General features: G+C 41.7%; 2 protein-coding genes across 4 annotated transcripts; both read left to right on the top strand.

Annotated features, from left to right (window-relative positions):
• The first annotated feature begins 59,455 nt into the window (after nucleotides 1–59,455).
• Nucleotides 59,456–106,463, top strand: RASGEF1B (RasGEF domain family member 1B). 2 transcript variants are annotated; one of them, XM_050973758.1, is made up of 14 exons: nucleotides 59,456–59,545; nucleotides 91,449–91,631; nucleotides 93,086–93,208; nucleotides 93,979–94,116; nucleotides 96,678–96,893; nucleotides 96,993–97,067; nucleotides 98,370–98,465; nucleotides 99,041–99,143; nucleotides 99,711–99,790; nucleotides 100,186–100,281; nucleotides 101,687–101,782; nucleotides 103,443–103,566; nucleotides 104,215–104,287; nucleotides 105,111–106,463. In XM_050973758.1, the coding sequence occupies exons 2-14, from the start codon at nucleotides 91,455–91,457 to the stop codon at nucleotides 105,133–105,135; spliced, it is 1,422 nt and encodes a 473-aa protein (XP_050829715.1). In that variant the 5' UTR covers nucleotides 59,456–59,545; nucleotides 91,449–91,454; the 3' UTR covers nucleotides 105,136–106,463. The 2 variants fall into 2 exon arrangements, with proteins under 2 accessions (XP_050829715.1, XP_009099566.1); XM_009101318.4 differs by lacking the exon at nucleotides 59,456–59,545 and adding an exon at nucleotides 79,297–79,442.
• Nucleotides 106,464–119,419: 12,956 nt separating this feature from the next.
• PRKG2 (protein kinase cGMP-dependent 2) lies at nucleotides 119,420–141,986 on the top strand. 2 transcript variants are annotated; one of them, XM_030239585.2, is made up of 18 exons: nucleotides 119,420–119,913; nucleotides 122,652–122,818; nucleotides 124,415–124,528; nucleotides 127,224–127,329; nucleotides 128,548–128,611; nucleotides 129,231–129,308; nucleotides 130,341–130,435; nucleotides 131,199–131,267; nucleotides 132,003–132,101; nucleotides 133,057–133,207; nucleotides 134,472–134,608; nucleotides 134,772–134,861; nucleotides 135,031–135,172; nucleotides 135,972–136,135; nucleotides 136,766–136,888; nucleotides 137,591–137,653; nucleotides 138,511–138,577; nucleotides 139,452–141,986. In XM_030239585.2, exons 1-18 carry the CDS (start codon nucleotides 119,420–119,422, stop codon nucleotides 139,545–139,547), a joined length of 2,319 nt encoding a protein of 772 aa, XP_030095445.1. In that variant the 3' UTR covers nucleotides 139,548–141,986. The 2 variants fall into 2 exon arrangements, with proteins under 2 accessions (XP_030095445.1, XP_030095446.1); XM_030239586.2 differs by lacking the exon at nucleotides 138,511–138,577.
• The last annotated feature ends 2,193 nt before the right edge of the window (nucleotides 141,987–144,179 follow it).

Below are 144,179 nucleotides of genomic sequence, written 5' to 3'. Positions count from 1 at the left end.
GAGTTGTAGAGAGAGATAAGGTCTCCTCACAGTATCAAAGGCTTTGCTGAAGTCCAGGTAGACACATCCACAGCCCTTCCTCCATCCCCTGGATGGGCCATTTGGTCATACAAGGTCAGGTTGGTGAGGCAGGACCTGCCCTTCCTAAACTTTCCTAAACTTTCCTAGCCCTGCTGGCTCAGCCTGATCCCTGGTTGTCCTGTATGTGCCAGGTGATCACACTCAAGATGGTTTGTTCTATTATTTTAAATAAAGCAAAGGAGCCAAATGGAGGCAGCTATATTGGAGCAGCAATGGAAAAGGAAAGAAACAGTTTGCACTGAGAGGATTAGCTCATTCCACTCACAGAAAACCCTGGCTTTCTTTTTTCTTCAGAATCCCCTGTGGAAACTACAACCAAGACCCAGCAGGGTCACAGCTGAAGTCAAAATCTGCCTCAAACCTGACTGAATGAAATTCTAAGTCTGAGGATGAGTCAGGGTCACTGGAGAAGAAACATATTAGAAAACCACAGGGGTTTTCTGATGAAAAAGTTTTTGTGAATTTCTGATGAAATGTAGGCCTGGCTGTATCCACCTATTTTTTTCCCTAACAGGCTCCCAGGACGCCCAGTGCTCCTTTATTCAGCTTTAGACGGTTAGTGAATACAGGACATTTATGATCCTGAACTTCCAAGCTTATTTTCAGTTCAGGAGCTAACCAAAATGTTCTGAATGTTGCACCATCACAATTACCTTTCTCTCCTGCTAAAAGAGAAACACCAACAAACAAGCAAACAAAAAATTTTGGTCTGAAATTAACCAGAGCTTTTCAGGATATCAGAATTTCTTGCACAAGAATAATTTTAACTTTCAGCCACTGCTGCTCTTTCTTCTCTTCTCTTTGTTTCCACCTGCCCTTTTCCAAGGCACCATGTTTAATGCTTTACCAAAGTGCTGGTCTGTTTCAGTTCTCATGTCATAAATGTTAGTAACTCCATGAAAGAAAATTACCAGCTCAATCTGAGCCATCTGCTCCACTACAAGCCTGTTCTGATGCATCCTATCAGACCTGCACTTCCAGTCTCTGCTGATATGTTCCTCCAGAAGCCTCAAAGGCCATTATGGTCATACTTAGGTGTTTACAGCTCTCAAGGGTGTTCTCCTTCCTTCTTTTTAAAATTAAATATCTCTTCAGTTATCCCTCAGGTCACGTTGGGAGATTTGTTAAAGATCTTTGCTACTGAGTTGGCAGTTTCATGAGAGAGAGGTTCAGGACTTGCAGAGCTTATCAGCTCACCCTTCACCTTCAGTTAGTATTCAACAAAGTCCCAAAGTAAAATTCTTTTCTCCAAGAGGAGCATTTCATTCCTGCCCACCCACTGTAATTTTAAATCTCTGCTTTAGTTCTAGATCACCATAAAAACCTGAGACAAAACACCAGGCCAACCTCAATTTACATCCCATCTGTGATTTCTGCTCCCAAATTTTGACCTCCTTGCCCTCATTCCTCCTTTTAAATAAAACCAGATTAGCCCACAGTTTCATGTTTCAGTGTTATTTATTTTTTTGGGATCAATATCTATTTTCCTTTTTTATTTTAACATATTCACTCCCTCCACATACAGCAATGAAATGCCTCCACTTCTCATCCTTTCATTGTGGACTTGACAAAGGAATCGATGAGCTGTCACATCCAGGATTATTTGTGTCCTTCCGCTGCTGGTAGCAGTTGTTCTCCAGACTATTGCAAATCACTTCAGATGAATTGTAGATAATATCCTGACTTTACACACAGCCCTAATGGCACATCTGACTTGTGTTTTGCAGAACAGCCAGTCACAGAGTCTTGTAAAACTGAGACAAATAATATATTTCAATAAGATTTGTTAAAAAAACAAAAAACAAACAGTTAAAACAGATAAACCAGTCAAGTCAACTGAATGTCTGCCAACATTTAGCACTATAATTCTAAAGGTAACAACACAGCACTTATTTACAGTCTCATGTTATCTCTTGGTAGGTAAAGCAAGGAGTAATTAAGCAATAAAAACTTACAAAGGGACACATAATTTTTCAACTTAATTCTATCTAAGTAATTACCAATTTTTCCCTACTTATCTCTGTCTCTTAACATCCACTATGAAATAATATTTGTCCTTTAATTTTTGCAATCACTTAAATATAAGTTTGAATTTCTCTTCAATTGAAAATAATTTTGGGGTTTGGCTTTCCATTTAAATTAGAAATATCATAAAGGCACTTGATTTTTCCTCTGGTCACAAAATTTATAAATATTTTTGGCTGTTTTGAACTGAGTAATAGTTACAAGAAAGGCAAGTTGATTACTTCAAAATTCCAAGGAAAATTTCTTTTAAAATTCTGAATTTAATACACTGCCATGAACAGCAGTTATGTTTATTTTCAGCACAAGAAAAATTTTCTTCAATTTCCCAGATCATGTTATTGTATTCCCAGATTGCATTACTGCTTGCCAGAACTTCCACAATAAAAAAACAGCTGGGAAAGAGGGACACTGTGGTGTTTCAACATGAATATTCCTGTACCATCAGAAATAATCCTAGTGTATGCAGTAAATCATGATGCCAGTGTGACTGTCAAATCTTTGCATATTTTATTATATGTGCCTCAGAACAGTGGTTGTTGACAAAAGGAAGTTGATGGAGGAACAGGAATTTAAACCTGCTTTCCAGAGAATCCCCTGAAGGAATACATGGTCTCACTTCTCCTAATAGTTCTGTCCCAGAGAGATGAACATTCCCTGGAGAGGGACTTGACATCTTCACTGTCCATCTTGAGCTGATCACACCTAGGGTAATGCTCCTGCCTCAATACATTCTGTTAATTTTAGGCCATTGTAGAGTTTATATTTAAAAAAGAACTTTTTTCTTTGCCTCTTTTGTCTGGTTTCCTCCAGAAACAAACAAAACTAATAAAAATCTCTAATGTTAAAATCATTAAAATAATGAAATCAGAGCTCTGTTATAGAAGCATAGAAGTTTAAGGGCTGGAAGGGACCTTTGGGAACATCCATGTCCAAATCCTCTGCCCTGGGAAGGGACCTGCCACTAGTCCAGGTTGCTCAAAGCCCCATCCAACCCAGCCTTGAGCTCTTCCAGAGATGGGGCATTCACAACCTCTCTGGGCACCCTCATGCAACCAACATCTCACCACCCCCACAGCAAAGAAAATAATTTCTTCCTAATATCTAACTTAATTTCCCCTCTGTCAATTTGTGCTCACTCCTCCCTGCTCTATCCCTACAGTTCCTAACAAAGAATCCCTCCCCTGTTTCCCTGTAGCCCCCTTGCTCTCAATAAACTAAGTACATTTTGGAAATTATGTTTAATGAATGCTATCCTCATAATCTTATTAAATCTGTCTTCATAATCTTACTACTTTTTGCCAGCATAACCTTGCAAATTTAACTGAAATTGAAATATGATCCTACTAATTATGCAAGTTTTCTTTGCCACACACAGTTACAAAAAGCTGATATTCCCAGTCATTCTTACAAAAGTAAACACCAGATTCACTGTAAGAGAAGACTTAAACAACAGGATCACTTTTGGATGGGGCTTCAGAATGCAAAGAAACCAAACACATATTTTTCCAGAACATGGCTTTGCCCAGGAACAGTGTTGAGAAGCTGGAAAGTCTTTTTAGCTTAGCATTACATGTGGATCCTGCATCATGCAAATCAGTGCCACATAATGCATTTCTCCACCAGGCAGACATGACCTGGGGTTAGAGCTTAGCAAAGTATCTACTCATTTCTGTTTAGACAAAAGGACAAAGCCAAAATGTTAGCTCCACTATGTGTTTCCACACAACAGCACAGCCATAAGCCTCACATATGTCAAGCACATCACAGCCTTGACCATGGAAACGGTGCATGGCTACCTCAGGCTGTCTCTAATTTTCAGTAGAAGCACTCAGCCTGATCCCAAGCCTGATATTTTCACTTCCTTCTTACACTCCTTTTACCAAATTATTGAAGATAGAGCACAGGGTGGTCAGGAAAGTGTGGTCTGCTCAAGAGAAATGTTGAGTGAAGAAAAACAGACTGACAGAACCAATAACTTTATTTTTTTTTAACAGGAATTACCATAAAGGTGGAGGTATCAAAGGTTCATCAGAGAGTCATATGCAGTGCCAATTCTCCCTAACCTGAATGCAGGAGTCCATTTTGAGTTTGCATCTTCCCAGAGCCCCAGTCCAATGCCACTCCATCCAAACTACCCTTGTGTTTGACTGTCTTTCAGCCTGACATGAGGAAGGAGCTGCACTCAGGGAGATCAAGCAGGTCAGGAGGGCCTTGAGGACAGAAGGAAGCTCTTGGTATGCAGATATCCAAATTTAAACTTCAGCTTCAACGCTTCACAGGTCAGCTGGGACAAAATGCCTTCACAGACTTACGGGTTCTGTAAAACACCCACAATAGCCAAAGCCCCAAAGGGGCTGGAGATACGGACTGCACCTTCTGAGTTAGCCCTGTGGCCAAGGACACTGCAGGGAAGGAATGAGGGAGGTAAAGTACTGACTTCTGTGAGGTCTTAGGAAGATCTAAGTCCTTAGTAAAGGAGTTGAAGCTGTTTAGTGGATGCAGTTACCTTCTGGTGATGCCGTTTGGGGTTTGCCTTTTTTTCTTTAATATGTTCTCTGTATTCTTCACACATATATTTGTAACTCTGTCACCTATTGCATCAAGAGCTAGTTTCCCAGTATATTTCCATGGCCTTTCCCTGAGCAGAAAGACAAAACAAATTCCAGAGCCTCAGGGGGTACAAGGCTCCGTGCTATCTTGGTTCTTGCTGGGAACCAAGGCCAAGAACAACTCTTTGAGATCCATTCCGTGGACAAAGTTCAGCTGGTGCTGAAGGGGGTGTCAGGGATGTCACTGTCATATTTTCTGAAACATCCCTTCACCAGGACTTCTCCTGGGAAGCTGAGAAGCCTCAGAGAAAAAGGAAAACAATAATTATCTGATTGCTTCTCCTGTGTTTTGGTGCTTTGGAATGTGGTTGGAGATTGTTTATCCAATACGTGGTTGTTTGATTGGTTTCATGGGAATTGCTTTTACTTAATGACCAATCCCTGTCCAGCTGTGTCAGGACTCTGGAAGGAGTCACGAGTTTTGAATTAGTATCTTGTTAAGCCTTTTGTAAGTATCTTTTCTGTACTCTTTAGTATAGTTTTATTATAGCATTCTTTAACATAATATAATATCATATCATATCATATCATAAAATAATAAATTAGCCTTCTAAGAACATGGAGTCAGATTCAATTCCTCCTTTGTCCTGGGGACCCTGAAAATACCACAAAGGGGAAGGCTCCAGAGAAGGGGCTTGACCTGGGAGAGAATTGCATTACCACTTGTCCTCCTAATTCATGCTTTTAATCAATTATTATAATTGATAAAATATATATTTTTTTTTTTCCATTATTATAAATTCCTACAACTTATAAAAATGTACTCGCACCAGGGTGGGGGTCAGCCTTTTGTGAACATCTTTCCATAACTCCAGGCCTCTAGAGGCCTTCAAATAAAGATCCCCTTTTATATTACCTCCTTTCTAAAATTATCTCAAGTTTCTTTTTTGGGAAAAAGGCAACACTGGAATATTTGAAGTCTTGCTCAACAGATATTTTAGGGCAAACCTTCACGGTTTCCAAACCTGTTACGGTTTCCTTGGGAAGCAGAGAGTCAAGCAATGAGGCTTCTCCTCTCTATTCTTCTCTTCTTTTTTTAAACACTTTCATTGATTTACTGTAAAAATTAGTAGGCCTAAAAATTTAAAAAAAAAAAAAAGGTAAAAGGAAAAATTTATTCTTGCTGCTGACAGAAATTTGAAAGTTATAATTATATACACTTCCCCAGATATACTGAAGCATCATAAAACATTTTTTCCCAGGTAAAAAAGATTTTCTGAGTGTAAAAATATGATTTCTGCTTGGGTTTCAAGTTAATCCTATCTAGCTGCAGGGCTCAATGTATAGGCTATGAGAGTGTTGCATGTTTAGGACAGCATAATTAAAAGTGCAATAAATCTAAAAGGTAATATTATTTCAAGCCAGTTATGTTCTACAGAAATTCTCTAGTGATGTCAATGAATGAATATTTTAACCCTACCTGAACTGTCTGCCCTGTTATTCATTGCTACCATGATTTTCCCTAAGATGCTCTGGCTTAAGGGCAAAGCAATAACCCTCCCCAGGCACTTGAGAAGCTGCAGGAGTGGGAAGGGGGCTATGCCCACTCAGGGATCTAGATGCCCATTTAGGAACAAGCCAAGCAAGCCATGAAGGACTCAGAGACAAAGCTCCATCGGGATACCCAGGGGTGCCCAGCTGCCCCATGGGCTCTATGGGTTTTCTTGCTCACCGCTAAGGCTGACTGGAAGGGCTGGATGTCTATCCTCAAACACTAGTCCTACCACAAGCTGTTATAGGTGCGATTTTCCAACACAGACATAGGGAATAAAAGCTAAAAAAAAAAAAAAAAAAAAAAAAAAAACAAGACAAAATTCAAAAATTGGGAGTGTTCAGAGCATTTGTCCCAAATGGCAACCATCTAACCACAACCAGCATGAAGATACATGACCTCTTGACTTTATTTTTTAAGTACATTCTGATGTACCAAATTCTGGGACTTTAATAGTGATGGAGCTTTAATTTTAATTGGCTTTACCTGTCTATACTGGTTTATAAAATAAATAGCATTTGAATGTATATGACTTGTCTCAACTTTAGACACCTCCATGACACTGTGCAGAACTTCATATGTAGATAGATGAAGTGCAGAACTTCATATGTAGATAGATGAGTCAGACACTGCCTTTTTTGCTAGATTTTTCTACTTCTCTGTGACTCTCATCCTCTTTTAAATGTAGTTGGAAGCATGTTTGAAAGAACTAATGAGCAATGTAACCAGAGATCACTTGTTAGCGTGCAAAAAAATGACTGGAAAAATAAACCTTGTCTCTGTGCTTTCAGATGATACAGGATGGCATTAACTCTGTTATTTTACCAGCTATTATTAAAATCTGTCTCCAGAAAGACCTAATAAAGTCTAACGCTGCTACTGCTGCCTTTCATTTTCTTCCATGATAGAAATGTGACTTCCCCTCACTTGGTTGTTAAATCTTACACAAATTTTGCTGGTCCCATTAATTCAGCACTAAACTGAATTCCCTCCCCTTCCTGTTTATCAGAAGATTTCTGTTCAGAGTTCTGCAGTGATGAGAGAAGAGAAATAGCTGCAGGATGTCTGAGGCAGTGAACTAATTCCCAGCTTGTTCAGGAAAGGCAAACAGATAAAGTTTGCACTGTCTTTGAAATACTGGTCCCAAATTTACCCTGTAAAATATTCTATTTGTCTCAGTAAAGGTCGTTATAGGTAAGCCACTGAAATACTTTTTACTATGTTGTAATGTCTTCAGGGTTATTGAGAGTCTACAAAATATTCTAGTAAACAGACAGACTCAATAAAGGGATAAATACCTATTAAATTTTTAACACAGTTTAGTACCTCAAAAATATGATCTAGATAATCCATTTATGCAAGTAAAATTAGAAGGATGGAATAAATGAGTTTGGATAGTGCACTGATTTCTAAGCATGGATGCTTCAAATAGTGAGGAAGCATCTGGGCTGGATAATTTTTAAAAAGATATGTCTTCTCTATTGCCCTAGCTCACAGTAGTCTGCCTTATCCACAAAGAGAACAAACAAAAAAAGTGGGATCCATCAAATTTTTTAAATTGGTGCATACATGGTTCTCTGAAGCATCAGGCATCTGCTGTTCCACAGAGATGGCATTTGTTCATTGCCTGACTGAATAAGCAAATGGAAAAACTAGTTGGTTGGCTGCTGAACTCATTGTGTATCTCTGCATACCTCATGGGTTGAACTCTCCATTCATTCTATCTATCTATCTATCTATCTATCTATCTATCTATCTATCTATCTATCTATCTATCTATCTATCTATCTATCTATCTATCTATCCATCCATCTATCCATCTATCTATCTATCTATCTATCTATCTATCTATCTATCTATCTATCTATCTATCTATCTATCTATCTATCTATCTATCTATCTATCTATCCATCTATCCATCTTTACTGATCCCTTACACATGAGTATTTCTGTGAGGCTGCCTCTGGAAAGCACAGACTTTGAGGCTTTGCTTTATATTTGATGAGTCATATTTCCACTTCACTTTACCAGATGAGCTGACCTTGTCTACAGAGCACCACACAAAAAGAGCCCTGAGCTTCATTTTTCATGCCTTGATGGAACAGAAATCATCACAATAAACACCCACTTTGAACAGGACACATCCTGGTAGATAATTTAGTCAGGTATTTGTAAAGTCTAATCCGGAGAGATGGAGTGGAACAGAACAGCAATTTGAGCTCTTACTGCTGCTTTTATTTCATTTCAAGTACCTACCTAATAATGATACATAAATTGCAACTGGCCTTCAAAATGGAGAAATGTTGACTTAGCAACAGAAAAATTTCAGGGAATTAAGTAGGTAGTTCTAATGGAATTTGTGGTGTTGATCTGCCACTTTATGCTTGTAAAAAACACTAGCCAAGGGCAGCTTTCACCTCAGCAAATTGCAGCTGCCTGGAGATTAAGCATTTAATCTAAGTCTGAGCAACATCTTAAAGAAACAGTTTACAATAATTTGCAATACACCAGCCAAAGGCCCCTGTGTATAGAATTGCACATTTTCTCCACTTCTCTCAGAGTGAGACCATACTCCTCTCAATAAACATCAGTGCCTACATGGAATCTCCTGCCAGGAGACACTGTTGGCCCACAGTCATCAACCCAGACCCCCAGATCTCTTTCTGCTGGGCTGCTCTCCAGCCTCTCATCCCCCACTTTGTACATATAACCAGTATTACCCCATCCCACCTAGAGAATCCAGCACTGGGTCTGTTAAATTTCTTACAGTGATGACTGCCCAGCTCTGTAGACTATCTAGAACTCTCTGCCCTCAAGGGAGTCCACAGCTCCTCCTAGTTTAGTATTACCAGCAAACTTATTCAGTGTGCATTCCATTCCTGCATCCAGATCATTTATAAAAACAGTATCAATTATAACAGCATTATCCAATTTGACAGTGACTGTTTTGGCATCAAAAACAAAGCATAATATATCAGTAGCACGAGCCAGCAATACACGGGCAGTTTTGATGTGAATACAAACACATGCTTACTAGAACTGCAAATGAAAACTTTTATTCTTTTTGAAAAAGAGTTTAGGTCCTTTGCTGGGGTCTACAAGAGTAGGAAGCAGGAATTAGCTTTGGGTAATAAAGAGGTACCACCACAACTCCTGGTTTGCTGCTGAATTATTTTATAGCATTACTCTGAACCATATTACTTCGCTAGACCATGAATTACAAATGTCACAATGCAAGAAGTCCAAGAACTGAGGAAGAACATCTGTTCTCCAGCATGTAACTACAGCTCCTGGAGCTGCAGTCTGGAAGAAGTTCTAATATTGGATTGCAGAGAGCTTTCTTCCCCTGAACACTGCCCAACATGGAGCATTGAAGTATAAATTTGTGCTTTAATTTGACATTAAAGAACATTTAATTGTGCTTTAATTTGACATTAAAGAACATTTGTGGAAACAAGCCTACATAATGCCCTTGCATTCCTCTGGAGCAGGTGCCTCAAACAATTCCAGCAGGATTGCATCCCAAGAGACTGTGTTACCACAGTTAGAACAGTTTGGGAAAGGGGAGAGGATAGTGAAAAAACACAAATCATGGCATTTCAATTTTTTTTTTAATTATTTGAGTGTCTCTTAAAAGAGACTGTTTTTATGGATTGGAAATTTCCTTTCTTCTTCAGCTCCACTATCAAACAAGCAATGTCAGAAAATACTAGAAACTTTGTCAAAAGTTTTGGTTTTGAAGTTCCTTCACACCATGATAATTTTTCTGTTCCAGATTCAATCTGATATCCATGTGCCCTCCTGGCTATTTTTAAGTTTACTCTATAAAGAAAACTTCTACTGCTCTTTTCTATTAATTCTTCTATTCTTAATGTCTTTTAGCTAAAATAATTGGATTGGATGTTGAAGAACTTCTTTTTTGAGAGGGTGGTGAGGTACTGGAACTGGCTGCACAGTTGTTGGCACTCCATCCCTGGAAGGGTTCAAGGCAGGATTGGATGGAGCAGTGTGGTCTAGTGGAAGGTGTCCCTACTCAAGGCAGAGGGATTGAAACTGGGCCATCTTTAAGTCTCTTCCAACCCAAATTATTCTATGATTCTCTGATGAAAAAACAGTAACACTTTGCAAAGCTAAGATCTGGGTTTAGGTGCCCTCTCCAAAACAAGTTGTGTGTCCTACTCTAAATGAATATGCTTTGCATATAGAAGAAGAAAAGTTGGGTTTTGGCATCTCAATTCACTGCTGACATATTTATTTGATAGTTATCTTAAGAAAACTCCCAAACTCAGACGTTCTGAATCCTATATAAAGATGTTCACAAGCAACCACACTCTGGGCGCAGTGCACTGATTTCCCATCCTGAGGAGGTGATGACCAGAGTCAGGTGGAAGAGTTTGTGTGGGATTTAATTATTGCTTTTCAGAAGTCATGTCCTAGACATCCTCCTGGAGATTCAGGAACAACAATGGGAAGAGGATGATCTACATCCTCTTGGCTGTTTACTCCTATATTTTCACTTTGAACCAATGTACTACTTATGACAAGATATAATAAAGGACTATTTTAAGAAGTGTATGTTATGTAAATAAAATCCATTTTCAAATACATTTTCCTCCTTTGCTGTTACAATTTTTATCTATTACAGTTAAGAAATGCAGTTTTTAACTCTTCTATGGAAAGATATATCAGCTAAGTTCATGCCATACCAAAGAGCAAAATCTGCTTTATGAATCCTAGGAAATATTTGCAATTTTGCAGCCTCCTAAAAAAACTCTTTTTTAAAATTTGCGAGTTTTTAATTTAAATTGTTTACACATCACCATGTTGACTGCAGTTGCTCTGAATGATAAAAGATGTGCAAAAAAAATCCATGTATGCATTATATATTCATTCAGGGGAACGGGGAACTGTTCTTCCACCACATGAATGCTACAATTAATTATTAAATTAATTCCAACACTTTTCAGAAATTCAATGCCCAATCCCTCTTTTGCAATAGCAATAATGTCAGGAGTGAAACCATCAATTGGTTGGATGCCTTCCTCCAGCGTTTCAAAGTAAAATGCATTTCCCACTGACCTACCCTCCTGGCTGCCCTGGAGCTGGGCTTTCAAAGCTGCTCAAGCATGGGAATGGATCAGCATCAGTGGGAGTAACCAGAGCTGCACAGTTCTGAAGTCACACCCAACACATGGAAATTCCCATCTGAGCTGGAGACAGCAAGGAGCAGCACTGGTCTGCAACTCTCACCCACCTTCTGCCAAACATCTCCTGCATGTTGAGGAGCATCAGCTGCAAGTACTGCCTCTGCTATGCCCTCAGAAGGACACATCACAAAAACTCCTTTAATTCCATGTTGTCTACCAAAAGTATATTTTAACAGACAGCATTAATGTTCTGACTCTCAAATGAATTTCCTTCAATAAACAGACTACTCAAAAAAAAAAAAAAACCCTTTTATTGGCTCTGGATCCATTAGGAGTTAAATAATATTTCAGAATTCCCATAAATTCTTAAATGAGGTCTTTGTTTTCTGACACTGTGTTTGACTTCATATCTTGCTCTTGCATGCATACAATTTTTTAATGAAACTCTCTCTGCAAGAATTTGTGGCTAGATTCCAAAAGCTCTGACAGAAGGCAGGGAGTGATTTTACTCTTTGATCAAACACCAAGAGGAGATAAATAATCCAAAGATCAACATGTGCTGTGTCAAACATGATTCTCTGTAATTAGGTATGGTACAAAATGACCAACCTCAACAATATCCTACCACACTTTATTTCTCCCTGCCACCCTGACAGAACAAAAATTGGGAAAACAGCACTATGTCAGATCCCAGTGCATAGCAAGTGTTGTCACACCCTGTCTTTCCTAGTATACACTGCATTCCCATCAGCAACCAAAACCAAGACATTCATGTCTTAGTTGCCTGTGGGAAAAAAAAAAAAAGAATTTCAAATGCCTAATAGATACAAGAAGCAAGGGTGCTGTAGTAGAACATGTGTACTATCTGCAGATTCTCTCATAAAATACTTGCCAGAACATTCACTCTGTAATTATATATTAGCTGCTAATCATTAACTTCCTTATTCAGAAGGGTTATTAGCAAAACAAGCAGTAGATAAAACAAGTGATTTAGGCAAACCACACTTTACAAGTAACCAACAATCAAAGCAAGCAGGTCATGGACAACCAGCTCAGTTACAAAATGAGCCACAGCCTAAACTTTTCTTATTGTCTGTGAGAGCAGCTACATTCATAGACAAATGTGTAAAGTCTCAAATAGCTCTTCAGCATCACCTGCTTGATCTCCTAGGTCAGAGCACTTCCGGAGCAGCTCCTTGGACCTGCTCCTGGGACATTTCCCCAGGGCCACATCCAGGCACTGTAACAGCCATGCAGCCCAGCATATGGACAGGGCTGGCTGCAGGTCTGTGACTCCAGATGAGGTCCCCTGTTAGACAGGCTGGCAGTCAGCAAAGTCCCTAAAAGCACTGCACAAGACCCTACCTCCCCCTTGATGGCATGCTGAGGTTCCTTAAAATCATGATGACCCAAATCCATTGCAGCTCCCTGCCTTGCAACCCTGCTGTCTAAACTTCAGAGCCTTATGTAGGACCCAGCCTGCACAAAAGTATTGAACAGCTCTAGTCTCTCCTATGCTCCAAATCTCCCCTATTTCTCTCCTATTTCCTCATCCCTATCCCACTGTTGAGTTTTATACATATATATGTGTACACCTTATTATTCTTCATATTCCTCAGGGCCCACTAAATAATCTGTAGTCCAAGTTTAATCTCCTCCTTGAGATATGTGGGGAGACTGTTTCCTTCTCCTCAGGTGACACACACATAATACATATTTTTTCTTTCTTCAAGGAGGGCAATCCATTCCAGTTCTTAACCATTTTTGGGTGCTCTCTGAACTGCAGGACATTTGTCTATATCACACAAGCACTTAGACATTCAAGAGCAGACACTGTAATCTTGCTGAATTAAATGGTTTAATTGTCACACCTACAGCTTAGACACCTGCAGTTAAACTTCTCATTTGTTAGGATTATAATCACTGGAACAGCCCATCAAGAATTTACTTGCTGCAACTGAAAATCCCAGAACAATGCTAGTCAGGCAGTCCGGCAAACAAATCTATATACCGGGATTTTTTTCTATCTATATTGCAAAACAAAAAGTTTTGGCTATTTGGCAGTTGTGGGCAAAATTTTCACTGCACCTGCACGTGTAAGAAACAGAAATAGAAAGAGTAGAATATAAATGCTGGTAAGAATGAAGACAGGAATGTTTTGCTCCATCAGCTGCAGGGAGCAGTAATGGTGCAGACAAGGATGCAAAACCCAGGTGAGATTTGTAGTTGGGTGTCATGGGTCCTGATTTTGACAGGAGAAGGGGACTAGTTTTGGGAATGGCAACACTCTCAAGACCCTAAGTGTCTCCTGCACACCCACATGCTGACTCCAAACCCCTCTGTTTTCTCCCTGCAATCCTCTCAGACCCCTGACAGATCTATCACATAAACTTTTAGAGTAAATACATGGTGCTCTCAAATTAGGACCAGAACTCTGTGTATACATATGCAGAAAATTATAGTCCCTGACCCAGAAACTTTGCCATTTGCTCAGATAAAACAAGACATAAATGACAGGCAAGGGACTGGGTATGTCAGGAGGGACAGAGAAATGACATGAATGACCTGCTAACAACCACCTCCTGTGCAGGAAGTGCAGCCCACCCACCACTGCTCAGAGGAGTTTTTTGACTACTTTGAAACCTGGTCCTTCCTCTCTCAGTGCTCTGTGATGTGAATTGCAGGGAATCTGGGCAATCAAACCTGTCAGTGAACTCACCTGTCTGTTCTTCAGCTGGCAAGCAAGTGATCAACCAGCTCAAGGGAAAGCACCATTCTTCAACAAATAAGTGAGATTTCTGTTCATCCAGAGACTACCCAGGCCTCTAGTTCCTCTCCTGTTTTCTCACTTCTCCCCACCCTTGGGCTGTACATCAGCTTTTATGTGTTTGGCTCTTTTTCAAGGGTTCGCTTTTTTTTTGGGGGGGGGGGGGGGTTCTACATTAACTTTCTTCCAAATATTTTCTTTCTGGCTTCCTGTTTTCCATTCTGCAGTTTCTCTTTCTTGCCTGATTTTCTGCTCTATCCCAACCCCAGCTGCTTTTGCCAGGAGACCTCAGCTTTCCTTCCTTACCATGCAACTAGGACTGAAAGGAAGGACAGAGTTACACAGCTTCAGGGTTGACAAAGAGGAATATTCTTTTGGGGCACTTTTATTCAAGTAGGTGGGTAGACAGGGATTAGATTTACTTGGCTGATATGATGCCTCTTCTCCTATGCTTGATCTTGGAGATGCCATTCCTACGCATGGACACACAGATACAAATTTGAGATAGAAAACCAAAGCACTAGGATGCTAAAAAATTCATTTGTGGCCCTAGAAATAGTCCAGGACCTGAATGCAGGCTCGTGTGCTCAAGTCCTTTTTATCCTCACCCCTGAGATGGATAAGGAACACGCTGGGTTTTACTGCCATCCTGTGGAGATTCACCTCTCTGCTTTCCCAGCAGCCGAGCACCACTGCAGCCGGGAGCACTTTGGACAGGCAGGGGACACAAATCCTGCCCTCGCTCCCTGACATCTCCTCTGCTTCCAAAACAGATTGGTGTGGGGCGCAGAGAAAGTGCAGCGGGAATGGAATGGAATGGAATGGAATGGAATGGAATGGAATGGAATGGAATGGAATGGAATGGAATGGAATGGAATGGAATGGAATGTTAGGAAATTAATTGAAATCAAATGGAATGGAGTGGATGGTATTGAATGGTATATCTTAAAATGGCATGGCATGGAATAGACTGGAATGGAACAGAGTTTCATAGAATGGAGTGGCATGGAATAGAACGAAACATAATGGAATAGCATAGAATTGAATGGAATAGAATTTACTGGAATGGAATGGAGTGGAAGGAAGTGATATTAAATTAAATTGAATAGCATAAAAATGGAATTGAGTGAAACCTCAAGGAATGGAGGAATGGAAGAACACTATGTAGTGGAATTAAATTAAAATTAAAGGAGTGGAATGGGATGGATGGAGTGGAATGGAATGGAATGGAATGGAATGGAATGGAATGGAATGGAATGGAATGGAATGGAACCTCATAGAGTGTTATGGAATGGAATGAGATAAGATAGATTTAAATTAAATTAATTGGAATGGAATGGAATGGAATGGAATGGAATGGAATGGAATGGAATGGAATGGAATGGAATGGAATGGAATGGAATGGTGGGGAATTTAGTGGAATTAAATACAATGGAATGGAATGGAAAGGAATAAAATCCATAGAGTGGAACATATTTTATTCTCAGTGCAAATGATGGGGTTTTGATCCCAATGTTTTGTACTGAGATAAACTGCAGAAATTACACCCATGTTGCTAAATTAAGAAAATCAGATTCCTTAAATAATGTGAGCAACATCATGAATTTGAAATGTAAGAGAAGTTCAAGGCCTACAGTTTCACCTATTCATGTCCAACAGTGAGGGGACAGTGCTGCAGTCAAATCATCTCATTGCAGAGGGTGGGGAAAGCCTTTCTAGACACAGTTCTACACCTCTCCTGCTCACTTCAGAAGCTGATTTTTTTATTATATTCTGTTACTCTGTTATTATATTCTGTTATTCTGATTTTATTATATTCTGTTTATTATATTTATTATATTCTGTACAGAATTCCCCTGAGGAAAGATGTGCCTGTAAAAAGTAAGGCAATTCTTAGAAATACTGAAGTTGCCTTTCTTTCAGGGCTGTAACCTTTGAGAACCTGAAAATCTCTTTTATGGGACTGATTCTGCCAGATGTTTTCTCAAAATGCAGGACAATGTCTCACTTTGGTTGCACAAAGGTGTTAATAAATTTGCAATTAATTTCTCATGAACAGCCAATTACTTCATGCTTGAAAGCCCAATTACTTCACTTTTCCCCTGTTTTTTCCCTTACATTTTCTGTCCTTTATCCCCTGACAAAAAACATAGAGAATAGGAATTTTCAGTTCTATTCAGTTTTGAAGCTGCTGAACAGAGCTTAGCGACTAACTAGCAAAAAATATATAAAAATGTAAAGGTGTGTACACAGGATGATAAATGTAGCTGGAACCAGTGGAGAAACAGATAAAGAAGACTACAGTGGGGGTTTTTTGGCAAGTTATGTAACAAGAAGCAACAGCACATACCCAAAGAAAGAGTTCTGGGAGGTTCAGAAAGCAGGGTGATAAGGAGAGGTAGAGTCCAGCAAAACCTATTCACTTTTGGATGTAAACTGAACCACAACACTGAGAATATCCATTTTCCTTGTCAGGTATGTGTAGGATCACATCCTTTCACTCTCGCAGTGCCAAGCTCCTAAATTGAACCCCTCAACGAACTGAACCCCTCAACGAACTGCTCCCACTCTGAAGGTGCCATAAAAAAATTAAAAATAATAAAAAAAAAAAACCCGATGTATTTAACCTTCTCACTGTCCCCGTTCAGCTCCACCAGATGACGCTGTGTACTCACAAAATAATTAAATGTGACATTTTCTCTAACCAATCCCAAGTGCAGATCCAAGAAACATCTATACATTACTGACAAACAAAATGGGCCAGGACAAAAGGCTTTTGCTGACTGTGACCTTCCATTTACAGCCCTTAATTTGCACCTCACTCATGTGCCCGGGTTGAAGGCTCCCCATTTAAGTCAGGCCCCTTGAACTGCATCACAAAAACTGGTGTGATGCACTTTCCTGCTGATATCTAAGCACCATAACTTGTTTGGCTCTTGCAGACCCAAGATCCAACACAGAATGCCCCACTAGAGCCAAACTGGGATATCACCTGCAGAACTGACTGTGCTGGAGGATTCCACACAAAATGTGCCAGGATAGAAAGCTGTTGCAGGCCTTTTCCTCCCCTGGGCACTCCATCATCTTCACCACCAAGACCGGGGATGGGAGTTCACCTTGGCAAAACAAAAGGACTGCCGTTATTTTCAGGAGCCTACTCCCAAAATTCAGATAAATTTGCTGTCGTGCTCTTTCATGAGATATCCAAATTTTGGAGGAGGGCTCCTGGCAGTGATGACAGGACAAAACCCAGCCCAGTGTGGGTGGTGCAGTATGTGCTGCCCAGGGGAGGTAACAGCCAGCACCAGCTTTCTTTCCTGTCACATTTAGTACAGGAGCAATCCCTAATGCATTCAGCTCTGGAGATGGTATCCAAATTTGGGATGTGAGCTTCTGAAAGTAGGTGAGAGTACCTTTCCATGGGAAGAAAATCATCTAACCCCACTGCTGGTGGTGCAGATGGTGTTCTGCCTGGGGAAGGCAAGGCCAGCAAAAGTCTGTCTCAGCACCCTTTTTGTGAGAGAAATCCCCAGACATATTCAGATTTGGAGATGGTATCCAAATTTCTGGAGTGAGCTCCACAAATTCTGTCAGTACATTTGTTACATTAAATAGTGACCAAGAGTGAGGACACCTGCTCCAATGGTTTCATGTCACACATGGCCACCCTGGATGAGCTCATGGAGCTCATGGAGATCAAGAAGGAATTGCCTGAGGATGGTTTGCATCAGTGCAATTGCATGAACAAGTAGTCAATGTCTGCTCCCAATGTTCCCTTTGAGTATTGGGGACAAGAAAACACTGTGGCACGTGCTTCTCCTCTGGTTGGTTTGTCTAATACCTGGACCTGGAAGTTGCCCTCCATACACTCCTGGATTGCTTACAGCCAGCTGTGCAGAGATCCAGGCGGCCCTGATCCCACACTGGGATGGGAGCCTGCAATGCTTCCTGTAGCTGAAGCAAGAAGACCTCTGTAGAAAGGTGACTGGGGGTAAACTGGCTTTAGTTATGATGAAACATAACTTCTGGAATCGGTCATGGGATGTAGGTGAGCTTTCCCATGACCACCAAAGAGAAATGGTTTTATTTCAAAACATTTGAAAATCTTATTAGATAAAATCTTTCTTTTGCTCACTTCTCCTGGTGAACTTAGTAGTTAACACCAAGCCTAACACATCCTGGGCAATGTGATGACATGATATCATGGCTGGGGGAAAAATTAAATATTTTTGAGGGAGAGAGGTCATTTTATTAAAATGTTAGTTAGTCTGCTGAAAGATGGCTTAAATGTCTTGAGGAGAGGCATTCATTTACGCATTGTAAAGAGATGGATGAAAGGTGCAGATATGCTTTGCATTTTTTTTCCTAAATGGCTTAGCTTCTAAGTATTCAGCTCTTAGCTGCAGGCTTTTAGTACATTTTGCATTAAAATGGTTTTCTGACACTCAAGCTGCATTTGCTTCTATGTGGTTCCTCTAATGTTTCCAATTATAGGCAACTTCCCGGATGCACTTCAGAGAAAAAAGCATTTTATCAGAGATACAAGTGGTTGATGCCTGATGGTTTTGGTTAAGGCTATAATTTCTTTTAGCATCTAGATTTCTCTTGAGGCAAAACAGTGATAATGAAAACCATGATCCTCTGCAAAAATGTCTGCTGATAGTGAGGAGCAGTTATATGTCCAGTGGTTATAGGGTTCCCTCTTTGATTTATTTTTTTTCCTTCCATTGCAGAAGGTGGCTTTTGTATTTCTAGTTTTGGAATGGTAAAATAGGATGTAGAAGTTTATAGCTGCAGCTGCCATGAAGTCATGAGATCACAATAGGTGCAAGTAAACTGGGTTATCCAGCCTTGTGACTGCAGGGTAGTTTTAGGAAGGGTAGAGGAGGAAGGTTATCCAACTGAGCTTCTGTGATATAAATGTGAATGGTCTACCTAAAGCAAAGTACCAGAGTGTAATTGAGGGAAATGATGTTCCAAATGAGTCCTCAGTACTTAGGACTCATACTTTGCATGTCAGACTAAACAATTCTGATGTTGTTGCCTTTCTTTGAAAAAACCTCATAAAAATCCAACAGAAAGTGGCCCTAAAATGTTTTAAAGAGTAGAAATACATCTAATTATGTGCATACAGGACATTAGTTTCTTCCCTTCAGGCAAGTGAAGGGGAAGGCAGAGACCAAAAATAATCCTTTCAGGCTACAGATACTGTTAGATGGAAATTTTAGCCCCAAGGGAGATGGATAATAATATCTGTCAAGAGAGAGAGTAGTGTAGAATTTTTGCAGTAAGCATTGATGATCTAGAGTTGCATTCAGCGATGGCAGTTGCTGAAAAGGTTTTTATCAAATCAGACAGGCAATTGATGGGTATCCAAGTGTTAGAAATCACCAGCTTTTGTTGTTGTTGTTGCTTTTTCATTTGTTTGTTTGGGTTTATTTGGGTGGGTTTTGGTTGTTTTTTTTTTTTTGCTACTCTATTAACTTTTGTATTGCTCAGGTAGAGGAAGGATGAAATGAGCTTTGTCCATTCATCAGGGTGTTTGGCCTAGAGCAGAAGAGAGGACTCAGCATTGAAATTGCAGTATGGCATAGCCCTGCATGTGCAAAAGTGGAGATGGGAGACAACAGAGAAAGCAGGGATATTTTGTATAGGAAAGCACACTGAATCTATGAACAGGAAGGTAACAAAATTAGAGGGAATGCCCTGACACACATGCAGGACTTGCACTCGGCCTTGTTGAACTTCATGAGGTTTGAACCCCCCTCTGAAGGCTGTTAGGGTTCCTCTGGATGGCTTCCCTTCCCTTGAGAGGGCCCACTGCACTTGGGGTCACCAGCAAACTTGCTGAGGGTGCCCTCAATCCCACTGTCCACGTCTCGGATATTTAACATCGCCTGACTCCTGAGGAACACTGCTCATCACTGGTTTGCCCTTGGAGAGTTTGACATTTCTGGTCAGATCAGTTTACTTTGCTAGCTTTTGTTAACCCTCTAATGAATGTCAGTTTTTGGTAATTGCAGTGCATTTAATGTTGCAAGTAACTGAATTAATATCTACACTTCTGTGGGCTGATTGTGACAAGGCACACAGAGAAGGCTTTTCAGCACTGGCTGGTTTTTGGTTTGTCTTTGCAGAAATGTTAATACTTAAGTTTAATACTTCATAAATGTATAAATGGATACCTAGAATTAATGCATTTCTTGAAGGTCCATACTCAATGTTTATGGTGAAATAATTTGACATGACAATTAAATTGATCATTTCCATGTCCTGTCTGACATGGAAAAGTATAAACATTCTTTAGTTTGCCTGCTGTCATCAAACACTCAACACTCTTCTAGCATCTCCTGCTTCAAGCAGCCTCCTTTCCTAAGAAGTTTTAGGGACAGAAGAAGCATTAAGGAAATAAAGGAGGTAAAGAGGTGAAGGATTAGTTTATCAAAGAGCCTTAGAAGAGCCGTGTGGCTGTTAACTGTCATTATCACTGCTAATGCTGCAGCAAACACAAATCAAATTAGTCCTGTGCGCTGAACTCTTTTTGATGTTCAGGCTTGTTTCACTTGCTGTGCTCAAAAAAGAAGTTCTGAAGAAATTAAAGCCTAAGAAAATGCCCGTGGCTGTCAGATATAAATCCTGTTCTTAAGGCTGTTTTCTTGCTGTGTAAGAGTTCTGGGGTTTGAGTCATGCTGCAACAAGCATGCTGGAAAGCTGGGTGTTTATGGATAATTTGCCAAGGTGCAAAGTGTTCTTCTCTTCAGCCTGCTGGGTGGCCATGGAGATCAGATGAGAGAATTTATGAGGCTTCCTAATGGGGTTTGGGAAGAAGAGAAGTTTGCAGACAGTTGTGCTGCAGCAAGAACTAATTGAGAGCTTGGTTCAGCAAAGCCTTTCCCAGAGTAGGCAGGGCACATTTCAAGATAGGGAGGGAATAGAGCTAGAAAGAAACTCTACTTAAAAGGGCATTACAGAAGCAGGTGAAGGCAATTGTTGCTGCACTGAAGGGTTTTGAAGAGGGCAATACAAGGAAAAGTGATTCAGGAGTGAAATGAGTTCTTCATGCACTGTAGAGCTGGAAAAACAGCAATCTAGTCTGTGTGGTGTATGGCCCATAGAATATCTGGAAATTAATTTGTTTTTACAGTATCCTTTTTAGTTTAGAAAGTCATCTAATTGCCAGACTTTTTGCCAAAGGTGAGAGTTCATGTAATTTTACTTATTTTCAAGCTTATAACTAGTTAGTTCTATGCTTCCTAGGGTTTTTTGGTTTTTTTTTGGTGTTTGAAAACTGTAGGCCAACCCCTGATCTCTGTAGAAGCCCTGCTGTGGAATTAAATGCATTTAGGGATTATTTCCCACTTGTGTTGTGAGAAATCTCTCTTAGATATTGTTTAAGACACTCAGGTTGTATATTAAGACAAGTAAACTTAGGTGTCCATGTATAGGCATGTAAGCCACAGCCAAACATCCTGGCTCTGTTTATAGGAGATCTACAGCAGACAACCAAGCTTATTCCTAAGAATAAAACTGGAGCCAAGGTAGCCTGGAACCTGAATCCCAGTCTGACAACATCACAGAACATGTTTTCTGTTCTAATTTGGCCAAACACCTTGTAATGCCAACTCACACGCCTTCCTGGAGTAGGAAGAGCTACTGAAGAAAGGAGGGAACAGTAAAAATGTGGGAAGAAGTAACTTTACAAAAGGGGACAGAAGGCCTGTCAGATGGGAGAAAGGACAGTCCTCTGGATAAGTTTGCACTTAAGGGAAAGTGCTGAGATGGCTAGAAGAGAAGTCAGGCTCAGGAAAATGGAATTGAGCAATATACTCCTGAGAAAGGAAACACATCAGCCACAAGAGCTGAAGATGGAGATACCTTTGGGCAGTGGGCATGTAAGCACTGGAACAGCTCTTGATGGCTGGCAAGTAATCAATTACATTTTGTGAATATGCAAGGAAAGAGAGGAAATTGCTAATTATGGGTCCAGCCCTATTTTGGCTTTTTGGAATAGTAATGAGGAAGCTCTGAAAGCAGGGGAATGAACTGCAGCAGGTTATTTGTCATCACACACTGTGGTTTGAGGTTGGTTTTGTGGTGGCCACATGGAAGTGAGAGTTGGAAGATTCAATTACCATCATCTCTTTTTACTTATGCAGTGAATTATCTCTCAGCACTGTGTGGCTGCTCTCTCCTGTGGATAAAAGAAAGCTGATGGGATATTCTTTGTTTATTTAGCAAGGATGATTTAGGCTAAGTTTCTTAGACCTCTGTTTCCAGTGGCAACCTGTAACTTCCAAACAGTAACAGAGAAGATGTAAAGTTGCTCAGAACTCAAAAATTAACTTTTTTAATTGGTCTTGATGGATCCTCACAGTCTCATTGGTTTAACTGGTTTCTTGACTGATGAGAGATGGCTGTATTAAATTAATTTGGAAAATTTCACACACAGATCTGGCACTGGCTGTACTGAAATTGGCTTTGAAATTGCTAATTCAGTTGAGAGATTCAACTAGAGAGCATGGCCTTGGCAATGCAGGATCATCCTCTGAAGGAAGACAGGACGGAAAGGATGGCACTTTCAGAAATGAAATTAGGTCAGTCTAATTGAACAGAGCCTTTTTCTCTTCCCACCCTCATGGCTGTGAAATATATCCATCCATTACTTCACAATCCACAGGGTTTGCATTGCTTATTTCTTACACAGCAAGTCTGAGGATCCAAGTGAAAGCCTAAACATGTTATTATCATTGCACTGTGATGCACTGGGATGTTCTATCCAGCTCTGGAAAAACAGGTTTTAGTCTCCTACTAAGGAACAGCTGGTGGTCTGTTGGCTTTTCAGGGGTCAAGCAAGCACGTGCTGCCCATCCCACCTTAAATTTACTATTTAGGGGCTTCTTGACCCTCCAGGTTTTGAGGGAGCATGGAAGTTTAAAAGACATAGAAGGAAATTACTTCATCAAAAGGGGAGAGGAGGTTTGGGTTCAGTGTTGCAGTCAAGTAGCAGGACATTCAGTAGCAGGACATTCAGTAATCGTGCTCAGTTCTCACTGCTTGCCCTCCTTGGAAAAGAACAGGGCTTCATCTTGGCCAGAGTGGGTCCATGAGGGAATCCTGTGTGTCACACACACAAGCAGCTGCCATCCAGCAATGAACCTGATTTAGGTGGGTACCTAAAATTCCAAATGTCAGGTCAGAGAAAGAGTGAACATGTTCACAACATTGAATTCAACAGAGAATTGCTGCCTCTGGGGAATTGCTTGCAGATGGGGAGGTTTGACAGTTTTTCAGTATAAAGTGTAAAATGCAGCTACTTTTCAGCTGTGTAATATTCCCCTTCAGGAAAACCACAGGGCTTTTAATGCCTTGAAATATTGTTTGTATGCTAAACTCTCTGGGAGGGAAGGAGAGAAGTGTGGGCCCTCTCAATCTGTAATCCTGCTTGCAAATAAGAGGCTTAAATCTCCCCAAGTCACTGGCTCCATCTGTTGCTTTCTCTCCTCCTCTGCCAGTCTCTCAGAAAGCAGCACTGAAATCCTGGTCACAGATTGCTTTTTCTCACTGGAGAGGCCAGAGCCTGTCTGGATTATTTACAGACAATAATGGCAAACAGGTCTCAGTGCAAGTTTCAGTTCTTTTAATTCTCCTCGTAACTTTGTTCTGAATTTCCCTTCCTGTAATTCCTGGCTTGCAAAGGGTGTTGAGCAGACACTCCCACTGTAGCAATGTCATGTCAAGCATCTGTCTCTTGAGCTGAGAATGTCAGGCTCAAGAAGTGCTTAGGTAATAATTTTCTGTGTGTTCTCATAGTGAGATAAAATTGGATGGTTTTACCTTTGTATTTTTCTTTCCTGTAGACAGCAAGAGGTACTCCCTGGATTTGCAGCCTTATGCCAGTACAATGGCAGTTTTATAGGTACTGAGTCAGCTGAACCTTGCAAAAAAAAAAAAAAAAATTCTCAGGCTGAAAGGCAACTAGAAAAATACCCAGAAATATTTTTCTAGGAAAGAAATGGAACAGCTGCTTCTAAGAAGCTCAAAACTTTGAAATGAAGACAGGAAGGTTCATTGTTTTGATTACTTGATTGCAACAATAACCAAGAGACGAGGGGGAGCAAACCAGATATAAAGTTTTTTATGTCAATGTTCTGTACATTGACAAGACACTGCCTTTTGATTACTCTTTTTAACTATCCTTATGTCATACAATCTTCAAACAAAATAAGTTTTTTAAGCCTCTCTCTTTGTGCTCAGTGAGCACTCCTAATTCTCTTCCAGATTACTAGAAACTTCCAGTGTATTTCAGTCATTCTCAGAAATGGAAAAAAGGAAGGAGAAATCACATGATGCTTTGGTTCAGCTTGTTAGGAAGGTCAGGAGAAACTTGAAGATGCTTCACATTCTTGCCACAAGTCCTGGCACAGGCAGAGTTGGTGCTTGACCGTGGATGTGTCCCTCTGGTGGGCACACAATCACCTTCTGTCCTGTCAGGTGTCGCTCTCTGCAGTAGCTTCTGCTGCTGCCTGCTCTGACAGGACAACTTGCTTGGAAAAATGCACCCAGCCCATCTCCCCCAGCCTGAGCATTTTGCTCTGTGGAACCAGGCTGAGCAGCTCTCAGCCAGCAGCAGCAGCTGACCCCTTGGTCCATTCAAAAAGCAAACTTTTCCATCTTGGGTCTGGGGATGCCTCGGGCTCCATCATCTGCTGAGGTTGCCAATGGCTTTCTGTGATCTGTAGTTGAGATTGCAGGGAAATTAATGCAGTTCTCCAGTTGGGAACAAATTATTTAGGAGGAGAAAAATCATAGAATGTGTGGAAACTCTGGGCTTAGAAATGAGATATCTGTCCTTTTTCTCTGACAGCTCTCTGGGTTTTGAAGGCAGCCAAAGAAGCTGCCTTCAAAGGGCATTTCCTTACAGTAGGGGGAGTAAATGGTCAGTTCATACAAAACTTATGAGGTAAGTAATCTACTGTTATGCAAAAAAATAGCCATGCCTGCAGGCATCCATTTATTTTAATGGACATTATTTGATTATCCAAAGAGAGAAGGGATAGCATAGGCTGAAAGTGAAGTATGAGACCTTAAGAGGCAGAAATTAGCTCAGGTCCTGATTCTGGACAGTCATGAATTTAGCAGTAACAAGGGTCCTAAGCCGCTGTCTCTTAGGTGGATGGTGGTCCCTAGTGTTGTGCTGTGGAGATTATATTTTATATCATACTTTCCTGATTGAACTGGTAAGGAAATCTGTAAGGAAAAAAGCCTCTGCATGTATTCTTTTCTGTTCTGTCTGCTGTTTCACCATACACATGTCCAAAATGAGTTGTATTGGTGTTAGACTTGTCCCCTAGCCCATGGTGATAGAGGATGGGTCAGGGAACCAAGGTAATAGTTGGCTCTGCAACCACTAAAGCAACACCACCTTTACTGGCTCTGTAATTATTGTTCTTATTTTTATTTGATGTTGTAACAGACATATATTAACCCTGGCTGACATCAGACATGTTGTCCAAACATACCTTGGAGAACTAATCCTCAGTTTAGATAAGATGATAGCATTCAGCAGAGGTTAAGTTTAGTTGCTTTTGAACCTGGCAGATTTGAAGACTGAAACTTGCCTAAGTGTCCAGATTATCTTAATATTTATATTGACTAACTCTGGGAGTTTAACTTTGTTTCTTTGTACTTACTGATTGCACTTTATCATTTCTGTATAGTTGCTGGAGTGATAGTTTAGGGCATCTGTCAGTTCCTGTCATATTCTGTCCATTTTAATGAAAACCTGCTGTAGTTCAGTGGTTACAGGTGCTTCTCTTGAGAAGTAGTGATGAAACAAACAGTGATTTATAAAAAAAAGGGAGATCAATACCGAGTATTGGTGTACCAATTAACAACACTTTAGCTGTTTAGGAATCCAGAGATTCATTCTAAAAGCCCAGAGATCATTTCCTCTGCAGTCATTCAGAGCTTTCCTTTTTGTAGCTGCTGCTCAAGGTAAACTCACTGAAGAGGTTTGAAATCCATTCCTCTTTACACAAGTGAATTTTAAAGAGTATGTGCTACTTATTAATTTATCTCACCATGAACATATTAGAGAGGCATTTCCTTTCTGGATAAAAAAATCATTATATAAACTCTTACTACCTGAAATCTGGAAGGCTTCAGATTTTTTATAGAAAACTTATTGAGCCTTTGTCTCAAATGAAATTTTGTCCTCTGCCCCAGGTTGTCCTGTGTGTTTGTTTATTTATTTCCCCCCTATAAATTATGTCTGTGATACCTCTCTCTCACACACATCCCATTCCTGCTTCTTCCTCCAGAGTGGCAGACAGCAGTGTCACTGACTGGATCAGCAAGGCAGCCTTGCAGACAGCAGATCTCATGTACCTGAATATTCAGTTCAGTGTAAACACAAAGGTCTTTTCCCAGATTCAGGCAAAATCCGTGCCACAAAGTGGCTTCTTTGTGGTTTTTGTATTATTTGAGAGTCCTTTGAAGGACCATCTATGTCAGGTGTCCTCTACCCTGTTCTTGTGTAAAGCCCTGCTTTTATCTTTGCTTACCAGGGCATTGAAAATACAGCAGGAGTTTCTCCTGAAGAGCTTAACCTGAGCAGCTTTTCAAAGAGAGTGTATAGCTCAGAGATCCTACACACAACTGCAGCCTCCTGAATGGTGTTTGCAAAATCTGGCTATTAGGTATGGCTCTGAAAACTCCAGCTTCTCATGTGATTATGGCTTGGCATAATGCTGAAGTAATAATCTTGTTTGGAAATGCTGCAGGTTAAGAAGTGAAGGAGAATGGGACAGTAATCCTGCACTCCTATACATACTCAAAATCCATGCAGTTCCAAAGATTACTGTACAGGTTTTGTGGATGAAGTAGCTCGTTAGGATGAGTTACTTCCTCGGGTTTGGAAACACTGATTCAGTTGTCAGATCTTTTTTAGAATGCTCTCCAGATCTACACAGGCAACTCTGGTGGGAATGGACATGGTAAGGGGCTGGTGACAAATGCTGCCAGAGGAGAGTATTGTTACCAAAGTTGGTGAGCAATGCTTCTCTAAAAAAACCCAGAAAACATTTAAAGTTGGCTTGAGGTAGATGTCTAGTTGTTGATGTGGGCACTGGCACTAGGGTGTTGGCTTCCTACTTTTTTCCTTTAAGGAAATGGGACTGGCCTTGGGATGTCACAATGCCATATAAACTAAAGGGAAGAGATGAAATGGCACAAGATGGAGGAAGACCTTGGACAAGTTACAAACACTGCTATTTTCTGGGCAAGCCTGTATCTGCTTTTTGGCTTCAATTCAGAAGGAAGGGATCTGGAAACAGAACTCTCTAATACAATATAATGCTGCAGAGTAAAAGCTCAAAGCTCTGACTTCTGTCTCTCTTGAGGTTAAAATACTTTAGAAAGCTCTGGCCCCAGTTCAGCAAAGCTCTTAAGTCTACACACTGCCTTTTCTTGTTAATCTTGGTGGAACTATTCATGTGAATTATCCCAAACCAGAGCCCACTGATCCTTCTGATCCAGAAGCTTCATCATAGGTGAGAAGATGAATTGATCAATCCTAAAAAGGCTGCTGATGTGATAGTGCTGCAGAAATTGAGTTCAGCAGCACTGAAAGCCTGGAGAGATGATAAGTGTCACCCTAGGAGTTATTTAGCTATCAGATTGGAGTCTGACAACAGAAATCTTGATTGATTTCCAACGTGCCACAGGGAATTTCCAACTACTGCTGCTTTCCAGCTCACTTTCTGGGATGCTCTGGGACATCATCTTCTGACAAAGATGCTCAGATGTTCCCCATGCTCAGTGTCTGTCCTCACAAATAGCAACACATGTCTCAGAGCAGAAATGCTGCCTGCCTGCAGCCCTTCCACTTAAAATCCTGTGCCTCAGATTCCTCCATTTGGCACAGTTCAAATGAAGATGAAATTGAGCAAGCAGAGGAAGTAGGGGGGAAAAACCTGTAATGGTGAAAACTGAAATGTAAAATGTCTCAAATATTTTCAGTAATTTAAGTTCACATTGGAAAAAATCTCCAAAATGTACTGTAAATACAAATCCTACATCAGAGCAGAGGATGTTCCCACATTTTGTTTTGGTCATTTTTTCTGGCAGAAGTTTTACTCAGATACTCTGACTCTTAAGTTTTCTAAAACTGAGCTGAATCCTGGACAGGGAGAAGGGAGATTTTGATTTTTTTTTTTTTTTTAGCATGTATTAGCAACTGGGGACCAGCTGTGTTAAACTTATCTCCAACTCAGTAATAAAAGCATCAGAATATGTATTGACACAACACTAAAAAAAAAGATTTAGGAATAATTCCTCCCCTCTTCCCACTTCAGGAGGAATCACATTATCAAATCTTGAGGTTTCTCTTAAGCTCTTTTTACACATTCTTGATGCCAACAGGGATTATGTTGAAACTTTGAGGCTTATTTCAGCCTGTTAAAACAAAGTCAGTGACCAGCACTTGCACTTTGAAAGCACATCTTTGAATTGCTTTTCATATGTTTTGTTCATTATCTTCTTAAACCTGCACTGGAAATGTGGATTCTCTGTGTGAAATAACAGTAAGTTTCCAAACCTTACTTTTTTTTGGAAAATGTTTCAGAAAAAAATTTGTGTATCTCATGCAGTTAAATAACAGCTATCTCATTTAAATAACACTTAAATTATGCTTTACAATTGTATTATACTGCATGTTAAATTAATGAAAGGGTTCAATTATTTCTTAATTAAATGTCCAGGCAAGGACAGTCCAATATTGCCTTCTCTAAGCAGAAAAAGGTTCAAGATTTGTTTCCCAGACAATATCCAAGATATCTGTCACTTGCAGAATCCACAAACTGAAGTGACAGTAATGGGTGAGGCAGATTCCTGGTGTTAGTGCAATGAGTATTAGAAGCTTAAGCAGTTAACTTGAGGCAGGATGGGGTTCCTGTGACTTCCAAGGCTTCACAGCTTCCTTGGGGACAAATTATCTTCCAAGTGCTTGGTCATCTTTTACTCTGGGTTTCCTTTCTAACGTCACTGGAAGAGAGATGTTAAGACTGCAAGTGTTGGTATCAGGGGCATTTCTATGGGTCCTGAGGGCTCCTGGGCTCACAATAAACTCTGTCCACTTACAAGCATCACCCAATCAAAACAGTACCAATAATTACATAGCAGCCTATACAAAGAGCATCCTGGATCCCTTTGCCTTGAAACCTGCAAATTTGACTGATGTTGACACTTCACAGGTGGGAAGATGAGGTAGAAAAAAGAATCTTCATCTCTTGAGGAGGATGAAAGTTTCTGCCATGAAAGCAGAAGCCAAGGCCTGAAATGTGCCTGTGTCACACAAATCAAGGCAGCTTGGCTCTGAAGAGCAACTTTTCCTTTCTGCATGTGGCTTCTGGATTATCTTCATCTCCCTGACCTCACCCAAGGGTGTGGGTGGGACTGCAAAGCCTGCCAGGGGTCATCAGTTTTGCCTTCATTTCCAGGCACAACACAAGGAACATGACATCTGTGAAAATGTGAGTCACTTGGAAAGCTTTTGGCTCTGATTTGTCTGTAAAGATCATAACAGAGAAACATCTGCTTCCCACAGTCTGTTACCAATCTGCAGTGTGCTAATTATGGTGTGATACATTAAATGGACTTCTGAAGCAGTCTGCCCATAGGACAAGCATTCAGATGATTTAAAAACACTTTATTTAAAGGAGGGGTTTTTTTTAGTATTAACTGAGTATTTGTTGAAAGCTTCTGAAAGTCTGAGTGTGTATGTGGGGCTCTGTTCTCATAAGGAAAGGATTTTAGAACAGAAGATTTTAGTCCTTGGTTTTAAAAAAGGAAGAGAGGATACCACTGAAACTTTTGTTACCTGAGTTCATATTATAAGCCTTATTGCTTGTAGGATGTGTCACTCCATATTTGTTGAAGAAAATCACAAGGGACAGATGGCATAACACAGATCTGCAGATCAGAAGGATCTTAAGCCTTTGAGAGTAAAGACTTTAAAATGAAGGTCTTAATCTTGTGAGCTGCACATTGCAACAGATATGGAAATGCTGTTTGGTTTTGAATTGGCTGAAGTTATGTAAGGCACTGCTGTCAGAAGCTGGGGTTGGGTTTTTTTAGTTTTTCCAATTTGGGGAACTAGTTCTGTGTTGATTCCAGCAGACCCTCACTCAGTGTAAGCAAAGAAGAGATGCATTGACAGGTCTGGACTGTGAATTCATCTCCAGCACAGTAATTTGTCCCTTGCAAACTCATCATCAGAATTCTTACAGTTTATTCATGTGTCCTCTTTGGAATCTGTTCAGAGGAAGCAAAGGCATCTGGCCTAAGGATTCTATTTAGCTCCACGCAGCAGAGTGCATATTTTCAGTTCTGGGGAACCTTTATCAGAAATTACCAAAACTACCACAAATTAAAAAGGTAGATATGTGTCTCTACAACAGAAAGAACAAAAGGTTAGATTGTCCTTTTTAAGGTCTCCATCAGCAGATAGGCAAGAAAAGGCACTGAAAATTAAAATAGAGCATGAAAAAACAATCATAGTGGCAATCATGGGCCAAACAGGATCATGCATGCCATGGTGTGTGTGGAATAGGAAGGGCTTTTTCCCTGAGCTAGTTACTCCAGCCTTGATGGCTAAAAAGCAGGATGCACAGCTGAGTTAGGAATTCACAAAGGGGGCACAATGACACCTGATGTTTTCAGATTTCCCCCACTTATTTTGCAAATGCCTAGTTGTGACCACTGCTAGACCACTCTCTTTAAAATGTTCATATTCTGGTAAATAGCCCATTTGGCTCAAGGCTTGGAGTCTTAGGTGTGCTATTTCATTTGATATTGCCTTTGTGTATTGCTGACAAAGAAGGCTGCAAATTTCAGCTGAGTTTTTGTATTGTGGGGATCACCAGATGCAGGAAGAGCCACTGGAGCCCAAAACTGAAGGACCCTGGGGAGGAGATGTCCTGCAATGAAAGTGTAGCCACCTGTCCCACAGCCCCAGGCAGCAGAACTGCTGTTTCCTCAATAGCTCTGCACGGAACTGGAAGCTCCAAAAGAAGGTGTGAAAATAGAAAAGTGCTATTTGTTCAGGCAGAGCTGTTGCTAAACTACAGTCAGTGCTCCTACAGAACTCAGTCTTGGCTCAGGATAAAGCAACATCACATCTTTTGAAGCTTTTTCACCCAGTACTTGAGAGAGTGTGCAGTATGAGAGTGCAAAGCAAGATGATATGATGGTGAAACAGGTTTTAATGTCTTTGATATCTTCTTGAACACGGTCTGTGCCATAGCTGGAGTGCACCATGTACGTGCTGCCATCATCCTCAGGTTAAATTGGGGATATCCCCTCTGTACAGCTCCCAGTGGGAGCCATGGGTGAGCTTGGGCTGGAGTGTTTGGGCATCCTCTCCCTGGCTGCACAGAGGATCTACTGCTGCTGAATTTAGCTTGTTGTCCCCAGGATTTCCAATTCTTTTTGAAAGCCATTGTAGCTTGCTTTGATGTGATTGCTTTCTGCACTGCTCAGGAGCAATGGCTGTCTCTGCTTTTCACAGCAGCTCAACACTCTTCTTTGAGCACAAAACACCTGCTATCGTGGCTCAGTGGTAGATAACAGCATCTCTGCTGAAAGCACCTGCTTTAAATGGCTCTCAGAGCATCCACTGAGGTTTCTGAGGGCTCCTGTAAGATTACTGTCTCTGCTGCTTTAAAGCAATTTTTCTTTGCTCTTGTTTCTTGGGCTTTAACAGCTACCACTGCTCATCTTTTAGAAATAGGGTGTGAGAAATGAGGGTAGCCCTGTCAAACTAAGATACTCTAGTCACACTGGGGAATGGGGGGAAGTTTGCTTATTTTTTAGATTGCTATTCAGGCAGAGAATAAGAATGTTATTTCTCCCTAAGAATGTTATTTCTGAAAATACCACCACACCAGGCTTTTATAAAGATCCTACTTTGGCCTAAGTTTTCCCTACCATTAAGATATCCTCCAAAGCCCATTCCTCTCTAAATCCCTGTCTTCCTAGCCAACAAGAAATGCAAAAAGCTGCTACATTCTAGACAGAGGTTATGCCACTCTTTCCACATGGACTTTGTGGTCTGTTTATATTGCATTGATATGACAAAACTGAAGATCCCAAATGAGCTGTTTTTTTACTGGTTTATGCTGGAGGCTTGGTAACTGACATTTTTAAGTGATGTATTTTAGAAAATGGTTATTGGGTGAGTGGTCAGGAAAAAAGAGACTTCATGATTCTATTTGTTCACCTTGAGAAAGTAATGGGAAAGTCCTGTTACTAAAACAATTTTTCTTCTAGTTTACACCCATGAAGCATTGGAAGCATTACAGGAATTAGCTGAGATCCCTTGCTCAGGTTTCACCAGGTCAGTGTCACACAGACAAAAGGCAGGATTTGAGCTTTCTTTAAATGTAAGATAAGCAAAGAACAGTACAAAAGCTACAAGAGAAATAAAGCTATTTGAAAATAAAACACTAAAAAATTATTCTTTCTTGATTAATCTGCCATATTTTGGGGTAAAGTATTTTCTTTTGTTTCCTCCTCTTTTATTGAACCAGAGAAGGCAGTTCTGGTTAGTTATTGGTTTCCTGCCTATAACAGCATCTTTTACATGTCTGGTTTGTCTTTCCATGTCTCAGATTTCCTGTTTGTGTTCTCCTGTTGCAGTGGGAGGGAAATCCAAATTCTAAGTATTTTTCTCCTTTGCTATGTGCTATCAAAGTTCGGAATAGAAATCAAAACAATAAGCTGTGTTTTATCTAGCAGTACAGTGATAAAGAGAAGAGGCCAACAGCAAGGAGGCAGACAAGTACATGTTAGCAAAAACTAGAAAAGTTTGCATTGCATTGGCAAGACCTCCCAGAGCTGCAAAGATCTGAAGTGTCATAGCAGATGAGATTAAAATTCAAGTCAGTGCCAAACAACACAGGTTGGAAGGAAGAATTCCAGCACAAATGAGGTCGACTTTATTATGAGCAGCCAGGAGGAAAAGCAAGGTTTTAATCTTAATGATTCAAGAAAACAGATGCTTATTGCATAGCAGGAGTTAGGGAACTGCACTTTTATGCAGTTAATTCAAGTCCTATAGGAATATGTAAAGGAGTTCTGCTCTTGGGTTTCTGGTGACAGAGAGGTGGAGCCTGAGTAGGATCCAGTTGTTCTTTCTCAGCTTGGCCAGGTTATTGCTCTGACACACATGATTAGAGCCCATCAGACTGGGAGCATCAGCAATGTGACACAGGCTTGGCAAACCTGTTTCTTCCTCGGAAATAACATGATGTGCCACCTTCAGCAGTTGTGACAGTATCCTAAACTGCTGCAAGAAACAAGTGGGCAAAGATTTTAGTGTTCAAGTCTTTCTTGAAGATTAGAGCAGCCACATGCAGACAAGATGAAGTCTGGACATGGATGAGGTGAAGGAAAGAGAGGAAGAAATCCCAAGCTTTGCAATTTTCCATCCAGCCTGTTAATAAAGGGGGAGAGGGAGAGAACTGATGGAGTTCTGAGAGGCTGCTTGTGCTAAAACAGACTGGAGCAGGGGACAAAGTGGGGACACAGGAAGAGAGGCAGCTGAATTACCACAGAAGGGGAAATGTACAGGAGCTACACATGGGAACATGAATGCAGAATAATTAGGAATGTGTCAAAGCTTGATACAAGTTTGTATTCTTATCTAGAGAGTATTGCTATGTCCTTCTTCATGGGGAGAGACAAAGGTGAATGCTTAATAGTCCATATCAAAGTCCTCATGAAAAACCAGTCTGTGTCCAGGGCTTGCAGGAGCTGGTGACTGCTAAAATCCAAAGCAAGGTTGCCATGCTTCCCCTCAGGATAACATTTAGGTGAGCAGCCCAGGGAGCAGCTCCACTTATTTAACACAAAGTGCTGTCTACTTTGACTTCAGCTGCTCTTTACCAATACCATGGTTTTATGCCTAGAGCTCTCTCTGTAATCGAGATTTCTCTCTGCTACATTCATTTCAGCTGATACATGAATTAATGCTAGGATTAATTTTCAGTTGTTAGGTCTGAAAGCAAAGTACTGTGGGTTTCTGTTCAGATTTATATTGGCAGAGTGCAATGTTCTACTTTCACCCTTCACATTCTGAATAAAATCAGGACACTCCTCCTGGCATGTAGCTGCATCTGCAGGAGTTGCAGGAGCTACAGTCTGATTGCTGCCTTAGATGTTGTCTTTGTAGTTTGGGTGCCTGGGGAGAGGGAGTGAATAAAGATTGAATGTTCAGCTCAGAAACTTTTGAGTCAGTACTTAAGCTACAATTCCTATTTGTAACATCTGATTGATTTTATATATCTATGTCAAACACAGCTATTTATAAGGGAAGGTTTGAGTGTTGTTTTTCCTCATATTTTCAATGTCCTTCAAGCTTTCACCATTGGAATTTGCCTCCTCCAATTGGTCTGGCACCCCAAGTCCTTTTTTCCCCCTAGATGTTCTGTCTCTATTCTTGCACAAAGACAGAGCTTGGGGTGATTACACTAAATGTTGTATGAAATGTAGCTATTTTTAAAGTTTAGGAAAACTACCTCCAAACTGTTTTTATGCTGGTTCTATGGCAATGAGATCTGCTGATTTCTCCTGCTCGCTCTGTGTGGGCTGTGAAAAGAAATGTAATCATTCCTTTCACTAGTAACTTTCCAAAAGGTTTTTGGAAGGAAAGCTGTTGCACACCTACACACTTTCCATGTGAGAAATATCACAGCTGTCCTGCTCAAGGGCTGCTGCAGCCAGCCCACCAGGGAATGCACAAACCATGGAAATGGCCTTTCAGGATCACATCTCTCTGTTCTCAGGAACACCAGGAAAATGTGCACTTTGGCTTTATAATGTTTGTATAACCCATTACTTGGCAACATGGAAATGTGGCTCTGCTCTTATTTCAAGTTGTGTGTGTGTGGTGATGTGGGAAGCTTTGCCACAGCCCTTGTCTTCTGTGAGTAATTTGGGGTGTTTGTCCAAGCCACTCTTTTGTTTTACATTAATCCTCACTGTTTTTAAGGAAGCATGGGAAAGAATTGTATGTGCAGACAAGAGCAGCTGTGGAGAACAGACCACATTTTATGGGTACACAGTGTGGGTCAGTAAAACAACACACCTGATTAAGATGGTCTGTATCCATCCAGGCTCAGACCCAGATGGCTTGGAGTCTGCAACCTGACCACTGCTGAGGAGCACATGTCATGCAGGTGGCTCAGTGAGCAGCTGCAGGTTGTCCCTGGGTGGGCAGAACTGCTGGAGATCCAGGTGAGGGGCTGGCACCTTGCACCAACCTCTGCACAGCAAAGGGCAAAGGCAACTGTGGCAGGAAAGTTTCCTTAGCCCCATTAACCAATTTATTGGTCAACATATAAACCCATAAGGAGTAGAAAAACAGGGCACCCTTAGGTGAGGCTTGTCCCAGCTTTTTTCAGGCCTTTGATTTTCAGTATGTGGCTTTTTCTCACCTAGAGATGGATTTTTTTTCATGAAGTTGGTTGGTTTCCTTTGGAACTTAGGTCAACTTTTAGTACCATCTGTCATCTTCTGCAGTGAGGGCCATGTGTCACGTTCTCCTGTTGATATCTGACCTGGCTCTTGGTAGGCTGAGTGACAGTTCAGTAGTTCTTGTTTGAGAGCTGGCACTCAAACTAGCTGTGACTCTGGAGATCTGCTGTCTCACATTGCAATAATTTCCCAGGTTCCTGCATAGAAAACCTGTAGGGCAGTCTCTGAAGGCTGAGGATGGACACAGTGACTAAGAGGGAACATGCAGTGTTGGAAAGGTCCAGTCAGCTGGGTGGATTTTTAGGACCAGCCTTTAAATGCAATTCTTGCTCTTGGACTCATTTCAGACTTGTGGTTTTACTCTGTAATCAGCATTTGTGTTTGCTTGGGTTTTCTCCCTAAGAATCTGAACACATCTCTATTTCCTGCTCTTCAAATGTGACAATGATGTGAACTTTCAGTGTGAATGTGACACTCTTATGAAAGTATCTCTGTTAGTCTGATAATTTCATTGTAAATTCATCTGTAGTATTCCATGTTGGCTTGACAGAACTTGGAAAGCATAACCCAGCCTTTCTGCTGGCTGATAACAAAAAGCCTAATTTGAACTCACTGAAATGAACATGCTTCCTTTGGATCCAATCCATGCTTCCTGACTTCCCACATAACCTCTTCACCAAGAGATAATTCCCAATCCCATGAATCAGAGAGTGACAGTATTCACAGAAACTTCCCACTGACCAAAGAGAAGGGAGGAAAGAACTGGGCCAGCTGAAAGTTTGTCTGAACTACTTTGGAGAATGAACCTCTTGAAAGTTCTTGTAGCCTGTCACTATGACCAACACCATGAAATACACGATCATTTGGTGAAGGCAGAAGCACCTCTGCTCTCAAATATCAAACCATCTGCTGCAGTTCTATTGCAATATCACTTTTCCTATTTTAGACTCAATAGTACCTCAAAGATCAATGTGGGCTTTCCTTTCAGTCTTGTAATGGGAGGGTTTTTACTAAAAATCCTAACAGCTACTCAGCTGTGGACCTCCCTTTTGGAATTGACAACTTTCAACCAAACAGGCCACTTGAGAAGATGGCCAGAGGTCAAAGCACCACAGTGAGCTGTTTTCAGCAGTGCAGTGATCTGACAATGGCCATTGACATCAAAGGAAGCTTCCTGCTGCTCTGGTCTCTCTAACAGGTTATGTAAATATCACCCTCCACAGGACAGTAATTTCTTAATGCTGTTTCAAATGCCTGATATCTCTCAGTTCCCTGACATAGTTGCAGCTGTCAGGAGGCTGCACTTGGTTTCATAATTTCTGTTCAATGATTTTGTGCTACTTTTTACCAACTGCATGTGCCCTGGCTTTAATTTGAACATCTTTTAAAAAAGATATTATTAAAGGCAAAGTTGGGCATTTTTCTGTTTTTCCAACAGACCACAGAGAGGAATTAAGCAAGGAAGTGTGCCTGATGGAAGGTCTGATAATTCTCCATTTTCCTCATTGAGTACTTGCCTTAATTTCCAATTCTAGCCCCATCTTCCTCTGGAGCTGCACATGCTTGTATTTTCTGCCAAGGTTTTGGAACTCTTTGTATAATCAATCCGTTTCACATTGGGCTTTAAATTCTGTGCTTCCCCAAACTGACAGTAATTGGACTCACTAACAGAAGTTTGTCATCTAATTTTAGGTTTCTGTCTTCCAAACAGCAGCCAAGGTTTTCTTTGGTTTTGTATGTTGAATAGCCATTCATCCATTTTGTTCAGCTGGATCTGAGCAGAGACTTTAGACAGATTTGTGCACTTTGACTACTTCAAAGTGAGGTGAGATCTGACCTCTCCCAGGTCAGAGAGCCTTTGACAGAGCATTGTCTGCCAAGCATGCATTTCTGAAGTCTAACTCAGGCATTATTTTCAAGCCTGCAGTAGTTCTGGCAGGTGGGAACCTGATGCTGATTTGTGATACCAGTTTAAACTGAAAGTTGGCATGTAAGGCTTGGAAAAGACATCTTTTCATGGGGGGATTTTTGCAGGATTGAAGATCCAACCCAGCCCAAGTTCCCCGTGCAACTTTTAGTCTGTCTTTTCTGTCTCAGCTTTACAGGCTGGACTGCCTCTCAGTGCTTAATAACCTCCTAACCCAGCTGGGCAGTTAATTTATGCTGTAATTGATATGCTGCTGCTTAAATGAGAGTGACTGGGAGGACTGGCTCATCCTGAAGAAAGCCAGGGTTTCTTCTGTCACACTTGGCTGCTGCTCCTGGAGCTTTTTTCCTCTTTCCCTGGGGTTCTTAAACAAATTATAGTTCCCAGATTTGTGGGCTCTGAGACACGTGAATCTACAACTCACTGTGAGTTGTAGATTCAAGGCTGAGCACTGAGTGTTTGCTGAACACTGCTGGTTTGTTAAAACCTCCTTTGTAAGAAGATAAAAGGCAAGCACAGTGGGTCTGTTTTCTCAAGGTGCTGCCTGGCCATGTTTTCCTTTTCAAAGAAGCCCTCAAAAGAGATCATTTCCTTTATACACCTGCAGTCTGACTCTGAAGGAGATTTGTCTAAGAACAGGATTGTTAAGGTTGGAAAAGACCTCTGAGCTCATAGAGTCCAACATCAACCTACCACCACTGTGTGCACCTTCAAACTATGTCCTCAAGCCCCACATCTGAGGTTGCAAATGGGATGGAAAAACCCCTGCATTTCAAGTGCTGAAAGGGCAAAACACATAATTTGTCATCAGTATGACACATTCTGGAATGTGGAAACAGGTGGAATCTTAGCCAGACAATGAAAAATTAGAGATCCTGGTAGAGGAGAAAAAAGTCTGTATTACTTGATTTTGGCTGGTTTCCACCATTTTCTAGATTCACATGGGATCTCTTTTTCTGGCCATTCAAATCACATTGCATAGAATGGAAAGGCACCTGTTGGATAGAGATCAGCAATCTGAAGGTGAATTCTCACCTTGTTAGCTCAGCTCAAGGATGAAGCTTGTTTGGCCCAGTTTTATCATGGCTATTGAGCTACAGCATTCACAAATGTTCCAAAGGATAAGGAACATGAGCCTGGATTTGGTGAAAGTTGTTGCACAGAGCTATTTGTGTTATCTTTGCTCTATGGAATTGCTCTCACAGGGCAAAAATGCATAAAACCACGACATAATGGGCTATTTTATACATATACAGCTTTTCAAACTATTAAAAACAGCAGCTGCATAGAACATATTTATTCTGTCCCGAATCTCACCTTGAAATCAAGTCACTGAGTGGTACAGTCAGTCTGTGCCAGTGGAGTCTGCAGGGTTATCCACAGCACTTCAGCTGGGGGACACTGTGGTGTTACACACATTGCACACAGGGAACAGGCCCTGCAAGAGATAACATGAGCTTAGCAGGGGCAGAACTGCAGTGCCTGACTCTGGTGCAGGGAACAAGGCCCATCTCTGCCAGCTGAAACACTTGGTGGATTTTCCAGATGATGAAATCCACTTCATAGATCATTCCATTTTCTAAAAGGAGGAAAGTTTTGATAGAAATAACAAGAAAGAAAAAAAAAATTATTTTTTCCTAAATCAGCCAGCATTAGTGTCTCTAGGCTTATCCTTATGAAAAGTATTGCTGGCATGAAAGATAGAAAGTTCCTGTGCTAATGAGGGTACAAAAATAGAGTTTAGCTCGGGGCTAAATCCTGAAAGCTGGCAAGCATTCGAGTCTTGTGCTAAATTGAACAGAAGGTGCTCAGCAGGTCTTAGTATCTGGCCTTTAGTGAACAGCAGGAGCCTGGCCTGACTGACATAAGGTGGGCTTAGTGTGCTCTGAAGGGCTTTGTTCTCCCTTTGATGGGTGTGCAAAGCTTGGCATTGGTCACTCACAGCACAGTTCAGAGATCACTCCTGTAAACAGCCTGGGAAGCTCTGTAGGTGTTGAAAGATAATGATGTGGCAGTGGAGAAAAGGAACTTCTCTGCAGCCACTGCCCCAGAAAAGTATGGATTGATGCCTTCTTCATAATTAAAGAGTGAGCTGCCCTGGGTGATACACATCCAGTCACTGCTTTTACCCAGCCCTCATCCACGTGTCAGGTCTGATTCTGTGCTGGCACTACAAAGCTGAATGTTCATGAATCCATGCATGCTCCCTTGCTCCAAAACAGCAAAACACAGCCTCTTGAGACAGATGATGACAGATGATGAGAACTTGTCAGCTTCCTTTGAAGTCTGTGTGGTAGTTGTGTGCTGCCCTGTCTGAGTGTTTGGCCTAATGAAACTGAATTTATAGTGGAATCCAACACCTCCTTGTACTGAGACCCTTTCAGAGTTTGCAGGCTGACCTGGCCAACAGCCTCAGGAGCTCTCCTTTCATTTGTTTTTTTTTTTTCATATACACTGCTCTGACACTTAGCCCAGCTCCTGGGACAACAGCCACAGACCATGTTAGTTACAGGACTGAAGTCATGATTTTGTAGCAGAAAAATCTACACTGAGAGGATATAGGCTTTCTCTTTTCACACATCTGCTTTTCAGATTTCTTATTGCACTCCCTATATTAGTTAAAATTAGTATCAAGTTATCTGCACTGCTAGTTGTAGTTCATTTGGGGGGAAAGAATATTGACTCGATGCAGATGAAGTTACCTCTTATATTCATGCAAAAAATGTATATGCAATATTATTACTTCCTCTGCCTGTTCTTCAATATTTCTGAAAGACTTCACCCTGATCACTCAGTTAAATAAGTTTCCCTAATGTTTTCTGGGTGGTTCAATTTTTTAGGGTGATTGCTTTCAGGATTTCAGGCTGGTGTCTATAATAAGGAAAAAGTTTCCCAAAACTTGCTGTTCTTGGGCTGAACTTGCTGTTCTGGAGCTATCACTGTAACTTGAACATGTGTTATGTACCAGCAGTACTGCTGATTTCCTTTCAGTCTGCTTCTCTAGGGAAATTAGACTTTTTCTTTCTTTTTTTTTTCATGTTTATTATATGTTTTTCTTCTCCCCACCCTATTGTCACTGTTGACTTACAAATTTGTACAACAGAAGGCTGAAGGAAATTTAGCTTCTGCTTGAAGAGACAAGAATCAATCCACAAGGAGAGGTTGTATCATGAGATCTCCTCTTATTAAACACCAAAGCTTCCCCATGGGAACACAGCCTTTCAGAATGAATCCACAGAAGATTACTTGTTCTTTGCTTAGGGAGTTATTTAACATTCTTACACATGTGGCAAATTCTCTCAAGGGACAGTTTGTTTCCGCAAAGCTGAGAAACTCATTCAGCTCCGAGTTCCCATTTTGGTTTTGTTTTCTGCACCAGCAGAAATGACCCATGAGACATGTGGGTTTGGCTTCTGATTATGCCACAAGCTCGTTCTGGACCTTGAGCCAGTCCCAATGCCTTTAGGGTTTGTGATCTTGTATCTCTTCCTTCCCTAGAACTTAGTTTTCTCTTCAATTTTGTAGCATGCCTTGCCCTGTGGCAGTGAAGTGTCTGTGTTATAATGCAGCAGGCTGAAAATTAGCACATGGTAACTAGAGAAGTGTCAGATTAATTGAAATGCTTGTCTTTCAGCACAGGCAGGCTGTTAGCCAGCCCTGGCATTCAAGGTGGCTCTCAAGTTACTCTGGGCTGTCATTTGTGTGTCGGGATAATTTGTCCAATGGTGTGACACAGACTTGAGTAAACAGGGAGACACAGTGAAGATACCTGGGTGGTGAAGGGCAGTGCAGGAGAAAAATGGCAGTGCTCAGCCAGTGTGGGATGAGGGTGGAGAGGGGACCCCCAGAAAGCTCCCATGACCTTGCTATGGACATTCACCACACTGTCTTCTGATAGGAGTTATGCTGATAAGGGCATTTGTCAGCCAGGGCCCTGTTTGCACTAAATACAGAGACACACTAGGGGAGTGTCAGGAGGGATTTTTGAAGATCAGCTTAAATGTCTTGGGTCTTCCTTTATAAACAGAAATGCTGTTTTCTTAGGAAAACCAGGGGAAATACGAGTTGGTTGGAAGATGCAGCTCTGCAGTTCCTGCACAGCTTTAGTGGCTTGCCATGCTAGGCAGAGTTATTAAAGTGATTGAAACTCCTCAACCCTCCTCTTATAATATCAAGTTCATAAGTGATAGTACAGTGGAAACCTTGGGTGGATTCTGTTGCCTTATCCTGTTTCAACAGAGACATCAAGGGATCCAAAATGGTGACAGTGCAAATCAAGTCCTTCTCTTTCTGCTTTAAATTTGAAGAATTATCTAAACTTAGATCATTCTTTTGAATGCCATGTAGTATCTAGAAGGACAGGCTCAAGAACAAAGTCAAGTGATTGTTCTGCCCCAGAAACAGGAAAGAGGAGCCCCAGCTGCAATGAAACATCAGCTCACTGCCTGCCCAAACAGAATAACACCTGCACCACAAAATAAGCTGAAAATAAATTCAGTCCATTATGGTGATTAAAAAGCTTGGTCTTGTTTAAAGGGATCGGGGAAAAAAAGGAAAGAGGAAGTTGAAGCAATGACAGCAAGAGAAGGAAGTGAAGAGACCAAAGGGGTTTTTTTGAGTTAAACGTGTATTTAACAGCTGTGGACCTCAGTAGGCTTCCAAAAGAAATTGTGGGGGTGGACTGAGTGGAATTTACTTCTAACAGTCCCAAACAGTACTGTGATCACAGGGATGTCATTAATTTCTTTTGAACTCTGTTATTGTAAGGGAGTAGAGTTGCTGGGGATTTTCTCCGCAAGGGCTATGGAAAACCAGAGGAACTGCTAAATACAGCACAAGAGACATTCAAGCAGCTATAAAACAACAGGAAAACCGAAAAACAGGAAGCTTAAGCAGTGTATTTACAGGGGACTACCATGCTAGTTTAAGGGTTTTAAGATAGCCAGGATGAAAAGAGACTTTAGCTAAAGGTGATAGTTTTAAGCAAGGAGGTAGCACATCCTGCAGGGAAATAGACTGGAATCATCACATGAACAAGTTCTTGGAGTGTGCACAGGTGGGAGAGGTCACATGAGCAACCACATGGTGCAAGTGTCCCTGTCCAAAGATCCTGATTGCTCCATGTGACAGTGGAAAGAATGGCACCTCTGCTGACATCTGAGTCAGTGCTGTGCTACCCTCTGGCTTTCTTTGCCTATGGATTCCCTCTTTTCCTCTTCCTTCCCTCTGCCTCCCTTGGAGAGTTGCTGGCTCTATCAGAGGGAAGGATGGGGGCAATTCTTCATGGCCCATCAGCCTAAGCATTGGCACACACCATCACTGACTGCCCCTTTTGCTTTTCTTTTTGCCATTTCTTGTCCCAATAGTGGGCATAAGGAGTTCTCAGCATGCTGAGCCCATTTCTTTGTGAGTAAATTCCCTCACAGAAGATTTTATAGCAGCTTGCCAGTCACCTTGCCAACCCCATGTTCTGTTCCAGCCCTGTGGCAAGGTTGCTTTGTGGCAGCAAGGAGAACTTGCCTGGATTCCCTACCCTTTGAGACTGACTTGGTGTGTTTTTTAAGCAACTCTCTGACACAGAAAAAAAGTCTGTTTGTGTGTCTTAGGTGGCTCCTCCCTGTGAAACAACAGAAGATGGTGCTAAGAAAAGAACTAAGCTATCTTGAGATACACTAGATTCACACAAAAATGTTTTTCACCAAGTAGTTTATGTGGAAACCCAGGGCACCGGGAATATTTCTCTGTCTGCTCTGGGGAGCCATGACCCCCAGGGGAGCACTGACTTTGACCCTCATTCATGGAGAAAGTTTCCTAAACTCCAGAACAGACTAGAACCCACTAGAGTGCAAAGTAGATTGTAGAGAGTAGTATAGATGTATCACTTGGTGAGAACTTGAGGTTTTGGGATTTTTAGCATGTTTGGGATTGAAGCAAGATGGAGGGCACAGGGTGTTATCCTGGGTTTCTTCTTGCTGCTTCTTCTTCCTTCTTCATGGGTTTGGGTGGGATTTTGCAACTGGCAGAAAAGCCTGCATTGCAGCTCTTTGGGATCAGTTATTGGGTTAAAAGGGAAAATAATCTAGGTGTCAGCTCTTAATGGGATAATTTAGTCTTAAAAGGCCTGGTAATGATAGATTGTTTGCCATTTTTGTGGTGTTTTCCCAGTGCACTGAGCCTTGTGAGGACAGTGTGCAAAACTAGATAAGATAACAATAAACAAGAAGCTGAAGACCAAAAAATCCAGTGCATCTCTCTTTCCTGACACAGGGCACTAGTTTAGGCTGTGTGGTTATTAAAAAAAATCCAAATAAAGTCATAGATTTAGATCCATACTCAAGCTAGTGTTGGTAGTTTGCACTTGATCTTCTGGTTTTCAAAATATGTAAACAACCTGAGATCTGAGTGTCTCAGTCTTTGCAAATATTACAATAATGCAGAGAAGACACATGTGGGCTCCCTCAGGAAGCTTTTGAAATGAGCATAAGACCCAAACCTCCAGAATAATCATTAAAGCTTTGAGACCCTGCTTGGTTGGAGAGTTGTTTTATGCTTGGTCCTGGTACAAGTTGTTATTTACGTGACAGCAGAATCAAAGGGAATGCAACATCCCCAACCACTGGACCTTACTGTTTCAGTGTCTAAGTAGAAGGTTTAAGGAAGTCTTAAGGTCTTCACTGTGGTTCAGGGTTAGGAGTTTAAAACTCAGCTGAGTTTTGTTTAGTCATTGATTTTGGTTGTGTGTACTTTGCTTAGCTTGGGTGTCAGCAGAAAAGCTTCCCTCTGAAGTAAAGAACCCTTTTGACTCATGAATATTTTACCTGCTACCAACTTGAAAGCCTGACACGAATTTCCACTCAGTCTTGCCAAGTTAAAATCTTAACCATATAAAAGTGCATTGTGCTTGGTGACCAACTTCTGGCAAGTCTCCTCCCTTAGGAGAACTTGTCCTATTCCTTAAAACATCCGGCACATGGCTTTTCATTAGCCACCATAGCCTGTACACTTCACTTTGTTCCTTCATAAACACAATTATTTCAAACTAACAAGTGCACCTGGATGTCCCTGCAGTGTGAGGGCAGAGTGGCCCTTCTTTGTGGCCATTCTCACAGGAGGCTGCAAGAAACAGGGCAGTGACACCGTGATGCATCTGGCCCAAAGCAACCTCCTGGCACTCTGAGGCTGTGTGAAACAGTTTGTGGATTGAAGGCAGTGATGGACTGGTGTTTTTTCAAGGAATGTCTGCTGTGAGATAAGCAGACTGTGGCTTGGGATGTGGGAAATCAGCCTAAGCAGATCACCCTCACTTAGAATGCCTTAAATTCCTTCAGAGTGTTAAGTCTAAGGCTCCTGCACATTCAGCTGCCTTCAGATGCCCTTTGTTTCAGGTGTTTCACCTTTGTTTTAGGTGCTATGCTCATTCTGCAAGAAAATCACCCCATTTTTACCTGTACCTTCAGCAGGCTGCTTTTAGCTTCTGCAGACAAGGCTGTCTCTAGGTGTCATCTCATACCCTCCAGTTTGAAGGGACAATCATTTTGTTCAGTGGGAGCCTTGCTATGGATTTAAAATTATATCTCCCTCAAAATGCAATTGGAAATATAGTCTGGTCTCAAGCAGTCATGAGGATCCAAAGTTACTGTCTTGCCACCTACTTCATATGTCACTTCATGGAGAGTGTTTCAGAGCATGTGTCAAAGCATCAAGATGCTTCTAGAATGGAAATATTACAATTCTCTTCAGGTAAAAGTATGAATTCCAACTAAACATGTGGTTACAATAATTACACATGGATAATAAAAGCTGCAGTAAAGTGACAACCAAAAAAAGTCTGACTTCACAGTGGTCCTAAGCTTTTATGGTTTTCCAGATTGTCTGCTGAGAGCTAGCTGTGCTCAACATATTGAGGGGAAATAAAGCAGAACACTTTTAATTACATTCTTACTTAACATATCCATATCAGAAACAATTAGTTTCATGACAATGCTTCATGATTTTTAATTCAGACCACAGTGGCCTTGTGGCATCTTTCCAGAAACAGCTCACGACATGAATTTTCTTTAGATTTCTGATAAGATGGTATGATTGCTCCTGTTGTGTTGTTTTCTCACATGAACACCTTTAGTCTCTTGTCTCTCAAGACTATTTGCAGGCTTATGTCTGTTAGTTATAATAATTTCTTGTTGCTCCTTGCTAAAATGCCCAGTAAGCCTTGGGCAAGGCTGAGGTTTTTCTATTTTAAGGAGCAGCTTTGAATATTTGTTTGTGTGCCCAGTTTCACCCTCTCAGAATCTCTTTAATCAACAGATAGAGGAAATTCTTTTTCCTGAATGTAAACAGTTTGAACCAAATAAACAAACATTCTTAAATGGGTACTTTAGTTAGTTAGTTTTAATACACCCAAGAACTCCAAGTATATTTAGTTTAAAACAAAAATGCTGCAATGCATCATCCTATAAAAAGATGCTCTTCAATGAAAACCAGGAGGAGTTTCTTTATCCTCCTTCTCCTCCCAGAGCCATCCCCAAGCTTTTGCTTTTGCAGTATTCACCCTGGTTGCAAGGAACAGGGCTCTGGAAAATACACACAAGAAATAAAGCACCCAGTACAGCTCTTCTTCCTCTTCGGGCCTCTTCTTCACGAGTCCATATGCCGAGGAGGTCCGCGTAGGCGAATAGTCGGCCGAGTCTTCCTCGTCTGACGAGGTCCGCTGCCATTCCCTTCCCTTCCCCTTCCACTTCTCCGTCTCATTCTCCTTCTCCTCTACCTTCTTCTTCTTCTTCTTCTTTCTCTTCTTCTTCTTCTCCTTCTCCTTCTCCTTCTCCTTCTCCTTCTCCTTCTCCTTCTCCTTCTCCTTCTCCTTCTTCTTCTTCTTCTTCTTCTTCTTCTTCTGTGATGGGATGGACACAACAAGAGAGACCTTTCCTCTTTCAAAGGTGAATTAAACACCTCCTTCACATGTTTGTTTTAGGCCCTCATTCAAGGAAAGTTTAGCTGCTCTGAGGAGACAAATAAGAAAGAAACAAGCTAGCACAAGCCAAAGCGTGATCTTTCAGGGTGTCATTGTTATTTAGGGATGGGCTTAGGTAGTTTGTGAGAAAGATGCAGCTTTTCAGCATTAGGGCAGGACTGTGGGGTCCCAAGGTCCTGGAGGGTTTGAAGCTGTAAACCCATTTTAGTCTCACTGATAACTGTCTTACTAGGTTTTTATCACCTATTTAGATACAAAGAAGAATGCTTTGCTGGGGTTGTTAGTAGATTAATTGATTAATTGTTGATTAATTGATTTTATTTTAAACTGTGATAATTGCTCTCTTTGAACAAGTATCCGATCAGGGATTTAACTATTAATTCTGAGAATCCTGAAATCCCAGGAAAGGCTCAAAGCCAGAACAGCTTCTACTTTTTCTGCAACCCTGTCAAGACTTGTGTTTTCCTCCAGACCTGTATGACAATGCTTGAAGAGCTATTTTTAATGTCTAATGGCAAAGCTGCCTTTGCACTGTTTTTTGCACTCTCTGCAGTGATTGTCTGCACTCTGCAGCATTTGCTTAGAGTGGTGGTGAAAAGCAGATCATCTGGAGCTGATATAAACTGAGCCATTCTGAGAGCACAAAATGTGTGGGCAGCCTCTTCTGCAAGGGAATAATTCTCCCCATCTGTGGTTTTGTTTACAAGAGGATTCTAAATAGACTCTCATCTCCTGTTGATGATTAGGAATGAGCCTTTTCCTGCATTATGGAGTTGGAAGTCTGTTTTTACAGAGCACACTGGGAGCAGTGTCAGTGTCAGACTTAGGTTATATTGAATAATGGTCTGATGCTATCACTGAAATGCTAAGAAGAAGAGTTGTTGTAAATTAAGTTGCCCCCTTCTATGGTAAGATATAATGTGACTGCTATGAGGGAACAGGAGACCCAGTTGCTAAGGATCAGAGTCATCCCAAAATCTCTGTATTTACCCTGCAGTGAGTTCAGCCACATTATCCTGAGGGAAAATATTTATTTTTCCATGTCCTTCTGTTAGATTTCATTCAAGATGATTTCTGGGAATTTGGAGGAAAGGTCAGCAAACCCCATATTTCTCTCAGCATATAAAATATGCAGATCTTATTCTATTGCTTACTGAAATCTCATTTAGGATGCAGTGATCAGAGGGTTCTGTGTCAGCTCAATGCATTTGAAATGTATATTCTGCATTTCCTTAATGGGTTATGTCCAACAGCAGGAACTCCACAGAAGATGAGATTTAAGATGAGGTCACAGAATCACAGATGGGTAAAATTGCAAAGGAACATTGGAGGACATCTAGTCCAATGTCCCTGCTCAAGCAGGGTCCCCTAGAGCATGAGACTTGGGATTGTGTCCAGAAAGGTTTTGAATATTTTCAGGAAAGGAGACTCCACAACCTCTCTGGGCAGCCTGTTCCAGTGCTCAGTCACCTATTGTATTTGCATTCTCCCCAGATGAGGGAAGGAATGATGAATCTGACTCCATGTTCTCAGAAGGCTGATTTATTATTTTATGATACTATATTATATAAAAGAATACTAAACTAAACTATACTAAAGAATAGAGAAAGAATACTTACAGAAGGCTATAAAGATAATAATAAAAACTCGTGACTCTCTTCAGAGTCCTGACACAGGTTAGTACTGATTAGCCAATGAGTGAAAACAATCTACACCAAAAACCAATAAAACAATCACCTGTTGGATAAACAATCTCCAAACACATTCCACATGAGCGAAACAGAAGAGAAACAAATGAGATGATTATTGTTTTCATTTTTCTCTGAGGCTTCTCAGCTTCCCAGGAGAAAAATCCTGGGCAAAGGGATTTTTCAGAAAATATGAATGTAACAGTCACCCTCATAGTAAAGAAGCTCTTCCTCATAGTCAGGTCTACTTTCTGAAGTAGAAGATGGAGAAAAGGAATGGGAGACAGACTAGGAATAGGTTTTTTAGAAACTCCATTCCAGTGCTGCAACTCTGCAGGCAGGGGAGGGTGCAAGTATTTGAGGAGAAACTGTCAAACCCACAAGAAGGAAGAAGGAGGGTTTCCTCTGTGCAAAGGATTTCAAAGTACATTTCACACTCTCCTTGCCCAGATATCAACAGCTACACCAGAAGATTCTGAGTAGAAAAGAGGATAGGAAGAATATTGCACGTGACAGTAGAATTTGAGAAGTTATTTTGTACTACTTCCAAGTGGTTTTAATCATCAAGCTTTGTCACTTATCCCTTTTCTGTTCTACCATTTGGAGTGGAAGAAAGGAGGTTTCTGTTATCTAAGTGCAAGACAACTCAGTGCCAAACCCTATTAAAAACAGCATGTTGGGTTAAGTACTGAAAGAGAAGAGACTTTCAAGATATGAGATGAAAAGAAGGAAGCAGGATCTGGTGATTCTTTAGTGAGGGAAGGAGGAACAAACTAGTGGCATCAAAACAGAGAATTCTGGCTTACATAAGTTTATTTTGGCATGATGGACCAAATAAAAGGAGGCCCAGATGATAAAGAAGCAGCAACTAGATTGGTACTGAATAAAATTCAGTGGAGAGGTTTTCAAACTGCAGAACAAATTTTTCACGCACGGGAAAAAGAGCAATTACTTTGGCCAAACAGAAGTGTGTTCAGTTTTCAAATGCCATGGTTTGACTTTGTTTCTAATATAACATTTCTTTACATACTGTGTTTCTAAAGATATTATTGAAGTAATAGGTGAAGTGTTGTATAGATTATTTTCTCCTGTCTTTACAGATGTGTGCATCTGCTACTATTTATTTATATTTACTGAGTTATACTGAAGGTTTTGAACCAAAATGCAGTTAAAGCTGCAGAAGATGCTGAGGTGGCTGTTTGTGTGGTAGCCAGAAGACATCTATGTCCTGACTGATTTTTTTTTTTTTTTTTCTTTTTGTTTTGAATTGTAGCAAGTTTTCTTTTTTTATGGTGTTATGTAAGCTGAATGTGTCACTTTGTCTGTTTTCCACTCTGCATGCAGTGCCACTCATTTTTAGGACAGCTGTCAGACATAAATACCCAAGTGCTGGTTAATCCTTGCAGTGGTTTTATAGGATGGGAAGGATGTCACTTGTTTAAATCACACTGTCTTCAATAAGGTGAATATTCCTCCTTTGCCTGTTTTGGCTCTGGATTTTCAAATACATTTCTATTTCCAGGATGCTTTCCCAGATTCCCCCTGCTGCAAAAGTCAACAGAGGTTCTCCATCCTGTGCAGTGCTGTCAAACTGCACAGGTGCCTCACAGACCCCCCCTGTCTGACACTGCCCATTTAAGAATCTGCTTGATTGTCAGGGGCTGTGAAGGCAGTTTGTTGCTTATAATCAAGCAATTAAAACAGCTTTTATGTTAGAGTTTTAATGCTTTTAATTTCTCTGGACTGATGTGGGACACAAATGGATGAGGTGAACAGATGAGGTGAATGTAACTCACTGGTTTGTGTGTGACCACTAGAGAAAATAACACAGCTTTATTCTAAGGGAATGAGGGAACTCCCATCTCTGTCCTGAGAATTTAATAGCATTTATCCTCAAAGGAGGTAATAATCTGTAATACAGGAGGGTACTAGTATAGCCCAGTGATAAACTGGGCAGACTGGTGGCCATTCAGTTTTCCTACCTTAGCAAGAAAGGTGTGAATCATGTTGTTATGCTACTGCAGGAATAGCAGGGCAAAAGTGAACTTGGCTCTCAGGCAGCATTTCTCCTCTGCCCACCACTTATCCTCCTGTAGGAAGTGCCTGCTCCATCATTGCACAACCCAAGCAGAGGGAGGCAAGCAGGCTCCTCTGTCTGTGCTGCTCAGCCAAGAGCAGCCTGACCTTGGGAGGCTGATGAAGTCAAACAGCACTGCAGTGTCAAAGCTAACATGTCACTTGACCCTGAGTGTCAACTTGATGCAAAAGAAATGTGACTGGAGTGACCCTGGAGCAGGAGTTGGCTGTCACCAATGCAAATGTGGTGGTCCCCTTGAGAGCTGCAGCCTGAAAGCACTGCTAATTTAGACACTATTATGGGAAGTTCTCATAGGAGAGAACTGAAGCCTTGCCCAACTGTGGTTAAAAAAAAAAAGGGAATTATCAGGAAAAACTCCCGTGTTCCTCATATGATTGCAGAGATGGACTGGTGAATAAAATGGCTATTCAGCGGTGGGGGGGGGAAGCACATGGAGAGCTATCTGTCCTTTGTTTTTCCATAGAAAGGGTATCTGCATGCAGCAGAAAGTCGCACAACCAAAAAGTGCAAGAATAAATTTGTCTGAATCCACTGGAAAATGAAGAAATAATGGGGGAAAACTGGGGAGAAAACGATATCATACTAGGGACTGAGACAGAAAATTGCCCATTTACAAAAACAGGGTGGCTTTCTTCTTGCTAGGGGATTGTCCAGCCCCATTGGCCTGTAAGATCGTGGCTTCCCAGGGCTCATTAATCTCAAAAGGAACCTGTTAGTTATTAGTAATTTTCAGAGATTCCATTTCCTTTTCTCAGTTTTGTGTGGCTCCTGTGTCATTATCCCCAGTAGTATCAGCCTTGGAGCCTTCTAGAGATGTTTTTTCTCTCTCTTCACTCCAGTTCCCTTCAGGCTTGGCAAGGGAGGTGGCACTGTTCAGAACTTCTGTTGTGAAGCATCTGGTACCAGACACCCACACCTTGCTTTTTAAAGACTGAGATGATGTTGTGCCTCAACCAAGTAGTATTTTTGGTAGATGAGGCAAAGGATGACAAATCTGTGCATTATTCTTCCTCTTTTGTTGCTCAGGAGTTTTGTCAGTGGAGTCACATTTGCTGAGAATTCACTGCAGGTTCTCTGATTTCATAAGCAGATTGGTGATTGCAGGGTCATCCTTCCTAACATCCCCTCAGATCCACCTTAGGGGAAAAAAAAAAGCCCCCCAAATTATTGGACCTTTTCAAGAAGTCTCTTCATTTCAACTCCCAGGCAGGAATCTCTGTCACTGTAGGAGGGGCGACTAGCATGACACACTATCACAAGATTTGCTGCCTCGGAAAAAAACTAACCTGAAAAACAAAATGTGAAAAAATACCATGCTCCAGATGCAGCCCAAATGGGACTTTCAGCACTGATTTCATTTTGATCTCCAATTTCTTTATATTGAATTTGGTCCATGCAAACAGCTTGGGCAAAGTTACTGAACCCATTTGGCTTCAGTCAGATGAACTTTTTTTTTTTAAATTCTCAGTAAAAACTTCATGTTTTCTGAGAGTAAAAGTATCTGTTGGTGGTGTTGTCCTTGAGTATTAACTCCTCTGTCCTCTTTATCATCTTCTTCTTCTGTGCTAGGTATAAAGTCTCAAATCAGAGCAATGCCTTGATGGTATCACACACCTCATGAACAGGGTGGTACCCAGAAGAAACGGAGCTGCTTCTGAAACAGACACAAGACCTCCTGAGCAGCCACCTGGAAAAAGCCACATCAGCCCCACTGGCCTAAAGGGCCAGTCTTTCTTGTCCCAGGATTGTCCAAAGAATGGATTTGGCATTTAGATGAGGAACTGGCAACCCTGCACTCTGATGGTGCTACAGGGAAAATGTCTTTTGCATTACTGATTATTGACAATAGGCAACCCTCATCCTTTTGAGCACTGGCAAATACCAAAACACAGCCACAGTGTGGGAATAAAATAAGAAAAAAATAATTCTCACCTGATGAGGTAAGCTTTCAGACTGATTGCACAGGGTCCTACTGTCTCTCTGTGTGCCTTTAAGTAAAGATAGGACCATATCAAAATTCCCCTGACACCAGAAATGTGAATCCTCCCCAGCCCAGAAGGGTTAGTTTGGGCTGGGTGATTTTGTTTTCTGAGTTAAGGCTGGTACAGCTTCTCAGCTGATGGAGCTGGTGGGGTACAGTGTATTTACAGCATGTCTGTTGGAGAAGAATGAAATTTCTGGATTTTCTTCTTTTTTTTTTTCTTCTTTTCTCTGTTTGTAGGTCTTTCTGCAGATAGGATAATACTCTCATTTCTTCTGAGAAAATCCCCCTCCCATAATTTTTAACAGCTTATTACTCTGGTGTTCAGGAAATTTCCAAACAACCTGGTTTGGCCCATGGAAGTCACCAACAAAGCTCCAGCCTGCTCAATACTGGAGAAAATATCCCCCTCTGAGCCACCCTTGGGATGTGCCTGGATGGCCTGGCAGGGTCCTTCCAGCCCTGGAAGTGTCCTAGGCAGCCCAGTTTGAAGGAAGATCCTTCAGGGGAATGGTTTAGCCCTTTATCACCTTGCAGTTGTTACTGTGAGTTTATTAAGCTGCCATGGAACCTCCTTGGAAGAGCTGCCTTACAGAAAATAAACCAGAACTCTGAAGGAGTTCCCTGAATCCTTTGCTTGCTCAGAAATGATGCCATTTCATGACACAGGTAGAAGAAGCTGCAAAGTCTCCTGAGTGCTTTAAAAAAATTATTCAGTGTCAGGAATGTGCTTTTAACTCCTCAGATTTTGGTAATGCCATTTAAATTGACTTCTAGCAATTGTCATTCTCTCTGAAAGGTCTCTGCAAATTTAGACTTGAAGAGCTGAAGCCTGATTTGTATCCAAACTATTCCTTTAGGGATTCAAGGAGCATGGGGTCTTCCTGATAAATATTTTTTATAGTAATTCCTGGTGTCTGCTGAGTGAAAAAATACTGTGTACAGCAGCAGCTCTGAGTGCTGGCATAGCTGGTGCCTGGTTTCTGTTTTTCCTCAGCATCAGACTGTTCCAGCCTCTTGTCAGTACACTTAAGTGCACTGACTCTATCAGTGCGTTGTATTATTAGCCAAAGGTTACTCTTTGCCCTGGATATTTACAGAGCCAAGTAAATACATTGCAAAAGGAGGCATTGCCCAGAACTCCTAATGGAAGTGCATTTGCAATGTGCTTTTTCACTGAACAAATCCTTTTGTAACAGGACTTTAGAGCACCTTCATTCAGCTCTCTGAAATGACATAAGAGGCACAAAGTGCAGTGGTGGTGTTCGAGGAGGAGGAGGAGGAGATGAGGATTTGAGTATTTGCCAGTGAGTTCTGCTACAGAAACAGGTCCCAAGGGACTTCTGGGTCTCACCCTGGATCTCTGTAAGAACTTGTAAGTGCCTCAAGGAGTGCATGGCATCTAAATTTTAAGGTCCTATGGATAGGGACATCACATGATGCTGAGGAAATCTGTGAAATGCTGCAAACAGGCAGGGGCAGCCCAGCTTGTGCTGGAACAGCAACCAAGGGGATGCTTAGCTCCCAAGGCAAATTGCATACAGCAGATTGTATATTGTCAAAAACTCCTTTGGGCCTCAGGATTTCAGCACATCTCTGAGGACTTGGCTGCCTGGCCTCTGGGGAAGCATTTTTCCCAGGGTGTCTCCAGCAGTACCAGCTACCCACCAGGGCTGTGCTGTTGCCAGGATGCCATGTCCAGCTATTCCTTAGCTGCTCTGAAATGCAGCATTTCAGGAGCTTTCAGGCAGCCTAACACACAGATTGAATCCAGAGCCTGCCTTACCCTCCCGTGCTGTTTTGATGTCAGCAGCAACTTTGCAATGATCTCAATTCAAACTGGCACCAATCAAACTCAAAGTGTTTTCTGCCTTGGCTTAGGATCAGGAATATTGGTTATGATAACATGGGTTTGTTGAGTCCCTGTTTTCAATTTTAAATTTATGTTTGCCAAAAACAAACTCAATTGCAAAACAGACATCTATCTGTAGGTGGGTTTTTTTCACAACAAAATACCCAAACAAGACACTGAAGCAAAAATATACAAACCCAAAGCTATGTTCCTTCAACATAATCCCTCAGTGGAAGGGTTGATGTTTGAGGGAGATCTGAGTTTTCATGTACAACCTTGGAAAAAGAAGCATAGAAAACAGGGTAGCAATAATTGCCACTTAGGAGCACTTAAAGGGAAGTAGGACCACAGTGTCAAATACTACTACTTCATTTCTCAGGGACTTTGTGGAGGTTTTATTTCTGAGTTTGCATCATGTGAATTCCCAGTAACTGGGCTTCATTTTGCAAAACCTTTCAAAACAAAGCTCAGCTTAAATTGCTTATTTTCATCCTTTTTGTGGTTTGATCATATGAAGTTAACATATTTCCCACGGTTTCTGGCCAAAACCATTAATCTAAGGCTCATCTGAAACTCAGTAAAAGTTCACATGTAATTGGGATTGGATTTTGAGGTGATTTCATTGAATCTGTACTGAATTTTGTGGTTACAGCAGAACTCCAATGTGTAGCAAGAAACACCTAGTTTTTTGTTAAGTTCCTGTCTACTTCCTAGGCATTTAATCTGACAACTTAACAGGAATTTTTTGCTTGGAAATAATAATGAAATACTGTTGTGGTATCTCCTATCACCCCATGAGTAAAAAGAATGAAAGGGCAAACCAAAATCTTGTTCCACAAGTATTCCTCCTCTCTGAGTAGTGACAAAGGCCACCTCGATTTAACCACTCAGCTTCTCTGCCTGATTCCATGGCTTTGGCTCTGGTGCTCATCCAATCCTCTAATGAGCTGATTCACCCTGCTTGGCTCTTTGCTTTTCCTGTAAAAAAAAGGACAGAAGAGTGCCAGAGAGTGAAACTGAGGTAGAAATTTCTGGGGAAGTAAACATTGTCAGCCTGGACTCGAACAGACTCAGTGTAAATGTCTTCACTGAATAAATGCTTTTAGCTGAAGGCTGTCTTTTGACTGAAAGCAAATGAAATTGGACCTGATTGCTTCAAGATGACAAAGGGTTTAACGAGACTGACCCTCCTCTAGTGATCTTCTCAGGATCTTGATTACCTCTAATTCAGGAATGCTTGTAGTGGTCATGTTACTTTTCACTTCTAATCAGACCCCTACGACCAAAATGTGCCTTTGGTTCGTTTTCAGTTGCATGCTTCTGGTAAGGAACTACTTTGGAAAAAAAATAAAGGAAATAGGAGAAGTTTCTGGGATGATGCATACTGCTGAAAGTTTCCTCTGTGAGCAAATAAACAGACTATATTTGTGATCTACCTCTTCATAACATCCTCCAAAATTACAGCTTTTCAATCCTGGGCCAGCACGTGCAGTGGAGCTGCCTGTAGAGACTTTTTGTCTGTATTACATCCTCAAAATAAATTGATGATTTGAAAGGTTTCTCAAGTCACAGTTGTCTCCCAGTGGGAATGAACTTAACAGTTCCTCATGACACAGCTTATGGTTTGGAGAGGAAAGTCCTGGTCCTGTTGGAATTGTGCTCCATGCGTGCAGTGGGAATTCAACAGAAGTGCTTTGCTAAGACTGGGACGTTCACAGAAAGCAAATCTGTGCTTTGAACAAATTCTGTTCATTTCATCCTGTGCCAGTGCACTCTGTGCTGCCAAAACTCATCTTCTGCCAGCGTAAGTGTGCCTAAATAAAGGTTTCTCCCTGGCTGAGTGAGGATATCAGCACCACAGAGCCTTGGCAGTGTGGCTGTCCTGGCAGAGACATGTACAACAGCCATCTGTACCAGGATGCTGGCCAGACTTCAGGGAGATGGAAACAGCAGTTTGCAGCTCATGGGGTATCAAAGAGAACACACTCAGAACAGTTTGTCCCCACATCCATGGCATTATTTGAAGCAGAACCCAATGCTTTCATTTTAAACCCACACTTAAGTGGCCACCTTAAAATGGTGTGGCTGTACACACTGCTGCCAAAAGGAATGTAGTTCTGGAGCTCCCAGGGGCTCTGCCAGCTGAACTGGCTTCTGGCTTGAGGAATACACATGGTCCCAGTGGCTCAGGGAGCAGCTGCAGTGGGAGCTGCAGGTTGATCCTGGCTAGGGTAAAGGCTGGAGCCCCAGGTGAGGGGCCATGAGGTGGCACCAGCCCTTCCCACCACAAAGAGCACAGGGAGCTGCAGCTCCAGCCAGGTGTCCAGGCACTCAGGCCCAACAGGACCCAGTGGTTCAGCAGGAAGACCCCAGATGTGGCATTCACATTCTCTGAAAAAAATCCCTTCACCAAGGATTCTTCTCCTGGGAAGCTGAGAGGCCTCAGAGAAAAGGAAAACAATTCTTATCTCATTTGCTTCTCCCATGTTGTGCTCATGTGGAATGTGTTTGGAGATTGTTTACCCACAGGTGATTGCCTGATTGGATTCTGGTGTGAGGTGTTTGACTCTTTGGCCAATTGGGACCAAGCTGGGTCAGGACTCTGGAAAGAGTCACAAGTTTTCATTATTATCCTTTAGCATTCAGTAAGTATCCTCTCTGTATTCTTTAGTATAGTTTAGTATAGTATTCTTTAATATAATATAGTATAATAAAGTAATAAAGTAGCCTTCTGAGAACATGGAGTCAGGTACATCAGTCCTGCCTTTGTCAGGGCATTCCCAGCAAATACAGTACCCAGACTGTGGCACACTTTAGCAGTGAGGGGACAAAAGCCATGGGTTTCCCTTTTCCCTGTGTCCCTCCTCAGAGGTACCAGTGGGAGCTGTTTCTGTTCAGCTGTTACTGCAGCACAATTAAATAGTGGGAAGGATGCTGACATCTGGGACTCTGCTTTGGGAAATCTGGGCTCCAGCCAGTGAGGGAAACTTGTCTGACTGTGTGAATGTGAGGTGTGTGGGGAGCCAAGTGGGCACCCATCGGGTCACTGGAATCCCCCCCCTGCCAAGGGGCTTCAGTCCCAACAGTGAGAGCCTGGGGGTGGGAGTGTGACTGCCAGAGTGGTCAGACAGGAAACTTTCTTCAACATCAGGCTAGATTTTCATCTTCAGCTGTACAGTAGTTAGTGAGAAAAAAGTGTGAAATGCACTGGGAGACTGACACAGAAGTTTTCCTGTCAGTTCTTTTCCATGTCTTTTCCATGTGCTGGGAATGAGCTGTTAGGGGAAAAATTTCTTTAAACCAGTGCTTGCACTGAGAAAATTGACCACAGCAGCACAGGGTTGGGATATTTCAAGAATTTCTAGGCAGGTTCTTTCTTTCTGTTCCACGTGGGCAAACACAAGGCTGCTTGTTACACTGTTTACAGCATTTCTGTGCTGACCTTGTCTGAATGAGCACAGATTTGTTGTCATGTGTGCGAGGGCATGATCAAACAGCCATTGCAAATGTAATACCAAATGTCAAGAAGATTTAATCATATGAGCTGAAACATCTCCCACTAATGATACAACCTAATCACAGGATGCTGTTTTGCATGCATCACTGTCAAATGCTTTAATAGTTTTAGTCAGAAGGTATTTCAGTGATTACAAGCTGCTTGTGATTAAAATTAGTACAATTACACTAATGGAACAGGATTTGTGTAGTTGCCCAAAGGCACATTTTGAAAAACAGAACTAAATTTCTTGTGTAAACGATAAAGCAAACCTGGGACAAAGTTTATTTGAAGGCTTATGTCAGCATTGGTCCTAGTGACCCACCTGCTTTCTCTGCCAGTTTGTTTGCTTCTCTTTCATGTCATCAAAGAAATTCCTTCCCTTTGAAATACAGACAAACTTCCCAACATAAAAATAGCATGTCTGCCAAAAAGGAAAAAATAAATTTAATTAGTGAAAATAACCAAAGAATGATAAGCAGCAGAGATGTGCATTTTTTCCCACTCTATTAATAAACACACGTGTTTATGTTATGTTTTCTGGAAAAAGCAGGAAAACTTCAACAGTTTTCCCCAACATCTATACATGCTTCCTGAAAATTGGCAGATTAATAGGGTCTGAGCTGATTCAGACTAAGGCCACAGAGTTTAAGGGTCAGTGTGATTCTGTGTTGACTCCTGCCCAGCTGACACTCTCCTGCCCAAAATCTGGTGGCTTTATTAGGTAGGGACCCCTGTCAGCAGCAGTGGATTAATTTTTGTAAGCCTTGCCCACCTGATGTGAGGCAAGAAGTCTTTAAAAGAGCCTTGTCTGGTGGGGTTTTTGTGCCAACTTCTCCTGTGTGTTCATCTGAGCAGCAGAACTGTGGGACTGGGGAGGGCACCAGAGGGAATGTCTGTCCCCTGGGTCTGCTGAGGGGATGGTGGGGGCAGCTGCTAAGGGATGAGGCTCCTAAAGAGCCTGGCAGGATGGAGGAGCAGAGCTGCTGCAGGAATGGGGAGAGGGTCACCTGGGGCTGTGTCAGATGGATCTGCTCACACACAGAGCACAGCCCCCAGAGCTCAGCTCTGTGCCTGGAGAAGGTTCCTCTGTAGGGCTTGCAAGATAGGCAAAATGAGCAGCCCCTGTGTTTTCACTCAGGGCAGCTGAAGGCAGGAGCTTCTTTGTCAAACAACTGGGGAGAGAATCAGATTTTGATACTCTGAGATTCCACTTGAGAATGAAAAGTGCACAGCTTCTGGCTGCAGCTCTTTGCCTTGATGTTAAGGCTATGCAGGTTCTCTTGACTTTAATTTGAATTTACTTTACATGTTAGTTTTGTTTTTCTGAAGCAGGAAAGACCTTTAAAGTCTTCAAACCATTATCTAGGAAACCTCAAAACCACAAAGATTACTACATACATTTTTTAAAAAGTGATTAGTAAGTAAAAGAAATAAGACTTTTTTTCTCCAGTCAGGTGCCAACTTCTGCAGCTTGGGAATCTTCTTTATTATTTTTGACTTCTTAAAGGTAGAAATGTTGTTTTAGTTCTAGCCTTCTTGTATTGAGACATTGAGACCATTTAGTCTGTTTTTAGCTCTCTTTCTCTGAAGCACTGCTCTTTCACAAACAGTTTATCATAGGTTTCAACCCGTGATGCTTTTTCACGTACCAGAATCTGCTTTTTTTTCAGTTTTGTTTTAACTCACTGGGGATTCATCAGAACAGAGTCTTAGCTGCTTGAAAAATAGTTAGGAAATCAGCTGAAAGACCTCTCTCCCAAAAACATTTTGAGGCATGCAGGATTATGAGTTCTTTGACAGGAGATTCTGAGATCCAGGCATGTTTTTGTCGCCAGAAGAAGGTGATTGGGAAGCTGAGATGCAGGGCAGAGGTGTAGGTAATCTTGTTTTTATTGATGAATAGTCTTCTAAATCCTTTGCATTTTTGGTAAATGGTATACATGGAATAGTAATTAGAACTTTGATGAACTTGTGTGAATTTAAACTAGCTGAAGATACAGTTCAATGACTAGAAAGTTAAATTGAGCTTACTTAGCTGCTGCAAATAACTCTTGTAGATTCACCTGTTGCATTAGCTATTTGAGGGGTTTGTGTTTGTTATTGTTTATAGTTTGGAATGTTTGTTTGTTTGTTTGTTTTGACTATGAGTTCTCAAAAATCTATCATTTAAGTTATACCAGACATGAAGTTCAGTGATAGTTGAGTGGGACATATTTTGGGACAGACAGCTTCTGAAAACCTTTCTGGTCTGATGGTGTATGAAATTTATGGTATCTTATTTGGTTAAAAGTCCTGAAAATGAAAGTGCTACCATGACATTTTGCAATTGAACTTTTCTTAGGCTAGCAGATGACCTCAGCATCCTGGGACTTGTATGCTTGCATGTGCTGTCCCCAGTGGAGCCTGGTGGATTAGGGGAAAAGGGATAAAGCATTCCAATCCTCAAGATTTGGATTTAGAGCAGAAGGTAAAGCAACCTGGAGACTGCTCTTATTTAAGGCAGTGACTCTGTTGCAAGTAAATATTCCCAATATATTCAGTATATCTCTCCCTTTATCCAGGGCTGTTGTTTAGCAGGGGAAAAGCCTCTAGAATGTTCTGCTGATAACACAGGAGGCATCTGCAGAAATTCAAGATCATCAGCAACCTGTTGCAAAGGTTGTCATCAGTGTGGCCTAACCAGAGGGATTTTTTTTTTTTAATACTTGATGACAGAATCAGTAAGACAAGGAAGGGTTTTCTTCCCCCAGGAAAACACACAATTACTCCAGGTCATGGCAGCAGCTCCTCAGTGGAACGAGCACAGCACTCAAGATCCATCAACTTTCAGCAGTAGTTCAAGAATGTTTTATTAGTATTTTGTCTAACATAGGGCAAAATCATAACTTTAATGTCTTATAAAATGAAAAATTAGTCTGCTTGGGTGTTAGAAAGTTGTTGTAGCAAAAATACAGAATAAATCAGCAAGCAGAAGTTTGATGGTTTGAAGCAATATGTCAGAAACCATTAAAATTTCGTCTCTGCTACACGACAGAATTGCCCATGACACGAGGGATATCCAGTTTTAGAAATGTTTAGCTGCTGGGCAGTCCATGCAAGTCTTCATTTCCAGCCACACAGAAGCCTTCAGTTCTTCTAAATTCTTGTATTGCTTCAGAAAGAAATTTAGGTAAAGCCGTTGTCATTGTTATTAACCAGAACCTTATTTTTTGCACTTCTATTATCACAGTTCATTACATTATGCTACTTAGCACCACATGAGCATAAAGCAAGAACAAAATTCTTGTATCATAAGGGAACTTATTATCTGGGTCGATGAAGGGTAAACTGATGTGCCCAGAAAAGGAAGAATCAGGATTTGGAGCAACCAATACCAGTCAGCTCCAGCTGCGAGAGTCTGGGCATGTCAGGGCACATCAGTGGCATGTTCACTCATCTCTACAAAAAAAGAGTTTCGAGGTGGGTTTAAAGAAGGGTAATAGATTAGTTCCAAAGGAGCTTTTTCCATGCCTGAATTAAAGCTCAGGAAAGAACCTGTCTCTGTGTTAATAAAGGCAGAAGGAAAGAGATGGAGGTGGGCTGGACACTGACCTGGAGAAACAGAATGGCACCAAGTCAGCTTTCTTCAGTGAAAATTATTTTTGCCTATTTGAGTAAATAATTACAATAGTTTATCATTATTCCTTTTCATATTGTAAGTAATTAAATTTTCAGTACATAATACAGAAACTCCTCTGCCTTATCTACCTGAGGGGAAAAAAGACCCTGGGAGTTGGTGGGAGTGTGACAGAGTCAATCTGCCAGGCCTCCCCATATTTATATTTCAGTCATCCTGCCATCAGAAAAACCTCCATAAGCCTTGTTAGGAAAATGTATTAGCAGTATCAGTTGTGGCAATAAAAAAGGAGTGCATCTCAGATTCAGGATTTGAGCAGCAGGACCTACTCATGATCAGTATTATTGAGCTAGCTTTAGCTTTTGATCCTCCAAGGATTTTTTGAGGGTTTTTTTTTGTTTGTTTTTTTGGGTTGTTTTTTTGTTTGTTTGTTTGTTTGGGGTTTTTTGTTGTTGTTGTGGGTTTTGGTTTTTTGTTTTGTTTTGTTTTGTTTTGTTTTGTTTTTTGTTTTTGTTTTTGTTTTTTTTTTTTGAGGGTTTTTCTGCAAACACTTCTATTCCTAAATTCTGGTCTCCAAAATCTCCCAAGTGGTCTGTTGTAAAGCTTCTTACTTTTTGCCAACAAGCAATATTGTGAAACAACTGGAGAACTCTGCAGGCTGTTTAACTCGGTGCTACGTTCCCCTCAAGCATGCATGAGTGTGTATATTCCAAGGATGTTGCTCTGAGCAATCTGAAGATTGTTTGACAGAGGTTCTTTATCTCTTGCATTACAGTTCTAGATGTTATCACATTCAAAACATATTTGAACATTTTGGTAAACATTCAGCATCTCTTTGAAGCAAAAAAAAACATATCATGGCCCTGTTCCATAAGAGCTGGCAGCAGTGGTTTTAGCTGCTTGGGGGCAAATTCATGTGGGAACACTGATGCCTCTGGAATACTCTCCTTCATTTCAGCTGTGGAAAGGGGCCTGCTAAATTCTGTCCTTGGAGAGTATAATTAATAAAATCTTATATGGAAATTCAGTAATAGATATTCCAATGGTCATGTGAAGAGTTGTAATTATGGTGGTGCACAAAGGTAAAGGCCATACTATTAAACCAGGAGGGTGACTTCTTTTTCCATTTAAAAGTGTCAGGAATGTGAATAACTGACAAAAGATTTCCACTGCCTTGATTCTCAAAAGTTCTGCTCTGAGGTTTCTCCACCATCAGCATCAGGTTCAGTGGTTATGAAGTGAGGTGACTTACAAGACCTTAGCAAAATCTGAGCACCAGACTTGACTGGAAGCAGAGAACATCACCATTTTCTATGTGGCAGTCTTTTTCAGGGGCACCCTTAAAACAGAATTTGTGAATCTCATCTACCCCCAGACTGATTGATTGATTGACCAACTCCACATTTATGCAAAAGGATCAAAATGGCAAAAAATGGCTTTCAATTAATACCACTCTCAATTTTATCCCTGCTGATTTTCAGTGACAGAACTGAAACCATAGTTTGACTGATAGGAGTTCATTATCCTGTCCCTGCACCTTCTTGCAGCAAAAGTAAGAGCAACATTTTTCCCTTCCCATGCTCGAGTTGTGACTCACAGTTCAGCAGCTAAGTGGGGCATACATGGCAAGAACTAGGCTATGAAATTACTGGCGAGTCTGACGTTCCCAAAGCTGAAATGTCACTGAATGATCTTGTGCCAGCTTGTGTCTTGGGGTGCATCAAGCACAACACATCACCAGCTGGCTGGAGGAGGTGACTGTCCCGCTCTACTTTGCACTGGTACAGCCTCACCTCAAGCAGTGTGTGCAGTTTGGGGCACCACAACACAAGAAGGACATCAAGGTGTTTGGGTGGGTCCAGAAAGAAGAAAAATAAAAAGTTATCTCTGCTTCAGATTTGCTTACCGACCATCCCAGGGCCATGAAGTATTGTTTAATTGTCCTTGGACTACTCTTCTCAGCTTTATTACCACCCATAGGGAAGAGAAACAATGGGTAACACTGCAAGGTCCCTTGGACCAGGCTAAGAAGTTTCCTACTGATGTCCTAAAACCAGACCCCAGGGAGGCAGCAGAGTTCCCTGACAGGAGTGTCTGTCTGGCAGGTAGGACCCTCTGTTCCCCTCAGAAGGATGGGAAAAGAGGGTCAACATGACCATACAACCATGACCCACCTTTCCTTCCTTGTAGAGATGATCTCAATACAAAGGGCAGGCCAGTCTGGCCCTCACAACACCTCTGGTGTGGCTGGACCATCATCCACATCATCCCCTGAGTGGCCTTCCACATCCAAAGCCTCATTCCTGTTGTACAGAGGCATGGAGGAAGGCGAGGGGAGGCAAGGAGGGGCTTCTCCTGCCACCTGTGACATGTGAACACAGGCCCACAGTGACTCTGCTTGCCAGCAGTTCTTCTCCTGAGACGTTCTTCTTGACTCCCAGGTCCTTTCCACTCATGAGTAAGATGTTTTCATTCCAAGCTGCAATTGGTGATACGAGGCACAGAGTCAAAGTTCTTTCAGTGCTGTCTTTTATGTGGTTGTTCAATGTACAGCAGACGACAGACAGGACTTTTACCCCTGAAATTATTGGAGTGAACTCACCCTGATGAACTTTCTGATCACTGGACTGACCTGGATGTACTCAGGAAGGAAAATGTGGACAGCAAGGGACTGAACCCATAGAGAAGCTCTCTGATGACAGTGGTAATGGAAAGAATGTCAGCATGTAAGGCACGAGAAAAAGACAAAAATATGCCTGTGGCTAAGGATGCAATTTTTTAAAGTTATACAACTTAGTCTATTTGGGAATTTAGGCCTCTCAGTTTAAATTTAATTTTCTGATAAATTTTGTGTTATTTGCAATCAATTTACTGGAGGTAAGAAAAACAAGCCTCACACCTTTTTTCCTTTCAAAGGCAGGAAAAGTGGTACCTGCCTTTGGAATAACACAGATGAAACAGCCTACCTGCCCAGCAGATGTGCTAGGAAGGAGAGTCTGGGGACCACAAGCAGGGGTTTAGTAGGAATGAGAACCAAAGTATAACCTCTCTAGGCTCCTTATCCTTAATTTTATCCTGGATTTGCATGCCTGCAAGCTAGATGGATCTACCAGGATCAGACAGTCTGCAGGCCTGAGTTTCATTCATCAGGTTGCTCTCTCCCAGTTTGAAATTCTTCCTTGGAAGGGGAGAATCCATAATCCAAGTGACACCAGTTCACACCAGATTTAGAGGCTAATGCACACTTTTGCTAAATCCTATTAGCTGTCAGAGTTGAACTCTGAAAACCAGGTGAGGAGTAAAGGGTGTGGTGACTTGCTGTTGTACTTCAGTCCCTAACAGCACTGGGAAGTTTTGGGTGTATGCAAAGCAGTTAACTCCTGAATTTGCTCTCTGTGTAAAAGAGGCATAGATGAGCCTACATAAACATCAAAATAGGAGCTCTAATCTGCACTGTGGTAGTTACTGTCACAACAGGAGTGGCAGCACAGAACAAAGGGAGCTTGAGAGCTGGCACAGATGGGTTTCCCTACAGTGTCTGACCAGACAGAGCTAGGAGAGTGAGATCTGGGAACCCTGCTGGATTTTCTCTGAAGTCCATATGTTCCTTGAAAGGGCATTCAAAAGACACACCTGTTCCTAGCTGGAGAACTTGCTAAAACACCTTAAGCCTACACACGACAATCTGTACCCAGCCCATATGTTGGTGATATGAGGCACAGAGTCAAAGTTCAGCTTTAAGTGCAGCTTTAAGTTCAGGGGGGGAAATGAGGTTGTTGGGATGGGAGAGACTCTTTGCTCAGTAAATGTTGAAAGTTGCCTTTTTTCTGTCTAGTAAATTTTTCCATTGCTTTCTACGGAGTAAATGCATTTTGTAATCAGTGTACCATTTCACCACTTCCTCTTTCAGCTGAGCACAGCAGCAGCAGCAGTTACTGGTGCTGAAGGCAGCAGGCAAGGGACTCACAGGGGTTATTGGGAGGCAATCCCCGATGGAAGACTGAAAAGAAACTGAGTCAGTACCTCAGGGGACAGTACAGTTCAGCTGGGTGCTGACATGTGTGCACTAAGAAAGCAGCTAGCCATGGCCAGCCCCAAGCAGGGCTGGAAGGTGCACTGACTGAGCAAAACTCAACCCATCCAAGCTCACAGCTCTGGCCATGACTACAAAAGCAGATTCCTCTCCCAGATGTTGCCCCTCTTCCTGCTTGGACAGACCAGCCCTTTGGCACTACAGAATAAACCAGCCTTAGCTACAGAACTAAGGTTGAGTGTAAAGTCTGGAAAGCATTGATTGACTTAGAGCCATTAAGCCTCGCCCTGTCTCACATCCTCAGAGCCAATCTAAGTCTCAGCACTGCTGTGGCAAAGAGAGAGTGCTCTTTGGTCCAGACTGGGGTTGTAGGAATAACCTTTGTGCCCAGAACACGGATGAAGTTTGGGAGCTATTAAACTGAAGGAAGTGAGTGATGGAAAAGAAGGCAGGCTTTCAAAGGAAGTGTGGGGTGGGGTGGTAAAACTCAAGCACAGCAAGTATGTGGTATCCAGAAGGGGACACTTATTGGATCCACATGTCACAACAAAGAGCCATAGAAAGAAATCTCCTTAAATGTGGGCAGATAGAGCATTAGGGAGATCCAGCATGTCTCACACAGATCCTCAGCCCCCGAAGCAGGAATTCAGCTCCATCTCTCTAGGAGCTCCCTCTAAGTGCCCTGAAGCCTTCCTTTAATCCCTTAGCCAGAAGCCTCCCCCAGCGTGTTCTGTAGCCTAAAGGTCACTAGCTGGGAAAAGATAACTGATAACAGAATGTGGCCTCACTTCTAGCCAGGATTCAGCTACTTCCTGGGGTTGCTTCTCCTTGTTTTTTTCTCCTCTGGTTACTTTTAGAGGACCACACATGGTCTCAGGAAATGGCTGGAAGGCTGATCCTGTTAGAAGCAGAGAAATCACCTTTTCTGTTCCATGCTTCAACTGTAGGCAGGAGTTCCAGTGTTCCCTCCTTGGGTACAGTTGGATGTGAAGGACTCAGTGTCCTGTGGCAGAGTACCTTAAACTTTTATAAGGTGATCCAAATTCTTGAGGAAGCTTCTGCATATTCATCCCCAATTCTTTGTGCTTAAGGAATGGTTTGTTGGTCTGCTCTGCAAAAGCAGACAAGAGCTCATGCCTTGCAAGGCATGAGGCAGAAAAGGGCTGACACTTTGCTCTCCCTGAGGAGCCTTCCCAGAAAATATTACCTAACTCACTTTGTTGATACTTGGTGGATCAGTGGCCAAGCTTCACCACGTTAGTTACATTAATAAAAAATACATCCTTAAGAATACTTTGTTTTACAAGCCTCTGCACATCTCTTTGCCTCACTGCATATACTAGGGGAAACCAGTTAGCTCCATTTAGAGCCACTGAAAAGTACCACAAAGGAAAAGATTGCAGTTTTCAAAGTTGCTTCTGTTATTCCTGAGCAATCAGAATAGCATAATTCCTTCCAGTGCTGCACAATTTTGATTTCAGAAACATCTGTGTAACTGGAGATTTCATTGTCCTTAATACCATTTTCACCAAGAAAATCTACTGCAAATGAAAGTGTTCATAGGTACAGACAGTCAAAGAAGCCTTTGAACAATCTGAGCTAGCAGGTAATTTTTTTAAAAAGTTGATTTTGAATGAGCTATTGTGTTTCAATTAATAACTCCATAGGAACTCCACCACATTATAGCTCTGTGTATTTTCTGCAGAATAATGAGTTTTCTCCTGTTTCTGAAACAGTAGCTGAGCAATTCCAGAGCTCTGCAGTGCTAATACATAGTGGTGAAGGAAGGAGGGACAGGGAAGTGTATTCAGGGAATCCTGTTATCCCAGGCAGTGTGGTAAACTCTCCCATGGACACGAGCCAGAAGGATGTGGAAGCCATAGGCTTCATTCCCCGCAGATTATTCATTTCTGACTGTTAACTGTGACTTGTAATCTCTAAAGAGTGTTTGGAGAGGAGGTCTTATCAATGTGCTGGATTAAACTAAATAAATTTTATCACCTATTTCCCATTGTTTGAGTAGGGCAATTTGGGAAATTATGTCCCTCTGCTTCACACAATCTGGAATACCTCTCCTTCAAAACAGATCAATTTGACAGCTTCAGAGGGGTACAGAAAGAAATGTTGGTAAGGCCTTGACCAGAAGGGAACTCTCAGGACATGATTTTAATATTTCCTGGTAAAGATTTGTGCTTTGTTAAGACATGAATAAGAATAGCAGTGCCCCTTTGGATGAGTACAGCAAAACCTCTAAACCTTTCTGGGTCATTTCTGCTGGGCCTGATCATTATGTTCAAAGCTCACTGCTGCCTGGTCTGATGAAGAGTAGGGCAGACTGGAAAGATGCTCTGAGCTGTAAGGTGATGGAAAAGCCATCTCTGTAATGGGTGGTGATGGGAGCCTTTCCTTGTTCAGTTCAGTGGAAATGAGGCACAGATCTTTGCGGAGACATGGAGAATGGTTTTGGTTTCTCTGCCTTCCGAGGAAGAACACACAAGAAGTCTCATGGCAACTAGGACCAGCTGCTGGAGTCATGAATTTTTATGAAGAGATTTCTGGCAACCACATTAAATAATGCCTCTAGCCAACATGTCGGCTCTCTGAACTAATTTCTACATCAGCAGCACTGCAGATGGGTGATCTGCTACAGCACGGGCAGACAGTTAAAGTTATGAGCTCCTACAACAAAAGACTTCTAGTAAACAGTGTTTTCAAGATTGCAGTTTCTCTTCCACTCAGGGCAATGGCAGTACTAGAGCTATGGAAGGGAGAAGAGGAGAGAATATTCCTTCAACCCCCAGGACCCAGCTGTTTTATCAGTTTTAACACCAATTGAACCTCTTTACATCTTACTACTGGTTCTAGCTTATAAGATATTGGAATTCTTCACACCTGAGGCTTCTTTAAAATGAGACTAGAGCTCACCCTTCAGTGATTGATATCTCAGTCCAAATTTGCCCATTTTATGTCATTCAGCAATAATAGAAAAACAAGCTCTGTTTCCCTTTATATGCATCATCTGCAAGATTTCAAGGCTGAGGATGGGAAAACTGTCAGTGTTGTAGCAGAGGGCATGTGCAGGCAGATGAAAAGAGAATTTCTTCTGTAGAGTGCAGGAGAGACCTGTTGGTAAACACTTCTGAAAAGAAATGCCACAGAAACCAAGCCAGGAGGTTTGTTTTATGATAGTAATTATTCTCCATGATGCTCATTGGAATAGGAATTCTGTGATTTTCACCTCAAACTCCATGGAATTGAAGAATGACAGAATCCAGAGTAAGTTCCTTCTTCAACTTGTTTAAAACTATCATGATAATTATTCACTGATGATATAACCACCACACCACTTTGCCAGCATTGGTTTTATTTCAAGAGCTTGTGTCCTACTGGTACTCTGCAGCCCATTTGATGCAGTGAAGGGCAGTGGCTGCATTTATAAAGGATGCTCATGAACATTCTGCTCACTGTTAAAAACTGGCTCAGGAGATGGTTTTGATTTCTGGTTCTATATTTGAAAGCACACCCAACTCTGTGTCCATGATGATGCCCCTTACTTTGGAATTGTGGATTGCCCAGCTACACAGAAATAAGCTGGTTTTGCACTGAAAGGCTTATCCTGCAGGAAACTGGGAAAGGGGAATGGGCATAGAAGGGAAAGGATGCACATACAGCTGTAGAAAGCATTGTGAGCAGGGAGAGGACTTCCCACCTTGCTCTGGTTCATCAGGATGCATTGGCAACTCTGTCCCCAAGGTTTAGTGAAGCATCCTTTCCTTTGACCATGTTTGCTGACAGACACACACCATGTGGTTGTGGTTCTGCAGTTCTGTTTTGATATCTTCTGCAGAGTGGACAAAGCTTGTGACAAAACCTGAAATCCACTAATCTGTTATATATATATATATATATATCAGATATAGACATAGATGTTATATATCTGTTATATCTTGGAAAACAGCATTTTATCATCTCCCTGCCTGTTCTTCTGAAGCTGCTCAGTACAGGCTTGGTCCTTTTCCACATGGGTGAACCAAAGAGTTTTAGGAGATTTTCATGCACATGATTTCACACTGTTCCTTGCTGGTGCTCCTCCTGTTTGGTTACAGCCCAGCTACACAGAGCTTAAACTGCAATAAAAGGGTTTAGTGAAAGCTGTACATAGTGATCTCTGATTTCCTCTTAGGAACTACAATCCTCCTTAATTATTTTCTGCACCCTGGAGTTTGGTTGTTACTTTTGTGGTTGGACTTCTCTTTCAGCCAGTCCCCCCTGTTGGTACAACTGCCCTTCCTCCTTCCCTTTTTGGAAGCATAATATTTGAGGGGATTTCTTAAGCAGTGGAAACCCTTAGAGCCTTGTGCTACCTTAGTCAGAACACTTTTAAGGATAACCTCTAATCTGTGTGAGTAACTGAAGGCCCATATGTCCCAAGGGAAGGAAACCTTGGAAATGGGAGCCAGAGTAGAGTGTTCAGCAAAGAACAAAACCCTTTTGGCTTTGTTCACATCAAACATTTGTGTTTGCCAAGAGAGGGAGAAACTTCTGTGTGACTATTTAGAATGCCACCTGCTCATTTAGCATTATGAATTGCATCTAAGCCTACTCCTAAATTAATCCTGTCCTCAAAGACTGGTTAGTAATTTTGAAGGAGGAAATACTGCCTTACAGAGATTGTCCTCAGCAATCTGTAGCTATTTCTAAACTTCTTCTTACTTCCCTATGCTGGAAAAGGAAAGGTACAGACCAGGCTCTAGATCAATGCAATAATAATGCTTATTCTTCATAAATAGAGAGCTATGCTGATTATATAATTGGTTATTTGACTAATGGCTAAAAAAATCAATGTTGTATATTAAACCTCTTTATCTAGAATGAAATGGAAATTGTTTTGTGAAAATATTTCATTTTCTTTAAAATATGAAATAGAAATTGCTTTAAAAATAAAAAAAAATCTTTCTTTCACCATCCAAAAAACCCAGAGCAGATGTGTTTTGCCAGCTGCACTTTCCTATGTCTAAAACAAGGCCTACTGTATAGGTTGTGAGGAGGGTGAAGTGGATAACACCTAGAATGTCTGCCTCCAAATTCTCACCAAAAATTGACAAATGAGCTGGAATACCTTGATGTAAAAATAGGGTTATTTTTGTGTGCATTTTGAGCTTTAAATGTATATTTTGGTCATATACAGAGGCTTCATTCAATAACTATGAAGCTTAGATAAAACCAGACAGAGAAAATGTTCGATTTTTTGCTTAATAAAATTTCTTTCAATGCAAGAAAGAAAAAAATTTCAAGCTACAACCCTTCTGCTAAAACCATTGAGACTGGGAAATTGAACTGAATTGCTCAAAAATGGAGGGACAATTCTAGCTTTTGTTGCATTATGAAAGGTGAGTACAGAGTTATCCCAGAACTCCAGCAAAATGGAAAATGTGGCACTTCTGGTTTCTGGAGGCTTGTTTTCAGATGCTTTCATAAAAATGCTTCCTATATTTAACTACTGTCATGTTTCTGAATTCTGACAGCCTGGCTGTATTATTAAGTACAAGAAAGAGGCAGGAATTTATTTTAAAAAATAATAATAATATTCAGAGCCTCTCTTGCTTTAAAACTAGTCTGCTGATGAATTTGCCTGTTGTGCAGTGATGCTCATCCCAGCAATGAAGTCAGAGGTGATGAGAAACATCTCACTTGGCTGAGGTTATGCTGTTATTAAGTAGCACAGCTCTGCTAAGTAGAGATGACAACAAAGCAATAATATTTAAACATTACTGTAAATCTGGGGAAGAAATGGCAGTCTTAAGTGTAAACCTCCTCCTTTTCAGCCTGTGTCCTACATACCTGCCTTGATGGGCTCCATTTGAAGCACACTGTAAATGTTTAGTGAGACTCTCTCTCAGGTCAGCTCTTATTAATGTTGAGTGTGTGCAGAACAGTTTGCAGAATCTGAATCACTCTGAATCTGGCAGAGTGCCTTTCCTTCCTATTACACTGGAAGAGGGGGGAAAAGCAAACTGCCAGGGAGAAGGAGTGAACTGACAGCAGAGAGCTGCAGCCCATAATGGGTGTAAAACCATCCTAAACCATATTTAGACAAGAACTGAAGCAGTCACTATTTATTCTGCTTCAAGAATGGCAGTTTTGAAGCCATTTCTGTTCCATGAAGTAACATGTGAACAGATTTCAAATTACTGTTGCTTGCTTAAGAGAATAAAAATACTGAAAAGTCAAATGATGTCAGTGAAGCTGTTAAGCCTCTCTTGTTTCCTTCCAGACTTTTGCTGCCCACCAAAAGTATTGACTGAATGCAAGTCTTTGAATCTACTGAGAATAACAGCAGAAGAAGCATCAATAACAACAGATTCTATCTTCTCCCCCACCACTGCTGGGTTTATTTTTTAGGAAAGGAAAATCTGAGCAGATTTGTGCAGGAAGAGACACCTAACCAGACAGCTGCATAGACAGTGCCTCTGCCTGTAGCTGGAAAGATTAGCTTTGCTTAGCTGTGTTTTCTGCCTTGGATGTCCTGCCCTGCAGTCTATGAGCTCAGGAACAGCAGCTCCCAGCTTTCTGGGAGATGCACACCATGCTAAATAAAGGGGGTGGAAGGCTGAGTGCCAGCTTTTTTTCTTACTTTGGGAGTAGTGGCTGTTCTGTTGGGGGCAGGGGGGCAGCTCCAGGAAGGTTTTATTCTTCAGAGCTTTGTAATCCCCCTCTTCACTGGAAGCTGCAAGGGGACAGCTGGGGACACAGCAGGCAACCTTTCAATTAAGTGGAAAGAGTAAGAAATTTTCCACTGACAGATTTTTCCCCTCTTGACCAGACAAATTTGCAAAACTGAACAATGTTATTAAAAAAAAAAAACCAAAAAAAAACCAAAAAAGTAGTTCTTGCAAAAACAAGCTGATAACTTTCTTTCAGGGAGACAATGAAAAAAGATTTGAGCTTCTTTTCTTCTACTTAGTTATTTCTGAATAACTAAGTGGGGATTTTTTTTTCCAAGCCAACCTTTTTTTTTCACATGTTTAAACAAGATCTTAAATAATACTAAATTTCTAATTTGAAATTTACACCTTTAAAAACTATATAAACAGAAATTTCAGTCTGAAATATGTCCAGGATTGTTGGCTCACGAACATGAGATTTTTGGGGTGATTTCATACTCATGTTCTGATTTGGGAGGGATTTTCAGTATCTTACAAATACTTAGGGAATACAAAAGCCATTCCCTACACAGCTGCTAGATGCTGTGGTGAGAGTTTGGAAAATATGAATCCATTCCCTACACTTGACAGAGGTTACCCACCAAATTCCTTTCACTTAGAATGTCAAACTGCTTTCATTAGGAATAAATCTTCCTTTTTCTGCACTGACCAGCAACTGACTAACACCTTACATGAAATAAAGTCTTAATTTTCTATGGTTTTTTCCAACATCTTTTTTGTTGAAGTGTCAGAGTCTATTTTGTTGCACATAAGGGTGGAAAACATCCCAGCTTCCCTCACCCAGCAGCATGCCCAGGGAAATGTGTGAGCATACTTTACCCATACTTCAAAACAAAAGCTGTGGTTTATGAAGTCTTTGAATCCTTTGTGCACTGGTTGTGGGCAGAGACGATTGAACTCTAGCCAGAGACTTTGAGAGGGCACTGCTAAGTTTATTAAACATCTGGGAGGCAGACCAGGTTTTCCTGCAAGTCATTTGCTACAGAAGCTTCTTCCTTCTAACCAGGGCTTTGAGGTTTGCAATTACAGCTCCTAAGAGCCACGGCTGTCACAAGTTGAAAGGATTCATTTCCTCCATGACTTACTGGGACACGGTTGGGATGGCTGGAAGTGACAGAAGAGAATGTCTTTCAAGCTAATAGATCATCCACTACAGCAGAGTCCCAGACTGGCCACATGCCAGGCAGACACACAAGAGAAACAAACCCAGTGCTAGTAAAAACTGAAAACAAACATAGTGGGGTCACTTTCTCCATTTGATGATCCATTGAAATGGACACTGTTTCATCCTCACGACACTTGCAGCTCAAGACTCTGCACTCCAAAAGCAGTTCAGAGCTCTTCAGTTCCAGAGCAGTTCAGCAAGGGTTTATGAAAATCCCAAAATTCAGAAGGATTGGTTTTGGGTATGGGAGGAGGTGGTTTATTTAATTTGAGGTTTGGTTTTTGAGGGATAGGGGATAGTGGTGCTGGTTTTGTTTTGTTTTGAGGGTTTTTTTCTGCAGACATCCTTTTCTCCTCTTTACTCTGTCATGTTCTTTCCCTAAACCAGTGAGTCTGTTCTTTATAGCCCAGATCCCAAAATTGCAGCAGAGGCAAAGATGGTCAAAGCTTCACTGGCCAGAGATGAAGCCTCGCTGCCTGGAACAGCAAAGTGTGGCTGCTCATCCATGCAGGTACTCTGCTGCTGCAGCCACTCCTCCAGCAAGCCTTTCCCAGCCCCCAGGATGGCAAACTTTAGTGCAAAGGGGGCTTTTTTGGCTGCCTGTGTGAGTGTAGTGAGTCTGCAGGACATTATTATTCAAACCCTTGAACCTGTGTCAGGTTGTTAATGCCTTAATGTTTATTCAGGGGTCAGAGACTGCTGGCAGGTGTCCCAGTAAATGGGAGGCTGTCAATAAGCAAATGACTTGCCATTCACAGCGTGATTGCTGTCAGCAGGTGACAGGATGCCAGACTGAAAGAGGAGAGGATGGGGAGGCAGGAGAAACGGCAAATGTTTCCTGGTCCTGAGGAAGTGAGGGAGAAGCCTCCAGGGACAGCCACAGCAAATCAACATTTAAACAGCAAAAAAGACCCCATCATCCAGCTTTGGGATAATGCTACTAAAGGAGCAGTTTAGGTCCTCTAAAGCTTCGGGTAAATGGCATTGACACTTTTGGAAGCATTTCCACTTCTCCATCAGGAAAGAAGATAGATTATATTTAGTGGTATTCCCATTTCTCCCATATTTGTACATCATGTGTATAAAAAGAGGCAAGGTCCTAAACGAGTGGGTTTATCCATAATTAAAGGCCATGATTGTGCAAAGTATGTTACTTCTTCTAGATAATCTGCTTTTAGGCACACTTCCCAGTCCATAAGGTTCTGACCTCCCAAGCCACAGAGGACCTGGGGATCAAGATTCTGTTCTCAGTGCTAGTTCACATGCTGCATCATCTGCCTCTGAAAACCCCTCCATTTCTTTGTCTGTAAAACAAGCTGGAATATTTTTCAAACTTGCAAAGACTCATTAATTAAGATACTTTGGAGAAGTTTTATAGAAATAAAAGGGAGACTTAATTATTTCATCCTGGACAGTTTATTCCTTTGGGACAATTAAGTAGAGGTTGCTGATAATGCAAGTGATTGCAATTTAAAAACTGCATCTTTTAGCGATAAAAACTGGGATTAAGCCATACTGAGCCAGGATCAACTTTTCCCCTCCCTTTCACACTGCCTTGGTGCAAACATGGAAGGCACAGAGAATACAAGAGAGTCTCTCCATCTCCTCAGCTCTGGTGCCCACTGCACCGAAGGGGATCACTGCAGTGCAAGCCCAGCTCAGCCCCTAAAACCTGTGACTGATTTTGTCCATCATGAGAAGGTCTGTGAGAATCATGCTGAAAAATTTTTACATGTGCTCACAGGGCAGGCACAAAGCTTGTCTGATTTTGGGCAGTTCTTGCATTAAAGGCAAAACTCTCAAGGCAAATTAGAGGGAGTGAATTCTTTCAGTTTTCAAGACCCTGTCCAAGGTTTTGCACAGATTTTCCTTCAGTAGGTAACAGGAAGAAATGAGGAAGCTATAGTCAATACAGTAAGACGAGCACTAACAAGAGCTTTTTGTCCACCACCTTTTCAGAAGAGCATATTTTCATATTTTTTGAATTTTGTCCTAGCCTGAAGAAGGAACTTGCCACCAACATTTTGCTTAAATTGCTTAAATTCTGACAAAGCTGTAAAGAGCTAAAATCAAAGTGTCATTACAACAGATCTGCTACAGGAACTGCTGGATGCCTACCATTCAAGAGCCCTCAGTGCTTTTACACCTCTAATGTCCTCACACAACCCCTGCACTGCCACCCTACTGCATCTAAACACTGAAGAATGTTGCCTGCATTCCTCTATCTTCACACTTCGTTTCAAACTTGAAGGCAAGGCAAAGATTAAGTGATCTGCTAGACTGACTCATCTACTCTGCATGTTTACAGAGTCAATTGTAGCAGTTTTTTGAAGATTCAGAGTGGTCAAGAACTCTGGTATCTGGATCTGCAAGACATTTAACAGATGTGTGAAATTCTGCAGGTGTGCAAATGATTTCAGCACGAGTTCTGTGCACAGGTTTAATGTGTGCTAGTGTTGCCAGGCTTTTGAATTTCAGACAATTGCTTACGTTTGAATTTCAGACTTCACATTCTAAATCCTTCCCTTCCATCCATTTGCACGAGAGAGTACTCTTCGTGTACAGGAATTCTGCTGAGAACTTTTTGAAATGCCAAATATGTTTTAGGTAACATGACTTCTCCACAGTCACTTCAATACTACTTTTCATTTACTTTGCCTTGCATCTCATTTAAAACCACAGGCTAGTTTTGGCAAGCATTAAGAGCTCTTAAACGGTTTGTAATCTGTTTTTAATATGATCCTAGTTCAAGTTCAAGCTGAATAAACATAGGGCTAAAATGAAACCTGATGTCTTTCTGCTTTATGCAGGGAACTGCTACAAACCACAGGATAAGGGTTGATTTATTTGCACAGCAACAAATCCTAAAACGAAAAAAAAAAAAAAAGGTACTACCTGTTTTCTCTTAATTATTACTCTTTGGTGACCTTTTGGAGGCAGGCAGCAGCTCGTTTGGCCAATTGTTTTACATTGCTCTGACAGAGAACTGTCCAGACAGTTACTTGCTGAAACAAGAGAGAATGTTCTCTCTCAGTGTTTAAAGTTCACTGTCATTTAACTGTTTTAGCATGCTTGCTTGGCCAGCAAATGGTTGCTGGACAAACTGAGGGACATGGTTTCTGATTTATCACTTGGAAATGATCAGTATTGGGCTGGGGCACATGACACAAGCCATCCTGCAGGAGGTCAGGATAAATCTGGGAATGGGGAGGGTGCAGGTTGTTTTATCAGTACACAGATTTTCAAACATGTAACAGAAGTTAGGCCACAACACAAGCTGCATAGAGTTAACAACTCTATTTTCACTATGTCCAGCCTTGGTGGGTTTTCTAAAGCTGCATTTCCTCAAGTCATCTGATACCATTAAATTTGCCTTCTCCCTACCCTCCATTCTTTACAACTTGTAGCTCTCGTGTCTGAAAGAGAGATGGAATAGTCTGAACATGCTGATTTGAAGCATATTAACTAACTTATTAGTCACCAGAAAAGTAAATGGAAATATCTTGAAAAAATGCATTTTTATTGTATGAAATTACCAAAATTTTAAAGCTCTCACTCCTTCAGCAGTTGATATTGGCATTGCTGCCAAACTCACCTTTTCTGGAATGGGTCAAAACCCCATGAGCCTGGTCACAATTAGCCAGAATTGTAGTTTGTTTGCCCAGGGATTTTCTGTGTCTACGACACAGAGAAATACTCTTCCCTCCTAAAATTTTTTTTTTTTTAAGTAACACATTCTGTTCTCACATGCTGCTATTTTATAGTAATAATAGAGATCAGGTGGGGCTGTGGATGACATTTTCCACAGCCCAAATCCACAGACAAAGCAGAGGCATGGTTTGCAGCCCAAGCCTGCAGCCCATATTTCTGCCATGGTGGATGGGCTCACGTCAAAGCCCAGCCTAGATGCTGGGTTCCTAACAGGCAGATCCATGAGGACTAGGCCTGGATTTTAGGAGAACTTTTTTGGCAAGAATTGGTTGAATTGGTTTAATCATTCCCCATGTCATTTTTTAGGCTTTATTTGTGCTTAATTCCCTTAATCTGCACTGCTGTTGTGAGGACCACCGTATCAAAATGAGAGAATAAACAAGCAAAACATCTGAGCAGCACACACCAGGCATGTTCTGCACTTGCAGTGTTGACTCATAACTGTAATTCTTTACTCCTTCCAAGTTTTGATCTCCTCTCAACTCTGGCCAAGTGACTCATAACCACCTGCACTGTGCAAAGGAGGCTGGAGCAGCACCACACAGAGTCACTTCCCTGGGATTTTCCTCCCTGCCAGGGAGCCCAAGGGCTGCCTTCACTCTTGTCAGCCTGCACCAAAACAAAGCAGAGTAAACGTGCCTGTACTTGCAATAACTTCAGTAAAATATTTCCACTTTAATCAAACATGTTGTCTGAGAACACAGGAGACAAGGGGAGTGGAAAGCAATGTTTGCCCTTGCATCTGAGAGGGGCAAGAAAATAGAAAATAAAAATTGAAGCCTCTTTAGCTGGATGAAGTCTAAATCTTTTTTCCAGATTTCTTGTATGTATAGCAACAAGGGCTATCTGAGGAAGGGAATTGTAGGGGTAAACAGGAATCAAGAAAACCAGGTAGTCTACTGCACTGAGAAACTTGTCACAGAGAGGAACTGGAGGCAGAACCATCACAAAGCAGAGCCTGAAGAAAACACATCACCATCCTCTGATAGCACTGTCCTCTGACATATTCACCAAAATGGGAAAAGTACCAGGATATGTGTGCTGGTGCTGTGTGCATTGCTGCCCATGACTTGGCAGTAAGGCTCTTCCTTCAGAAAGAGCATTGCAAAGTCATTTTGTTATATTTCACATTCTATGTGACACTGTCCAGAGGGACAGAGCAGGCTTTTGTGTGAATCCAGAACATAAAGACTTGCAAGTAATTTCTAGAATCCACAGTGAGACCACGTGGGTGTTTGAGTCCTAATTCCAGAGAGAGAAATCTGCATGCACAAAGGCCTTTTGTGTTGGGGTTCCTTTTACTATTAGTTACATGGACAGCACAACTACCTTTAAACTAGCTTTTACAAGTATTCTTTCTATTGCCTCTATTTAAAGAAATAGGAAGGCAGGTAGGCAGGATTGCATGATTGCCTTCAAAATCATCCTGGCCACAGGGTGTGAGGTTTATTCAAGCTCCTTCTGTTCTTGAATGTAGAAACAGTAGCTAGAGCCATCTCTGTCTCTCAAGCCTTTAACTACCAGGGACAATTTTTCTTCAGTAAGTGAAAGATCTGATGCATGTAGTTAGCCTCGCTTGTAAAGGGCAGGATCTGACCTGGCTGCTGCCACTCCACAGAAGACCTCAGTTGGATGTTCTGAGGGGTCAAAAAAAAGCAAATTGAGCATAGATCAGTAAATGTTAGGAGGGAGGTAAAGAGCAGGGAAAGTTGGAGTATTGCTCCCTAAAACTGACGTTCAACTGTGCCTTGAACTGTGCAGATGCAGCTCCATTTCCCTCATCTCAGAAGGTTTAGAGGTACTGCAAAAACACTGGTACAGGATAACTAGGCTTGTCCAAGGTCTGGACCCTGTTTATAGAGTGACTGGGTAAAACTGGACTGTTCTTCCTGGAAAAGTGCTGACTGAGAGTGCTGTGCAAGAACTAGAGAAAACCCAGAGAGCTCTGGAGGGAGCACAAAAAAGCAAAGTGTTTGTCACTCCATCCAAGAGCAACGGGGCACCAGATCCAAGCTGGTAAACCGAGTTGCAGAGAAAACGAAGGGCAGTGGGTGAGGAGTTGTAGTGAACCTGTGTGAGACCTTTTTGAAGATGAGCGTGCAGAGCTGGACGGGGAACTGGATGAGAACTGAGGAGAGAGAAGAAACAGCACCGGGCTGAGGAAATACTCTGCGCTGGAAATACGACCTGGGAGACTCATGCTGCCGGGCCAGCGCCACACCAGCTGAGGCCACGGCTGGCAGCAGCACGGGGGACACCTCCCGCCCCTGCCCGCTGCCCGCGGTGGCTCCGCAGGGCCGCTCCGGGGCGGGGGGGCCGCACCGCGCTCCGCCTCCCGCGGCACCGGCGCTGCGCCGGGCGGGGCGGGGAGGGAGTGGAGCTTCCCGGCGCTTCCCGGCGCTCCGCCCGCCGCCCGCACAGTCCGTGGGGAGCCGAGCCGTGCTGTCCTGTGCTGTGTCGTGGATGATGAGTGCGTGAGAGCCATAAGGCAGCGTCTGGGGCTGGGAGCGCCTGCCACTTCCAGGTACAGTCCGTGAGTCTGCGGTGCGTCTTGTCGATCCATCCATCCATCCATCCATCCATCCATCCATCCATCCATCCATCCATCCATCCATCCATCCATCCATCCATCCATCCATCCATCCTGTCTTCTTTGCCAGCTCCGGCAGGACAGTCTCATTCCTCCTGGTGTTTAATATCCTTCCTGGCCACCCAGTTCTGTACGGACAGAGCTACTTTTTTGAGGGATATCAGCAAACTGGGGAAGGGAAGGACTTCAGCTCAGCAGTGATGGGTCCTTCTCCTTGTCCCCTTCCCTGCAGTAAGATAGAACAGAGTCCTAAAACTGCACGATGTGATTTTTTTTTTCCCCGTGGCTATAATCCTTGGAGAAGCTTTCCCTGCTTTTCTTTACACGCTTCAGTTCAGCCAATTGCTGGTTTTCTTGGGTGGGAAGGATAAAAAAGCACTGATTTACCAGACTGTGTTTGTAGGGCTGTGTAAAATGGGGCTGTGGGCGGGATGTGTGTGTGTGTTTTTGTGTGTGTGTGTGTGTGTGACTTTCGCAGGGCATCTGCCGAGTGTAAGCGTGGTAAAACTTCAGGCTCCTGCGCTGTGTGGGGCGGCAGCAGTTCAGGGGTACGAGGAGAGAGTAAGGACTGTGAAGTGACCCCGAATCAATGTTAAATGACCCCAAATCGGTGTTAAATGACACAAGACCAGTGTGTCAGTCCGGATTGTAAACTAAGGCAGCCCTAACAAGCCGTGCCTCCCAGTCTGCCCGTGTGTAAAGCTAAATATAACACAAGGGGACGAGGAACTCTCCCGGAGGAGTTCTCCTGAACAGAGCGGAGGAGGGCTGGCTCCTCTCAAAGGACAAGAATGGCCTGAAAAATCCCAGGAGCCGGGAACAAAGAGGTGCTCTGTACCTCGGGCAGCTACATCTATGCGAGGAATGTTGAGGGGGTTGCTTTCAGTGAGATTAGAGCCTTGGTGGGCTGAGATGTCATCTGTGCCATCTGTGGCAAACTGGGACTTGGGCAGGCGGGACTGGGTCTCCAGGCTGCCTCTTTATTTTGAAAGCTGAGAAGAGCTTTTTGAAGTACGGCTTCCTCAGGCTTATCTTACGGCTTCCAAAGGAGATGCCTTGGAGAGAAGCTGTTAATCAGCTGAAAATCAATGCTAAATAGACTCAAGACAAGTAGCTAACTGATGAGTTGTACTGGAGAGAACTAATGGCTGAGAGCAAGCTCTGATTTTGGATAAGCAGTGGGGATATCACTCCTTTGAACAGCAGGACTGAAACAGGCCACTGTAGGATTTGTTAAATCTTTGTGAAAGAGGCAAGAAATTCCTGATTTAGCCGGGGTTAAGCTCACAGCTGTGCCACGCACTGAGTAACAGGGTATTTTTTGTATGGTGAGCTGAATGCCTGTTGGTTTACATTCGTCGTGGTTTCTTTCTGCCGAGGTTTTGGGGGACAGCTCTGTGTGTGGTTGCCTGTGCTCCGGTTGTGTGGGTTACCTGAACATTCCTCGGGGAGTGCCGGCTCACCGTGCCCGCTCCCGGTCCGTGCGGGGAGCTGCTGTCACACAAGGGACAGGCACAGCTCAGCCCTGGAGCGTGCTCAGGGAAGGAATATGAAAAGCTGACAGCGTGGGGCTTTACTTTTCTAACTGCGTGGTTAAAAAGTGGGGTTTTCTTGGGGTGAAGACAGGAAGGAGCTGTGTGTGGATCATATTGCCAGTCTGTGCTGTACATCACTGTAAGGGTCTGCTGACATATACCAGGGGATGTTTGGGATAGATTGTGCCTCCTCCCCTGAAATGCAGGCAATCTGTGATTCCACATACTCAAGCATTTTTTCCGAATGTTAGTAAACACACAGGTGTACTCTGCAAGCACTGACAAGCGCCCTTTGCTTGGCATGGGTATGAGGGACTGAGCCACATCATCTAATAAACACTTTGATAGAAAATGAGCTTGTAAACAGAGCTTCCAGAGAGCATTTTGCAGCCACAGCAAGACAATACATTAATTTACAAACCGGAGGCAACGACTCCAGTTGAAAGCTGTTGCTAATTTCTCCTCTGTTCTAGCTGCTGTAAGAAGTAGTATTAAAAAACTGAATTGCTACTGTGAGGAACCTGGATGGGTGGCATTTAGTATGGCTGTGTTTTTAAATGGAAAATGTGCAAGATCATGACAGCAATCCAGCTCACTCTCCCTAGGCGGCTCCAGAATAGCACTGGATGACTCAGATCCATACATTCTGGCTATTTTGGGTTTGATTCATCAAAATGCATCTTCTCCCCAGAATAAAATGTTCCCCGGGTCACCTGCCCCTCCCATGGGGTCAGGTACTCTGCCTGCTTCTTGTCACACCTGGAAAAAGGGCCAGAAATGCCAGGTAACACACCTGCAGAGAGGAGCCTGGTAGCTGTGAGACCTTCGGATTCATGAGGAGTAAGAGAGAGGATAAATCAGCTTGAGTCAGACCGGGGAGTGGGGTATTCTCGGAGGTAATTGCTCTCATTGATACAAGGCCAGGTGCTTTCTGCATGAATGTAGCCTGCTGAACTGACAGTACTTGTCCATCAGGACTAGAGTCGATCCTCCCTTAAGCATCCTGCAGGGATTCAGACGCTGTAAGGCCACGTTTGTAATGATCTTTTCACAGCCCAGCGTGGTGTCCATTTGCTCAATATCAAACCTGCTGGGTGGTGACTTAATAGCTGTAATTGTGGCGGGGCAAGGAGCGTTTGACCATCGATTGCAAAGCCCAGGGGTCCACCCTGAGTCGGGCACGGGAACTGCTGCTGATCTCGAAGGCTGCCACAAACCCGGCTGCTATGGCCCTGCCCAGACTGGGGAAAAGGATCTTTGCAGTCATTTTGGCTATGAGATGCTTCTCTTTGCTTTCCCAAGGAGTCAGGCAAGCTGATTGCAGACAACTGTTCACAAGTCCTCTGCACCTCAGACCCAGTTCTGTTCTAGCAGCTGATACCCAGCCTAGATATAAATGGGTGAGGCAAGTGTACCTGGTGCAGATATGGAGCTGTACTTCCTCTCCTAGCAGACCAAGTGCAACCATCCATTTTTGTCTTCAGTCTAGACACTGGAAAGTGTATTTTTTTATGCTGTTGTTGTGATGGTGGGGTGATCAGTGAATACTTTACCTGAAGTATTTTTGTTGCAGAAAGTGTGAATATACTGCTTTCAACCTGGTGTATATTGAAGTGTCAGTAAAAATTCTGTAATGTTCATGGAAACGTAAGGACTCAGTAAGGACTGGGGGAAAAGGATCATATGAATTGTTTGCCCTAATACCAGCAATGTTTCTGCATCACCTAAATGACAGAGACATTTGGCAATGAGGTTTTAGGTAGAAACAGTTAAATCAAATTTAGTACTGTTATTTAACACTACCACAGCTTGCTGTTGTAAATTATAACTTGGCTGCCTATAATGCTTACAAAAGGGAAAGGTGTTTTCTTTTGAAGTGTACTATAGGTAGCACCAAAAGGCCAAGCATGGGTGTCTGCAAAGAGCAACAGTTTTGGGATTCAGAAGATATCTTGCTTTGATGAGGTTGAAGAAAGGAACCATGTCAGGAGAGCTTCATGCTTAGGGCTAGTACCATGCTCCTGGCAGTAATGTAAGATACACCTTCTGTACTCCTTTTGAAAAAAGATCTTAGTGCTTAATCAAAGGAAATAACCCCATACTTATCCCTCTTTGTACTGTCAAGCAGAGGAATGCAGTAATGAGAAACTGAGTGACTAAAGCCACGTGAGGAGCTTGTAGCAGAGTCAGAAGCGGATCCAAACTACCAGGTGCCAGGTCTAAGCACTGAAATAATGCCATAATAATTCTGTTTTCTGTGGATGGATATGTGAGCAGCTCCTGATGAAGCCGGTTATCACTCTGAAATGGTCCAGAGCCGTGCTTAGCTAGTGCCCATGCAGATAGAGAAGGTGGATCTTCTGGCTTGGATCACCCTGGGGGGGGTGAGGATTACATCCCTGTCACATCCCAGGGTTCATATCCCTGCCACATAGAATGGATCACACTCCCCAAGGTTAGTGAAAGTCTAATACCACTGTGAATCTCTTCTGGTGGTAGAGGAGGGGAAACTGCTCCTATCTCTGTTGAGAGCATCAAATTTCAGTTTTCTCAGTTTGAAGTATGCAGGAGGCACAAAGCATGCTACAGAAATGATGCAGAGTGCAGAACTCTGTAGATACAGAGCTACAGGACCCACGTCAGAGTTCTGATTCACTAGGGGGGTAGCATAGCATAGGTGGCATCACAGGCCCCGTCTGTCCACCCCACCCCACACCCCATTCCTGGACATCTCAGCCACCATGAATCAGCTGCTGAATCACTTGTTTTACAGTGTGATGTTTTGGAATAAAGCATCACTGCTGTTCCCTTGCCTTCAAACTCCTGACCTCAGAACTGCAGCGGCTGAGGAGGAGCAGCATCCCAGCTGCCCTCAGCAGTGTGGGAGCTAGGCTGGTGAACTCCTCCAGGCTCTGGAGCTCTGCATCTTGCTGGTGGATGGCAGCCCTGACAAACCAGTCTGCAGCTGCCTGAGTAGAGAGGTGGGATTTTAGTGTTTTAAGGCTGTAATATTTAAGAACAAATGGCAAAACTGTTCTGTGCTTCACTGGGTCCAATAAGGGGAATGCTTTGCTTCTAAAATCCCCACCCTGCTTCAGTAAGGTAAAGAACTGGAAGGCTTTAGTATCATTTTTGCTTTCAGTCCAGCTCAGAAATTTTGGTACAAAAGACTAGCTGCATGTGTTGTCTGTTTTTTAACATGGGAAGTGTTTCATTGAATCCTTTGGCTGGCCTGAGACTCTTGTGCATCTTTTTCCATTTCATTCATTCTGTAATTCCTTTAAGTTTATAAAGAGTCACTATGGAGAATGCAATGGACTAAACTTTTCTAGAATGTCTTGTGTCTTCTGACATTTAATTACTGCTGTGCTAATTTATCATGTCACTTATAATATATACTTATCCTGCTTATTAATGTTTTAAACCTCTCTTCTGAAACTGGGATTAGCAAAAAGACGTACAGAGTACAAAATCCCCACACTTACATGGGGAAAGCCTTATTTTGCATTCAAATGGTAAAAGAACAGAATCCAGATGAAGAAATTACCCATAAAATTAAAAATAACTTAAAAATTAACTTAGCAGAGAGATTAATCAGTCAGTAATGGAGCATGCTTCGTATCTTTTTAAATAATTGTGGTCTCTTTAGTTTTTTAACCTACAGACAGAAATCTTAGCAGCACTGTGGTCGTGGTAAGAGACAAGTGCTTTCAGAAATTATATGTTATAGGTGTGGCATCCTTTTAGTGTCATGTGTTTCAAGGCTGTTGCTTTTGTGTGTCCAGCAACATGGACAAATTGTATCATGTGTTTTGTTTGGGAGGAACACGTCCTGTCCTCACCCTGAACTGAGTAATTTTCCTGCAGCTGGGATTTTTGCCGTGATGCAGTCTGCCTGCATGTGCTCCTCTGGCACTGCAGCAATGCTGTCACAGCCACTTTCAGCATCATTAGACTCTCTCTCTCTTCCTGCCCCACTGAAGAAGAGGATGGGAAAGGATAAAAGGGGAGCTGAGTTGTGGGGCTTAAGCAGAGGACATGGATTTACAGCGCATCAGCAACAGAGAGGAACTTGTTTGTTTCCTTCCCTTTTTCTATGCTTGCAGATTTGGAGAAATTCAAGCCATTCTTAAATGCCCCACAATGTTCCTAATGCTCCCAAGTAAACCCACAAATCACACCTTGGCTGTTCAGTGTCCAAGGACTTTAATTTCGAGTCATTCAGGATTCACTTAATTACTGTGCCAAAGTTCTCATACATGAGTGATCAGTCACCAGTGTTGCATCTGACCTTCCCAAATCATCAGCTGGGTCTATTTATAGACCCAAGGAAAATGCACATTCAGGAGGAAAATGCCTCCACTTGAAATTCAGTTCCTGTTTTATTCTTTGCTTACTGGCATTTTTCATTTTCCTTTGCAGCCTATTGTTGCCTGGGTGATTTTTGGAAAACTTTGCAAAATTGTTCATTCTCTGCTGTTTTAGAGAAAACCAGAGAGTACTTTAAGGTTCACTCAGGTTTCTTATATCTACCTCAGGTCTTTTCTTGCCCCACCCCCAACTGTGCAAGATGTACTTTTTACTGTCGTGACACTGTCCAGCATGGATAGTTTTGGTCCTCTTCCTCTGGGCTGGATTCCTAATGAAAGGTTCTTAATCTTCCTCTTGATTTCAGTCTGGAAAAAGCTGCTGCCACTCCCCTTTTCATCTCCTGTGTGAGCATGAAAAAATATTCTGTACTTTGCCTTTAAAAAATACACTTAATAAGTAATTCTAGGAAGGAACTATAACTCAGAGTTGGTGCTGAAGTCACGCTCTGAGAATTGTATGGCAAGTTCATCACGAAGAGTGGAAGCAATAAGGCTTGAGCTGGGATAGTTCTGTGATCTTAATTTCTGCAAGTAAGACACAAGAAACACCCATCTGGGAGTTTTTCAGGTTTCTTATCTTCTCAGTAGCTTGAGCTGTAAAGAGCTGATGCCCTTTACCTTTCAGTGCTAAAAAAAACAAAAGCTTTGTGAGCAGAAGCACACACACCAGGAAGAGCTGTGTGGAATGCCATGGGCAGCCTCTGTGTCAGGTATGCTTTTGTTTTGGGCAGCCTGGGTGGATGCCCCAAGCACTGCAAAAGGATTCCAGCTGCTCCAGTCAGCTTTAGCAAGGGCTGGCTCAGATACCTCTACACAAACACACATGGCATGGGGAACAAACAGGGAGAGTTAGAGACATGCACATGCCTGCATGGGTGTGATATCACTGGCATCAGTGGTGGTTCCTGTGGCTGGAGCACTGGAATGAAAAGTTCTTGGCTTTTCACGGAAGACAGGCTGGGGAGACATGGAGGGGCTGTAAGTCTGGAGGAATATGGGGAAATTGTCCAGGAAGTTAGGGATGAGGTTAAGAGAGCTAAGGTCCACTAAGGACTTCTGTGGGCTTGTTGCTAACAAAAGAAAGAGTAGGGATAATGAGGGCACTCTCTGGAGCTGGGCTCCTGCAGGAAATCAGTCTTTTGTTTTGCCATACCTCAGTCTTATGATGGCATCCTTAATAACAATGGTGGATGGTAATCACCTGCTAAATGTGCTTTAGGGTTTCTGGTTGGATAGGGAACAGCTCTGAGGGGTTGTAATTGCAATTCTGAAGTTTGCATCTTTTAAGGGGAGGTGTGCCTTGGGACTGACCATTCCTCTGCCTGAGGGATATAGTGTGGGAGAAAACTGTACCTAACAGAGGAGCTGAAAATGTTTGGCAGTGGCTTTAAAGGAACTACATGGCTACTACTGAACTTTTCAGTGGGTGCTTCTATGAAGGACACCAGCTGTCCCTATTATTGGCTTTGTTTTATGAATCTGATGTGCAGCCTGAGCTCTTCAATATAAATTAAAACAAACCAGTGCAACCTTCCACTGTTTGTAGTAGAAAACAGATTTTTTTTTTTTTTTTTTTTTTTTGTTTAACATAAAGGTTTGGAAAAGCACTTGGCAGCCTTGGAAGCCACGTCTGTTTCCTTTAGTTTTGCCAAACTGAAACTTGGCTCCTGCAGGAGATGGTGGGGGTTTGAGCACATTGTCTTTGGCTCTGACTTCCTATTTACAGTGCTGTTACTGGGAAGGTTGAAGTTTCTTTCTTGTCAGAGGCCACTCACAGCCAGAATATGAACCTCAGTGCCCAAGGTCTCCTGTTCTGCATAATGATCCTAAATGCAGAAAATAATGTTGTATTCCTCTTTCCACAGTGCAGAGTTTTTGACTTCTCTCTGACACAGGAGTGCATCACTGGTAAAGCCAGGAAATTATTTCATTGCTCTTTCCTTCAAGTCAAATCTTTATTAAAAAAAACAAACAAAGCAAAACAAAGAAATCCCACTCTTTTCATTCTTAGAAAAAAATATAAAAAGAGAAGAGATAAATGGGTTTCCACATGATTGTTAGCTAAATGTTTCCAAAGCCCAGTTAAAAAGTTCCAGTTTTTAACTCCCAGAACATTTTTCATTGGAATAATATTTCTTGTCTTTTTTCCCAATTCCTGCTTGTCAGATCTTGCCCTGCTGTGCTTTGTCAACAATATTTTTAGGTTCCAAAATACCTCTGCTCTATATGCCATGGATTTGTGGACCATTATCTGCTCTGTAACCAAATTTCAATTCCACTCAAGTTATTCTGTAGGCAGGGTTTGGCTGAAGCTTTAGCTAAAGAAGCTTCTAATTAGAATTAAGCATGCTGCTTTGTGCCTCCACCTCCAAATAAAATACAGCAGAGGAGTCAAAGTCAAGATAATAAAGGAGTCATGCTGGAAAAGCACATGTGTTGGATGAATCACCCCGCTGGCTATGCTATATTTATCCCTGTCACACTTTGCTATCAGCCCTTTTCATCGCATGGAGAGCTGTCCTGTGTCCTGCTCACTTCCAGGTGAAACCCAGTTCTGACCACACAGAGCATCACCATGACTTGGTGTCTCACTGAAGCAGGACTGAGCCCTCTCTGTCAAGCAGCTTCCAGAAACAGGTAGCAAACAAGTGAGACAATATGTACCCTTTGGGGCAGACTGCTGAGAATTTTATTTCATGGTTACAAATCAGTACATCTGTTAATGGCCTGATGATTTTTTCTTTCCTGTTGATGAGGCCCTAGGAGACTGTGTCTTCAACCTGCCTGATTTGTGTTGTGAGGATTGCATGAAATCAAAACTAATTGCTGGCCAGTCTGGCTGAATCCCCTGCAGATTCCAGTCTCACCCTGAATTAGGCTGGTTTGGTTAGTCTGAGATCTGGGTTGAAACAGCTACTTGCCTTGATTTTTTACAAGTGCTAATAATGATGTCAAGTTGCTTTGCAGATGCAGACTAGCCTTTCTCACTTCCCTGTGGAATAATACCTTGGAGCGACAGCGCTACAAATGTTTGGTGGGTTGCAGTGTTTGCACAGTGTTCACTATCACTTGCAGTTTGACTGAATAAACCATGCTACAGTAGCTGGAAAAAAATCTGAATTTTGGTGCAAGCAGGACATCTTTCAGTGTCAGTGTGCTGAAGAATATTTTGGAGTTGGTTCAAGTCTGTGGCTTTACATGCATGATATGAAAACCTAGGAAATGCTGCAGAAGGTTCCTGTCAGCTCTTCAGTAAAGTTTTGTTTCTTACACTGGGTTAGCCTTGCAAAGAACCTGCAAGACCAGGAGTCTTCATGCATCAGGATGCTTTATTGGTGCACAGCATGGCCATGGAAAGCTTGCACCTCACCTGCCCAGTAACTTTGAACTCCCTTGCACAGGAGCCCAGTTAAGTTCAGTCCTGCACTTTGCACTGTGGCATGTGTATTTACTTTGTTCTTCTCCCAGTTCCTCGGGCTGAATGGAATTGAAACGCTGGTTGGACAGCTGCATAGAGTGTCTGATGTCACTTTTCAGACACTGAGACTTTTCAGTCTTTCCCATTTTGATGCAGATATCTTTCGGCACCTCTCAAGGTGGAATCAGCACAGGTCGTGTAGGCTGGAGGCTCTCTCCACTGTCCTTCTCTGCCTTTGTTTTTGGCTTTCTTTTTACTGTTTATTTACTGAACCACTCAGGCTTGTGCTGGTCTGAATGTTTCCATTGTCTGGACACACTGCCAGCAGCAGCAGCAAGTCTGTGTGGTGCTCCAGGTCCGAGCTAAGGAATCTGGCTAATAACTTAATAGCTTCTCATCTGCACCGAGCTCACTCTGAAAAGTGCTTTATTGTGGGCTGGGGAGCACACAGATGGCAGCACTCTATTTATCTCCAGGCTGTCACATCACTACTTGTTCTCAAAACGGGCTGCCTTCACAGGCTGGTGTTCACTGAGGTCTGTGGCTTTAAAGAGCCTTTTCCCAAATAGGATTTGATACAATGGAAAGAAAAGAAACAGCATCTGCTCTTACAATGATGACTCAGAGGCATTAATGCTTTTCTCATGCACATGTCGACACATGAGCACAGCAGCCTGTGGATATTGTCTTCTCAGTTTGATCTCCCTTGCCTTGAAGTTGTGGGTAGGGTTGGGAGCAAAGTGCCATCCCCTTTTGCAGTTTATCTGTCTCTCCCTCAATGCCCATCAGCACCCAGTGACTCTCAGGGTCTCTCGCTGGTCAGAGTGACCCTGAGGTAAGTTAGAAAGTCTCTTTTCCCAGCCCAGCAGTCGAAGAAGGAGTCAGAGCTCTTAATTTCTCCATCTCAAGGTTGTTTATTGTATATAAAATTCTTTCTCCTGTCCAGCTGAGGTCTGCTCAGCACGACAGTCAGAGGCACTCTTCCTGCCCCCAGGGCAGTGTTATCTTTTATACTAAAAACTATGTGTACAATATTTACAATTACTTTCCAATACCTATCACCTATGTTAGACAGTGAACTTCTACTCTAAACCAATCCGAAAGTGCCAACATCACCCAGAAGATGGAGGCCAAGAAGAAGAAGAAGGAGAAAGGCAGGACACACCCAGATCCCTCCATCTTGCCTCCTGAACCCCCATTCTAAAAACCCCAAAAATGCATTTTTCACCCTGGGATGAATTCACTGTCATTCTACTTAAACTGTCATGGCTTGTAATTCTTCATATAAAGGTTGGTAATTGTTTTTTCCAAGGGCTAAATCAAAGGCACAGGGGTCTTGGGCTCTGTGCCAAGATCCCCCTGGGCAGGGGCTCGAGCCATCCAGGGCAGCCAGAGGAATTTCCTGGGTTCCCACAAGTAACTGCTGCAGTAGAGTTAAAACTGGCATGTTTGGGGTTAAAACTGGGCACAAACTTAGCTTCCCATCGAGACTATAAAACCTAAGTTCCTTAAACTGACAAGAACTGTTACTCCTGGGAAGGAGGGAGAAGGAAGGAGTTTATAACTCAACACTCAAGCAATCAGAGATTTTATCTTTTGGCCTTTTCAGATATTTCATTACCAGAAGAGCTCTTGAGTGGTCATGGCCCCCTTGCTGCCCACCCACTGCTCTGAGTGACTAAACAGCCTGCAGCACTGACTGATCTTTTCCTTGGAAAGACATTCAGATTCCACAGGCACTGAGATGCCGACTAATGAGTAAATGCTTCATTTTTCCTAAGGCTGGGAAACACAGGGCTGGATTTTTTCACATTTTCTCAGAATGTGGGGAGAAGGTTTAACAAAACTCTTAATCTGGTCTCATCTTTTATCTCATTGGTGAACTTGGACAACAGTGGTAAGCAACTATGCCCAGGCAAGTTTTTCCAAATTTCTGTAGAGCCACTCTGAGAGTAGGTGGAGGCAGATGCACTGAAGCATCAGGCTTTAGCCTGGGTCACGCCTGTCACAGTGTTATTGGGAAAACCAAGCACCAATTTACCAGGGTGGAGTTGGGAAATGGGAGGTTTGGGATTGCAGTTACATGGCTGTCGTGTTGCATAAAGGAGGCTGTCCTCTCACATAACCTTTTCAGGGCTTCACTTCAGTCTCTCTCCTTCTGCACTGGCACTGGGGGATGTGTCAGCCTGGGACAGCCTGAACCTGCTTCCCCTTCAGTGTGCTGCTCTTAGGGAGCTACACTCAGTGTTTGACCAAAGTGGATGTTATGTCACATCCCCAAAAGCTTTATAGAAAGTCTGAGTTCCCAAAGCCTGTTAGGATTTTTGTACTTCCTTCTGACTCTTAGCCTGGACATCTTATCTGTCATGTAATAAAGAAACAGCAAGATAAAAAAGAAGCACCTGGCAACTGTGACAGGCAGTGGTGAAAGCCTGTGTTGGCCCTTTCCTGAGGAGTCTGCACAGGCTTGAAAACAGTGCAATCTTTACTGTGTGCAAGTAACCTATGGCGTGACTCTGACTTTTTTTCTAGTGCTGCGTTATCTCTGGGAGATAGAAAACCCCTTACTCTGTACCTTCCCTGAATTATCCCTTATCTCTTTTGTGTGTCTCCTCAGGGCAAGATGCCACAGACACCTCCCTTTGCAGCGATGTTTGACAGCAGCAGCTACAACAGGAACCTGTATCAGACCAAAGAAGACAACTGTGGAGGGCTCTATTACCACGACAACAATCTCCTGTCAGGGTCTCTGGAAGCTCTGATCCAGCACCTGGTACCCAATGTGGATTACTATCCCGATGTAAGTTAACTGTGGCCAGGCCTGATGTGTCTCCTTAAGGGAAACATGTGTGGCAGGAGCAGGTTGTGTCACATCCATGGCTAAGGAAGGGGGTCAGGTGGCTGACCAGCAGTGATAACATGTGCTTTACCTGAGTGCATCCTGCCATAACTCACCCAGCCTAGGAAGTCTAATGCTTTATTACTCCCGTTGTAAGGTGAGCAGCCCTGGTGACTCATTTATAAAGCACACACCTAGACTGGCTTATGGCTTGATGGACTGTGTGTACCATTGAATTGACCCTCAAAAATGCTGCCAGGCAAGCTGAAGAGAAAGGCATGAGCACCATTGTGACAGAATGAAAGTATTTATTGCAAAACCAAGTGGTTTTTAATGCCTATTTCCCATTGTTCATCTGAGGTCGATGTGTACTTGCAATAAACAACCAAAATGTTGAACTAGTACCACACTATTTAGGATCAGCAGAGGCTGGATGTGACAGCAGGAGGCTTGTCATCTGAGAATTTTTGACCTGTGTGGGCACATCCATGCATTGAGACATTTTCTATAATTGTTAGAAAAGAAGATAAGAAAGAATGGTATCAAAAGGTGGCAGGAAAGGGCAGCTGGGGTTAACTGGTGAATGATGAAATTGCAGCTCTACTTGTAAACATGCTCCTACTGAAGACATAACTCTGCTTACATTCAGCTTCTGTTATTGTCATAGATCTGTCCACATTTCCAAGACAGGATCTTTTTTAACTTGGGTCAGAATTAACAGCTGCACAGAACTGTACTTAAGCTAGTGCTTAATGCTTAGTGTAAGCTTCAGATATGTAGCAATTTAGACACTGGTTGGTCAAACTTGCTGATTTATTCCAAGTCTCTAGAGCCAGAACATTGTAGAGTCTTTGTAGAGTGGGTGCCATAGATACTTAACTACTGGCAAAGTGGAAAGTGGAATGGATATTCTGAATATCCATCTCAGAATGTGTTCAAGTCATGATACATGGAAAATCAAAGCAAAATAAGGAGCCTCTTCTTGTAACCTCAGAATCTGTTACTGATTTTTATTCTGTAAAATTAAGCTATGTAGTTCCCTCTGCTCTCACCCAGGCAACAAAGGTTTACTCTAGAGCAGGAGAAGATTAGTTTAAATTTTATTCTGAGTAATTTCAGGTGATAAGCTTGCAATAAGGCTGTGTGCAATAGGAGAGCTAAACCACCTTTGCCCTGCCTTGTTTTGGTTTAATCTTACATAACTTGGCTCGAGCACAAACTTATAATACTGGTTCTGGAGCAATTATAAGTGTTAAATGCTTACCTCTGTAGTAATTGCTTTTGGCACAACCACATGTCGAGTTTTCTTCTGCAGATAGTAAAGTATGAGGAGCAGATTTTTCAGGAAGGTATTTTGAGAAAATGTAAAAAATGCTGGTAATTTATGCCTTTCTCTGTCTTCCTCTTGCTCACAGAGGACGTACATCTTCACCTTCCTCCTCAGCTCCCGCCTCTTCATGCACCCGTACGAGCTCATGGCCAAAGTCTGCCACCTGTGCACTGAGCAGCAGAGACTCAGTGAGCCTGGCCTGGACAAGGTGAGAGCCCACACTCTCAGGGACTTCCCAGGTCCCTGCCCAAGCCAAAATGCTCCAGTCAAGAGGGTCCTCAGTGGGATAGAGCAGACTGAAAACCTGATGCGGGTTTGAATTAGACCCTTTATTCACTGAGATTCCTGGGGAATTTCCACACTGCTCAGCCTGTCCTCCATGAGGGCTGCTGCTTCTGCTGCATTGTTTGTTTTACCAAGAGAATCTGTGAAACAGGGTCCTGAACAGACCAGAATCTGCCCTCTTAAAGTCCAAGGCAGAGGTTTTGTTGGCCCTCGTCCTTACTTCACCGAGAATCAAAAATCATTTAATGGTCACTATGCCTGAGGCAGCCTCTGACCACCACATCTCCTCACCAGCCCTTCCCTGTCTGTTTATAGGTTTCACCCTATAAGGTGTAGTGCATGCATAGGTCATGGCACAATTGAAATTTACCACTTTCTTTGTTGAGGGTTAGTCATAATTTACGGAAACACTAATCAATGCCTTGCACTGAGGCACTCCTGATAATGAGGGGAGTCATTTCCACCCACCTGAAGCCTAATTTCCAGGTCAGCTAAGCCAATGAGTCTGTTCATTGGCTTCCATGGCCATTGGCTCTGGCCTATAATGCTGAATGAAGTTAAGATTAAAATTTACCTGAGGTTCATACCCTTATGCTCCGCAGTATCCTGCAGAGCAGAATTCTGTTTCCTTTGAGCTAAATAGTTCCTGCATTGCTGTTACATGTAACATTCCTCACTGCTGTTTCCAAATAGAACTGGACCCAGAAAATTGCACCAAAAATCCTACAGTTGTTGACTGAGTGGACAGAGACTTTTCCTTATGATTTCCGAGATGAAAGAATGATGAGGAACTTAAAGGAGCTGGCACAAAGAATAGCCAGTGGGGATGAGGTAAGTTGTCTGCACACAAAGTTACTGGATAAAAAGGCATTCCTGTTACTGCTTTGATATGATATTGCTGTTCATAACATGGTGTGACTCCGGGTGCTTAGGAAAACTCATTACCAATGTGCTGGTAGGCAAAAAGTTCTGCCTGGTACCTAAGCCTAGGGTGAAACCACACAGCATAAGCAGATCTTCTCCAAAGCATAGGCAAGGTTTTCTCCACCTCTAAGCCCATAACATAATCCCATTTTGTGCAGACAGGCACAACTTGGTCGATGTTAGTATTTATCATTTTACTTGGAAGAAGCTAGCTAGGACAGTAGCTGAGAAATCCCTGTGGGTGTTGATAATTTCTTGAGTAAGGTGTTGGAATTGGGCCTTTGACCTGTAGGTCAATGGAAAAGTTAGAGCAGGTTTGGGGAGAAATTTCCAAAAGAGGTGTAGACCAGGAAGAATTGTCTTGAGCTTAAAGATCAACTCAGAGGAAATCTGTCCTATTCCTTCCCGTGGATGGAGCAGACAAAGAAATTGCCTGACCTTTCTCAAAATCCCACTTTTCAGATGGAAGTTCCACATGGGTATTATGAAATATGTTGATGCTTAACTGATGCTTGTCTTTTAAGTACTGAAATAAACTCGGCCAAAAGCCAAGGGTTATATTTACTTAGTGGAAGGGAATTAACAACGTTTCAGTACATAAATCCTGTGTAGCTGGCATAATAACTGTGATTGCAAAAGACACTGGAGTGGCATTTGGAAGAACTATAAACACAAGTAGCAATTGCTAAATGGCATTCTGTTTCCAGTGCTCCTCAGGGACCAGTGTTCCTTCTATAAGCTTTTAAGTAATGGTGTGGATGAGGCAGCAAACAGCACATTAACAGGCGTGGAGGTAAGCTGGACTCAGAGAAGCTGAGAGTGCTGCCAGAGGCCTGGAAGGGCCTTGAGAGGCTGTACACAAGTGTGGAAAGAAACAAACCTAAACTGAATTTGGAAGCTGAAATACATTTTGATGTTGTCAAAGTGGAGAGGGATGGAAGAAGATGGGACAAGAGAGTGAGATGTGGTATGAAGTACAAATGAAAAAGGGACACAATTTGATGTGCAAGCTGAAGGTTGCAAGATAGCTCCAGGGACCTTTGGATTGAGAATTAAGAGGTGTGCCCTCACTCCAGGGGTGCCAGGTTGCTTTGTTTCTATATACTCTTCATAGCAAGGTAGGAAATTGAAGTTCAGTTCCAGGCAAAGTAGTTGCGATTGAAGGCTCCCCCGCCCTTGAAAAGTACTCACTGGCACAAAGAAAAAGAGCTGCTTAGCCTGGAGGAAGTTGAGTTGGTGGATGGAAGAATTAAATGAGAGAAGTGTTGTCTGCAATGAAGTTTCTGGCACTACAGACAGTTTAAACAGTGAAATCGTCTACTGAAGGGAAAGGCAGATGTACAAAGCTGCTAGAAACTGTGCAAAGGGAGCAATCTTACTCAGAGAACCATACATCCTTTCTAGCTGTAGCTTTGAGGTTTTTTTGACTTTGATGTTTCCTTTAGAAAGACAAAGTTAAAGCAGGCACTGCAGTAAATTGACTTGTTTTATTGTGAACTGCTTGGGACAGTAAATGGCAACTTCCTTGACCTTGCCTTTGACAGATCACTTGGATTTTTGTGAGTCATTACCTTAAAGGATACAAAAGAAGCAGTTTCCTACTCCTGTTCACTCCAGTTCTACTTATAGCTTTTTATTCCACTTCCTGAATTATTGTACTCCAGTTCTTTTAAGAGCTGGTAGTAAGAGTACAACCAAAACCTCTCACCACAGTAACATATTGCTCCTTTAAAACAACATATTTGGAAAAATCTTTGGAGAAAAGGAAATTCATCAGAATAAAGGAAATACTGCTGCCTTGGACTGATCATACTATAGTGTACAGACAATAGTTTATGGATGATCCTTTTTGAAGCCCCTTGGGTTTTGGTTTAATGGCTTTAGGATGATATGTGGAATCTGAAAGAGTAACCAACTTGGTTACACAGATCTATCTGCTTAAGAGTTGAGTTCTGCTCCTATTTTAAATTGTCACTCCTGATAACTTAAATCACTACATGGAAAGGCCTGCAAAGGCAAAAGAAGAGAGATTTGGTTTTATTATCTTCTCCTTTTCCTCAGATTCACTGCAAGTTTGAGCTCTGACTTTGGTGAAACTGCTCTTGATTTGCTGCAGAGAGAAGCAGGCCCTTTGTTTATTACTGAATGGCCATGTATTTTCTTCTGTGGCCTTAAGCAGGAGAAGATGGAGTATTTTCATCTCTCGTATTTCCTCCAGTGGTGGTTGGTACTTTTCAGGATGTGCTTTGAACACATCTTTTCTTTGAGCTAACTGGGTCAATATTGAAGCTGTGAGACAATCACCGCTTAAACCCCCAGATGGATTCCTTTTGGTCTGATCAGATGCTAAAATTACAAATTCACATAATAGAGCTTATCTTGACCACAGCCACAGGTATCAGCATCCATTTGTTGTGGTGTCTTCTGACGTTTTGGAAGTGCTTTCTGACTGTTTGATGTTGAAGCAGATGTACCGCAAGAGCGTGCAGCAGCTCCTGCAGACCCTGCTCCGGAAGCTGGCCGCGGTGGCCCAGTACGAGGAGGTGCTTGCCAAAATCGATGCCACCACATCCACAGATCGCCTCATGCTCCTCAAGACCAAGCCCCAGTCCGTGCAGAGGGACATAATCACAGTCTGCAATGATCCCTATGTGTTAGCTCAGCAGCTGACACACATAGAGCTGGTGAGTTGTTACACTGCCGGGGATGACTTCATCCCTGCCCTCTTTTTGAAGTGCAGGTTAACAGGAGATGTGACTTGGCTGCTTCTGTGCTTTGTTTAGGAGAGACTCAATTATATTGGACCAGAAGAATTTATCCAGGCTTTTGTGCAAAAGGATCCTTTGAACAATGACAAGGTAATGGGAGCGGATCTGGAGCAGTTCTGAAATGCATCATTTGCCATCAGGTGCACCATGAGCTGGGAGTGAGGTCCAGCAATAAATGAGGACCAGTAGAAAACAAGCTGTAGTATTCCCATTAAACATTTTGTTAATGTGTTTTTTTTTCTTTCGGGAGTACAACTCCTGAAGCTTGAGAACTCAGCCAACAAATTGACTTAAATAAACACATTTCCTGGGTTTTCTGACTTAAGCTAAGGGAGAATTTAATCCTGTGAATGTTTTCCCCAGGCCATTTATGTGGCCTACAGCTGGAAGAAGCTGAGCTTAGCTTTGCCTTCTGCATTACTCATTTTCAACATCTGTTCTTTCTTTTTAGTAAAATGAACTCTTTGCAACCAAGTGGCACGTGGGGAATTTGCAGGTAGAGCAAATAGACATAACAAAAACACAGATCTGGAGGGCTCTAGGTCTATGTGAGATGGAGGGCAAATATGCAGTGGTTTTAACCAGCCATGACGGAGTTGTCATCTCTTTGAGTGCTGTTTTCAAAATTACTTAATTTTTTATGTTTTTCAAGATGACCTAACCTCTGTAAATAAACTGTGACAGAATCAGTCCATTAAAACTTTAATTATCTTTAAACTGACAAACAGAATAGAATGATGCAGGTTTACAATTTGATGTTCAGTCAGATGATCTCTGAAATTGTTTTTCCAGATAGAGATCACTGAAATTGCTGTCTACCCCTTTTTAGGCAGCCCTGAGATGTGGTGTGGGAATGATTCCAAGGTGATACAGCATAGCACTGCTCAGGGAAGGGATAATCCCATCAAAATGGTAGAGCTGATCTCCCAAACTTAGGATGCAGTATGTCCATTTATCATCAGCAGCCAAACATAATGTGCCTGATATCTGTTTTCCTGCTGCACTTGCAGAGAGCTTAATGTTTTATCTACTCTTGAGAGAGGGACAGGAGTAAGGACTGAAAGTGTGCATATCCAAGGGAGCTTCATGCAGATATTTATCCCTGATTGTTTGTACAAGTCTGTCTTTGGTCCTTTAAGCATCCCAGTAGGACTTAAAGGATTCCACGTGTTTGCTGGAGTGTTTTACTAGGCTAGCAGCTCAGAAGGAAGTTACACATGCTTGAATAGTACCACTGCTGCTTTATCTCTAAGATTTTATGTCACTTTGGGTAATTTGAGTTATTCCTGGTTACTTGACAATGTTTGGGAATGGCAAGGCAGAAAGCCAAAAGATCTCCCAGGGAAAAGATAAAAATGGTGCTAAAAGTTGCTGTTTTATTTCTGTCTGTAGAGCTGCTACGGAGATCAAAAGAAGACTCGGAATCTTGAAGCCTACGTGGAGTGGTTTAACAGGCTCAGTTACTTGGTTGCAACAGAAATCTGTATGGTGAGCAAGGATTTCTTGTGCTGAAAGGTTTTGTTTAGTTATCTAAAACTGTGAAGCTTTTTTAAGTTTGGTGCCTTTTGGACTTTCTATTCTCTTGCTGTAACTGTTGACATTTGGATGCAGTCAGAGCACGTCTGAAGAGAAAGAAGTGCAGTGTTTTTAGCATTATACTGGTGCCTCAGCCTTGTTTGTGTGACAGTGATGATTTATTCTGGATTAGCCCTTCTTGGTACACGAGCGTGTCTGGCCTGCTGTTCTCTTCTCTGGAAGGCCCTTGTGAATTGAGGCACATTCTCTCCTCTGGCTGACCCTCTGCTCTGCTCTGCTCTTCATATCCTTCTTCTTGGCAGAGCCTCTTTGCCTGTTGTCCTTGCTCTCTGCCTGCCTGGGGTCTGGTTTGTCCTTGCTGTCCTGAATGCTTTTGAACACAATAGTGTAACTTCCTCTACATGTAAAGGGTAGTCTGAAGCTGTGGAATATATGGAAAACACTTTTAACAGGGGTCTTATTTCTCTGGGAATGTGTCTGAGTGCTGTTTCCTGCTGAGCATAACCCTACAAATGCATCTCTTGCAGCCTGTGAAGAAGAAGCACAGAGCAAGAGTGATAGAATATTTCATCGATGTGGCACGGGAATGTTTTAACATTGGCAACTTCAATTCCTTAATGGCTATTATTTGTAAGTACATGTACTGAGATATTGTTTTATCCCTGTTTAAATCTGGATAAAGAAAGCAGAGTGCCCCACTTTTTTAAACCAACTTCAGTGCTAAATTGGAATAGTAACTTTCCCTGTAATATGGAGAATTAAAACATCTTCCATAATTTCTGTCACATCCTAAAAATTCCACACCTCTTTATATCTGGTAGGAAAATACTGGGATTTTTTTTTTATTTGAACTGTGAAAACTTCATAGGTAGCTGTAGTTTTCAATGAATTATGGTAAGAGATGGTGTTCAGAACACTCATTTGAACTTTCCTGTTGTATAGACGTGTTTTATCAAATCCATGTTAAATAATGTCATAGCATTTTTTTAGAGCTTTCAATCTGTAAGAGATGAAGATTTTGTTTCCAAGGTTTTTTTGGAATTCAAAGAAAAATAGTGACTCTGATTTCTTGAGTAGCTTCATTGAAAATACTTGTTATCGGTAATAGATTCTTTGCTTTATAAATACTTACTGGTCCAAGCTACCTGAAAGATTTTTCTTTTAAATATTCCAAAAATCTCTTTCTCTTACATCAAGCTGGCATGAACATGAGTCCTGTGTCTCGATTAAAGAAAACCTGGGCAAAAGTGAAGACAGCCAAATTTGATATTCTTGAGGTAAGTTTGGCTAATATTTGGACAGGAGGTTGTTAATACCATGTTACTTTTAACTACCCAAAAATGTGAGTTTGGCTTCATTATGACATTTAATTTAGTATACTTGTGCTCTTAATGGACATTGTCCAGCTGACCTTTCTAAAAGATCACACAGGTGCAGCACTATATGAGTTTGTGATTTATCCAAGAGAATGTATTGGAGCCCTTGTTGTGCTGAATGGACATTTTTTAAAATGAGGTTCTCTTCTGATCAAACGAACAGACAGAGCAATACCACAGTCCTCTACAAAGCTGCATTTGTGGGGCTGTTCAGAAGACCTTTTCCTATTTAAGAGTTGCTCAGTTGAAAAAGGATTGTGTGTACCTCATTATTTGCATCTTTTCATGCCTTGCAGCATCAGATGGACCCATCCAGCAATTTTTACAATTACCGAACTGCTCTGCGTGGAGCAACTCAGAGGTCCCTGACAGCTCACAGCAGCAGAGAGAAGGTGTGTTTGCAAATGAATTAGCAGTGGGTGAAAGGGAAATGTGCTTGTTAAGCTGCATGATAAACTTTTATCCTGGAATTCTCATTCTCAGCAACTCTACCCCTGGTGGGCTTATAAAAAGCTGCCAGATCAGTTTGGTGCTGGCTGAAAGTCCAAACATTAAATGATCACTTTGATTATTTAAGTGAAATAAGTACATTGCCTCAGCTCCTTTCTGTTTGACAGACTCCTCTGTCTCACAAACAGAAAGGCTAAGGGCTGACATGAGGTTGCTAGTAATTTGTTCTTAAAGCTGCTGCTTGTGCTAAACTTCCAGTAATTCATGGCTTAAGGTGGAAAGGCTTTAAAACTTACTCATAAAAGGTATTCTAAACCTCCAGTCTAGAGCTGTGGTGTTCCTTTCCTGTGTACAGTCTTTAGATGCAGAACCTTAGTGGTAGTTCATGTGGAAAGGAAGCAAATAGCTTCCCAGCTGCTCCCCACTTGGAAGCAATTGCTCATCAACTCCTTATGATATTAGGACTTATGCTGTTTTGAATAAACATGATCTTGGAGTTCATGGAATAAACTACCAGGCAAATGAAACAAATCCACATGCAGTCTGCTGATCTATACTGTTGTTATACATGGAATGTCTTTCTGAGTCCTAAGGATCTGTTCACATATCATTCAAAGTACCAGAAGTCTAAATGTAAGAGGCTCACTTCTTTTCAAGGAAAAGTCAGTTTTAAGACTTTAAAGAAAAAACTTAGAGATATTGAAATATAGTGAAGTGTTCTATGGAAATAATAAGTGGTATTTGTTTTATCCCCAGTTGTAACAAGGATGTGTAGCTGTGAACACTTCCATAGGATGAAAATTAAAATAGAAGCTTTTTAAGAAAGTAAAATTCTCCAGCATTCTCCGAAGAAAATACTTTGTTCAGTTGGCAGGAAATGCTTAATTTTAAGCCAGCCAGTACCAAGGTTCCGTGACTTGCATGAGCTCAGGGAATTGTAGCCCAAGCCATTTGTGCTGCTACCCCAATATTCCCTGCCATGCTTCAGTGTGCCTCTCCCCTCATTTACCAAGCAAGTCCTGTCAGGAGGGAAAGCTACACTACGAGATTCCCTGCAGGAATTACGTGTAAGAAGTAGGTGCCTCTTACCATTTATCTTCTGGAAACTGCAAGGAAGAAGGAAAAAAGTGAAAACAAGAAGGACATGACATAAAAATGTGGGATTTTGTGGAGAGACTTGTATTTTAAAATGTAGTGAATGCACAGGTTTTGTGAAAAGATGTGGAATCCTTAGTCCTTCTGTATTGTGCTTATCTTTTGTATCACCTGACTTCCTTTCATCTTTCTCTGTAGACCATTGTGTCTTGATTCAGGACCAGACTGATCATAATGCTGCTCTCTCCCTAGATCGTGATACCTTTCTTCAGCCTCTTGATCAAAGATATTTACTTCCTCAATGAGGGTTGTGCCAATCGCCTTCCCAATGGCCACGTCAATTTTGAGGTAAGGGGAGCTCTGAGTGGGGTTTTAGTGCAGGGTCAACCTCTTCAACAGAAAACTGAAGCAGATCACTGTCCAATTTCCACTGGGTTCTGGGAGAGCAAATATAGACTGGAATTTGAGTATATCTGTTACTTCTCAGGGGGAGCTGGGAGGTAGTCAGGAAAAAGCAGTTTTATCAAAGATGGAGTGTTTATAGAAACTTTCAGCATTCCCAGTTCTTCTAGTGAGAGGAAAAAAAGTCAGAACTTCTTTCCAGTGATTAAATTCATCTCAACATTTCAATTCACAGGTTTGTTATAGTTAATGACAGACTGTTCAAATGTGGTATTTTCAGGGTCCCCCGTCGAAGGAAGGAAATGATGAATCTGACTCTGTATTCTTAGAAGGCTAATTTATTATTTTAGGATATTATATTCTATAAAAAATACTATACTAAACTATATTAAAGAATAGAGAAAGGATACAGCCAGAAGGCTTAAAGATAATAGTGAAAAACTAGTGATTCCTTCCAGAGTCCTGACACAGCCTGACCGTGATTGGCCATTAAGTCAAAACAATTCATAAGAAACCAATCAACCAACCACCTGCTGGATAAACAATCTCCAAACACATTCCAAGGCAGCAAAACATGGGAGAAGCAAATCAGATAATTATTGTTTTCATTTTTCTCTGAGGCTTCTCAGCTTCCCAGGAGAAGAATCCTGGGCAAAGACATTTTTCCAGAAAATATGACAGTGACATTCAAATTAGTATTTTAGGGCTTTATCTTTTAATTCCTCACATAAAAAGCAAGTTCTTTTTTTATCAAGATATGTAGGCAGCATTTGCATGCATGTAAGTCCCAGATTGTCTCTGAAGAAAAATGTGATAGAGTAGCAGCAAGGGAGTTTTGACTCTCTTGTCTTCCAGTAGTTTTTCTGCCTCTGATTTCATGCTTGTTATCTGACACTGGTAATGATGGTAACCAATGATTTTTTTTCCTGGTACTTTCAGTTTTCGGGAAGCCTGGGTCATCCACACAAAAGTGCAGTACATTTCAGTTGTAGTCATAGGCCTGAATTAGCCTAAAGGTTCTAAAACTAGGCTGTGCCCTTTTGCTGAAGGAATCCACCTGCACTTGGGGCATGTTAAACTTTAATTGAAAGAGCTTATCAAACAATGGCATCAGCACGCTACATGGGGAGTGTTTATTTTTGGCATACATTTCCAGCAAGAAAATAGAGCATTTCATATTTGCTAACTGACAGGAAATGTCTGGATTTTGAAATGCCAGTATTAAGCAGCTGATGTGAAAATCACTATGTATTTAATTGCAAAACAGAAAAAACCATAAGCATCAATGAAGTTAAAATTTGGGCATAAGGAGTGTTACCAGCTCCTTGAAAGAAAAATTAAGTGCACTTCATTATCTAGTATATTTGTATTGATGAGAGCAATTTTAACAAGGTGCAGGAGTGGGAAGTTACCACAGCTTGAAACAAGAACAAAAAAGTTAGAAGCTGAGTTGTTGAGTCAGGTCATGTTCAATTCCATCTTAAAAGCCAAGGACAGTCGAAGCTTTGGTCTCCAAACCAAGATCTCTCCCCCTTTTTAAAAAAATGTTCAGGGTAAGCAATGCTGTTCAATGTATAGCAACCTCTTCTGCTTTGTATTCTGACAGAAATTTTGGGAACTGGCAAAACAAGTCAGTGAATTTATGACATGGAAGCAAGTGGAGTGTCCTTTTGAAAGGGATTGGAAGATTCTGCAGTACTTGCTCTCTGTCCCAGTCTTCAGTGATGATGGTAAGGAGCTCTGGACTTCTGCAGGGATGGTGTCACTGGCTACTGCTTAATCTCTTTCTGTGTTGATTTGTGGCTTCCTCACAGTAAGGAGAGACTGTCCTGAGGACATCCCTGTCTGGCAAGTGAAAAATGTTCCTCCCTTACAAATGACAGAGAAGATAAGATTTTTCTTTTATGTGCATTTAGTCTGTGAAAGTCAACATTGGTTCTGAAATAGAATGAACTAATGTGATGTGGTCCCTGTAAATGTCACATGGAATGTATTTAAGTGGACTTTCAGGATGCTTTGCACTAAAGGGTGCTGCTTAAGGAAGAAAATAGGGACTTCACTGGCTGCTTACAAAGCACCATGTCCCTGGGCTCAGTTTATTTTCTCTTGAGTGCTTTCTTCTCCTCATGCTTTTGAGTTTCCGCTGGTTGGTTTTTCCCCCCCTCAGGGTAGTCTTTGTTCTCATGCACAGTTTGTTAGCATTGTCTGGGTGCAATTATAAGCAATGCTATACTTCCTAATGGGAATCTGAAGCCCTAAAATGAGGGATGGATAATACATGCCTCAGTTCATTTAACTCAGTCTGCTTTGCAGGGAGAGAAAATTTTAAAATGAAAATGCCAGTAGGCCTAACATAATGTATTTGCTTCTGATTGCAGCACTTTACTTGGCTTCCTATGAAAGTGAAGGTCCTGAGAACCACATTGAAAAGGACAGATGGAAGACACTAAGGTTTGTGTCAGAGGTTACCCAGATCAATAAATAAACAGAATAGGATACAGAGCAAGTATCAAGCAGTTAAAACCAAATGGAGTGTTACATGTGTCAACAGATGGGGTACAGCATGGTTGTAAATCCCCCCTCCCATCCCAATCCCTTGGACTCTTGGAAAAAACACAACAATCACTCTTTATCTTAAACCCTCTCAGTCCTTCTTTCCCTTAGGAAATGGGAATTAGAATAAGTAATTTTGTATTTTAATTCCTCGTGTTACTCAGTGAAGGAAGAAAGTACATTCTAAATTCCAAGAAATCCCCACTTCATTACAAGTACTATACAGAGAATATACTCTGAATTCCTCACAGTTGTTTTCACAGCTTCTGCATCCCTTCCTGCACTAGCCTTTCAGACAGGGCTGAGGTTTGCCTATTTTGCTCTGGGGAAATGCAATGTAATGAAACCAGTTAACAATTTAGAGTTCAGGCTGGGGAAAAATATTCAGCTAAGTCCTATTTTTGGCTTTTCTTCTACTGCTATTAGAATGCAGCCTCAGCAGCTCTTTGATTTTACTAATTGTGGAAGGATTCATGAACCATTGGGGTGGGGGATGTAACAATTCCATCTGATGGATCCCACTCATTTTGAGGAGAAGACAGGAAGAGAGTTACTCACATCAGGGCACAGACATTCCACGTTACACAGGGTGACAAGATGAAAACCTGTAGCAACTGGAATCTCAGTTTCACAGCTCTCTTATCACAGTCACTCTGTCTGAGAAGATTTACATCATTCTAATGGTTGCCTTTACCCATTTGCATTTCCCTCTGCCTTTCAGGTCAGCGCTTCTGGGCAGAGTCTAGAGCACACCCTGTCTGCTGTTGCTGTGTTACACGGATTGCCAAGGGCCATGGCTTGGTTTATTTTTCTGTGCACTGAGTGGCACTCAGAATGATGAAAGATGTGCAGTCACTTGCAATATTGTGGCAGCAAAGATGAAAGAAGTTAATTCAAGAACAAACAGGCAGCTTCTCCCATCTGACAGATGAGATAAAATCACAGCCCACTCATCTGGAATTCAGGCTGAAGTATTGATTGAGAATCCTTTGAAGATCTCAGATGCTGCCTATGAATCATTTCACACCTGGAATGGAATATTCTTTCCTTTCCTTTTGCTGCAGCTTGCTGCTACAAGGATTCTGCAGAACTGCTAAAAAGACTCACAGGAGGCTACAGAGAGGAAATGTTCACCATTCCTTTCAGTGAAACTCAAGTCTGCATTGAAGAACTCTCATTCCTAATAAGCTGAATATATCCCAGAAGTTTGGGATTGTTAAGAAGGGAAAGGACTGGACACAAAAATTGGCTGCTGTGGAGAATTTCTCCCTACCACTGTAATGGTGGCTGGGTTTTTTGTCTTTTTCCAATGTGATTTTGAGTTGGCTGCTGGCAGGCAAACTCATTATTAAGTTATTTAAAAAAATATAAAGTAATAAAAATCTAAGCTGTGGTAGAAAATACACCTGCTATAAAAAGGTAGTAGCTATGTAGCTCTACAACTTCTAGGGAGGCTTTTTCTTTTGTTCATTTCTTTACAACTGACCACTACATGCTACAGACACACTTATTTTTACTCTGAGGTTTTCTTACTCTTGATTTTCCATACTTGACCTTCTTATATTAGGTTGAACAAACTGACTTTTCTAGAATAGTAATTGAGAAACTGGCATAAAAACTGTTGAAATATGACAGTATGTTTTTATTCAGTAATTTTTATAACTGCTTTTTTTTGAAAGGGTAACAGTGGAGAACACAATCCACTTTGACTGAAACAGCAAGATGCCAGAAAGAAAAAAAGAGTCTTCTTCTCAACTCCAGCTAGGAACAAAACAGTCTTCCTGTGTGTTTGCTTTAGGGATTATATTTATGACTGTGAAGTAGTTCACTGTGTTACACACCTAATAAGTTTTTAGTAGCTCCGAATACTTAGTCACTCTGTCCTAGAAGGAACCTGATTGAAAAAGAAATACAAAACTAAGCTGTAGCTGTAGATCACCCTGGATGCAAAAATCAATAAGCAAAGTACATACTTGGCAAAAAAAAAAAAAAAAACGATTAGCAAATACTCTGCTGCTGTTGTTAAAAAAAAAAAAAGGAAAAAAGAATAAATATATTTATTTGTTCCACTGCATCTCTTGAGTTTTCAGGTTAGGTGGTTTTTATGTTCTGTCTGTACCTTTTCAGGCATTTATTTTTATTTTGAATTCCATAGTAACATGTTGAGGTAGCCTTTGTTAATGGGGATACTGTCCTTAACTACAACCTGTTTGCTGACACAAGGTACTCAAGGTCTCTGAGTTATATATTCCACGAGGAATTCCCTTCTCACCAGGGTTTCAAGCCCTGACAGAGAAGGTTTCCTCTCCTCCTTTCCCATTCCCCGTGTTGGGGTAAAGGAGGAAGAAGAGGCCAGCTCTTGGAAAGGAGAAAACTGCTTCTGCTGTGCACAGGCTTGCCTCCCAGCTTTCATCAGGTGAGGTCTTTCCCATCCTTCCCTCTACATCCCTCCCCTGTTACTGAGTTTTATGTCTGGTGCCTGAGAGGGACATGCAAATCCCAAACCTCTGCCAAGCCAGAGCTGCTCCTTCAGTTATTATTTACTCAGTGTTTGATGTTAGAGCCTTGCTATGCTCTGTGTCCTCTGCTCCATCATTTGGTGCAGCCAAACCATGCTGGGCTTTAATTTTGAGCATCCCAAGCTATGTTAGGCCCTTGGTTGAACCACTGATGTGTAAAAGGCCATTCACACCTGTCCATAGCAGATGGGAGAGAAAAGGACTCATTCTTCCATGGTGGAGCAGCTCCCAAAGGAAACATCACAGACTCTCAGAAATGAGGAGTCACAAGAACTCATTAACTACAAACTGAGTGTTCAGGCAGGACTGAAAATCCCAGCTCAGTGCTGCCAGATGCTCAGGGCTTAATGGGGGCAGAGGGAACAACAATGTCTCCTGTACAAATGGCTCAAACATTACTTATTTCTTTCTGGTGCACTTTCTTCTTGTGGTGTAGAGACAAAATCTCTGCCTCTTACAGGCCCCTGTGAACCAGCTTGTTCAAAAGAGTCTATAGATGTCTGGCTAAGCCCACAAGAGCAATACCTGTCCTTACCATCCAGCTATTTCCCTGCTCTCCCAATTGGAAAAATCTCCATGGCATCACCATGAAAAGAGCAGTCAGATGAATGCAGAAGTGTGCAAGAGCCTGTCTACAGCTGTCATGTCTAAAAGAACAAGTAGGAACCTTTACATCCACGTGGGTATTTTGCATTTGTGTTGTATTTTGTCAGCCTTCCCAGACATGTTCTTGACAGAGCTGAAACTGTTCCTTGATCTAGCACTGAAACAGACAAAGAGGCCAGTAGGCATCATTCATTTTCCAAGATTTCTGCTACTCAAGGGAATATTCCCTGTCCTTCTGGGAGACTTTCCTTACTACATAGGTAAGAAGAAAAAAAAAAAAAACACATAGAAAACAACATAAAAACACTGAAGTCAATAAAAAAAGTCAAAATCCCAGATAAGAAGAAAACTAAAAGATGCTTTAGTCTTAAGCTAAAACTCTCTTATAAAACTATAGTAAAAATACAATAGATATATCAAACTCTTTTTCTTGTAACTCAAAAAATGCATTAGAGCAATGTAGCATTCTAACTACAGCTATAAGTAAAAGCACTAGTGCTGAAGCAAGCAGATGTTGAAGTAATTATGATCTAATAAGGAGCTTAAACAAAAAAAAAGAAATAAAAAACCTTGCCCCAAAAATAAAAAAAGAAAATCTGTTTGTCAGAGATAGATTAAAAGAACTTTAATGCTAGAACAGCTCATCCTTAAAATAATACCCTGTAAGTTAACATAACCCATAAAAACAACATATAAAAACAAGACAACTGTAAAGCATTAAAAAAACTCTCACACTGCAAGCAATTTTTCCTTTTCCAAGCAGCTAATTTGCTATGACATTAAAACCACAAGAAATTTCTTCTAGAAAAGTCTCCATAGCATATTAAGAGACACCCCTCTCCCCTTTAAAATATTTTTTAAAAAGTTAAAAAAAACTATTCTAAAATTTGTAAACTAACTAAAAGTCCCAAATACTGTCTCTTTCCATTATCAATTTTTAAAAAATATAGGAGAAAAAAAAAGTGTCTTAAAAGTTTTATTCTAATTCTTACTATTTTGTATTTTAATTCTATTAATAAAGTTTTCTTTATGCCCTTTAAAGCTTTAAACCTGCTTTGCTCTCCTCCTAATTCTTATCTCACAGCAAAAAATAAATAAATAATTCTAATAAGTGCACTGGCATTTAGCCAGCATTAAACCCACTACGTTAATTAGTATGTTAGCCAAAAATCTCAAATTAGCAAACCAAAACCACTGCACTCACACTTACACTTACTACATGTGTGTAGTATGCTCCTAGGTGGGCTTCCTGCAGTATTTTAGTTGGAAAAGAAGAATAATCCTTTTGTAGTGCACCAATGTCTGCTTTTTCTCTCAGCTCCTCTGTCTAATCTTGGTAGCAGATTTTTGTTGCTTTAAGGGAAGGCATGTGCTAAGCTGACACTTCATACTCCAAGAACTGATGAAGTTCAGTGAGGGTTTGGTGCCAGCAAGGGCATCATTTGATACCCACTGACACTTCATCATCATTACACTCTGCTGCATAAAGCTCTTGTGGAACAGGATTTTTTCTTTCTCCTTCATTAGAAAATTTTAGCTACAGTGTGACCCAAAAGGAGATCTCACTGTAAGCCAAGTTAATACAGTGCCCTCCTGTCATGGAGATACTTTTCAGGAAGAAAAATGCAAAAGATAGTGTGAATAAAGCAGCTGGGTTTTGTCAGCTATTTATGTAGACAAAGTGGCAGTTATTCTGAGGGGCCAGATTATCTGCATTCTTGTAGTGCTTTTCTCCCCTGTCTTGTGAAGTCCAGAGGCTGGAAGGGGAAATGGTTCTTAGGTGGGCTTCCAGCTGCAGGGGAAAGCAGCATTTGGAGCCAGTGTATTCCAGGAAACAATAAACCAAGCAAAATATCTATTGGTGTTACAGCAGAATCTTCTGCAGGCCCCAAGTCTAGCCTAGTGGTCAAAAGATTAAATAACTTTCCTGGCATTAACCAGTCCTTAGTGTCTGAGAACTCACTAGCATTTGCATATGGAATGCCTCATTGCTTTTTAAATAAGTTTTTCTTGGGAGAAAGGTATATGTAGGAAGTCAGAAATAATTAGAGCTGGGAGAAAATTATTTCAGAAGGAGTTAGGCTTTCCCTTGTCCTTTTCTCGCCAGATGGTTCAGAGGAGTTGAATTCTGCTTTTCCATTAAAAAAGTTAGAAGAGGATCTATGGAGTAATAGAAAAGAGAATCTGGTAAGAAATGAATTAGCACCCCTTTCCTGAGGCATGGCACATAATTGTAGCCAGCAGGATTGGATAGAAGGAAGTACAAGCAATAAAAGTTTAGGTTACAGTAGTTTGTTTGACTTGCAGATGTTGAATTTCAGGTTTGCTGCCTAAGAAGCTCCACTCAGAAATCCCACAGTGATTCTCTTGTGAAGGGGGTCAGAGGTGTGCTGCATCTGCTAGCAGGCTTTAGCGAAGACAACATCCAATGCCAACCAGAGTAACCTAGTAGAATGACAGCAGAAGTTTACAAAAACACTGAACAATTAGTAAGAAAAGTTTAGAAAAATAGCATGTAGAAACATGAGATAAAACAAGTATTGGCTACATGCAATGTGTCTCATCCTACTGCTGTTGCTAAGGTAACAATCTATTCTGATGCTAACAAAGAAGAACATTACTGTTTCTCCTTAATTTCTGTTTGAGCAAACATACAACTCTTCTGGTACTTCTTTCTGTTTGGCAGTTCAGGATCAGGCCTAGAGGAAGCAGCAGGTGATGCTCCTTGATCCCTGTGGATAACCAGCAGAATTGGAATTCAGAGGCTGTTTGCCCCCCATTAAAAACTGCTTACAGCATTACATACTCTCAAACAACCTCACAGAGGACAGGTCTCATGTGAAGATCCAATCTGAATTTGGAGGGTTGAGCATTAAGGAGAGCTGATCTGTGAATTTCTGTTTCAACAGGTTTAGTGAGAACTTAAAATTGCAATACATGTTGAGCTGTTTTTCACAAAAGATTAACGAAAATATATTCTGGGGCAATATTCACAGAGTATGTCATTAGTAGATTAAGTTTCAAGAAAAAGGTAAGTTTATGATGAGAACAGTGCATCACAGTGTTGCTTTTTAACAGATAGAATTTTCCTTTCCTTGTACAAAATCAAATTCAGATTTATCCCAGATAGTTCTTTCATAATACAGATTTTCAGGACACAGTACAAGTATTTTTGATGTGCTATCAGGTGCTTGTTATGCTTAAGAAACAGTCATTCACCACCTTTAGAAGTGAAGTGGGAATTTATTTAAGTCCATATATTTTTCTATACAAATTACATTTCATATAATAGTAACATACTTGATTGGATTATTTAAATGCTGCTTTTCTTCTCAAAGAAGAAAACTCCTTCCTTTTTATTAGCTGCCATGGAAGTCATAGTTACACAATGTCTTGTGAAGAGTGCCAGTTGGTGTATCAGTAGTTAGCTGGTTTTCAGTAAAAAGAAGTGAAGAAAGCACTCCAGTTATCCAACATGACTGAGAGAGTCTTTTCAGTTACATGGTTGTCCTATTTAAATCCCTTATCTGTAGTTTGCTACTTTTGAATTGAGTTTTAAAAATTGCAGAGGTCCTCTTCTGAGTGGGAGGAGAGGAGGATGGGTGTTTGTCCCTCCCATGCCAGGAGAGGACACTGACAATGCAGGGTGCAGCCCGCTGGTCCCTCTGGCTGTTCCTTCAGTGCCCCTCTCCCTGTAAGCCCTTTCAGTCCACCAACTTTCCTGGTTTCAGCTTCTGCCTTTCAAGAGATGGATGGGAAACTTTAGGCTGATGCAGGGTGCCCTCTTGTGATACAAATGAAACAAATCCAGAGATCCAGATGAGATGGGATGAGGAAAAATGAATGAAGGTTCCCAAGAAAAGATGTGTTTAGATTGTGACCAAACCCAGAAGACAGCAACTGCTTTATCTCCACACTCTTCAACTTCTGCCAACATGTAGTGTGAAGCCAGTGAGAATTAAGCATCATAATGAATTTTACTCGGGAACATTGCCTGCACAACCTCACTTCTCTCAGCTTTTTCCCTGGAATAGCTACCTTGTAATTGAAATAAAGCTAAAAGCAAGCAGTGATTCAGGTAGGGTGCTGCATCCTGTTTTGAACCACCTGGAAAGCTGGTTTCTTTGGAGTAAAGGAAATGAGACTCAGCACCAATGTTATTTTAGTTAATGCCCAACTGAAAAGTGTTCAGGTATTTTGAGACTGAGATGAAGTAAAATGCAGAATGAGAAAAAGAAAAGCATCGAGAGCATTATCAGAGTTTTCTCCCTGTCATTTTACATCCTACTGAGTCAAGATTACACTCATTGAATGTTTCTCTTGGGATTGACCATGTGTGGTATATGATTCAACGTAAATTTTCTCTTGTAATTCCTTTTTTCCCTCTTAACTGCAGATGGGGACATGCAAAACCCAAAAAGAACTCTAGGTTTTTGTTAAGAAAAAAACAACAAGCCTGCCATCACACACACATTTAATTTTTGGAAACAAATACTCAAGTACTTGGGGAATGAGCCCAATGAGCACATTAAAATTGTTATGAATAAATTTATTCTCCCTCTCTCCCCTTTCTTCCAGGCTTGTCACTGGTCAATTGCAAAAACATTGGTTCCAAGTGCTGTCTCTTACATGTTGATTTCAATCACATTCTTGCTGCTTTTCTCAGTCCATTCATTTATCAGTTCGGTATCACATTGCTTCCGCAACCTCCTGTAAGCAGACGAGTCATCGAGTTTACAGTTTGGAATTTACTTGGTTATAGAGCAAATTATATAATGTAGGTAAGCTCATGGCAACAGGCTGGCTCCTGCTTTTCCAGCAGCAAACATTTGAAAGCAAAATGGCTTCATAACAGTTGTCTGAAGTTAAGAAAATTGCTTGTCTTGGAAACACAGTAAGTTTTGAAGAAACACTGAACAGTGATAGAGACTGACCAGAGCTAGAAGTGGGGAGTATCTGCTCGTTTTTGAGACCAGTCTTTTGTGTCAAGTTACATTTGCCTTGGGCTCTTTGGGCAAAAGAGCTTTGTGTACTGAGAGATTCACCAGATGTCACTCCTACAAGCCAGGGTGTTGCACATGCAGTTTAAGATGCTGGAAAGAACCAGGCACCTCCAGCACTTCATCTCCTCTCAGGCAAAGTGATCTCACTCTTTGCTGTGCTTCCTGAAAAAGATAAAATCAGGGTTGATCCCACCTTTAGCAGATGGAGTATGGAGTAGTCCCTGGCCCTACATATTTCTTTCAGTTTATAGAATAAATATATATGTCCTAGTGAGCAGTGTCTCAGTGAGAGAGCTTGAATACCCTTCCAGATGTGTCATCTGAAGGATCTGTGTCTTAAGTGAGCAGCTCTTCAGCATGCACTAAAACAAAGTGATGTGTAGCTCTTTTCCCTTCTTGCACTACAGAGCCAAAGCATACACAAAATGTATCCCAGAAAAAGAGGGTTGGAGAATGCAGGCAGATGGAGGTGGTCCAGAAAGGACCACACACATTGTCTGGAAATATTCCTGCTTCCAACTGCTCCTGGCTGTCTCAGGGAGGAGTGGGGTGCAGTTATCTGCAGCTGGCAGAACTGACTGAAGCCATTCTTGCACTGTGGAGCACCTGTGTAGCAGACACCTGAGGAGGTGTCACTTGTGCTGCTGGAAGAGCCTCCTCTCCTGCTCTCAGCACACTTGTATTATAGAAGTGACTTGCAGTCTGTTGGGCACAGTCTGCCCTTTCTTCTAAACGCCCAGGGCCAGTGGTCCCTGAGGCTTGTCTAGGGGAGAATGAGTAACAAGGTAAAAGGGGAACAAAATAAATTCTTGCTGCATAGCAGAATTTGTTTTTCCTATCACTGGGCCAAAGAATAAGGAAAAAAGACCCTGCAGCCCTCCCTTGTTTGGCTTCCCTTGTTTGGCTGCCATCACCAGCTCGACCACCATATGTCTGCACCCAACAGAAAACCAAAATGTAGCACTGAGATGAGCAGCTGGGGAAAAAAATGAAGAGAGACAAAAAGTGACAGGGAGGGAAAGTGCGAAGGGAGCTGTAAGGGTTTATTTCCAGACCTCAACAACCATAGGGCAGGGATGATCCAGGCCCTCCTGGTGAGCTTTCATTCCACAGGGCAGGACTATATTCCCACACCAGTGATGTTGAGCTGAGATAGATCTCTTTGGAGAGTGCTCAGGAAAGTGAGTGCTCAGAAGCATTGCTGTGGCAGTTTAACCTGCCTGCTCAAACTTGTGACTTGATGGGCAGTTCCACAGGAGAACTTTTTCAATGTAAGGATGAGACCTGGGTCAAGACCAGAAAAGGTTTGCAAGCAGAAAGTAACCACAATAGCAGGATGCTTTGAAATGTGATATGTGATAGTTGAACTAGAAAAAAATGAGTGTGCTTTTCAAAGTGTGCTAGGTCACAACTGAATCCTAATACCACCTATTCTTCCAAGAAATCTAAAGACTGGTTACTGTTTGAGAATTAAGCAGTGCCATTTCCCTCATACAGTCCCTTGTCACTGTCATATTTTCTGGAAAAATCTCTCCTGGGAAGTTGAGAAGCCTCAGAGAATAAGGAAAACAATATTATCTCATTTGCGTCTCCTGTGTTTTGGAATGTGGTTGGAGATTGTTTATCCAACATGAGAATTGTTTTAACTTAATGACCAATCGTGGTCCAGCTGTGTCAGGACTCTGGAGAGAGTCAAGATTTTTTCATTATTATCTTGTTAAGCCTTCTGTAAGTATCCTTTCTCCATTCTTTAGTACAGTTTTAGTATAGTATTCTTTAGTATAATATCATATCATATCATAATAAATTAGCCTTCTAAGAACATGGAATCAGATCCAACATTTCCTCTCTTCAACAGGGGACCCCAAAAATACCACAGTCCCTCTTTTGTATGCCATAATCTTTGTTATCATATCTGCATGAAGAGGCTGCTCAAGACATCCTAGCAACATTCAACCTGTCAATCACTTGTTAAGAGAGGCAGTAAAATATGGTGAACTTTGCCCAGTGATCATTTTAGCAGGATGAGAAGCTATTTTTCCCACAAGGCTGAGGAGAAGGATTTTTTTTTTGCAAAAGAGGACAGAAAGAAAAGCAGGATCTCACTTGTTATCTGCTGCCTTCTGAACAACCACTGTTGGGATCCCAGCCTCAAACCAGGACTGCAGCACCACCTCTTGCCAAGGGTGTTTTCCCAAAAATGCTTCTCTCACCCAGTGGGCAAGAGGCGAATTCACAGACTTGAGACATTTATTGACAGTTCTGTGCAGACAGGGGTGCTGGGTGGCAAACTCACAAAGCCAGCATGACAGCTACCAAACCTCTTGCTATTTATACATCTTAGCAAACAAAATATGCTATATTTTTTTTTCTTGACAGCAGTGGAGCTTAGATTATTGATGTGTTTAGGTTTCAAACAGTGTTTTTCTGATTGTTTGATTTTTAATTACGTTACTAGATGAGCCAAAACCACAAGAACAGCTCCACATCCACAATAAAAAAAACTTTTATTTGAGGTGGAAGGGAAGAAGGGATCAACCCCAAACAAAATAGTCTTTCTGGAAGTACAGTGAGCAAGAGAGACTGTGTTGTGTTTCAGGATGAAGTCCCTCTTCTAGATTACTGACTCAACAGGCTAGTCACAAAATTAAGAGCAAAATTCTTAAAATAAAGAAATACTTCCCAAGGCATGAAAGAAGCAGAAGCACTGTTATTTTCTACCTAAAAAAATTGATTTCTACCTAAAAACAAAAACAAAAACCAAAACACCACCAACCAAGCAACATTTAACACCATCATCTATTTTATTCTACTACAAAACATGAAAGCAGCAGAAAGGTACAATCTAAATCCCCATGTTTTCAAGCTCCTGCTCCTCAATACTTTGTGGCAATAAATGTCTCAACTATTTCTCTCTAAGACAACAGTACAAATGTAAAGGATTTACAACAGACCACCCCTGTTGTGCTTCACGGGCTTACTGCTGCAGTTTGCAGATAGGACAGTGGTTATTATGGGATACAGGCTTTGTGTGATATGATTGCACAGCTTTTATTTTCACAATAACACCAAAATAAGTTGCAAGCTTTCCAAATTTTCAAGCTAACTTTTATCAAATGAAGTTCTAATTTATCTTGACCAAAGCACCCCTAATTTTTCCCAAACATACTGCTACCCTGAAAGTTCTGAAGGGATAAAAAGGCTCAGTAAGATATCTAAGGAATTTTTAGAAGAGGTGTGACAGCTGGACCTGCCCACGCAGGTATGAGGCCCTCCAGACAGTGCCCTGCAGCTGACCTCAGTCCTTTCAGGTCTGGAATGCTGATCTCCAAAGGCTCCTGGGAGGTGAACTCCCCGTGAGCCCATTACTTTTTTCACCTTACAGCAAAGAGCAAGACCCCACAGAGCCCTGCTGTACCACAAATAGGGAGCAGGCTCTGGATTCCTGGCTGCATTTCTTGTGAACTTTGCAAGAGGAGAGGGTGCTGACAAACTGTCTCAGGGAACTGGAGCCAGTTGCTGCACCCCAGAGCAGCCCACTTGCAGAGGGGTTGCTGGGACAAGTTTTCTCATCACATGCTTCACTGGGCGCTATAACAATTCTGGTTTGAGGCTGTCGAGCAGTGAAATGTATGTGATCAGCATTTTTTTATCATTTTTCTCTTTTGGGGGCCAGTCCTGTTAGAGTTTATGTGAGCTGCTTCATCCCAGACATGAACAGAGATTGTGGAGCACTGAGATCTGTTGGAACCAAAGGAACAGCTATAAGTAGGCAGTCCCAAAAGGAGAGGGCAATTGTAGAGAAGAAAACTGGAGAGCCAGTGTCCTAGAGGCCGCAGATTGGTGTTAGACCAAGCCTTCTAGACAGCATCCCTAGGAGAGATACACACGCAGCTCTTTTCCTGTTGTAAAATCCCTTCACCCCTGGTTTGTCAGGCTGTTTGAGTGAACAACCCTTGGAGACAGATGTTTTGAATCAACATAAAGATATGTGCTAGGAGAAAACAGCCCTTGTGAAGCACTGCACTCTACCAAGAGTCAGTGCTGAACGTGGGCAATGCTCCATGCTGGGGTAAGCCCGAGTGAAGATACATCCTCGGGCATGGGCCAGCTCCTTGCAGGCTGTGCAGCGCTGCTTGAGGTTCAGTCTGCACGAACAAGGGCTGCAGCATCTCTGCAGCTGCGTGCCCCACACAGAGCGGCACAAAGCAAACAGGACAAACACCTGTCGGCCTGAGCTGGGCCCCGCATTACCTCCGTGCCAGGGGGACTGCGTTCAGGAGCCCGGCTCGTCCCTGCCCACCGGGACGGCGCTGCCGCCTCCCTGCGAGCCCGGCCGGGCACCCCTCCCCGCATTGCTGCGGCCCGGGCGGGGACAGCCCCTCAGCCCCTCAGGCCCGCACGGCCCCCGCTCGGCCGAGGGAGGGACCGAGGGCGGGACGGGCCGGCCCCGCCGCCCCTCTCCCGCCCGCCGCAGCCCCGGCCGCCGTGACGGGAGCGGGAGCGGGAGCGGCTTCGTGCCCAGCCGGCTCCGCGGGGAGCAGCGCTCCGTGCCCGCCGCCAGCCCGCCCCGGCTCCTGGGCACGCAGGTGAGGGCAGCCCGCGGCTCCGGGCGGGCGGGGGCCGGGGCAGGCCGGACCGGGGCAGCCGCGGCCTCCCGGGGTGGGACCGGGGGGTTTCTGGCCCGGCAGCGCCGGCACCCCGCGGGCCTGCGGCGGATCCGGGTTCGGCTGGCGCTGGATCCCCCGGGCATCCCCCGAGGATCCCGCGGCGGGCGCGGACACCTCCGTCTCTCCCGGGTGGGTTTTGGGTCTCTCCGGTGCTTGTCCCCGTTGGTTCGGTGACTCGAAGGAGCGTGTGAGGTGCCCTGTGGGCAAACACAGCGCAGTGAATGCCCTGTTGTGCCTTTTGTCCCCGGAGCTGCGGGTAAAGCTGGTCAGACCTCGGAGGAGCAAGGCTTTAAGTTTCTGCTCGAATGGGCTACTGTAATGCTGAATTACCAAAATGACCTGTCAGTCTTTTATTGATTCCTGTCACATATATGAGTTTCCTACACAAGCGGCCAGTTAAGGGCACGATGTGGAAACAGGGATCTGTCCGATCCAACTGCCTGTTCCATTGTCCACTGACAATTAACTGTGCATACACAATGGGAAGACAGAAACTGCTAACAGTGTCACTCCAGTGAGGCTGGAAGATAGTGAACCTCAAACATCACACAATAAACCTGTTCTGTTTCTGGGTACAATCCAAACAGTTGGTTTTTCTGTGCCTTGGGGCAGTCACTCTGCCATGCAGAATTTTAAAGTGTGTGGGATATCCTTTATTTGAAATGCAATGACTGCCACTGCTTTTAGTAGCAGGGACTGCTACACTGTGATGATGTGTTTCCCATAATCTCCTCTCTATATTGTAACTTTTAGTTTATGTTGATTGTTGTTTGGGGTTGTTTTTAAATATGTTTGCATGCTGAGCTAAGATCTTTGGTTAAGCCATGTGCTAAGATCTTTGGTTAAGCCATGTGCAGTGACACACAGGCGCCTCTTCAGAGTTATTTGGTTCAGTACCCTGATGTGCAATTTGTTTAAATTCTCCTGTGCAGTACAGATTTTTCTTCCTTTCTGACGTACTGAGGTGTCCCTGTTAACAGGCTGTACACCAGCTGTTCAAAACGCATCTGTGAAATTGGCACAAGAGAAAAAAATTATTCAAAGTCTCAATAAGCAAGACAGAGCTAAGAAAGACCATGTTAAAACTATATTTGGAATGTGAGGTACCTTGTCAGCTGTTGCAGTTCTGACCCATGTAAAGGCTGTAAACCAGAACAGAACTGTGCATCTGTTAAAAGTATGGTTATGCTAACAAGTAAAAGCAAATTGCTGGAGTTTGTCATCTGACCAATGCACCTTGTCAGGGCCATGTCTTATACAGTTTCAATAGATGGTGAAGGAGATTACCTTAATCCATGCCACTGGGGGTTTCAGCCTGAAAAAGGTGTCCTTCATCCATGGGGCAGACAAACAGCTACTTTGGGTCTGCTGATGCCTGACTGCAACAGCAGCATCATCCTTTGCTCCTCCTGAAGTGAGCCAATGAACACACCAAAGATTGTGTCCAAGGAAGAAGGGGGGGTCACTTCATTGCAAATCTACTGAGGGCTGCTGGTTTGCAACAAGTGCTTGTTGGAGCCATTGGTGTCTTCTGACAGGAGCCCAGGACCATGTCTTTTCCTGGTCACTTTTCATGAGTAGCCAATGGAAAGGGATAATTCCCCATGAAAAGATAATTGTTCCTAGACAGCAGTAGCAGCTGTTACAGCAGTTGTACTAACAAATATGAGCCAGTTTTAGATGAAAAAGCGAGCTGCAAAAATGATGCCAGCTGCCTGTGTGTTAACACAGATACTTACTAATCACATATCCTTCATGCCAGGCAGGTATGTACCCGCTGGTTAAATTAGCCTGTCTGTTAAATTAAATTAGTCTACAAAATAATTATTCCTCAGTGGGGAAGTGACCCCACTTTTATTTTTTGCTTCTAACAATTTTCTTGCTTTAGCAGTCAAGCACAAGCTTTTTTCCTTCCTGCTCTTTGTTTTGTCTTTGTTAGGCTGAAAGGAGCTTACACATCTCTTCAACTCACAAAAATGAAGTAGTAGCCGTGAGATCTTTTGCTTTGTTTCTAGCACCTCTCCCTGCCTCTTCTTGCCCTTTACTCTGCTGACTTGCAGGACTGGAGAGGATGAAAGCAATCAGCTGTGTTTACTACAGTTGCATATGGCAAATTCAGCTGCCAGCTAATTACTAAATTCACTGCTCAACATTCCATGACTTAATTTTATTTTTTCTTCGGGAATGAAATAAAACTGCAGATTTCTCTTCCCACATAGGTCTCTGGACAAAATGGGGAACAGATACGTGAAACCCAAGCACCTGAGGCAGCCAAACAGGCACGTGGCAAACCTGGCTATTGGCTGTGCTGCCAGCCACAAGTTTCTGATGGACCCATGCCTAGGCATCAATGTGATCAATGGGCCAGCTGATGTCCTCTGCAGCAAGGTACTTGAACTGGAAAAGGAGCTGAAGAGAAAAGATCAGCAGTTGCAAGAGAGTCGAAGCCATGTTGCTGAGCTTCAGGAGCAGCTGGCTGTGCAGACTAAGGTCATAGCAGAACTCACCAAGGAGCTTCAGAGCAAGTGCATACAGCTGAACAAGCTGCAGGATGTTGTTAGCACTCAAGGAGAGCACTCTCTTCAGCCTTCTCCATTTAAAGTCTCTGCTGATAGGAGGAGAGGAGCCAAGGAAGGTGTATCTGCAGAGCCAACAACAGGACTTTGTGATTTGAACAGGCAAACTATGTTTTCCCTTGAAAAAGCAACAGTCCGAAAGGATTCCAGGTGAGCTCGTTTCGGAGGGCTTCTCTGTTTGTGTTACAAGGTTGTTACTTATATCCTAATTATATCCTCTCCTCATGATAAGTCAGGGTTGAAGTACTCATCCTTTTCATGTAGGCTTTGCAGCTGTGGTAGACTCTGGTTGTGTTTGTGGGTAGCTTTAACCAAGAATCCTCTGCGTCCCACAGACTTCAGATGAAGAATGGTGGGCAGCCTTTGTGTTTCAGACGAGAATCTTACAGGGTTTTTTTGACTTGTCTTTATTGCCAGCTTTCTCCTTCCCTCCAGCTTCTAACAATCATGGTGTTGGAACTGAATCTTACTTGTTCCTCTTTGAATCCAATTACACCTTCTAGACTCTGACAAACCCAGAAACCTCTGTGGTCAGAGCTGACCTTGCAGACAGAGATATCAGACTGGTATCCTTAAGTATAACTTAGACCCTCTTTTACCTTGCAGTGTAGACAGAATCTGAGAGTCTGTTTAACATGGTGCTAGCCAGACTCTACCTGGACTTCAGCCAGTGACTTTAGTGCCTTCAGATTTGTGGGGAGCTTTATTATTCCTGGCATATCTGAGTCTTTACCATAGTAGACCTGAGAGTTACGAGGCATGTTTTCTCATCCATCATGTCCAGCACTGCACCTTTGAAGGTGCCTCATGAATCAGAAAGGCTGCCTGAGTCACCACAAAGAGCTGAGAACTTCAGCTGGCAGTGTTTTTCCAGAGTAAGGAACTGCATTAATATTTTATCACAAGTACCTGGGTAGCTTAAATCATAGTTTTAAGAGTGTTCTGTTTGTAACCTGTCTTCTCCTTGGCATAATCCTTGTACTGCAGTCCACCACATGGTTTTCTAGGGTGCCTTCAGAGACAGAATTGTAACAGCAGTGAGGAGTGAAGCCAGGAGAAGAGGCATGGCCTAGCAAAGTGCTGCAGCCAGAACCAAAGCAAGTATTGCAGCTTAAGCTGCAATAATCCAAACATAATGCACATCACTTTTTGATGTCGTAGTGGTCATAGTGTTATTTGATCTTCCAAATATTTTGGAAGCAAACATATGCCAAAAAAAAGCACCACAAAGCTGTAGTGCTGGGCATTGGTATGTCTCTAAGTTAGATAAGCCTGTGATACGCATGCACTTGTGCAAGACCCCATCACCTTGCTCTTGAAACAGCCATATGATGAAAGGCACAGACATTTGTTTTCCTTACCTGGTCTGTAAATATTGTAGTAGGTCAACTTCAGGCAGTTCAGACACATGAGGACAAAGTGTAACCTTCATGACTGCAGAATTCTGTGTGCTATAATTAGCAAATACTGCCCCCTTAGCCTGACAGTGTCTGTAGGGGTGTTTGGAGTTGCTGCTAGCAGTAGCTGCCTCCCCTTTACAGAGAAAGGACTTAATGCAGCCCCACTGCTGTGTAAGGTAACTTTACAGTGCTCCTTGTGCAAGGAGCTGCCTCAGAAGGAGGGCAAGCTCCATGCTTTTTGAACTTGCATTGGTTCCAGAGTGTCACCAGTCCCATTTAGAAATATTTGTAAAACAAATGGCACAATTTGATGCTATTCATATGGCAGGGGTTTGAGTGCCATATTTTTGTTTGGAGTATCTCAGCATGGATGACTTTAATGCAAGTTTAGAAGCATAGTCTCCTCTTCCATAGTTCTGGAAGCTTTTGGGCTCATTTCATGTATCAGGTTATATGCAATTACTGTATTTTATTGCAGTATTGTACCCATGATGCAGGCCAGGATGAATCAAATTAGCAAGGGTGGCTTTAGATGAAAACTAAGTTAGAGCTTATATTCCAATAACCCTGTTGCTATCAGCAGAAGGTAAGTTATGATTCCTATTTCTAAACACAGTCCTCACCATAGCTACTTGGTTTTGTTTTCCTGCGTCATCTCATCACCTTTACTTATTTTCAGTCATTACATGAATAGTAACAATGTAAGTGTATTTACGTGCCCTAGGTTTGTTCATTCCGGGATTGTCCTCGGGAGATTTTTCCCACATAACCTAGTTTTGATGACAACCTCTCATTGCTTTATGAATAAAAACAAGAGGAGGCCTTAAATGCCTTGGAAATCTGTCAGGGTCTTGACTTTGTCAACATTGAGAGCATAGGGACTCGAAGGCAGAATTTATCCTTCACTTCAGCAGTAAAACAAAACTATCAGCAGAGCCATAAAAGCCCCATCAGTGCAGAAGCTGTTTAATTGCCTTCATTTCTGGTGAGGACTTGAGGCATTGCTTTATAGGATGCCTTTGAGCCAGAACATACTCAAATCAACAAGAACCCATCGATTGGGTGTATGGCCTGTTTTGTTTTGGCTGGTTAGCCCTTATCCACAGATTCATCCATTGTTTCATTTTCCATGTTTTCTCCTTCTTAAAATCCAACCGCTGGGCTCTGCCACCAGCAGCTCAAATACAGACAGTTCTCGTCTTTACAAGTCACCCATTTATATGCTTTAACTGCAAGAGGAAATGATGCAGAGACTGTCCCCGGGAGCAGTGAGAACAAGATTGTTCAATGGGATTGTTCCACCAGGTGACTACAGCACCGACAAGTCCCTCACTACCCAGGCTACCATCCCACAAGGTCTAAACAAGGCAGGCAGAGCTGTGTGTTAGAAATGAGAGGAATCCTCTTGAGAGCAATGAATGCTTGGTGAATAACAAGCCCCAGCCATGCTGGGCATTTTAAACTTTGTGTTTTTTCATTTGCAACCAGCGAGAAGAAGCTCATCACAGATGCCCTGAATAAAAACCAGTTCCTGAAGAGGCTGGAGCCCCACCAGACACGAGACATGGTGGAATGTATGTACGAGAGGACGTTCCAGCAGGGGAGCTATGTCATCAGACAGGGAGAGCCAGGAAATCACATCTTTGTGCTCAAAGGTGAATATTGCTTACTTCTACAGCACACAAGTGCAAGAAACAGGAACAGGGGTTTGGAAGGTTTTGCAGGGAATCACAGTGAGGGTGTTTGTGCTCCTAAGTAATTTGTCCCTGTGGAGGGCAAAGTTTTACCAGTGACTTTTAGGAAACAGAGTGAGAGCAATAAAAAGCACCTTGGAAATATGAGTCTTGATTTAATGTTTTTTCATGACCTTTTTCATTTCTGAAAGTCCAGAGGCCAGCAGCTCCTTTCTGTTGTAGGTGTAGTCAACCCTTTCCTCTCCAGAAGAAGAACAGGTGTTATTTAAAATACAGAGAACTTGTTCGATCATGAAGCCACTCCTGAAATAAACTTTCTTTTCAACATTCATAGGATACCAATTTTCTGTGCATGGAAAATGGAAAGATGAGGTCTGCATTCATTATTCTCAGAGCTGAGAGGTTGCTCTTTTTTTTAAAAAAAAAACTTGCTTGGCTTTTTGTGGGGAAAAAAAAAGAAAAAAAGCTTTAGGATAAGAAGGATTTCTTAAAATAAGGCCAAAAACTCTGAAATCATTTGTGCTGACTGCTACTGTGCCTCCAATTGCTTTTCAGCTATAGTTTAACACCTGGAATTTGCTCCTATCAGCAATAAGGTCTTTGATCTTTTCACCATTAAAAAAAAATGTGTTAAATTTGCATATTTCATCAACTGGGGACCACTAAAAGTCTCAGAGACTCATATGAATTAGAGCTCATACTATATATACTGTATGTTCTGTTGAGGTGGGAATATTAAAACAGGTATACCAGCAAACTGGTATATGTTGGAAAGCTCATTTTCTGGCTTCATATGGATGGGTTAGTTGAAAAAAAATGATGGTAACTGTGTTAGGAAAACAGAAATGTTACAGGAAAAAAGAGGATGCAGGATTTGTTACAGTGTGGTCATATTATTGCAAGACAAAATGATAACACTTTTAAAACAGATGAAATATCAAAAAGGAGATGTGCACCTGGAACATCTCCTGGCACATTAGAACCTTTCTTGAGGAAATGGTATGGGCCTTGGAGAGAAGAGGGCAGAATTTTCTTAAGATGTTTAAGGGAAGGTTTTCTGGGACCATAAACCGTGAAGAAGTTCAGACTTTCTTTAACTCTTACTAGTTAAGCTCAAGAACAACTTCTTGAATGAAGATTTAATGTGCTTTTAATTTTTCTGCCCTCTCCTTTGCATTCTGCATATTTATATACTCATACGTCTGTATGAAGAGGTAAACCATGAGTCATTTCTCCTGTGACCATTATTTTGAGACTTCTTACTTTATACCACACTAGAGTATCTGAACCACAAGTGAGTGGCTGCTTGTAGCAGAGGTTTATCCATCAGGATTTAGAATGGGCCTTCCTTCCAGAGCACATCTGAAGATTAGCAGTACATTTAAAGAAATAAATCTTTACTGGTTTGCACGTGTGTTTTAAAGCACTTTTTGCACTGTTGCTCCCATTCCTGTGCTCCAGGGAGTGGCAAAGTCAGAAATATATTGATTTGTTTTCCATTCACTCTGTGCAGCTGAGCACAGGTTTAATAGCCATTATCCTGATGATTTTTGACAGAGGGCAGTCTGGAAGTCTTTCAGCAGAACAAACTCCTCTCCTCAATACCTGTGTGGACAGCATTTGGTGAACTGGCCATTTTATACAACTGCACACGGACAGCTTCTGTGAAAGGTACCTGAGGTTGAATACAGCAACCTTGCTCAAAATGAAAACTCTGGATTTTTGTGAGATCCCTGTTACACCCAGATTTCCTTTGAAGTTTTCATTTAAAAGATGTTTGCATGTCTTGGTTATCTACAGTAAACTCACATACTTCTTCCTTGAGTTCTTTCTTCTTGGGAACTCAAACACTATGCCATGAATGTCATTCCATCTCTGGCATAACCCTTGATAAAGAATTAGGCACCTCCAAATTGTGCTGGTTAGCCTGATCTGTAGCATACTAACAACTAGGGCAGGATTGTGTTTCAATTGTGCGTGCTTTAATTGAGGTGGTGGTCCGTGGCTCTTATGTTCTTGTGTCAAATGCAGTGCCAAGGATGAAATTACGGTGAGTTTGAAAGCATATGAGAGCCTTGGTGATTTTAGTAGAGTGGGTACAGTTCTAATTCAATTTAAAATATGCAGGAATTAGTTGCTTTTGCACTTCTTTTAGTTCTGTATCATCATTATGTTTCTGAGTATTGCCTAGACCCGTTTGCAGCTGGCAGTTTGGGGACTGACCAGAATGTAGTGGTTAAGGTTTTGCTGTGATACAAATATTCCTCTTCCTGCATAAGACTGGGTGTACATCCATTAAATACGCCCCGATTCCCTTTCCAACATGCCATAATTGCTCCGTGACAAACAACTAAGTGACTAAATATGGTTGAGTTCATCATTTTTCTGCTCTCCACCATTTCACAAATAATACTTTTGTTTGAAGACTAATTTCTGTTCTTGTCTAAATCAGCAGGGACTTTGTGCCACCATTAAGTATGAAGAGTTCATGTTGACTTTAAAAGGAGCAAATGGAATAAAACAGGAAGTTGTTTGCTGTAAAAGCTTTTGGTCTTTCTTCCTGCACCCAGTTTAGGCACTAAATCATTGCTGGCTTTGCAGATGGAAGTTATTACATGTAATCTGTTTTTGTTGCTGCCTGATAAACAGAACAGCATCAGTAATGTGATTATTTTTCTTACTAACATGCTGTTCTAATTAAATATGTTCCCTATTTTTCTCTTTTGCCTGCTGTATAGAATTAGCATTATAAAGTAGTTTTTCCGCATAATAAGATGTCAAGCTGCTTTAGGCCTTTGCTAGCATTAATTGGTTTTGAGGTAGGACAAGAATTGTCCAATTATGGGCAAGAAAAGGTATTTGAATACTTGCAAACACTGCAGAAATCCAGCCCTCCCCAATAGCTTTCCTGTGATCCTTGTGGAGGCAGAGCAGTACAATGCCATACCTGAGCATGAATAGTGAACAAACATGTGAAGCCCTTTCCTGATGCTGGATCTCCTGATGCCATTTTCCTGCAGCCTGTGAAAACTCACAAGTCAAGGATTTCATTCAAACAGCATCTCAGTGGCTGCTGCTGCTCAGCAGCATCTTCACAGGCATAGCTGTATTTGAAATTGGTAATGTGATTTACCCCAATGTTTCTGAATTTCTCCCTTTTTTTAATCTCATCTTTGAGATTGCAGGCGATTTTCTAACTCTATAACCACTTCATTTAGTTAAGGTGCAAGATACACCTTAATACATTTGCAATAGGCTGGATACTTGCCATCTTTTCTTCGTGCAAAGTAAACTGAAAGGTGTTATCTAGGAGAGAAATAAAACCAAAGTAACACCTTTGTTCTCCCGTCCAGCATCCAAAAATATTTTTTGATCTATTTTGATAGATGACAGAGCATATGTGTGTATTGTGTACAATGAGAAATGACTGTGCTTCATTTTAAACCTGGCATTTTTGTTCCCTGAAAAAAATGGTTCTATGTTGATGATAAATTGAGGAAATCAATTGCCCCAATTTTTTCTATAAATTTTATCTCACAGAAAGCACAGTTTTGTTCTTTCTTAGGGCAGAAGGAAAACTGCTGAATATGGTGTAGCATCTTTTTGCAGAAGAGATTAAATTTAAATAGAATCACCTTTTGCTTAAAAAAATGAGAACTGTTTTGTTGTGTCAATGATTACACTCAGAGGCTGCTTAGTGGTTTGCATCTTTGATGCTGAATCCTGTGCCTGCTTACCCTATTAATAGTATGATTATCTTTTGAAAATGAATCATTAATATTTTGATTACCCTTTATTCCCTTATATAATGGATAGGTTGGAGGAAAAGTATAGGAGGATCACAGGATTAAATGAAATTAAATTTATTTCTTGACTTCTGCTTTTTCTATCTTAGTGCAGATAATTTGCATACAATCTGAATTTGCATATAATCTGAATTAGAGTTTGATCCAGGGCACAGTATTTAACAACATAGGTTTTGGAAAACCCACCCACGTTCTTCTTTCTTTCAAATCAGCTTCTTTGCATTTTACAGCTTTTGAGTGCAGTGTCTGTCTGTGATTAGGCTAGATTTTCCCAGGTGTTCAGCCCTGTCATTTCCAAGGTTGCTCAGCCTATGGAATTGCATGGAAAGCATTCCCTAGAGGAACCATTTGGAAATCTATTCCTTACTTTAGTGAGCATTTTTAAGTGGGAATTGAATTCTTTTAAAAGTCTGATTACAATAGGTGCTGGATATTTTAAAATTCAGCCATGGGCCTTGTGAAATAGCTAGTCTGTCTTCTACATGAGCTGATTTTGTATCATCTGTCAAATAATTTGGAAATATTGCTGAATTTGTTCTCTTTTTTTTGTTTTCTCAAAGCAATCACTAATGTTAAAACATGGGCACTGGACAGAGAAGTGTTTCAAAATATCATGAGAGTGACAGCACAAACCAGACAAGAGCAATACAGAAACTTCCTTAGAAGGTAAATATGATGAATTTCTATTTCTGATACTGCTTTGTGCTACTTAGTAAGGTGCACAGCAATACTGTGCCTGTCCTGTAAACAGAGAGAAAAAGGTGCTCTTCATGCAAATATGCATCAAAAGCCTGAATATTTGGGTTTTTTTTCTTTTAAGATTCATAAGAGGATTTTTTCAATTTTAATTGTTTTTCTCCTGCATCACACTAGAAGACTTCAATAGGTGCTTGAATGCCTTTAAGTAGAAGTATAAATGTATAAGGAACTTACAGGTCAGGAATTTAGAACAATATAATAAATAAAGCCAAGTAAATCCTCCAATGAGTAGTTAGTTTGCTGCTGGAGTAGATTAAGGAATATTCCTTATCCTTTGGAGATTTGAATATCAGATCTGCATGTCTCGCAATTTATGAAACAATTCCAACATAAATTACTAGGAAATCTGCAGAGCAGAATAATTCTTTCCTGCAGGGACCAGTGAGAGTGGTGCCATGCTTCTCCTTAGGAAGATGGGGAAATTAGAGGTTCCAAACCACAATTAGCTGATGTAATATTCTATCTTTTTAACCCAGAATGACCATTCTGTTATGCCTTCAAATCAAGATGCCAAGCCTGGCCATGCATAGAATGCTTGTGTATTTTCACATCCCTCTCCACCTCTGATTTCTGTACACACTTCTTTGCTGAGCCTAAATAGATAGAAATTTCTATAATTTCCTAACTTTTACAAGTCCAAGTGATCAGGGTGGAAGGTTTTTTCATTCTTACCAGCAAGTTCACAAAGTTTTTACTGTAATTGGATTATCTTTCAATAGCTGTCCAAAGAGTACTGAAGGTTTTACCTTTGATTTTGCAGTCTGCAGTGCACTTGAAAATATATTCTTGAATTGCTATCATGTCTTGGGTTTGTAATTGCTGGATTCTTTTGAAATCAATCCTTATGCCCACTAAAGTCCTTCTCTCATGAAATAGGAAGTTGATTTACAAACTGACCAATGTTTACTGCATTTCTAAGTTGTGCAAGTTTGTTTATCTAAAAACCAGGATGAGAATGCTTGAACCTTACAAATTAGGATTTTGTTGTATACTGTGTTCACCACTAGTTTAACTAGTTGTAAAATTTGACTGTAAGAATTGCACAGATGAGATCATAAAAAATTGTTAATGATAACTACTTTGGGTTATGGGGCTTTTTTTTTGTTTTGTTTTGTTTTCTGGAAGTGTGTCCCTGCTGAAAAACTTACCTGAAGATAAATTAACCAAGATCATGGACTGCCTGGAAGTGGTAAGATACTAAGTTTTTCTAAATAGTATTCAGTAAGCTTCCAAATTAACAAAGAAAATTTAAAAACAACCACGCTTTTTAATATGAGAGTGGTTTTGGAGTGATCAGAGCTGAATTCCAGGTTGGCAGAAAATAATAACATTTAGTGACATAGAAGTAAGTTATATTTTTGGCATCAAAGGAGTCAAGCAAGGAGTTAAGAGGATTTGTAATCTATCCTTTATTAAGATTAAGTACAAAGTTGCTCTCCAGGACTCTTTTGGTAATCAAATTTACCTCTTTGTGATGTGGATGTGTAATACTTTCATATCCCTTGGACCACATATACTGCTTGATGTAAGCAAAGAAGGCATTAGGTCCCCAGCACATGAATCCAGCCAAATATCTGTGTGCCTTAGGGCTGTATTTGCCAGCAGCCTTTGAAGGTAAAGGCCTGATCTATAACCATAGCTGGGATTTTTTTCCAAGGATAGTGGAAACTCTTTATTCTTTTCACATGGAGGCATGAAGGATATAGGAAGTTAAACATCAGTGAAATATCCCCATGTGTTAAGAACTCTGCATAGTAACCTTTCAAAGATTTGTTGGACAATATTTTCTCTCACTTGCCCCCCACCAGGAGTACTATGACAAGGGAGATTATGTTATTCGGGAAGGAGAAGAAGGAAACACCTTCTTTATAATAGCAAAAGGAAAGGTAAGGTATAATAAACCTAGCTTAAAAAATAACATGTACAAACACTTGTATCTCAAAAGCTACCTTATGGGGTGTGGTCTTCAGTAAAAATGGTGCAGAGTGTTTCTGCACATGCTAATAAATTCACAATATTGTGATAAAAGCCTGGAGCAGCATTGCAGAGATACAAGGAGCCTAATTTTTAATTCACAATGAACTCATGTTATACTATTCTAATTACAATGTAATTAAATTGTGTCCTGAAGCCTCTTGACTCTGTGGCACAGCTGTAAAGCAATTTTTTTTTGTAATTTTTTTTGTAAATGAGATTTGACCCTACGTCTTCTCCTACATGGTACAATATCTGATGGGCAAAACATAGACATGAGAAAAGTCTAAGTAATGAAGTCCCAGGCTTAATAGAGAATGGCCTTTGAGGTGTCTCAGAATCCTTTCATTTGTTAGTCCCAGAGGAGGAAGGCAGCAGCCTTTATCCTTTAGCTGATACCTTGGAGGCTGACACAGGACTCTAAAGAATTAAATCAAGAGAATTTTCCATAATAAACTTCCAGTTTCCAAAACATCTCTGTGTCTGTAGATATTCTAGTTTGTTTCTTGCTAGCACGGGCATCAGCAGAAAGTGCTACTGTGGAAGCAGAGTTTCGTGAGGGGAAATGTTAGTTAATGCTTCTGGAGTGTTGCCTATTTAACTGAGAAGACAAAAAGCTCATATGACATCTGCCCACTTTGGGAACTGAAATATTTTTCAGCCTTTCATTAAAATGTGACTTATTCTGCTCTGTTTCAAAAAGAATGAGGAGAAAACATTGAGGGCTTGCCAATAATGAATATATTCCTTCTTCCCAGCAAAAATCAGAGAGGGTCAGGGAATGTTTGGGTGTAATTTTTGAGAGGTGGGGTAACAATATATATCTGTAACTCTTTCTGCAGCATTACTGAGTTTAGGACATTTCTCAAATACACAGAATAGAAAGAAAATCATGCAATATTTTGAAACTTTCCCTTACAAAATTTTTCCCCTGTACTTTGCAGGTGATAGTTACCCAGAGTACTACAGACCACTCACAGCCTCAGGTGATTAAAAATCTATACAGAGGAGATTACTTTGGAGAAAAGGCTCTCATTAGGTTAGTTCACACTGTCTGATTCATGATGTGAATTTCAGGATTTCAGTTGTCCCATTTGTGTGTCAAATTCTACAACTCATGGCTGTTTTGAATATATTTCTTTTCATTGTAAAGTCAGTAGATTAAGGTAGTGACCAAATTTGTGTTAATGTTTTGAGGGGTTATAGAGAGAGCTTGAAAGTTTACACTGGCATCTACCTTTGGTTTTACCTGCAGAAGTCAAATTCTGGCCCTCTGCATTGTGGCTTATTGTTAATACTTCAGTAAAAACTCTGGTGAGAACTTGTGCCAGGTTGTAATTGCCAGAATGGATAAGGTCATTGTGAGTGGAATGAGCTCTTGTTTCCATTGCCCATGGCAGTAAGAAACAGAGAGCAGGAGTCACACAGTACATATTTACATGTGTGATTGAGGAGGGAGTCACCTGGGTTTGGGAATGTTTTATATCCAAGGATCTTTTTAGAAAGAAGTAGTGAATCCTGATGTAGTGATAATTACATCTCACCTTAATTTCTTGGAAACTTGCTAAAGGATGTCATGCCAAACCCCATTGAAACTGGAAAAAATACTGTGCTAGACCATAAGAATGACTAGTAAAAAGCTAAAATTTGTATTGGGTTCAGCAGCATCAATCCAGGTACAGGCTGCAGAGACCTTTGGGGAGTTTCACCCAGAGCAGCTGTGACCCTCCATGAGTTCAGTGTGAGGTACTTTGAGGATTTTGACTTGCTTCTGAATTCTCCTAATGCATTTCAATTCTCAGTGACGACGTCAGATCAGCAAACGTTATTGCAGATGAGTACAATGTGGAGTGCCTCGTTATAGACAGAGAGTAAGTACATCACACCTTCATAAAAGATTTGCATCCTCTTTCAGCAGGTTAAAGTGACTTTCAGTGGGTTAATGTGACTTCACTGTAGGCAAAACCACAGTGTTTCCTTAAGTGAATGCTGAATGAGTGGTTATGCTTTAGGAATACTAATGAAGAGAGGCTGACAGCAGGTGCTGGAGCACAGAAGCTTAAGAGTAGTTCAGAGTTACTCTTTTCTTTCTCTCCTTGTAGTGGTGATGTTTATCCTGATCTTCTGGGTCAGAAGTTCCTAAGGCCTGTTCTTATCAGTGAAGCCCACTGCAAAGAGAGCGTTCAGTAACTCTGCCTTCTCTGTCACCAGAGTCCCTGCTCCATTTGGAAATGGGTCAACATTATCCTTTGTTTTCCTTTAGTTACTGATGTATTTGAAGGCATCTTTCTTCTTGTCCTTGACATCCTTGGCCAGATTAATTCCAGGTGGGCCTCAGCCTTCCTTGTCTCATTTGTATTTACCCTGACAACCTCTCTGTATTATTCCAAGTAGCCTGACCCAGCTTGCATCTCCTGTGTGTTTTCCACTTAAGCCTGAGTAATTACAGGAATTCTTTATTTCTTCACACAGGTCTCTTGCCCCCTTTGCCAGATTTCTTGATCATTTCTTGAGCATGGAGGAAGTGATCCTTGAGTATCCACAAACTCCTACTGGGTCATGACTTAAATGTTCAGCACTTTATGATGTTTCCTTTGTGGTTTTAGGACATTTAATCAAACGGTTGGAACTTATGAGGAGCTGCAAACTTACCTGGAAGGTTACGTGGCCAATCTGGCCCAGGCTGATGAAAAGCGACACGCAAAGTAAGTCAGATCATGTTTGTTTCTCCTATAGTAGGTAATCATACAAAAGAGTCATAGATACGTAAGTAAAACCATGGATGGTAGTTGAAGGAGATGGACCCCTAGGAATGACAGCAGTCACTGTATTAAAACAGTCTGGCTATGCTTATGGAGCCCAACAAACTCTTTCTGATACAAAAATTACATAGAATCTCAGGGTATTGACTTCCAAACAAGAATTCATTCTATTCCTGGAAAACTGAGCACAAAAAAAAAAAAAAAAAAAAAAAAATTATGTTGTGATTAAATAGATTTCACATTTTGATGATAAGTTCTTTGACTGGTAAAAACCCCTGAAGGCCCACTTTAACTCCAGGTTTAGTTAAGGAATCTGTATTAATGTGCAAAAGATTAAGTGCCCTTTCAAAAAGAAAGAAGCAGACATAAAGAAACAGTCTATTTTTAATGTTTCAGTGTAGCACTGATGCTACTGATGTCTGCTCTTAGCTGTGGGCCACACTCTTAGTTTATGTACCTTTGGTTTCAGTCTGAGCACTGCTGCAAGGTTAGCAGAGTGTGTTTTTCCTCTGTTTAGAACTACATCTGCATTCTTATTTCTGATAATTCTACTGGAACTGGTAGTCAGTCCTTCAAGCATTGATTCTGCAGCTTGGACTGCCCAAACTTTTGCAGCTGCCCCCATCAACAGGAATCTCACCAGGGATCAGGTCTTGCTAAAATTACTGTAGATTCTACTCAGTGAATTTCAGTAGCATTTTTCTCCTAATTTACTTCTATAGGATTCCATTAAGATTCTGTTAGGAAATAAAAAGAGTTTTCTTTCCTTCTTCTTTCCTCCTTTTCCTTTCCCACTTCCCCTTTCCTCCTTTTCAATTTCCTTTCCTTTCCTTTATATAGGATCATTAAAATTAATGGCAAGGAAAAGCACTAACCTATGTTATTTTTTTTAATACAGAGGAAGATCCTTCTGTGGACAGTTAACCAAAGAGGTGTCTTTGGAGATGATAGAGCTGAAGGAGAAAGTAGCCCAGTTTCCTCCTTCCCCATTCCAGAATTTAGAAGTTGTCACAACTCTGGGTGTTGGTGGGTTCGGAAGGGTTGAGCTTGTAAGAGAATGTTTTAAAATTATCTCTGTCTTGGATGATTGATTTAGCCACTAAATAATGTGAAGGATTTTGGTATTCTATGTGCTTGTGCCCCTCAGGCAGAAATAATTCTCCATAAAGCAATGCATAGTTGAAAAAAGCATTTCAGGACTTGGGTGTTTAAAGAAGTAAATCCATTCTTGTGTGCCTCCATCTCCTGCTGTTAGAAGTACCTGCCTGCTCACTAGACATAGTCATCAGTTTGTGCATGTGGAGTGTACAGACATGCCTGCCTGCATTATGTCCCCTGAATGGCAGGCCTTTTTCCAGGAATCTGCCTGGACCTGGAGCAATCTGAATGGCACCACGTAGTCTGTGCTGGTAGAACTGCTTCTGTATGCCCCACAGCAGCTCCAGCCAGCCTGAGCTATCTCTGAGCTGTGTTCACTGGGAAATTTCCAACAATTTGCAATGGCTCTTTTGAGTCATATTCAATAGCGTGATCAGCTGTGCTTCTGGGATACCAAGAGCTTCATTAGCCCAAAGCCTTAAATTCCACTCGCCTCTGGCTGAGCTGCAAACATCTGACAAAAGCCTGAATGCTTTTTGTGCAGGCTGTTAAAGGTAATGGTAAATTAAAGGAGACTTTGGGCTTTTAGTGAAGTCAATAATCCTTTACAGTCGTTAGACCATCAACTATTCCATTCTGATTCATGCTTCACAAAAAAAAAAACCCCACACTGAAATTCTACTGCAGCCTCTGAATACTAAGCTAAAAATTGAATTCTCATCTAGCTGTAGAACACAGATATCTGCTTCCTTCATTTCCAAGAGGCCCTGTTTTAACTTCCATCTTTTTATTGCATATTGGATAATATTTCAGTGCAATGCAAAATCATTTGTAAACATTCCTCCTATACTGCCTCTCCTTTTTGTTTGTATTATGCTGGTGATTAGAAATCTTAAATTGAAGTTGGGACCCAGTGTGATATAAACTCACTGTAATATGTAGTATCTATTCAAGCTACTGCTATTTGGTATATATAAAATGAACAGAGGGAACATTTCACTTTACAAGTGGGGACTGCTAAACTAAAATATCTGATGCTTGGCTTAAAATCACACATAACAGTTCTGCAGAAAATCTGGGATTTGTCCCTTGTTACAGCCATCAATCTCAGTCCTGTGCAGTGTTGAAAAAGATGGATATCAATGTATCTACTGAGAACGATTTAGTAAAACATCCTTTCTTTGCCTCATGTGTTTTCATCATTTTTATTCACAGGTTAAAGTTAAAAATGAGAACATGGCTTTTGCTATGAAATGTATAAAGAAGAAACACATAGTGGATACCAAACAGCAAGAGCATATCTATTCTGAGAAGAAAATCCTCGAGCAGATATGTTCTCCGTTTGTTGTGAAGTAAGTTGAGCATAAGGTTCCCTTGGTTTCATCCCCCAGCTGACTCCTGGTGCAGCACTACTAGGAATGAGGTTTGGCACACCTGAGCTCTGGAAGAAAGACACCACAAGTCTCGTTTTTATTTTGCTTTTATTTCCTAAATTGCTTCTGTTTGTCTCCACAGACTGTATCGCACGTTCAAGGATAACAAATACGTGTACATGCTCCTGGAGGCTTGCCTTGGAGGGGAACTGTGGAGCTTGCTGAGAGACAGGTAACAGCAAACACAGCATCACCTTGCCCTTTAAAGTCAGCCCCATGTGGCTACTGAGTAGGCTCTCCATGCAATGAAAAGATGTTTGGTTAATACTCTGGATATTAGATGTTATCGGGTTAATAACTGAGGCATTTTCAGAACTTGATTGTGATTATTTTTGTTCCAGGGGCAGCTTTGATGAATTCACCACCAAGTTTTGTGTTGGGTGTGTGACAGAGGCTTTTGACTATCTGCATCAAATAGGAATTATCTACAGAGACCTGAAGCCAGAAAATTTAATTTTGGATGCTGAAGGATATATAAAATTGGTAAGATGTAATCAAGTGTAATGTTATCCTTTTGTGCCTGTATCCTGTTTCTTTGCAGGAGGGGATATAAATAGCATGTAATTATAGGACCAGGATCCTGGAGTGTAGTAACACTTGTGCTTCAGCAGTAAAGAGGGAGGGCTTCTCATTGCACAATGAAAAATAAAGGCATTGCAAAGCCACTGCAAGCCATGGACAAACTGGGGAGTTGTAGCCTCTGAGAGCTCTTGCCACAGTATAAACAGCAAAAGAAAAAATTCTCCCAGCAGTCAGTTTTATTGTAAGAACAGAAACCACATTTCCTAGGTGCAGAATTACCTCCCTGTCCAGCCTCATACAATCACAGGTTCAACATTCATTGATTCAATTTACAATCACAGGTTCCCTCTCTTTGTAGAGAGGGAACACAGAAAAGAACTCCTGCCATGCTTTACTGTGACCCTGAGAAGTGCAACAAGAATACCCTTCAGGGAGCTTGAAATAACCATTCTGAAGACAATGAGCAACCCACTGCTTTCCAGCGACAGTAAATCTGATGTCCTCAAGGAAACCATGGGTTGTTCTCCCCAGAAGAAAAACTATTCAGAAAATTACTTGTGGTAATAAAGGTATCTGTTTTATGACATCCAGTAATCCAGTGGAATTACCTCTCTCTCCTTCACCATTACACTGTGTGGTTGTTCTAGCTGTAAACTAGCAATTTTGGGATTTTTGCAGGAGGTGAGGAAGCAATTAAGACCTTAAGGCTTCCCAGTGCAAAACTCCTCTGCATTATGCAGTATATGTTGATTTTGATCAGGTTGATTTTGGATTTGCAAAGAAGATTGGATCAGGGCAGAAAACCTGGACATTTTGTGGAACCCCTGAGTATGTTGCCCCTGAAGTCATTCTGAGTAAAGGCCATGACTTCAGCGTGGATTTTTGGTCCCTTGGGATTCTCGTGTATGAACTCCTCACTGGCAGGTAAGTGCCTCCTACTCAGAGTTCTTACCTGGTTTGTCTGTTATTAGAAACCTTTCCAAGACAGCCTTGCAAAATTATACTTCTTGATGCAAGTCTTACCTTCCATCATTTCAGAAATGTCACAGACCTAGTGGGTTACATATTCTCAGCTCTGGCTTATCCAGGCACAAGCTATAATCAGCAGGTGTAGGGCTCCTGTAGCTGCTGTTGATGTTTCCTCTGAGAAACAAGTGACAACAGACTGTTCTCTTCTCTGTTAGTGGGTGATGGGGTGCAGTGGGGTGGGTGAACTGTAAGCAGGGCTCTCTCTTTAGCTCCCTGCACCCTCCCATGACAACTCTTTGGGAATGCCAAGTGGCAATACAAAATGGAAGCTTCTCTGAGTTAGGCTTAAAGGGACACATGGTCATGCATTTTACCTGGTACCTACAGAAAGGTTCTCAGCTTCAAGCCAAGTGGCTTGAATTTCTATTATTTTAAACAGGCTGAAAGAGTGAGGGTTGTAAAAGTAGGAGAGTGAGCTTTTTTTCCATATTTTTTTCTATATTCTCAAATATTTCCTTAGATAAGTGCTGGCCACATCTACTCTTGCCAGATGTTCCATTTAGCAGTGTTGCTTTCTTTTTCTAGCCCACCATTCTCTGGAGCTGATCAGATGATGACATACAATTTGATTCTCAAAGGCATTGAAAAGCTGGATTTTCCTAAGGCAATAACAAGGCGACCTGAGGATTTGATCCGCAGGCTCTGCAGGTAGGAGGGGCAGTTTGGGGCAAAGCCTGAGTGTAGAGAGATGGAGCTCTTTCAGGACTCAGACTGAGCTTTGAATTCCTGACAACCTCATTTGGAATTGTTATGCATGGCATGGTTTATTCTGATTGAATTCAGTATGCATTGCATGCCCCTGAATGTGTCACACCTCTGAGTCTGCAGAGGCAGCAGAGGCTCTGGGTTTCTCTGCAGCTGGGAATTTTTTTCTGAAACACATCTCTGGGAAAATTTATTAAGTGGGGGCTGAGGAAAGAGCTAAGGAATTTGATTTTCAAATCAAGCACATTGTTAAAAAAAATGTACAATTGGAAGAATCTTTGTGGCTGTAAATTTTGATCTTCCTCCTTTTGTAACTCAGACCTGCTGGCCAGGGGAAAAAAAAGGATATGCAACTAAAACTCAGTCAGCTGATTTCCCTGTGCTGCTTCTCACAGCTGAGTGACACTGTTTTGGCTTTCTAGAAGGTTTCTCCATCCTCAGAAAAAAAGGAGCAGTGAGCAACACCTCATTATATCTCCTCATGAGGCCACATGTTTTATGCAAGCTGCATCCCTGTGCAACTGTTAAATGCAAGCAGTTAGGACCTATGAATGCTCTTTTAAAAATATGAATATTTTATATATTCTTATTCTTTTTCTTTTTTTCTTTTTTTTTTTCCTTCTTTTTTTTTTTTTTTTTTTTGAGGCAAAACCCTACAGAAAGATTAGGCAATTTGAGGAATGGAATAAATGACATCAAGAAGCACAGGTAAGCAAAAGAGACTTCCAAGAAGAAAATTTGGGGTTTAATTTGAAATATTTTTAATATGTTAGAACCCAGACAGGTAAACTCATAGACATCTCTGTTGCTCTTGAGTATTTTTACAACTATAGCAAGCAACAATATGAATGTAAATCCTCAGCATGATTATCTAGAAAACTTATTTTTTTACTGATTTTGCTGCAGGTTGTTGATGTAGCAGTTTAATTCAGTTCTCAGAGAAATCAATGCCAGTTCAGCATCTGCCTCTCAGACCTCCTGACCCTTCAATATTTGATTTTTAAGAATGACTAGCTAAGGGCTCCATAGCAATAATTTTAGGGTTTTGTCCTCTTTCTTGTAACAAAGAAAGTCTTTCTCACAATGAATTTTTCTAATGTAAGTCTTTCTTCTAATGAAGAAAGTCCTCTGTAAATTAAACATTTTCTGCTTTCTCTTTTTATCTGAGCTGTTTCTAAGCCCTTCACTTTGTGCTTGGGGAAAGCAGTTCTTTAATTTTTCTGCTTGTCTTCCTCTTCTCATGCTGTAAAAAGGGTGGCATTCCAAAGAGACACACAAGCCTCTGCATGGCTGTGTTTCTGCATGTATTAACCTGCCTGTCTGTGCACCTCCTCCATGCAGAAGTGCCAAAGTGCCTGGTGGTCTCCTGATGCTGCCCCTGCCTTGTGTGGCAAAGACAGTGCTGGAGATTTCTCCTTCTGACTGTGTTCTTACAGGAGTTGGCATGAAAAAAGCCTCTTATAGCCCTTGTTCGTGTGATTTTCCAGCTCTTTGTGGTATGATGCCAGAAAATGACCTGTTTTTCTCTTTTGGTCTCTCCCTGTCTTTCATCTCTTTTTAATCAGGTGGTTGAGTGGTTTTAACTGGGATAGTCTGAAAGTGAGGAAATTAACATCGCCTTTAAAAAGAGAGGTATTGGCTTTGGCTTTCAGTATCATAATGCTTTACTAACACAGCTTGGCTGCAAAGGAGAACTGATGGTGATAGCAAAACTTCCCAAAGATGCATTTGAATTATTACAGTTCAACATTTTTTGTGAAAATTGAATGAAAGAGAGACAGCAAGCAATACATAACTTACAGTCAGTCAACTAATGGAAATATTATTCTGTCTGGGTACTTTGCATTACATTTTCACCATTACTAGAACAAATGGTGTTTGGTCAGAAACTAATATTGAAAAAATATATCTCCCTTGGTAATGGGCACATTATTAAGATGCACTGTTCATATTACTGTGAAGAGTACAAATTCCTGTGTTCTCCTACTACTGAGTTCCAACACATCCCTGAGTAAGCTCCCAGTTTTAAATGGCCTATTTGTTTTTGCCCTTAAATGAAAAAAGACTAAGGATAAAGCATTTGAAACTCACTTTGATCTTAATTTGAAACTAAAAGTGATTCTGAGGTCTGCTTTGAGTAGCTACCCTATGAGTGTAGATTTGGTCTTAAATAGCATTCAAGTTGTACAGTGTAATGCCTAAATAGCATTCAAGTTGGCCCAGTTTTCTTACTGAATTAACAGGGCTTTGGATGAAATCAAGGATTTAGTATTTGGAAGGTCCTTTTGTACAAGGAAGCTAATGCCACTGTTCTGTTGTACAATGTAATTGCTGGAGGTATTTCTTTTAAAGAATGAGGAATTGTATCCATTGAAAAACATCATTTTTATCATATTAGCCTTTCATTTCCATGTTGGAAACAGCAAAAATTATGCATAATCATTAGAGAACATTTTCAAAAGGTACTTTCTGAAACACCTTTTTGTTTGTGTCTTCAATGTCCTAGTTGTCTGGACCGACTGATTACAGCTACTTTGACAGCTATCCACCTGAAGTGGGGAGCCCTCCAGATGAACTTTCAGGCTGGGACAAGGATTTCTGATCATTTTTCCTTCCAGCACATTTATAGAGACTCATAGGCATCATTTCTATCTTGTTTCTTGCTTAAAATGAAGTTGCACAAATTACACAGCACTCCTTGAAGAATAGAAGACAGTACAGAACCAGGACTTGTTTGGATAATCCACCAAAATCTGTGCATTTTATGGCAAGGGCATGCATTCAGTCAGCAGGGGTAACCTGAATTTATTTTTTCTTTTGATACACAGTGTCTCTATGAACATTTTCCAGATACCATTGATCAGATCTATGGTTTTGCCAATAAAAATATCACTAGCCGGAATTTTGATATTAACAAGATTACCATACATCTTTTTTGGGTGGAGAGGATGGGTATCAAAAGACAACAGTTGTGACATTTGTCAGTAGCTAAAACTATAGGCACTTACTTTTCTTTTTCTCTGCTGTGTTTTGCTTTTCCTCCAAAATGTCCTGTCTTGCATTGATCCATAAATGTGTAGAAAAGAGACTTTTACTGAAATGTTGAGTTGATTAAGCTACAGCCAAAAGGGTATCACTGTGTAAGCAGTCAGTCAGTCTAGTTTTGCACCAGGTTGGATATGTGAGACTGGTCAAACGAAAAGGTGTATGCATAATAGGAGTTGCCTAGAGACTCAGACCATGGTGTACATTTCCCTTGCTGCTTCAAAGAGCCATGTGCCTTTCTTAAAATGTTGTGCTTTTGTCTAGTGTGAAGATAAAATAGAAGGACAGAAAGCTTTTACCTTGCAGGGAAAAAATGCGGATGGATGTTGTGCATTCGTGGCTTATACAGGAAAATTCTGTGTTGTGAACCCCAGCTGCTGTTGAAGCAGGGGTGTTCCTGGGTTTCATGCTGGGTTTATGGGATGGATGCATCTGCAGCCAGTGCTTGGATTTATTTCAGCTCCTGCTGAGACCAAATCCAATCTAAATTTCCGGGCTGAAGCTGCCGTAGCTTTACCGCATTTCACAGGCTGGATGGAAAACCTCCGGGGCAACTTGTACTGTGCGCTCAGGGTTTAGTACCCATGGCTGCTGGATCACCTCCCTGGCTGCTGGGAGTGACTTCTCCCACTGGGAAGGGGAAAATGAGGGAGGGAATGCCTCAGGGGCAGTTCCATGCATTGTTACAGGGTTATAATTATTTTTCACTGGTGGGTGACTATTGCTTTGACAGCAAATCAATTTAAATATTTTGCATAGCCTTCAGCCTGAATAAGGCAATAGAATATTTTCCATTGAATTTAATGAAGGTTGGATGGAGCCCTTGAAAAAAGACACTAGATATTTAGCTGGGTTTTTTTTTCTCTGCCTGTTTGCAAATTACTATGGAAATTTGCAACCAGCAAAGCCTGTGCAAAGTGGAATCAGAGAGAGTGGAGCAGAAGCTGTAAGCTGGGACTCTAGATGGTTGCAACTTAACTTTATTTAGTAATACCAAAGAGTAATTTTATTTTCAGGATTTAGACTAAGCACTGGACGTTATGTATTTGTGTTTCTCCGTGCATCTGTCTTTCTCTCATAAATATTTTTATTACGGTCAAAATAATATTGTGCCAAGTTTTCTAAAAAGCTTTTGAATGTATTTTTCCATTGTATTTATATGTAGTTTCCTTATATTTACATATATATAAAATAAGAATGGGGGTGTATATATATGTTATTTTAAGAAAAAAATTATCTGTATGATAAGTTTAGTGCAGTTAGCATTAAGTCTGTGCAGCTGTGGGATACATTTCCTTTATAAAATTTAACTTAGCTTGTTTATTTGTGTGCAAATAAAGTAAGCTTACAATGTAATGAGATGAACATTAATTTTTACAAGCATATTCAATACAGCAGTCCAGATTCAAAGACTGGATTTATACTTCTTGTCTACATGATTCAGAAGAGACTGAGGCAGAAAAGGCTACCCTGGAGAGACAGCCACTGATGTCATTTCTTGCAGCATGTCCTGCACTCAGATTTTATTTTCCCTAGTGGTTGTTGAGAAAATGAATGTATGAGAAGCTGCAATAAATGAGGTCACAGATTATTTTGAATATATGTAGAGTTCCCATGTACCTTCAATTCATTCTAGTTCTGGTGTGTATGCAGATGACTGAGGGGAAGTTTTCCAGAAACAAGCAGAAGCTGATACAGGAGAAACTAAATATACTTGATCTCACACCATCTGTCTTTGACAGACAGATGTGCTTCAGACTTCAGCTCAACACCAGTGGAGTTAGGCTGCTGTAAAACAAGGGGATGAGTGAGTGAGTCAGGCTCAAGTAGTGTCACAGTGCAGGAGATCATGAGAGAATTGAATGGACAATTAGGATGATGATCAGATTAAGCTTATTGCTGCATTTTCTAATTTGAAGTCATTGAATAAGGGATTTGACATTCAGGTTTTGGGCATGCTGTGGATATGTTAGTAATTGTCTGAGTTCTGTGCTTTGCCTTTCTGTCCTGTCAGCTTTACTTCTATGGTGCGGCTCCCTCAGAAACTCAGCTGTAGCTGTGCTTTTTTTCCCTGCACTTCTGCCACAAGAGAACTTGCCTTAGGAGGCAGGAGGGATGAAGATTGTTCCCAACAGAGATCAGTTAGCCTGGGCTGGTGAGATGAAAGTGCCTTCCCCCAAATACCAGATCAGAGTGGAGATGCAGGTGAGCACTTCAGAGAGGCAGGAACAGCAGCAGAGAGGATACAGTGTAATGGCAAGAAGAATTTTTATCTTTGTCTGACAAAGTCCTGAGAGATTTAAGTCCCTTGATGATTTTGAAGTCCCTCTAGAGAGCTGTGTGTTACTTTGGGTTTTGACTCCTTTGACAGTTTGACAATTTGGCTTCCTCAAAATTGTGTGGAAACTGTGGGAAAGAAGAGAAAATTAAAACCAGCCTTCCCAACTGTAACATAGTACACTGTCTTGAATACTTCCTCCCTTCCCACTTCTTGCAAGGCAGCACAAGACTGGCACTCTTTCTCACTTAAGTTCCTTGTGCCTGAATGTTGCAGCACAGTTGTTTTGTTTCCTGGCATGAATCTGAACATTTCTGATTGACTTCTTTACATCTTGGTGTAGGGCTAAACCACTAGGGGTAAATCAACATGCCCACAGGAATGCACCCAGTACAGAAATTTGTCTCCCAGTTGTATTTCTCACCACTGAAGTGGCTGCATGTCCACATTCAGGGATGTGGTTCCCATGGTTGTGGTGCCATTCTCATAATCAAAGGCAAGAGGTGAGGGCTTGGTTCTTCTGTACATCATGGGCAAGCTGGTGCCAGACATGGAGTTCAAAGCAAACTGAGCTGCACACCAGGCACGGAAAAGGTGGGTAATTATTTTCTTGTAAACCCATTATCTGTGGGTTGCCACATAAATATTGCCCAGCTGTCTGTCTTGAGGATAGCAGCAAGACAGCAGCAGGATTTAACTCAGGGGTCAGGTGCATCCTTTGGCAGAATTCCCAAATGTGAGCTCATTGTGACTCCTGATGTGCAGTGGCTCTGTGTCAAGCTCTCCAAAATCTATTTTGCAATGAGCTCATTACAAATTTATTAGATTCAGTTGGGTTTATTGGTTGAGCTTGTGAGATTCTTAACAATAGGCATTGTCACACTGAATTTGATAAACTATGGATTTATTTGAGCAGCTGTTAGAAGACAACTGTTGGAAACTACTGCATCTGATTTTGCATGCAGAGCCTGATGCTTACAGAAAATCTGAGGCTGTTTCCAGCTTAGCAGGTGGCATCCCCCACCTGTCCTAATGATACCAGGCCCAGGAGTGACCATTGGTTAAAAAGTGAATCCTATTGTACAGTGAACCTGTGCACATCACTACTGGCTGTCCTTAAAGCCAAGCCAGGAGTCCACAGACCCCCACACCTGAGAGACAGACTCTTTTTCATTACCATCACACAGCAGTGAAAAATATTTTGCTGTCTGCAACTACCTGTCTTCTCAGCCAGGAGAAAAGCACAGCTTTTGTCTTCCAGTTTTAAACTCCACCTGTTTTGCACATAGATTTGCCTTTTCTCCTGTCTATTTCCCTTAGAGAAGGCCTGCATATTTGAGCCCACCCTGGTCAAAAAATGGCTTAATGATTTTCAAGTTCCTTCTGCCAAAGACCTATCAGGGTGCTGCTGTTTGCATTTGATGTAACATTTGATGTAACCTGATAGAGGTACAGCACGAAAAACCCAAACCATCCAAACAAAAAAACTCCAAAATACCCCACATTATCTTTGTCTCTTCCCTAAATGTTCTTAAAGCTCTCACTGCAAAAGACTCCTAATGGTATAAAGCCAAAAGAGGCTGGAATTTGGCCTGTCCTTTTTTTTTCAGAGGCTGATGGTGGCTGGTGACTTGCTGATTTCCCCACATAAGACTTGTTTTCTCTTGTCTGCATGGCAATTTCATTCCACAGCAAAGGAAAGAAAAGGCATTTTAAAAAGGAAGAGAACACAGTTCCACAAGAATTCCCCTAGGGGTCGGTGTAATCATGAAATCTGGTACTTTTGGATGAAACACTCATCCCTTAAGAGGACTGAACCCTGGAAAGAGAAACTTGAATTTAACAGTTATAATGTGAGAAAGGAGTAACAGCAGCGTAACTGATTAACTTAACTAATTTAACAACCACATT

The sequence above is a fragment of the Serinus canaria genome, chromosome 4 (genome assembly GCF_022539315.1).
Source record: "Serinus canaria isolate serCan28SL12 chromosome 4, serCan2020, whole genome shotgun sequence".
NCBI lineage: Eukaryota > Metazoa > Chordata > Aves > Passeriformes > Fringillidae > Serinus > Serinus canaria.
Note: the sequence above shows the minus strand (reverse complement) of the source record. Positions and strands in the feature narration are given on the sequence as shown.

Bases quoted from the DNA above. Each gene is read 5' to 3' on its own strand.
- PRKG2 (XM_030239585.2), top strand. From the start codon at position 119,420: ATGGGGAACAGATACGTGAAACCCAAGCACCTGAGGCAGCCAAACAGG. The intron at 119,914-122,651 runs GTGAGCTCGTTT...ATTTGCAACCAG, and splicing joins ACAGTCCGAAAGGATTCCAG to CGAGAAGAAGCTCATCACAG. The intron at 128,612-129,230 runs GTAAGATACTAA...GCCCCCCACCAG, and splicing joins TCATGGACTGCCTGGAAGTG to GAGTACTATGACAAGGGAGA.
- RASGEF1B (XM_050973758.1), top strand. From the start codon at position 91,455: ATGCCACAGACACCTCCCTTTGCAGCGATGTTTGACAGCAGCAGCTAC. The intron at 94,117-96,677 runs GTAAGTTGTCTG...ATGTTGAAGCAG, and splicing joins GAATAGCCAGTGGGGATGAG to ATGTACCGCAAGAGCGTGCA. The intron at 104,288-105,110 runs GTTTGTGTCAGA...TCTGCCTTTCAG, and splicing joins GACAGATGGAAGACACTAAG to GTCAGCGCTTCTGGGCAGAG.